Consider the following 144,179-nt stretch of genomic DNA (forward strand, 5'->3'; position numbering starts at 1 on the left):
TATGAACAAAAGTTACAATAACTTTTGAGCCATAATTTTTACAGATTTGGGATTTTTACCATTTTGTAAATGATTTGAAGGACCATAACATACTATTTTAATCGAAACTGTTTTTTTTTTTCTAACATCCAATTGTTTTGCTATTTTGTAGGGGTTTTATAAAAAAAATCGCCATTAAAAGATCAAAATTTCTAATAATAAAAAAAAATTAACACCTGGAGATATCATGGATTAATACTTTAATACCAAATTTCATCAAATCGGACTACAGGGGTTGTCTGTAATCACACACACACACACACACACACAGACATCACTTCGAAGCCCACTTTTTCCAGTTCAGGGGGCCACAAAACGGATATATCCATTCAAAACTCAAACTCGAAAATTTTAACGAAAACAATAATTTCTCCATATACAATGTATAGGGGGGGGGGGAGTAAAAGACAGCCTCAATAATAAATTTTTACAACAACTACATACCTTAAACTTAACAGTATTTTTTCTCAATGTAGAGATTTATGTTGATATTGCTGAAAAATGGCAGTATTGATCTATGGTTATAACCATCTATTTGTCTATGTTATAACTGACTTAGGGCGAGTGTTCAATGTTTAACTCTGACGAAAAACTGTAAATCTAAATAAAAAAAGTTCTCATCTTTAAATCGTTCCTAATAACAACAAAATGTATGCTATATAAACATGTATTACCGAGTTTATGATAGAGCTTGGCACCACGTATATCGAGTTTACGGCGAAGGCAGTGGAATTATGATTTTTATGGGAACAATAATGAAGTTATCCGCTGATGTTGGCGTGCGTGCGATGTGGCTTACCGCACGTCCCAAGTTTCTCACATCCGAGCAACTTTCCATGATTAGTTTTGTGACTAGATAATAACGTTCAACTATATTGACTATGCAATCCGTTTATCGTAAACCACCATAGAGGCGAATCTAGAAAAATAAAGGTTTTAGATGGTAGAATTGAATTTTAAAAACGCTGGAATGTTGGTGTGAAAAAATTAAGATATTTCAAAGCTAAACAAATCCTATGAATGGCTACTTTAATTAGGAAGAGTGCGTTATTCAATGTAAAGTAAAATAAAAACAATAATATATGTGTTACAAGTTAAAAGTTTGCGTACGAAATATATGTAATTCACGTATAAAACAGTACAGTGTACTTTATAAATACGGTTGAAATGGAGAACACGGAATTTAATTTTTGTTGTGCACGTTTTACCCCCAATTTGTCCTCAGTGCAGTTTTAACATACTTATATGAACGCTTTGGTTTTTTTATTTGTTTATTAATTATGATTGCTAAGTCAAATGTATGAGTGTTTTTTTTAATTTAATAGTACGGTATTCAATACTCCACATCTTTAGCTTTAAGAAAGGCGCTAGAAAATTACCCTAAAATATGATAATTTAAGTTTTGATTCAAAGTTTCGTGGCATCAGCCTTGTACCACTTTTGGGATATTTTCATATCATAACATTTTGATATAAGCTAAGTACAGTTTAGACTATCTTTGATTAATTTCTATCTACAAATAAAAATGTACATCGTGTTTAATGAATGTCTAAGGGTAACTTAGCATATCAATAACTTAGCTTATTTTTAGCTATTTCCAAGCCCATATGAGATATATTGATAAATTAACACAAAAACAAATCAGATAGAGACTTGCATTGAATCAAAATTTACATCATAAGTGTAAAAGTAGCAAAATCAGTTTTGGTTAGATAATGATAGTTTAGTTACTTTAAATATATCCATAGGAGGTGTTTGTATAATGCTTATCGGCGTTGAAAAATGCATCTTATGTTCGATCTTCTTTAAATATTAGACAAACATCTTAACCGTCTTAACAATCTTGATTATCTTATCAATATCAAATAAATAGTAAATACGGTTTGTATAAGTACATAGGAAAAAATATAAGATATATTTATTTGCCCTTACAAGAGGTATGGAAGCGAACATGGGATAAGAATGGTAAAAATTAGGTCAAGGAAATATATATTGTGAAATACCTAAGGTCAAATGTAATGTCACAAATGTGTTTCGGCTAAAGGGGAAAGATGTTAAAAATTGGATTTGGTTGTTGAAAACGTGGTTGAGGTAAACAAACAAAAATGTGTTCAAACAAAAGAATAAAAATAAAAGATTTAATTTCACGTCGCTGAATGTCAATACCACAATGACAATCACTGTGTTAAATTGCTTTTTCCATTTTGTTGCCAACAATCGATCAAAGAACGTGTTTCAGCTCTGTCAATCGGCGTTGAAATGAAAAATGGCTTTCATCGTATGCAGCGATCGTTTAGCTGCTATAAGAAATACCCAAACTGTGTACACTTTGTGTTTCACATCCCATTCCGAGTATGCTCTTGTTACTTTCTAGCTAACGTGTACATTGTGTATTACATTTATAAAACATGTATTTACCAATCTCGACAACTCTTTTTCTGAGTTGAAACCTACACGCAAGAAAAGGTCAACGTCCACATAGGAAACTATACATTCATAATACTGATAATACTGAAAATGTATTCATAATACTGTACTGTATATTGGAATTCATGTTTAAATAGAGCTATTTATTCCATTGTTGATATTAGGCATGAGCGAAACTTCGTGACATGTTGACACAAACAACACAAAAAGTGAATTGGAAAATAAATTATACGTCACCACAAACAAAGCCCGACCATAAGCTATACGACACATTGAGTGAGTCAACTGGTAGTTTGAAGAAGAGTTCATTTCTGATTAAATTGAAAAACAGTGTTTCATCTCATTCGTTATAGAAGTACGGTATTCACTTTTGGGAACATCTAAAAACAGTAATTTATTTTAAATTGTTTGGTAGAAAATATTTATCATTTCTCTTAACAAAATTTGTATGAAGATATTATTTTGTTTATTTTAGGATACACATTTCTGTGATAAAGATGACACTTCAAATATTGGTATTGAAGTTTTTTGTCAGGATGTTTACCGTGTCATAGTTTAATCTAAGTCCAATTCTAGCCACGCCCGATGGAAACCACTTTACAGTAAATGCGAAAGGATCAGTCCCATTGTCCCAGAAGCTTTGCATGGAAACAAGAATGTAGATACTTCATAAGGTGCTTCTATATGTCTTCTGTTGGATATTAAAAACATGCAAAAAAAACCACTTATTCATTTCCGACATTTATTATTGCAAGGATAAATTTTGTTGTTTTTTTTATACTGAAATAATTACTCTTCTAAGTTAAATGGGTAAATGGATAAATATTTCCTTAAATTCAATTATTTTTTTGAAATTTTCTATCTTATTTTTAGTAGCATAGGCAGTAAGCGGGACTGATTTCCTTTTTCATTTTGTTGTTCCGGGGGACCAAAACACAATTCGTTTAAATTTTACTATATCCGTGAATTTATACTACACGTCCGAGAACACGATAATTTGAGTAATTTTGGTTATATTTTAATACAATTTTGCATACGTGTGTAGAACTTGATAACATGGAATAGGTTCGCGAACCATCTTGATCAGGTCATGAAAAAGAAGTCAAATACAATTTTTTTGTTTTCAAAAAATTAATTTTTTTAAATTTTTAACCCTAAAAAACATGACCAATTTTTTTACAACCATTGTGTAAAGCTTTAAACAAGCAATTTTGTATCATGAAGCATTTGTATGCATTGTAAAATAATAAAAAAAAAACTAAATTAAAACCTGTAGAGAAGAGAACTGATTTAGTTTGTTTATTTGTGGATATTCTGATAAAATTTCTCAAAATGATTTTCTTCATCACTACTATAATGAAGTAAATGTTATTTAAACATGGGTTTTAAATAACATTATGTAAAAAATGGAACAAGTAAAATATGGCTTGTTTATGAAAATATCCTAATTCTATCAGACAAATTTAAATTGCTTAGGCTGCAGGTTAGCTGCGGCGGGCGTATTTATAATCACCTCCAGAAGAACCAATCTGTTTTCAATTGACTAAACGACACTTTACAAAAATCCTAGGAAATCGACTGCTGTTTAAGTGTTTGCTCTTGGCATTATTACCAAGGCAGTTTGTTGTCTTTACTACCGTACTTCCTACGGTGAATCTTACGTAGCCATAAAAATCTGATCATTTCATCGATTCCCCATATTGTCTTTTACGATATAGCCTACTTTATAATTTCAGTAGTTGGTACTTAACTTTGCAGATTAGGCAAATCATTGATATTTGATCATAAATACGCATAATACAGTGTAAAATGTGTTTTGTTAAGTTGTTGTGCAGTTGCTCTCTCCCATTAGTCAGGGTTAAATAGTCTACAAAGCGAGCTATTTTTTTATAGATTTTTTCAAGTAGCCTAACAGCTAAAACCTTTTTGTGCTAAAGTTACAACTATGATCAATTTACATCTATTTTGCAACAAAATCATTTTTTTAATAGATATTTTAAAATTAAAAAAATAGACACAAATGTCTGCATCATATGCAGTACAAATGTATATAAACTAGCGTAGTACACCATTTAATCCCGCAAAAATGTTTATTTTTAGTCGATGCCGGTTATTTAGACGAAAAGTTACAATTTAACTAAGGAGGGTTGGCTATATCACTGTTGACATTGTAATCAAAGTTAACCAGCGCTGTCTGTCAGTCTGTCTGCGGCAGTCTCCGACCCTGTGACGTGTGTCACTTACTTACTTAACGAAGCCATAGAGGTAACTCTTAGGTTTACAAACTTCTATCCGGTGTATAGTTCTACAACTAATCTCTCAAACGCTTTTCTTTAGTGAAAATTTAATTAACATCTCATTATTTTTCTTTTAAAACCGTTAGAACAAAGACCCAAATTTCGAGCGTTGTACATATTGTAGTTAATGTTCTTTACTTATAACGCTTACGTTTATGCACGAATACAAGAAAAATGCCTGTATGTATCATAAAGATAAACAAATGACGTTTTTGGCCCGAAAGTAAACAAAACCATATGTTAATTGATGATAGGGGATTTGTTTATATATACCTAATAACTTGACATTTTGTACAGTTTTCACATCTGTTAGGTCAGCTATTTGCTGTTTTACGGCTGTGCGAACAGTTTTTTTTTTATAGTTGAGCAACAAATTAAGACAATCAACAAATTAAGGCAAAAAAGATTGCTTAAATAATTGCAAGTTCAAATTCAGCCAAAAGATTACCAGTGAGGAAAGACGATCTATCTTCAAACGTTATTGCAACTTGCAAACACAGTTTAAGAAGCATTTATTTCTAAAAAGTACAACAGAACGAAAAAAAGCTCTAAGATCTAAGAGTAAAAAGGAAGTTTATCATGAAAAAAGAGTAAATTTTCATTTAGATACTTTTACCGTTAAAAGTAAAAAAAGTACAAGTTTGCAAAACATACTTTTTAAGTACTCTCAATATCTCACAAAAGTTATTGAGCTATTGTATACAATGTTCATGACAAAAAAGGATCCTGAAACAGATTTTTCAAAGACTGATGGGCCAGGCAAAGTAAAAGTAAGTTTAATTCCTGAGTTTGCTAACATATCAAGTCTTCAGCTGTAGTAGAATCACACTACTGCAGATAAGATACATCAAAACATTATTTGGATAGCTCTTTGAGTTTCTCTAAAATGTATTCCCTCTTTTTAGACAAATATCCAGACACTGTCATTAAAGAGATTATGTACAGGCACATATATTCGTTACAGAATTTAATTTTGATTTTCACACTCCAAAAAGTGACCGGTGCGAAGTGTGTGAGGAATACAAAGTTTGTGTTAAAGAATGTTTTCCGGTGAACACTGAACATTATGAGAAACATATTTTACAGAAAGATACAATGAGAGCAGGAAGAAATAAAGATCAGGAAAACCTGAAGGAAAAAGAGGGAGTTCCTGTATTATGTTTTGATTTACCTTTATTTACCATAGAAAATTCTGTTTTTCTACTGCAATTTTTAAACGGTAAGAGATAGAAAGAAAACTTAAATATGTAAAATGTTTATTTAAAAAGGACCTTTCATGTGATATGAAATTTGTTATACCTTGCTAATTAAGAATTTTGAGTTTTCAGCTTCTTTTCAGATTCTTAAAAATGCCCTTACTACAAGTTATCTTAAAGAGTAGCTCAAGAATAAGTTTGTAAAGAAATTTGGCGCTGTTCCGTTCAGTAGTTAGGGTATTACGGTAGTTAACTTCAAAGTTCTTTTTTAAAACGTTTTGACTCACCCTATAAGGTTAAAGATAATAAAATTTTTGTGCACCAAAATGATCGGGATGATTAGACTTTTAAATTGATGTATCACACAACCCATGTTTACATTTGAAAATTTCTCATAAAGCACCCGTACCCCCCAAATTGGGCCCTTTTGGGGCATTTTTCAAAATTGAAAATAACTTTATTGGATTTGGCATGTCCAAATTAGGGAGAAATGGGAACAAACAAGTGTTAAAAGCCTTTGCACACAACAGATATGGAAAGTTTTCAAATGAACATTTGTATAAATTGGAAGATGTTGTAGCTGTTGCTAGACAAAATCTCGACGAGATTAAATGGAATAAGCATCGAGTTCCTTCATCTCCAGATGTAAAACTGTTAAATCACCATCTAAAGCAGTTATCTGTTCAGAATCTCAAGGAACTTTGTAAATATCCACCTGTCCAATCCTTTTAACAGAAGTAGCATTGGTTAGAACCATAACCTTCAATAGGAAACGTCCTGGTGAGATTAAAGAAATGAAAAAAAGACTTGTATGAAGATAGCTTAAAGAATAGAGCTTTATCCAGCCAGACTATGGAAGGAATCAGCGACAATGACCTCTTGTTTGCACTATTGTTACTGAGGATGAAAACAAGGGGCAAACGAGATAGGGGGGTTTCGGTCATGTTCACTGCTGACATGCAACATATCATAAACGAACTACTCAAAAGAAGACGAGATTAATCCACGTCCATTAATCCTCGTCTTCCTTCCGAAAATCCTTACCTCTTCCCATGTGGAACAACTTCTAATGGCTTATTTAGAGCTATCGACTTGCAACGCAAGTTTGTATCAGAGTGAAAAATCAATAGTGAACATGCATGGAGATTGACCTCTACAGGACTCCGAAAACATGCAGCCACTGTCTCCCAATCGCCAAATTTGGTAGAAAAATTAACTCAACTGTTTGGCAAAATATTTGGGACACAACATAACATTACATAGGAAGTATTACAGATTGACTGATGAATAGGTTGAGCTCGGAGAAATCAGTAACCTAAGTTACTCCCCAAGAAGAATGCTCTGTTCAAGATGATAAAGATTTACCTGAAAATGTTCGAGCACAATTCCCAAAAAGACAAACAAAAAAATGCCACGTGATAAGTCTGACATTGACTTGGCTAACACGGATGATGATTACAGCAATTACAAGCCTAGACCGAAAAAAATTCGAAAACCTAGAGTTAAAATCTAAAACTGGAGGTTTAATATTTAGTGCTAATGAACCTTCCAAAAAATTACAATTTCATCCTGCAAAATGAAGTGCAGTCCTATCATTGGAGTCACTTTGGTTGTTTCGATTCATCTAGTTGGGATTAACACAAGACATGAGGGTGAAACGACTAAAGAATGATAATTGTGTTTTATTTCAGTGAATATGTTTGCAGACTTGTTTGAGGCGAGGGACCGGGGCAGGTGTAGCTCTGTTGTGATGCTTGACTATTCACAGGCGTTTGACTCTATAAGCCACAGTTTACTTCTTGCTAAATTGGGACATCTTGGTTTTATGGATAATGCAATTGCTTGGATGCAGTCGTACTTGGAAAAAAGAGAACAGGTGACTAGAGTGGGAGCTGATGTTTCACTTCCCCTTGACAAAGTCCGGGGAGTGCCGCAGGGGAGCTGTCTGGGTCCCATTTTATTCACCCTGTACACTGCAGACATATCCAATTGCGTGCACTTCTGCAATGTGCACGCCTATGCAGATGACTGTCAGATGCATTTATCCTATGATGTCAACTCAATTGACCAAGCTGTTGCGAGAATGAACTTGGATTTGGCGAATGTCAGTGAGTGGTCCATAAAGCATGGTCTCAAGTTAAACCGAGAGAAATGCACTGTTCTTCATATTGCTCCGCCCAACTATGTTCAATTGATCATTGATGGAGACGTGCAGGTAAAACTTGATGACGTGGAGTTGAAGGTGAGCCACACTGCCAGGACTTTGGGCGTAATACTGGACAGTGGTCTTACCTTCTCTGATCATATCACCCATGTTTCCCAGCTGGCGTTGGGTAGATTGCGGGGTCTGTACAAATGCCGAACCATCCTACCTGAGTCAGCCAAGATTCAGCTGATTCAATCAATTGTCTTGTCAGTGCTCTACTACTGTTTTCCTGCATATGGCAACAGCATCACAAATGAGGGCATGGAAAGGATTCAAAAACTTCAGAACACCGCAGTAAGATTTATATATGGTCTGCGGAAACGCGATCATATATCTGAATTTGAAAAAAACTGCCCGTCTTTTGCCCTCAGCAGCCGTATGCAGGATGCAAACCTGCACTCTGGTTCATCGGGTACTGGTCAAAAAAGAACCAGCTTACCTGATGGAAAGACTGGTCTCCCGCGATCGGGTGTCTCGGTGCAATACCCGACAGGAAAAGCTGTTTCACTTCCCGAGAGTGAGACTGGAGATTGGCAGGAGAGGCTTTTCATACTTTGGGCCAAAGTTGTATAATGACCTCCCCTGTGATCTTAAATTGCTGGGTGTTCCAGCTTTTAGAAATAAGCTAAAAGAATTGTATAGAAAGGACCTCAAATTTTGTAAATAGATTATGTACTTTTTGTTATTAGTTTTATTTAGTATTAGTAATTAATTTGACAAGAGTTATCCTGTAAAGCAGTATGTACTGAGGAACGCTTGCTAAATAAAGGCATTTTTATTATTATTATTTATTATTCACACGATGTTCCGTTTGTTTATTCAGTTTGAGAAAACGTATCGAGGACATTAATTCCAACTTTCCCAATATAACCAAAATTGAATATTTTTGACAGATGTTTGCAGTGCCCAGTATGAGATTTACAAATCAATCGTCAATTTTTGTTATCACAAAGAAGATTTTGAGATCAAAGAAAGCTGGTCATTCCATGCAACAAGTCACGGAAAAACTGTTTGTGACTAGGGGAACAGTTAACAGTACTGTTACAAAGAAAAACTTGTAATGTGCAGGAGAATCAGATCAAATAAAAAATGCTGAACAAATGTACTCATTTTGTGTTAATCAGTTCTCTACAATTGGTTATTTTTTATTTTGAAAAGAAAATTCAATTGAAAACTAAAGAAAATCGCTTGGAAAACGGTTTGAATCTGGTGAAACTATTAAGGGAATAAGAAGTTTTAATTTCTTTCAACCATCTACTGGTGAAGTGATTACAGCAAAGCGACTTAGTTTAGACACTGAAGTCTGTTTAAAACAAAACAAAACATATTCAAAAGCACTTGCACTTTACCGACCACACAGCCTAATATTCACTCTTTTGCAGCATGTGTCTATGAAAATAAATGATGGATAGGAAAGATCCAATGATTCAATTAAGTTGAAGGTGACTACAACTTTAAATTTATGCACCCCATGGACCTGTTGAACTTTATTTTGGCCCAAAAAAGAAGCTCAGTACCAGCAGCTCATCTTCTACGCTTTGTTAACCTGAAAAAACCTTCCCTGGATGTTTGTACAAAATTGAGTTAAGTATCTCAAAAATAAATAAAGTGTGGAACATTTTTCAGAGTATGTAGTAATTACAGTGAAATGTATGTATGTGTGTGTTTGAAATGTTATTTTTAAGTTATTTTGTTGGCCCAAAATCAATTCAGTAGAAATAATTTTATAATAAGAAAATGTACATAACTGTTGAAAATATTATCAAGTGCTGGATAGGGGCTACACATTTTCTACTTATTATAATTAATTCGATTGATTTGGAATTTTTCATAACAATTGTTGATTTGAAATATTTCATTTTATGTAATTTTGCCTTTTCTGATTTGGTTATGTTTTACATTTGAATCAAGTTATTTTTTACTTTGACAAGTAATAAAAAATTTAATACTCTCAACCCCACTCTTATTATTATACCATTTGAAAGATAATTGCATTCTCTTTCCAGTGATGACTTATTTAGTTTTATAGGTGTATCTGCAGAGAGATTTTTGTTATGAAACTTTTTATAACTTAATGTTCCGATTTCAGGAAAATCAAATCTTTTGCATTTAGGAATTGGTTTTATGGCAATGGTAGGTAATATTTAAAATTCCAATTGTATAATATGATTCTGCATTATGTTTTGGATATACAGTACAGTATGAGTAAAATTTGAAGCCTCTACTAGCTTAAAAATTCTCTATACCACATAGAAAAAAACATGCTGGCTCTTGTCAAAATTGACCTCCGAAACTAAGTTACAGTAGCTAAAAATTTCTAATAGCCTCTGGAACCATTGGAAAGAACAAACTGATATTTTGGATTTTATCCTATCTAAATGCCTAAATTAATGTAGCCTACAAATTATTATGAAAATCTGTGACTAGTGGGTGACAACCACTGTATGACTTGACGAGGAATGGCCCTATTACGGTTAAGGTTTAAAGCAGAAAAGTAATCTATATATTTAATACGCTTCAGTCTCTTTTGTCTCAATTGTCTCCACTAATTTGAGAGAACAGCTGGGTGTAGAAACTTGGTAGAGGTGTCTAAAAAAAGGCCTTGGTCTGAGATGAGCTATCAAAAGAGAAACTAGGTAAAATCCCTAAAGCCTTTAAAGTTTCCTCCCCAGATTTGTTTACATTATGACCATATGGGTAATTTTACACTTATTTTTAATAAAATAGCAGTTAATATTTCAATTGCACCGTATTTCAAAGGCTATGTGTTATAAACATTTACTGAATCTACCAAAAAATGCAGCTAATTAATATTATGCTATGAAATCATTAAATTTGGAAAATCTCATTATCAAAGGAACAGTCAAATATTCCTTATCATGTTAACTTAATAGGAAGGCTTTTAGTACCTTATTTAACTTCTTTAATAGATAATTAAATTTATGATATTATCGAAATGACATTGGACAAAACTATTGAACTATGGAATATCTTGTAGATTTCCCCACTAGAATAACTGAAACTTCCATTACTGCAATTGATAACATCATAATAAATTTTTATATAAGTATTACAAAAGTTTCTGGTATAAACACTCAGTTATCAGATCATGATGGTCAATTATTCAAAATTTTTCACATTTCTGACAAAACTATGAAGAAACAAAAAAGCATAACAAAAAGTTGTAGACAGTTCACAGAAAAAAATATTACTGCATTTTTTAACAAGCTTAATCGTGAAAATAGGCTTGAGGTATACCAATCCCCAGTTGAGTTCAAGTATGATGTGTTTTTTGGGATATTTATATTATATTTTAATGAATGTTTTCCGGTTGTTAAACTAAGAATTAACTCTAATAATAAATTAAATTGATTACTTATAGCATAAAAAAGAAAAAGATTAAATAATTCTGCTAAGCAATTCTGGAAGATTATTCAAAAATGAAAAGTTGTTAACTTTAGCGAAAACAATAGGCAAAAATTATAGGACGAAAACTAATGCCACAAAAAATAGTATTTCAATGAAAAATAAAAAAATTCACATAATGTAACGAAAACAACATGGATCTTAATAAACAATGAAGTTGTTAACAAAATAACTTTTCGAATATTACTAAACTTTGTGTTAATGATAAAATTTACTCTGATACTAATAAGTTATGTTATCTATAAGTTATGTAATCTGTTAAATGATCACTTCATAAATGCTGTTGGTAGTGAAGTTTTACCAAATTTAAATAAAGTTGATGAAATGGGAAATTATCTGAAAGATTCAGGTATCAATATCCCATTTTTCAAATATAAACCTGTAGATGAAAAAGAAACTATATTCATCGGAGGAATTTTAGTATGTTTAGTTTTTAATGTAGTCTTATGAAAATATTTTTGACACAATTCTATGTACTAATTTCATGTACAATAATGAAATGAAGAATGTTTGAATTGAATTGAATTGTCAAACGTATGTTTTCGATCAGTGGGAAGAATAATTTATTTTGTTGTACATAAAAAAATCATGCTTTGCCGATGTGAACCATGTTCATGTTTTAAATGATCTAATGGCAATCTGCTTGATATTTTTTGGAAGGTTTTTGTGGAGAACTTTCAAAAATATTTGGGTATTAGTCATGTAGCTGAAAGATTGTATTTTACTGGACAGATTCTGTAAATATTGTTTGAAAAAAACCAGACCATGTCTAAGACTCCATGGATCTTGGAGTCAAGTACTCAGCAATAGTTTGTACAGGTCCTTGCAGAAAGTGGTTCCATTCTAAATGTACTGTAATGTCAACAAGTGATTTCAGAAAAATCATTAAAGCTGGTTACAAATCATGGAGCTGCAAAGAATGTAAACTTCAAAGGGACTCAATCCCTTTTCTGCCTACATGCACAACCCCCTTAATCGATCAAAAGATTGAAACAATCTCTGATTGTCAAGTCAAAACCAGCTCCGAAGACCTTCAAGCAAAAATAAACAATTTAGAGCTCAAGAATAGGAAGACTTCCTTAGAGACATCCCTAACTTTAGCTGCCAAAGTTGGTAATGTCCTACTTTCAGAAAACAATAAATTAAAAATAGACCTAGGCTACACGATTTGACTATAGAAAATACTAAACTAACCCATCAGATTTTCAACAAAAATAATTCTCTTGAAATAGTTATGAAGCAAAAATCGAAGAACTAGAACATGAGAAGGAATCTTTATTAAATCAAATAACATCGATAACAGAAACCTTAAATGAAGCTGAGCAACAGCTAATCAAAGAGAGACAACTCAGAGCTGAACTAACAACAATGTTTGAAGATCAAGAAAAGGACAAAGATCAAGTAATTTGTAATCTAGAAAAATAGATAAAGAACCTAAAAAAACTATTAAAAACCCCAAAAAATATAAAGTTTCTGCAAATCATCAAGCAAAAAACACTTTAACATTTAAAAAACTCCAAATCTCAAACCTTCAGCTCTGAGCTCCCAACACAAAACATCTCATTACCCCTGCTACTTGAGCTAGCAAAGCTGAAGACCTGGCAAGAAGAAACAGAAAACACTTTAACAGCAATTAAAAGTAAAATACTTCAGCAAGAGAATGCCAAGAATACAAACTTCCCTAGTGATACACTACCCACACCATCTTGTGAAAGCCCAAAAACCTATGCAAATGGAAGAATAAGGAAACAGCTATGAATGCTATGAAATCTGGTAATGAATAGGAGTATTTATTGTGTGTCACTCCAGATGAAAAAAGTAAAGAAATTGAAACATAAACAAAAAAAAAAAATCAAAATTAAATACTCTCCAGAGTAGTTAAAAGTCTACTCCTTGCCCTAAGTCCACTCAATGTGCAAAACAAGAATCTCCCATCTTTGATACACTTTCTGTTAACAGACAGACTTTTAAGGTACAAAAAGGACCTCCCTGTACCGCTAAAAAACTAAAACGAAATGAATCACTTGAAGACTTTTTAAACCAACACATAGAGTACATAAATGGGATCTCACACCATAAGCTACCACAATGTAAACAACGTAACCAATCAATACTGCAAGACTCAAACAAGACCCTAAACATTTTTTTATGTGTGAAGAAACAAACAGACGACAAAACATAGATTCAACATTGTTTAAAGTTATTTTCCTAATTTACTGTTTCTAACAGCTGTTCTCATATTACTATTTTATATCATGTTTTACTTTTTGTTCAGTTAAAGAAATACAGCCCACTAAGAAACATCATCTAGTTTTTTTCTCTATTTATCTATCTTCATCTACATTTTAATCTAAGTTTATCGATCGATCTAAATTCTTTTATCATTTGGTCCTTCGAGCCGGATTGGAACACTGGCCTAGCGTTGAGGCCGAGCGCCATGTGAGGCGGGAGGGCACCGGGCAGCGAGGCGCTGGGAGTTTGACCATCCTGCATCCCTGCGCCAGCGCCATCTAAACTATCTTGCATTTTTCTCCGCATCTTTTTTGGTGCAGGAAATTCCAGCACCAAAAAAGATGCGGAGAAAAATGCTGCTAAAGATTTTGTACAGTATTTAGTTCGAACTGGGGTCGTGAATGAAAATGAGGTTCCCAAAGATAGTTTAGATGGCGCTGGCGCAGGGATGCAGGATGGTCAAACTCCCAGCGCCTCGCTGCCCGGTGCCCTCCCGCCTCACATGGCGCTCGGCCTCAACGCTAGGCCAGTGTTCCAATCCGGCTCGAAGGACCAAATGATAAAAGAATTTAGATCGATCGATAAACTTAGATTAAAATGTAGATGAAGATAGATAAATAGAGAAAAAAACTAGATGATGTTTCTTAGTGGACTGTATTTCTTTAACTGAACAAAAAGTAAACATGATATAAAATACTAATATGAGAACAGCTGTTAGAAACAGTAAATTAGGAAAATAACTTTACCAGTCTTGGAAACCATTCCATGATCTTTTTTCTTCACTAGTGATCCAAAATCCTAACTTAACTGATGTAGCTAAGTTACACTATCTCAAAACCAGTTTGTCAGGTGATGCTGCTCAATTGCTAACCAATTTCCAAATAACAGGAGAAAATTTCATGCCAGCTTGGGAAAAACTTGTGACTAGATATGAAAACAAACGTGTTTTAATCAAAAGGCATTTGGATGATATATTTCATTTAAAACCTCTAGAAAATAAATCTGCTAGTGGTCTCAATCACCTCATGTCTACTATCAATGAGTCTTTAGGTTCCCTCAAAGCGCTAGGATCTCCTACAGATAAATGGGATCACATCTTGGTGTACATGATTGTACAACGACTGGACCCAGAGACACACGAAGCATGGGAGATTCGTTACGGAGTCTCAACAGAACCATCCACCCTGGAAGATCTTCAGACCTTCATCGAAGGTCGTATTCGAGCCCTGGAAAGTATTGAGTCACGAGCAACACTGCCAAGCGATGTAACGGTAACTACACTACAATATTATAAAGGTAATCCTCATCAAAATCTTAAAGTACATTCAGCACAAATAGTAGCAAAATCTCAAACCAATATAGGAAATCATTGTCAACTGTGCAGTAAAGATCACTATTTAGCATTTTGCAAGGAGTTTCGTGACAAAGTACCTAGTCAACGAAAAGAGGTTCTTGTGAACAAAAGATTATGTTTTAACTGTCTTGGTTCACATTTGTTAGAGGACTGTCGCTCAAATAAATCTTGTTTACAATGTAAGAAAAGACATCACACTCTAATTCATGATGCTGTTAGCCAGACTACAAATATACGTCATATAAAAAAGTAAAGTTCTCTCATCCCTAACAAATTCATCTCATCCACAGATAACACATCATCAAGCTCACACGTCTCCTCTAATCACATGCTTCCATTTAAGGAAATTAATCGACAATCTGTGCTCCTAGCAACCGCTCAAGTTAAGGTAATTGGTCCTGCGGGAAATAGTGTTATTGCCAGAGCTTTAATCGACCAAGGATCTGAAATCTCTTTCATCAGTGAATACTTAGTACGAACTCTCAATCTGAAGCGTTCATACTCCCCAGTATCTCTTGTTGGTATCGGTGGACATCAAGCCCTAACCACTCGTGGGATAGTTTCAATCAATCTTAGTTCTCTGTATGATACCAAAGTTAGCTGCTCTTTATCTTGTCACATCCTTTCAAATCTCACATCAAATTTGCCATCGATAACACCAAATCATTCATCGTGGAATCATATCAAGGGACTTCAACTGGCTGATCCTGCCTTCATGAAGCCTGAATCTGTAGATTTAGTCCTAGGAGCAGACATCTACACGTCTATTATCCTTCCTGGTCTAATTAAAGGTCCACCCCTCTCCCCAGTAGCACAAGCAACAATTTTCGGTTGGATCTTGTCTGGACCTACTGGAATAACGGAAAATAAATCTACCTCATCAATGTTTCATTGCTTAATAGAAAACAAACTTGATGATTTTCTTCAAAAATTTTGGGTACAGGAATAAATTCCTCAAATTAAAGAATCAGTCAAGTCTCCTGATGATCAAGTATGTGAGGAACACTATCAATCAACCTTTTCTAGAGAACCTTCCGGTCGCTATCAAGTCCGACTTCCCCTAAAGAAAACAATCAATCAGCTTGGAGAATCTCAATCGTCAGCTTTTCAAATTTTAACGAAGCTAAATACTCGTCTCTCAAACGATCTTGAATACAAAAACTTGTATACTAATTTCATAGAAGAATACAAAGACCTTGGTCACATGACTGAAACTATTAAAGAAACAGATTCTACCATTCCTATATATTACCTACCTCATCATGGTGTTTTGCGTCCTTCTAGCACGACAACTAAATTAAGAGTAGTTTTCAATGCCTCATTCCCAACTAGTTCAGGATTATCTTTGAATGACGTACTCTACAGTGGTCCTTGGTCCAAAACTCCAAACAGAACTACCTGATATTCTCACTTGGTTTAGGCGCTATGGATACGTATTTGCCACTGATATCGAGAAAATGTATCGCCAGATTCTAGTACATCCCAGTGATCGAGATCTTCAAAGAATTCTCTGGATGGAAAATGGTCATCTTAGAAAATATCAACTACAGACTGTTACATATGGGTTATCATGCGCTCCTTTTCTCGCCCTAAGAACGATGAATCAGCTTATCATTGATCATGGTGATGCATATCCCCAAGCTAGTGAAATGTTGTCAAGAGGGAGATATATGGATGACATTTTTGGTGGTGCAGACTCGATTGAAGAGTGCAGAGAAGTAGTAAAACAGACTGACGAGCTTTGCAAATTAGGTTGTTTTCCTTTACAGAAGTGGATCAGCAATGATCAAAATGTACTATCATACATATGTGAAAGTAATTGCGAAGAAGGCAATTCCTTATTGATAAACAAATCCTCCAGTATACGTACTCTTGGACTTACATGGAATCGATTCAGCGATGATTTTCAGTTTCTTCCTACTCTAAGTCCAAAAGACAAATGCACGAAAAGAAACGTTCTTTCTCAAATAGGTCAGTTATTCGACCCCTTGGGTTTTGTCTCCCCTATCATCATAAGGTTCAAACAATTCATGCAACAACTTTGGCTAGTCAAAATTCCTTGGGACCAACTTTTACCTAACCACTTGCAAGACCGATGGAAACTCCTTGAAGCTGACCTACAATATTTGCCATTAGTTAAAGTACCTCGTTATCTTGGTCTTACCCAACTATCTTCGGTAGAGATTCATGGATTTTCAGATGCTTCTAAGCTTGCATTGAGTGCTGTAGTCTACCTAAGAATCGTTAATCGTGAAAATATCACTGTTAGTTTAGTTATTTCTAAAACTAAAGTAGCTCCTCTCGAGACAATGTCGATTCCTCGACTGGAACTCACTGCTGCTACACTACTAGTAAAACTTGTAGAGTATGTTCGGAAAATGCTCAACTTAGAATCTGCCCAAGCATGGTTATGGACTGACTCTATGGTTTCCCTAACCTGGTTTACAAATCAACCTTCAAAATGGAAAGACTTTGTGCGTAACAGAGTAAGTGTTATACAAGAGACAGAACCACTCGCTAAGTGGAGGTATGTAGCAGGAAATGAAAATCCAGCCGACTGTGCTTCACGAGGTGTTACTGCTAAAATCCTTAGCAACCATAAGCTTTGGTGGACGGGTCCTCCGTGGCTGAATAAAGATGTTTATGAGTGGCCATCCACGACGTTTGATCCAGCTCAAGCAGCTAAATCTGAACTGCGAATCCCTCAATCAACTTGCCACATTTTAAACTTTGAACCAGAACCAGAAATGCTAGAGCGCTTCTCAACACTGCCAAAACTATTACGTGTTACTTCCTGGTGTCTAAAGTTCATTGCCAAAACAAAAAAATCCATCCAATCATTGTCAATCCATGTCAATCATTTTTAACTCCTCAAGATCTCAACTCATCTCTTTTGTTGAGGGTAAAACTCATTCAAAAACATGCCTTCAAATATGAGCTCGCGCGGTTACAAAACAACAGACCTTTGGAAAAATCTAAATCTAATCTTATAAGTCTTAACCCCTTTGTTGATAACACTGGTCTAATGAGAGTTGGAGGCAGACTTCTATCGTCAAACGAGAACTGTTAAAGTGTGTTACTTGTGCTCGTTATCGCTCTCAAAGAGCTCAACAATTAATGGGGCAGCTTCCTCCTACAAGAACATCACCATCACGTCCCTTTTTGCACTCTGGTGTAGATTACGCAGGCCCTTTTGTAATCAAAACATGGCATGGAAAGAGAGCAAAAACCTACAAAGGTTATATTGCGGTGTTCATCTGCTCGTCGACCTCAGCTATTCATCTAGAGTTGGTTTCCAACTACTCAGCAGAAGCCTTCATAGCGGCTTACAAACAATTCACCAGCCGTCGAGGCATCTGTGCTACTTTAACTAGTGACTGCGGGACAACATTTGTAGGAGCTGACAAAGAACTGAAAAGATTGTTTTCATCGTCTTCAGCAGAATCAGGTCAACTCAAGTCCCTGCTTGCTAATGATGGAACTGAATGGAAATTCAACCCTCCTGCTGCTCCACATTTTGGAGGTCATTGGGAAGCTGGTGTTAAATCAGTTAAATACCATCTCAACCTACCTACCTACTAACTTCAAATTTTCGACAGTGCTGGTACAAATAGAAGCGGTACTTAATTCTCGCCCTCTGTGCCAGCTTACAGAAGATCCAGACAATCTAGCAATCCTAACCCCTGCACACTTTTTAGTTGGCGAATCTTTAACTACTATCCCAGAACCTAATCAAGAAAACCAACCCACATCAAGACTTACTCGGTGGAAATTAACTCGCCAAATGTTGGAATCATTTTGGAAGAAGTGGTCTCGGGAGTACCTTCAACAACTTCAAACTTGGATCAGTTGTTCTTGTTGTTGATGAGCAATTACCACCATCAAAGTGGCCGCTAGCAAGAGTGACTGAACTTCATCCAGGTCGTGATGGACTTACCCGAGTAGCCACTCTGAGAACAGCAAGTACCTCACTGAAAAGACCAATAGTCAAGCTTTGTCCTCTTCCAATTGAAGTCAGTGATTAATATGTATTGCTCCTTCGGCGCAATGGGGGGGGGGGAGAATGTTTAAAGTTATTTTCCTAATTTACTGTTTCTAACAGCTGTTCTCATATTACTATTTTATATCATGTTTACTTTTTGTTCAGTTAAAGAAATACAGTCCACTAAGAAACATCATCTAGTTTTTTTCTCTATTTATCTATCTTCATCTACATTTTAATCTAAGTTTATCGATCAATCTAAATTCTTTCATCAAACATCCCCCCTGAATGGCAACAACCAAAACACAAACCCCAAAGCACAAAGAAGAGATAATCAGGGACATTTAGTTACTACACAAAATAAAACTACCTCCATCACTATTTTTCACCAAAATGTTCAAGGTCTTCGGAAAAAGATTGAAAGAATAAATCATCTAATGAGTGAACTCAAGTCCGCTATCTTGGTGATTACTGAACATGGACTTAGCTCAGATATCTTATTACTCACTAAGATTAGTGGTTACAACCTAGTCACATACTCCTGCAGGAAGGATCATACAATGGGAGGGGTTGCAATCTAAATCCAGGAAACTGCTGTCATCAAGGCAGAAGAAATAGAAATCTCCAACCAAAGTGTAGAGTTAGTTTTTGAAGCAGCATTAGTGAAAATAAGGATAAAGAACAAAAACCTCTACTTACTTCGTATGTATAGACCACCAGGGGGACAAGCTAGATTAGCCATTGACATTATATCAAAAGTTCTGGAGTCACTTCAAGCTGACACCAAAGGCCGTTGTATTAATGGGCGATATCAATATAGACAGGCTAACTGAAAATGCCAGTAGTAACTATCTTGAAGAGGAACTGTAAACTTTTGGAGTTAGAAGATTACCACTCCCAGCGACAAGAATCACTAACCATTCAAGACTGTATCTGTACGAATACACATGATAATGCTATAGATTTCGCTATAATTAACACTGGAATAGCAGATCACACAGGTCAAACATGTACCGTCAAAATACAGAGTGAAGTTACTGCTAAAACAGAGATGTCACAAAAAAGATGTTTTCTTGAATGTTTTCAAGAAAAAACCTGGATAGCATGAAATATGAACTCTCCAAAGAAAACTGGATAAAGGTGCACAATGCCCCTGATGCTGAAGAGGCATACTCTGCATTCCAAAGGACTATAAGGCTCATATTGGACCATGCCCTTTCAAAAAAATAAGACTATAATATAATATAAATGGGTCATTTCAAAAATTCGGTCTCATTTATGTCAATGGAAAATATTAGGGTCAAATAACACAGGGTTTCTTATCTAAAATTTTTATTATGATCTACCCATAAGGATGTTGAAGTACCATGGGTATATTGGTGAAAACAGCAACCAGGGAATCCAGGAAAAAATACTAAAGTGCTGATTTCTCACTCCCTACTACTGTCACTGGCTAGAGGTAAGTAACTTTCATAACCTCTTATTCGTGGAACATATATATTGGAAGCTTAAAACTGAGATATTATGGAACAATGTTATGTATAGAATTAATATAAGCCTTTGAAAAATAAATTAGACTAATGCAAGTCAACTTTTTCGTTCGTTTCAAGTGTGTCACACAGTTTAATATCACTCCCTACAAAAAGTTCAATAATTATTTTCAACTGACAGAGAAGGGAAATTTTCATGCAGTTTCAGTGCTATTGGCAACCCTGATCTAATATGGCGTCTGTAAGGTTTGTTTCACTTTTCTAGACCATTCCATGTGAGATTTACTGAAGTCACTGGAAAGTCAAGTAAATGCGTGGTTTTTTTGACCCTCACTACCTACTCTTGATGCATTTTCGTACTGGTAAGTGAAATATAACTATATAATACACAATAAGTGCAGTTAATTGCTCATTTATTGATAACATTTCATAATAGCCAGTTTCTATTGTTGACTAGTCTGTAATGACCTTGAAAGGTAAAAACCTCACTCCCTACTCATTCACTCCCTACAATGTTCACTGATTTCTAAATTGTAGGGAGTGAAAATTTCTTGTAGGGAGTGAGATTTTTTGCAATTTTTGAATAAAATTGTTGATTAAATGTTGATAAAACGTATTTACAACTTGTGTATTTCCATTTACCGGCTTAGTTAATTAGGCCTATGAAAAAATTGTGTTTCTTTGTAAGAGTGTGAGGGGATGATATGGTAAAAAAAATAAAAAAAAATAAGGGAACTCAAAATAAATTGAATGCATACTTAATTAAAATAATTCATATTACTAATGGATGATTAAATAATATGGCCTAATAAAAAAGCCTGTATTATGAAAAAAATTAATATAACTTTATACAAAATGTTAACAAAGTCATTAATTCCAGGTTAGTCATGAGTCCTCGAAGAAAACGGAGCCAGGCTGAGATGAAGGCATACTGGAAGGAAGCTGCAAAAAGAAGACGAGAAAGAATAAAAAATGATCCGATACTGCTAGAAATAGAACGAGAAAAAGAAAGAAAAAAGTATGCCACGAAGAAGAAGAAAGGTCAGGTAAAATTAGTGAAGGACATCACAAGCGGAAGGGATCTGAAGGCTCAACGTAAGGCATGGAGGGAGAGGGCTAAAAGATCTTACGAGAGGAAAAAAACACAAGGGAAGGCAGTCAGCTTTTTGGCAAGTAACACTCCTCCTGAAAGTGACAACGATGTCCAAGCTCCCATACCAGACAACTTAGGCCTACTTCAATCTCGACGGAAATCTGGGAGAAAGAAAGTGAAGAAAAATAGGGCTAAAGTAGCAAGAGACAACGTGAAACTTAAGAAAAAGAATAAAGAATTACAGAAACTATCAAACAAATGGCGTCAAAAGTTTTTTAGGTTAAAACATCAAATAAGTAAAAGCACTGACAAGAATTCTCCGGGTAAGATTGTGGCTCGGATAATGAAATCTGGAGACAAGAAAGAAGTTAGGAGACGTCTACTTTTCGGTGAAATCTGTAAACGCCAGCTACATGAAAGTTTCAATGGACTTCTTTTGAAAAAAGAAAAAAGAAAATTTGGACAAATTGTATGCGGGAACACCAAAACTTTTAAAAAATATCGTCTTCTATCAGGCTTGAGATCTATATCAGAAAAAGTGTTTAGGAAAAAACGTGTTTTACTTACGAATAATTCCGTAATGCGAACAAAAATGTTGAAGATAAGTGATAAGGTTAAACAAGACGTGCAAACATTTCTTGAGGATGATGAACATTCAAAGTTATGTCCCGGGAAAAAGGACTGTATTACAAAGAAAAAGGTAAAAAAACAAAAACGAATTCTTTCAAGTTCTCTTAAAAAGCTTCACACCCTCTTCTGTAAGCAGGTTGATTACAAAATAAGCTACACCACCTTCACAAAGCTAAGACCATTTTGGATCGTTTCTCGCAAACAAAACGAAAGGGACACATGTATGTGCACAATCCATGCAAACATGGAGCTACTAACTTCAAGCTTATTCAAAGCTAACATAATTGGCCATTCTCAGCCTAGTGATCTTGTTAACCTTGTGTGCTGCGACAGCCAAAACCCGTCATGTTTGCAAAGAACTTGCACTAATTGTAAAGATCTTATGGTTCCCTACTTATTATTTGATGGATCATCAGAAGTTTGTTTCCGTAGATGGGTAAACAAAATGGAAACATACAAAAATAAAAATGGTGTAGAAAAGCAAACCAAACACACAGTTAAAGAAACTGTAACAATGACAGCCTTAGAAGCCATTGACTTGTTTGAAAAAGAATTTCCTAAGTTCTTATTCCATGAAGGCATCATTTCACACCAATTTCGAGCCCTTAGATTCCTTAAGAAGAGGCTGAACGAAGAAGAAATACTAATCCACATGGATTATAGTGAAAATTATTCACTTAAATACGCTTCAGAGGTACAGTCGTTTCATTTTGGTGGAAGTCGCAAACAAATTACACTCCACACTTGTGAAATTTACTTTAAAAAAGATGCTTACAGCCAAGTATCTTCAAAATCCATGTGCACTTTATCGCAAAGTTTAGACCATGGGCCTCATGCAGTCTGGGCTCATCTACAGCCCGTTTTTCAGATGATTAAAAACACTGTTCCCAAAATCAAGGCTGTTCACTTCCTCTCAGATAGCCCAGCCACTCAGTACAGAAATCGCACTATATTCTATTTACTGGGTAGTGCCATAACTGCATCATTTGACCACATTTCTGTGGCAACATGGAACTATTCAGCTGCTGGTCACGGGAAGGGAGCTCCTGATGGAATCGGCGGCTGTTTGAAGAGGACAGCTGACACAGTTGTTGCACAAGGACATGACATTGATAGCCTGCCAAGATTGGTTGAGGTCCTGCAGGAAAATACTCGAAATATAGTACTTTGTGTTGTCCATGAAGATGATATTAAAGCTATCAAGCAAATGATTCCACAATATCTTCCTCCATTTAAAGGAACCATGAAGACCCACCAGATTGTTTTCCTAAAAGACAACCCAAAGGAACTCAAAATGAGAACATTAAGCTGCTTCCATTGTTTTGACTGCAAAAAGCATCTTCTGGGGACTCATGATCTTTCTGGAGTTATATCTGAGGACATTCATTCTCCAACCCAAATAGTAGATGTGGACTGCGAGATTTTGAACGATGAAATACTTCATCCGGGGCCTTCTACCCAGCCTCAAATTGAGGTCGCCAAGATGCAATCAACGACATTAAATATGTCAACCACTGAAACACCAGCCCCTGGAAGTTTTGCCTTGGTTCAATTCAGTGGTTTTGGGAATAAATCGTTTCGATACGTTTGCAGTGTAGAGAAGCTTGACCAGAAAAATGGTTCACTATGGGTAAACGGTCTAAGAAGCTTTGAACACTCACGCAAACAATTTATAGTGAAAGAAAACGACGAATGTGCTGTAAAACTAGAAGATGTAGTCGCAATACTTCCCCTACCTCGTATTATAATGACCAAAAGAAAAGAGGTTTACTGTTTTGATGAAGACATTAATATTTGTGAAAAGTGAAAACGTACTACAATACCGTACCGTACTTATTTTGAATTTTTATTCAAAAATTGTATTCTGGTAAAGTAGTTTTAGTTTGTGAGTTATATTAACTTATGAATCTACCTACAACTTTTAGCAAAGAAGTGTTAAATTTAAATTAACTTCAGTTGTTGTTAAAAAGACAGCCAATTCATTGTGTTAAGACCATAATGAATGTTTTGTTACTAAAGACTGAAAATACAAAACTCGCTTGTGACTTTACATTTAAATGCTAAATAATAATTTTAAAACAAGCCAGCCAATGTATTTTGTTTTGTCAATATAAATTAGGCTACCGGTATAGTTTGTTCATTTTCAAGCTGAATGAAACTCATTTATATATTTAAATATAATTAGCCAGTTAATTTATGTGTTCAATAAATAAATATATATATTTTGCTCACTTTAAGACTGAATTACAAGACTGGACTTATTTGTGATGTTACACTTACTCTTAGCAATAATTTTCAAGCTCATTCATAATTTTTGTAGCAGTAAAATATGTTGGAAATAAACATTTAAAAATCAAAACGCCATTATTTCTCACTCCCTACACTTTTACTTCACTCCCTACAAAAGTGATTTTTTTTTTTATGGCTTAACTATGGTTAAGTTGAAAATTATGTGTGCTCACTTCTGTAACATACTGGGGGAGCCATAAACATTCATTAGCAATTAAAAAACTAACCATTCTATCATGTTTAATTTCCTAAAAAGTCAACGTCCAAATGTGACCGAATTTTTGAAACGACCCAACCTCGTCACAGCTCTGAAGTTTCTGTATATTACAGCTGTTTCTGCATCAAAATGCCATTCTCAGATACACATACATCCACCTGAATTGGAGTCGTTAAACTGTACACACCTGTCGCGTACATGATTCAGCTGTCAGCTGCCAGTCAGCTTCCGTACTCCTAGCAATCATGTACGCGACAGGCCTGTCTCTTGTTTTATGTGTTTTTATGTTTTTATCGTGTTCGTGTGTGAGTACAGTTTAACAACGGCAATTCAGGTGGATGTATGTGTATTTGAGGATGGCATTTTGATGCCGAAACAGCTGTAATATACAGAAACTTCAGAGCTGTGACGAGGTATTTATATTATATTATCGTCATCAAATCAGCTCAGGGGCTAAACCATGTCTATTGAAAAAAAAGGACATAAAATGAAGGTTCAGTATGATGAAGAAGTCAAAATACTAAGATTTTCTAGATGTCTTCCACTGATACGAGCTTACCGGAAATGTAAATGATAAAATAACAATGTCGGATAAAAAGAAAACATATGATTTAAAGCTCAGGTCCCTCAAGCGACAAGCCACTGCAGAATACATCACAAGTGCTGACAATAAATCCAAAGCTGTCTGGGAGATCATCAACAAAGAAAAACAACGTAAACAGAAGGAAGAACCAAATCTGCAGCTGGAAATGGAGGGAAAAATATAGGATTTTCTCGAAAATGCCCCTAACGATTTTGATAAAAATTTAGTATGTTGTAGCCCTTTAACACATTGACTGCGGCCCGGTCTCCCGAGACCGGAGGGATGACGTAACCACCTGGCGGCCTGGTCTCGGGAGACCGTTCAGTCGCGCAGGATTTAGAATTGTCAGTGTGGCTCTGCCGGTCACCCGAGCACTTTTGAGGTTATGTTCGATCGATAGCTAGAGCTCTGTAGCTTGGTTGCCTTAGTTTCTCGGTCGGCCCAAAACCTGGACCGGTCTCCCATGAAACCGCGTGTGACTTGTAATTTCGAAGGTGTTGGTGTTTAGTGTTGAAACAACTACTTGTTATACATTGTAGTGGATGTAAAACAGTTTTTGTGATCATTATTAGTTATTTCAACTAAATGGATCCCAATAGACCTGGTACTTCGACCCAAGACCTCGATGGTGACAGCGATCCCGATGATCCTGGATTTCCTGACGACCCCGTCCAACGTCGCATGGATGGTGGATGATGATTCAGATGCTTCTGAGGCATCGTATTTGAGTGTAGATGACCCAGAAATTGGTGCAGACCCCCCTACATGGTCCATTACAACTGGAGGTATGAGGCCTATCACATTTGTTAGGCAATCTGAGATACTGGTCCCCCTTCCAGGCACTGGCGCGCCATTTGATTTTTTCAAGCTCTTACTCGATGACATTTTTCTCGAGAATATTGTTAAATTTACTAATGCCAATGCTCAAACAATTTTTTATAATAAGAGAGACCTTACTCCTAAATCTAGGATAAATAAGTGGGTTGATCTCACAGTTCCTGAATTACTGAATTATTCCACACAGGCACTATTCGTCTCAATCGAATAGGTACAAGATTATTGGAAAATTGACCCCTTATTTCAATTGAATGCATTCAGGTCAGTAATGTCCAGGGACAGATTTTTGAACATTTTACGATGCTTACATTTTCACAACCCTCAACATCCAGTAGCTCGTAGTATGGATAAGATTCAGTACATTGTTGATTATTTCAACAGTAAAATGAATGCTGTTTACTACCCCGAACAACAGCTTTCTATAGATGAAGCAATGGTATTGTGGCGAGGGCGGTTATACTTTCGGCAATACATAAAAGGCAAGCGCCATAAATATGGTGTGAAACTGTATACCCTGACCGAACATTCAGGATTAATCCTTAAGTTTCATGTATATGCAGGATCTAGTGACCCTCTTGTAGGAGGAAAAGGGCATACCGAAAAGGTTGTAATGCACCTTCTGAAGGAAAAACTGACCAATGGGCATTCAGTTTACATGGATAACTTTTATAATAGTTTTTCATTGGCCTCTAAACTATTAGCCAAGAACACTTACTGTACAGGTACGCTCAGAAAAGATCGCAAAAACGTCCTACAAGACGTAAAGTCGGCGGTGTTGAAAAAGGGGGAAACTATTGCAAGGTTTGGAGAGAGCGTTTTGATCGGGAAATGGAAGGACAAGCGAGTGGTAACCTATATTTCAACTGAATTTGAAAACCAAATGGTTACATTTACCAACAAGAGAGTGAACATTTACCGAAGGGCCTGCAGCAAGAAAGAGGCAGCTCAATTTTTTTCCAAATTTTCGTTTTCAATGTTGGCATGACCAGCGTAAAATTCCCCATATTTTGGTGCAAGAAAGAGGCAACTCCGTTAGTAAATACGGCGACAGCATGCTATTTAACTTTACGTGTATTTCAATTGTGGGCCAATACGGAGGCAGCTCCAGGAGCTGACTCCGTATTGGCCCAACCAAAGCGGGTAAATTTAGTTGCGGCAAGAGCAGCTGGCTCTCTTCTTCTTACTCTCTACTGCAGCTGGCTATTAAAGCAGTTTATTTCATTTGCTTAGTCTTTGTTGTCTGTTGTTGACTAAGGTTATGTTTGGTTAAATGAATAGTTTGATTTTGTTGACTAAGGTTATGTTTGGTTAAATGAAGAGTTTGATTTAGCTTATTCTAATAACATGTCTGATAGTGAGGCGAGTCTACTCGATTTTAGTGATGGTTCATCTGATTTGTATCAACCAAGTAGTATCGGTGCTAGTGAAGAAAGTGATGCTGAAGTTGTTACTGTTAAAAAGAGGAAATCAAGAAAAGAAAAGGCTTGGAAGAGAAACATACGGAAGAGGAAAAGTGCAGAGGGTAAGGCACATATAAACAGTGTTGGAAAAGAAGTTGAGGTTCGTGTGACTGGGAAGGACTGTAAATGTAAGTTTAAATGTTTTGAATATGTTAAAGAGGAGTCGAGGAACAAAATTTTAAAGAAGTTTAACTCTCTAGGAGAGAAACATAAACAAGATATTTATCTAGCAGGCCAGATATCCGCCAAAGAGGTTAATCGCCGTAGGCCTAAGGTGGGTACCGGCGTTGTAAGATCCTGTTCAAATGTTTATTCCAAAAGACTTTCATTTAATCGAAAAGTGTGTAAGCAGGCTTTTGCCTCTATACATGGCGTTTCCCGAAAACGTATTGAAAATATAGCGTCTCAATTAAAAGGAAACGATATTACTGTTGCTAGTGATCGTAGAGGCAAACACGGTAATAGGCCTAACCGCATAACTGATTCGCTTGTCGACCAAGTAGATGCTCACATTCAAAGCTTTCCAAAAAGAGTTTCACACTATAGCAGACGTGATAGTAAACGCTATTACTTGTCACCAGAACTTAATGTACAGCTGATGCACCGGCTGTATTTACAACAGTTTGAGCCTGATATGTATTCAAAGTTAATTTCAGGTGACTTGACAGGGTACAAACCAAAAATTTCGAGAGACTTTTACTTTCGTTATCTTAAGGCTAATTTTAATTACACTTTTGGAAGCCCGCGCAGTGACACCTGTGTAACATGTGACACCCTAGAAACTAAAATAAAAAATAAAAATTTTCCTCCAAATGAAATACAAAATTTCAAAATACAAAAACAGCTTCATCTGTTAAAAGCTGACGTTTTTTACCAAAATTTAAGAGAAAAATCCGTTGTTGCCACAGAAAACCCTCGGATTGAGTTACTGTCGTTTGATTACCAACAGAATTTTCCTTTACCAAAAGTTCCTTCTGGTGATGCTTTTTACTGCCGTCAACTTTGGCTGTATAATTTTTTTGACTAAATACAAAGTGTTTGAGTACGACATTAAACATAGTGATGAAGTTTGGGTTTCTAATAGCATGAACTTTACAGACAACCCTGTTACTAAGTTTAAAATCAGCAAGTTTCTAGACTGCACTCCATTCTACTGCCCAGTCAATAAGATGTATGCATCCAGTTTGCCTTTGAAAGCAGCCAAATATAAGGACGTGAAAGCTCTTGTGGAAAAATATGTCCCAAGCAGCGATATGTGGTTTTACAATCCGTTGTTTGCCATTGACGAAGCACCAGCCGCAGAAGTTGACGAGGACACTGACGCCCAAGATGATGATTTAGACTAAAGACCACCTTCCATAACCTAAATAATCTCTTTTTGTTCTTAAATAGTTTATTGTAGCTGTAAAAAATGTGAAATTATAACATAACAAGTGTTTTTGCAGTTTTTTCTTAACTAAACCTGGAATGAAAAGAGTGTGTTTTTAAGGTTGGCGCAATATAGAGTCAGCTCCATTTATATATATAGACATTTCCTAGACAATACAGTGTTTTCTAGTTTTGAAAATACATAAAATATTAGGGCCTTACCACTTTTTTCCAATTAAAAAATTTCAAAATTAAAATTTAAAAAAACTTAGTTGCAATTCATTTTTTTTAGTTTTCCGACAGTTTTAAAAAATGGAGCTGCCTCTTTCTTGCTGCAGGCCCTTCTGTCGTAGTGAAACCACTGCCTATAATTCAATACAATAGCTACATGAGCGGTGTTGATCGGGCAGATCAGATGCTGTCGTACTACCCCAGTGAAAGAAAAACGGTTCGCTGGTACAAAAAGATATTTGTTCATATCATGCAAATGATTTTACTCAATGCACACATGTACAATAAGAACTTTGAACCGATGTCATTTTATGACTACCGTCTTCAAATTATAAGATGCCTTTTGCCACCTCTTGGAACACCGCTCAGCACACCTACACAAAGGAGGGCTCAGCAAGAAGCGCACAAGATTAGAACCAGTACTAAACGTGATGCTAGTAACAGAGTTAAGAGAAAGACTTGCAGAATTTGTTGGAGAGAAAAGAAAGACAGAAAAACCCCATTCTATTGTGAAACTTGCCCAGACAAGCCTGGTCTATGCATAGGCCGGTGTTTCGAGAAGTACAAAGAGTAAGGACAAGATCATAATGGGCATAGGCATGTATATATCTTACTAATATTATAAATGTGAAAGTTTGTGTGTTTGTTTGTTTGTTTGAAGTTCAATCACGCATAAACCACAGGACGGATTGGGCTGAAATTTGGCATGATTCAAATTCAAATTCAAATAGTTTATTGCCATTAAGTATACATGTCATACAATAGGCCAGGTCAATGGAGATAATATACAATTCAAAGTACAATGTACAGAGTCAAGTGTAAATAGATGAACATGCTATACTAATAAACTAATAATACTGGGTTTTTGTACAAAAGTATTTGAGATGTATTGATAATGATGATAATAATACTGTTTATAGTTAAGCAAACAAGTTGGGTAAGTACCTATAACAAAATAATTAAGGCTGAAATTGGCAGTGAGATACAGCTTAAAACTAAATAACAATAAATTTTTAAATAAAGTTCACAGAAATAACATTATTATGAAAGACTATTAAATCACAGTTCATGAAACCATTATTACATACTTTAGAAACAATACCCTACTTAACAATTAGAATTTTACAGAAAATCATCATGTTTGAAAGATAAAAATTCCTCGATAGAGTAGATAACCTTTCTGTTCAAAAAATCGGTCAATACATTTTTCAGTGACTTAATAGGCAAGTTGCGTACATTTTCAGGGAGGGCATTGAAAAGTTTAAGTTGCACATGAGGGACTTTAGCGTCAGTAACAGCTAAAGTCCCTCATGTGCGGCCAGGTCTCCGGTGAACAGTGATTTCAAAATGGCGAAATTCACAGAAAATTGATGATAGCTCACATTCCCGATTAACATATAGGCATATTCTTATCTCAAAAATCCTTTCGGGCTACGCCCTAGTGGCTCTGTAGTTCCCCATGTTAACCTTATGAGTATTCATATTTAAAGGGAATTAAAGAATTTAGTCAGCTGTTTCAACTAAAAATGCTGGTTCTATGATATGCAAAATCATTAAAAAGTTATAAGATTTACCAACAGGGTGCAGCACTATAATTTCCTTTGCATTTATGTAAAAAGCTAATTTGAACTAAGCAGCAACTAAAAACTGTGATATGCAATGAAAACTGTCAAAGTAGGATTGTTTACAGTTATGTTTATGTTTTAATTTCATGAATAATTTGTGATATTTTGGGAATTTTTAATAATTTATTTTTCTTTATTGTTTAGGTGAAGTGGTAGAACATTATGGCTATGGTAGACGTGTAATGCCATAGTATACCGTAAATTTAAAGAAGCAAATTTTATCAAACTATGTCCTCCCCCATTGCAAACGTAAAGCTTGAGTATAACTGCAATAAGCATTTTCAACTTATATGCCAACCCCGTACGAAGGACGGGTACTCTGCTAGTTGTAAATAAATGTGTGTTTAGTATTAGGATAGAATCAGAATGTAAAAAAAAACTGTATAAATAAAAACAATGCAAAAAAGAGTTTGTGGAGAGGCGCGACCACCCAAATCGGCGTGCGTCAGTAACAGCTAAAGTCCCTCATGTGCGGCCAGGTCTCCGGTGAACAGTGATTTCAAAATGGCGAAATTCACAGAAAAAATCCACGGAGGACCTTTTTGATTACCGATCTTCAATAACAACATATGAAGGTATGTTTTTATGCAATAAAAATTTTTCAGCATTTTAGGTTTGGATATGTCATTTTTTAGCAGCAGTCAATGTGTTAAATGCTGAACAAAATGGTTTGACTCCCATTTCTGTAAAAAGATAACCCTACTGACATTGCTGAACACCTAAACCAATATTTTGCAGAAATAGCAGACTCCACTTTAGATGAAGTGCCATCAAAAGTTGTAAAACACTGTGCCGAACAACTGGCAGCTCCACTTGTCAGCATAATAAACAAATCTTTAAGCCTTAGACAATTTCCCTCCGCTCTAAAAATAGCAAAAATATACCCAAAGCACAAAAAAGGCTCACGCACTAAACAAGAAAACTACCGCCCTATCTCATTAATATCAACCTTTTCAAAAGTAATAGAAAAGGTCGCTCTGTCAAGAATGCTGAGTCACTTGGAAAGCAATGATCTCATCACTAAAAACCAACATGGTTTACTCAAAGGGAGGTCCACCACCACAGCTCTAACTAGTTTAATTGAACAAATCATTGACCATCTAGAAGCACGCAAACATATGTATCAGTCTTACTTGACTACAGCAAAGCTTTTGACTGTCTGGGCCATAACCTTATCCTAAGGAAACTCACAGCCCTAGGAATAGAGGGAATGGCCAAAGACTGGATGGCAAGCTATTTGAAAAGACGTGCACAAATCCAGCAAAACACAAATGGAAGAAAATCTGTACATATGTCCACACAACTTTGGATTAACAGAGAAGTGCCCCAGGGCTCAGTCATGGGCCCATTTTTGTTCATCCTTTTCACCAATGATTTTCCATATTTCATTAGGAATGAAAATATTGAAACAGTAATGTACGCTGATGACACAACTCTTTATTTATGCATGACTTACCACAAGACTTACACTCCAACATCTTATCCTCAACAGACAAAGCACTGTAGTACTGCCTCCAAAATGACCTGGCCATTAATCCATCAAAAACAACCCAGTTAAATTTTAGCCCAAAACATGAACAAATCCAAGAAATTTATCAATTAACCGTTGAAAAAACCTCAAAACTGCTTGGCCTGACAATTGATGACAATTGATTGAAGACCTCTCCTGGAACGACCACAATCACAACCTGACCAAGAAACTTGCATCTGAGGTCTATGTAACAAAGAGGATTAAATGGATAGGAGGTCTGGAAATGGCTAAGACAGCATACTATGCTGTAATAGAATCACATATAAGGTATGGCTTAATATCTAGGCGAGGAACATCAGATGCAAACCTCAACCAAATCCTGGTGCTCCAGAAAAAAGCCGTCAGGGCACTCTCCGGCCTTGAGCGCTTAGACAGCTGCAGAGAAGAATTTAAATCCCTTAAGCTCCTAACAGTGACAGCACTCTACATCCATGGAGTTGTCCTGTACACAAAAAAACTGATCCTTCCCAGAAATGAGAATTTTTACTGCTACCACACCAGAAGAGCAGCCGACTACAGCCTACCGATCCACCACACTACACAATACAGCAGAAAACCCTCTTATATTGGCCGCAAAATCATTAACTCTCTTCCAAACAACCTCAAGAACGCAACAGGAAATTAACTCAAACAGCAACTCTGGGACTGGCTTGTGGACCGACCGGTGTACTCCCTTAAGGAATTTTTGACCAATTAGAAGCTTTCAATACAAAGAAAATGTAAACTGTCAAACAATCTAAATTTTAAACATTCTAGATTTTTGTGACGCCATAGTAGTTCTTAAAGAAATTACAAATAAAAGGAAACCGTCTATTGTCTATAGAAGGTCATGTCACTATCAAAGTAAACACTCGATTCCTTTATCCGATTTTCTGGGATTTTAATACCCGATATCAGGTAGGTACTGGTATTCAGCTGGAGACTTGGATCAGCAGAATGTTACCGTAGAGCATTTGCTGGGATTGACAGACATGTCATTGGCAATGTCTCCTTGATTGCAAAGAGACTTAGCGGAAAGTTATGAGAGTCACTTCTATAAACTGTAAATATCTTCAGGTGATCTGCAAATTGTAGAGCATAGACATAAATCTCGTCCAGGAGGTCTTGATATAAAGACATTAAAAAGACACGGGCCCAGCAATGAACCCTGTGGGACCCCAGAAGATGGAGAGAACTGAGGTGATCTTGATGGGCCAATTTTCACTGTTAACATGCAACCTTGCATGTTGGTTGCTGGACAACCAAGATAATAAGGGGTCAATAATACCATATCCTTCAACCTTAGATAAGAGGAGGGAGTGATCAACTCTATCAAACGTTTTGACCATATCAATATAAACAGTGTTGACTTGTTTATTCTTCTGGAAGGCAGCCAAGACATATTCTTGAAATAGCAGGTTCGAAACAGTAGGTAGATTTACCTCCTATAAAGCCATGGTGAGATGGGTGAATCAAACTTGTGATGTGGAAGTTGTGCTTGTCTACCACAAGGCTCTCAAAGACCTATGACAGGCAGGATGGTTATTGGACAATATTTCTTTATGTCAGCAGGGTAACCAGCCTTATGCATTGGTGAGATATAAACACTCTTCAGCACATCAGGAAACACACCTCTATTATATCCTACATACTACAATCAGCTGATAATAATCAATTAAATTTTCTTTGTTTATTATAAATGCAAAACAAACAAAATAAGAGTTCAGTTTTGAGTTACAACATATTTACATCATGGACCTCCTTAAAACTTGTTATCTATATCTATAAAAGAGGAACTATGTATGTATGTGTGTATGTATATACATTATGGACTCCGAAACCGCTCGACAGATTGTAATGAAACTTTCAGGCATTATTAAGCATCTTTCAAGGATGGTTCGAGTGAAGTTTGGTGCAGATCCGTCAAAAGGGCTCTGCCCCAGAGGGTTTTAAGTGGGCCAATGTCAGACTTTTTGATCTACAGTGTTTACAAATAAATATAATTCAAAAGCAGATGTTTACTTTCACCAACTGTTTTGTAGGTTTGAATAATCACAACATTCTGTATTAGCAATAGCAAAGATTGCATATGCTACGCAAAATAGATATTGCACCTTACGGCAATTTTGTGCCAAGTCGTTTTTGGATGGGGCCACCTTCACGTAGTTGGGTGGTCCCTCAACAGAGGCGCTGTGTCAAGTCTCGATCTGCATTACCATTCAAGTTCGGGTGAGTTCGGTAATGTTCGCCTGCTCGGGATAACTTGCCTGTACGCAACACAATCGCCAACCCGTCGTCATCGTATCTCTATATAAAAAAAATAGTTGTATATAATAATAATAATATATAACCTTAGTTGTACATAAATTTAACCCTCAGCCGCCCGATTTCGGGCGGGTCCGTCTGGGCCAGCAGCGTCACCCGCCCGAAAACGGGCGGGTCTGCAAACTCTTCGTTTCGTTGATTTTAAAGCCGTTCAAGCGCTAGAATCGGGTCGCTATCTTTACTCTACGTGTAGGGGGATTGCTAGGCTTCATGACAAAACCATATGACGGCCGTTTACTACTGGTCTGTGACTAAAAATCAGAGCATCTGTTAGTTTGTGATGTCGTCATTTGTTGTGGTTACGGTTACGTGAGTTGTTGTGAGTTTGTTTTGGTTTATGTTTACAAAATGTGTGATGATTTGAGATCTAGTGAAATTAGGGAATTGTTGAATGAAGAAATAAGTGATATTGACGATGATAATGTTGAAGATGACTTCGATTTAGGTTTACCGCCTCAGAATATTGATTCAGACTCAGAATCGTTACTGGACTTTTCAAGTGGAAGTGGGGAGGAATACATTCCTGATTACGATGATTTGGACACTAGTGATAGGGAGCAAGATGTTGATGATCCAGGGGAGCCTGAAGTACCTGTAAGTGTGCCTAGTAATGATGTACCTAGCAGTAGTAGGCCTAGGCCTAAGAAGAAAAAAGGTCCTCCAAATTTGCTCTGGATTCGAGTTTATCCACCAGAACCTGAAAAGGAGATCGAATCAAAATTTACTAGGAGGAACACTGGCATACAAAATCTCCCTCCTAGAAATAGTAGTTGTATTGAATACTTCTATCTTTTCTTTACCCAGGCTATCTGGAACATAATTTGTCAGTGTACAAATGCGTCGGCAAGGAAAGCGCTTCAAAGACAAAACTTGTCCCCACAATCAAGAATAAAAAGATGGACTGACTGTACTGTTGCAGACATAAAGAGGTTTTTTGGGTTATTCATAAACATGGGGATTTGGAAACTCAAGAACATAACAGGCTACTGGGATACGAGAGAATCTCAGTCACATCCATTTTTTGCTAAGACGATGAGCTACAACAAGTTCGCATTGATTTTGTGGAACCTCCAACTTACCAACAACAATGGACATCCAAGAGGCCATCCAGAATTCGACCACTGGTTCAAAGTAAGATATCTGTTAGACCATTTAAACAGAGCTTTCAAAAAGTATTTTGTCCCCGGACAGAATGTATGCCTGGACGAGAGCCTTATAGGCATGAAAAACCGTTGTTCTTACATACAATACCTCCCGAAAAAAAAACACAAGCAGTTTGGAATCAAAAAATTTGAGACCTGTGATTCTGCCACTAACTATGTCTTGCACCTTGAAATGTACAGTGGAGCAGATTTCTTGATCGATAAACCAGGGCCATTTGTACAAAAATGTGTGTTAGAGGTAATGGAGAAAAGTGGTCTCCTCGACAAAGGCCATCATCTGTTCACCGATCAATTTTACACTAAAGTACCTCTAGCATTAAAGTTACATGAAAGAAACACCTACCTTACTGGAACTATAAATAAGAATTCTCAGTATCTTGCAACAACACTGAAGAATACTGAATTGGAAGCTGGACAAACTCTGTACTTCAGGCACAAAGATGTCCTTCTCGTTTCGTTCAAGCAGAACGCGTCAAGAAAATCGGTTTTTGCCCTGACCACTGCTTGCCACGCCGAGGACAAACTTGTCCAGAGCAAAAAAGGGCAACAAGCAGTAAAACCTGTTCTTATCCATAGATACAACCAATACATGGGTGGGGTAGATGTAAGTGATAAAAGTATCTACCACACCTCATGCACTCGCCCGACGAAGAAATATTGGAAGAGGATCTTCTATAATTTACTGGATATTGCGCTTTTCAACTCGTATGTGTTGTATTCGTTGAATACTGACAAGCCAAAGAGTAGAAAGGATTATTTAGTTGATATTGTGGAAACCCTGGCTAATACAAGAGACATAGGTCCGACTGCAGGACCATCAGGAGACACCGCGCACCAAATGCAGCAAGTGCCTAACAAATCAAACAGAGTATGTGCTGTATGCTGCAGAAAGGCTACATACTGGTGTCCAGGCTGCAATGTAGGCATCCACAAAGAGTGTTTTCATCTACTTCAGCACTATTGGAGGCCTTTACAAGCCAAAAAGAAGAAGAAAGTGTCGGAACTCCAGTAGGTCTAAACGAACCCCAGGCAGTGCGGTTTTTAGTCTTGTATATAGTTGTTTAATTTTTATTTTTTTCCGTAATTTGTGATGTAACCCCTATCAAAGTGTATATTTTTTTGTTTGCAAGTGAACTATGAACAAAATGCATATCTTGGATTTTTGAGTTAGTGTATATAGAGTTTTTTACATAGGGGGAAACCAAGTGTTTATATACATTTTTTGACAACTTTCGGATTCGGACCTATACCAGAGACCTGATAAATAAGGTAAGGATATCAAATATGTATTTTTTAGATAGGCCAGTTTGTCTAGTTTTAGAAAATGTGTAACCTTTTACCTGCCAGTCATTATTTATATATTTTATTTTGTTTGAACTAAAACCTTGCATAATCACTGAAAATCGCTGCGTTTTTTTATCGTGTATATAGTTGTTTAATTTTTAGTTTTTTCTATAATTTGTGAATTAACCCCTAACAAAGTATATATTTTCTTGTTTGCAAGAAAATTTGGAACAAAATGTATATCTTGGATTTTTGAGTAAGTACACCTTGAGGTTTTTACATAGGGGGTCAACAAGTATATATATAATTTTTTTTTGCAACTTTCGGATTCGGACCCATACCAGAGACCTGATAAATAAGGTAGGGATATCAAATATGTATTTTTTAGATAGGCCAGTTTGTCTAGTTTTAGAAAATGTACAACATTATACCTGTTAGTTAATTTTTATTTATTTTATTTTATTTTAACTAAAACTTTGCTATATCACTGAAAACCGCTTGACCTTTTGAGGTCATATAATGGACCCATGGAGGGTTAAGAGGTTATCTTTACCACGTAAAAACTATATTTAGGTTGGAAATTGGAGGTCAGTCACACTTTCGCAATCACACGAAAGTAAACTAACCCGAGATCGCAATTTACTGGTATGGCCTGATTTAAACATTATATTAAACAATAGGGTGAATACTTTGTACCGGAAGCCTGTAACAACATTTTACAACAGGCATTTCGTTCGTCTTCCCAGTATAGCTAGCTATTCATGGTAAGTTCCTGAATCAACATTTACATTAAGGCATTGTATTGGCGTAGCCAGGTTTGGATTGGAGCGCCCTGGAGCAGAAAGTGCCTAACCACCCCTCTCCAAAATTGAACCCCATAAATATATAGCCTAGGATACTTTATTTCCCTCTTAGTGGTCTTCGTTGATAAACACTTAAACCACAATGCTCAACGTACGTTTATTTTCAATTGACAATAAATTATGATGAAGGTAGTTAATAATATATTTTGGAACTCTATCATAACTGTTTTTAGGTGGACTATAAAGATAATGAGACATTGACGGTAGAAATACTGGTAAATTTACCGCTACGTGATGAAGAGGCTGCCGCGAGACGGTCGGTGATCGTCTGTAGAAGCAGTAATGAGTGCTGACTGCTGAGTGACAACTGACAGAGTTTATTAATACATAACTAGTCATGTTGGTACAGCTTCCTTTTTACTTCTCAAATTATTTATTAGGTTCAAAATGCAGTTCACACACTAAACGTAAATGAAAGAAGTGTCAGGAAGGCCTTTCCATTTTTTGATTGCCGTGTTTGCTATTTATTACTTACACTCGTCTTAATACCTGATATTGTTCATGAAAATATCCACATCATAATACAATTGTAATTCACTACACATAATACTAACACTTCTTCACTCTTGCTAATCCATCTTCTAATAAACCTCCTGTTACTTACATAAGCAAACAACCACAAATAAAGGTTAACCATAACAATAAACAACAACAAAAAATACGTAAATAACAGCTGGTCATGTAGGCAATGAAGTCTTAGGTTCTGAAGACATTCGCTAGGCTTCGCATGGAAATTGATATCACAAAAATGGCTTGGCTGCAATATCAATTTTGCGTAGCATATGTAATCTTTGGCAATAGTCATGATTTGAAATAGTGCCACAGTGTTTCTACAGAGTGCAGCACAGAAAATTATTTTACTTTTGAATAAGTCCAAATGTATTAAACCCCAATCGCAGCACACCTGTGCACTTAACGTTTAAATTCTCTAATGTTAAATATTAAAACATAAAAACCTTTATCAAAGTATTATAAACAATAAAAGGGATGACTTTTTAAAATTTATGACAACAGCTAATTTGCAACCAAAAGGTGAGTGAGCGAAGCGAACGAACATCAACCTGGAGGCGAGTTAGCGTAGCGAACGAGCTAACCTGAAAACAAGTGAGCGCAGCGAACGAGCTCCAACCTGAAGGTGAGTGAGCGTAGCGAACGAACTTCAACCAGGACGTGATTGAGCCATGGGAATACTTATGAAGTTAAACGGGGCAAAGCCCGCTGGTACAGCTAGTTATAAAAAATAATTGATCTTAAGTTGGTGTTAAATCTATTATATACAAAACGCTAAGCCGATTTTTGTAAACAGAACTCCTCTCTACTCTCATTTTTGGACCTATTTTGATGATTAAAATGTCAAAACAATGGCCCTGATCATAAGTTTTGCAAAGTGTTTATCGTTTTTTGATATCTTTAATAGTTTGGGCAGGATTTTCCATCAAAGTTGGGTTTTCTCCCGTAAGATTAACATGGGGGAATCTAAATATTTAATTGGAAACTTTGTCTCCACTAATTTGAGAGTACGGCTGGGCGTAGAAACTTGATAGAGGTGTCCAAAGAAAGGTCTTTGTCTGTAGATGAGTTATCAAAAGAAAAACGAAGTAAATTCGCTTAGGGCTCTGCCCCAGAAGCCTTTAAAGATCCCTCCACATATTTGTTTACATTTTGGCCATGTGGATAATACTTTTTAATGAAACAGCTGTTAATTTTAAAATTGTGTTCTAAATTGTGTTATTGGGAGTTACTGAATTCAGTGGCGTAACAGAAGGGCCCGCAATGCGGGGGGGCCCGGGAGCTGAGGGGGCCCGCGAACCCGTGAGTGGGAAACGGTGAGCAGAGAGGCCAGTGAGACAAGTGGGGCCGAAAAATTGGAGTTCATTCTTATTTAAATGTATTATCTATCATTCTATAATTGTATTGAACAAGTAATAACATTGATGTTATTAATAATATGTTGTTATCAGTTATCGTTTGATTTTGTTAGGCCTCTTCAGTGATAACAAACTAGGGTAACAAATTTAACGTGTTATAACATGGGTCTTTGATTATTATGCAATCTTACTTTCTTACTGATTTCGTACACTGCTTATGTCGTCTGCAAGCATTTTGTTACTTTGGAGCCTGGAGTCATGAACGTTGGCTGGGGCTTTTAATATTGTATTATTTTACATTTTAGTTTTGCCCTAATATTGATTGTATTTTGTTAAATACAATATACTGCTACTCTACTGACTGTGTTTGTAAGCCCATATCTTATTTTACCTCACAATTAACCAATACTAAAGACATTTGTTGTAAGATAAACGCTTACAACATAATAAGACGCTTGAAATCCATACAAAGATAAAATAAAAAATGCAATAGGCTATTTTAGCCTATCATTATTGTTTTTACACTTATTTATCTTTAAACAATACTAAATGCTCAAAATATGTATAATTTCACTCAATTTATCGCAATTAAATGAATTAGCTTAAGTCTTGAAAGTAACTGTCGATTTTGACGGGTTTCACCTAGTATGTAATAATGGCGATGACTCAAAGAGAAATAAATCAAGCAATTCTGTTAGTTATGACTACAAGAGAAATTCAATTAAGAAAAGATTTGTCCCCCACTTCAAAAGTGGAACCTTATGATTGAGGTAATGAAACATTTACAACATACTTACTTAGATTAACTATTTATCTTGAATTGAATGATTTAGGGGTGGGAGGATGATGACAAAACATGCCAACTCTTAAATGATTTATGCGCTCCAGACTTACCAAATACCAAATTTTATAATGAACTGGTCAAGCTACTCAAAGATTATCTTTGTACAACTCCAAATGAAGTCGCTGAACAACACAAGTTTTATACACGTTCACAACAACCGGGAGAGTCTATTTTCACATACATGAAAGAACTTCGTAGTATGACTTTAGACTGTAATTTTTCCTGTTCAAAATGCAAATCCAGTATGATTGATACACACTTAATCACCCAGTTCATTAGAGGTTTGTACAGCAAAGAGATAAGAGAAAGGCTTCTACAAGAAGATTCCTTGACTTTACAAAGGGCGTATGAATTAGCATTATCTTTCGAGATATCTAAAAAAGGTAACAATGAAATGACATCACCAGCTATTGTAAATAAAATTAGTAAAACCATGAAAAATCTATCAAAATCTGACAGTTTTGTATGAATAAATGATTTGAAAGGCAAGTGTTTTAGGTGTGGTAAATCTAACCATAGAGCAAATGAATGCAAGCTACGCAATGCCACTTGTTTTACATACAATGATAAGGGTCACAATGCTACTGTTTGTTTGAAGGCAAGTAATGAAGACTGATGGTACAAGTAATTCTTTCACTATCACTGAAGAGCTACAACTCAATTCTTTGTCATCCAAATTCAATGACAAATACCTATGTTGAAGAACAAAACAAAAGTTTCAAAATATCCGTGTGGTGAATGCAACATCGGTGTAAATTTTTTCCAGTATAAAATGTACTTGTCCCTGCAACTGCTGGTTTCATGGTGGGTGTGTCAATATCACAGAAAAACAATTAAAAAACCTATCTAAAGAAGACATTTCCCTATGGAGGTGTAACAATTGTAGTGATCTTTCCCTCACCTCTGGAAAGCCAGCGTTACAACTAAAAGAAGACCAAACTCCGACACCCCCAAATCAAATATCCTCTGAAAGTCAGGGTAACAAAATGTCGCCCATCTACCGCGAGGTAGAAAACAAAATTCTAGAACTAGAAAACTCAGAAGATCCCGATTTAGAAACTTCTCTAACACTTGCAGCAGAAGTTGGAAACGCACTTCTAGCACAAAATAGCAAACTAAGAGAAGAAGTACTCAACCTGACTCAACAAAACTCGAGTCTGGCCCAGAACTAACAAACATACAAACCATCGACATCATGAACCACCACGCTCAAATTGAACAACTAGAAGACGAGAAAAATACTATTCTAATTAGAAACAACAACCTAATCGAAACAATAACTGAATTAGAACACCAATTGGAAAAGGAAGTACTGTAAGCCTAAGAAACACTCTCACAAAAACATTTGAAGATTATGACAAAGACAGGGAAGAAACTTTTAATAGCTTCATCACAAAAATAAAGGACATGGAGAATGAAATTAAATGCCTTAGGCAAAAAAATACATGCAGCAGAATAAACACCGGAGAAGAATCTACAAAATCATTCAGAGAGACAAGCACACAGACAACCACTACAGAGGCGAAGGACCTCACAAACAAATCCACAGTTTCAGACAACAAAAAGCCAGAAGCATCAAACACAGAAACACTAATTCTACTTGAACTAAAGGCCCTAAAAGAAAAACAGAATAATATGGAGTCAAAAATGAAGAAATTAGAAGATAAAATAACAGTAGAAGATTCCCAGCACCTAATAACTGAGAAAACGGAGACTCCTTGCAAGCCAATTAACACACCAAGACGAGTTTCATATAATAAAAACAAATTGGCAACTACTAAGAAAACCCATTTCAGTGTTTCCTTGCAAACAGCAAAAAGCAAGTTGAGGAAAGAAGCACCAGAACACCAAAGTCAACCACAACAAACACAAAATCAAAATATTAAAGAACCCAAGGCCATCAAAATCCCAAAAGGAGTTTGCTCTACTTTCAAGGGCACTATATCTCCCCCAAACAAATCAACTAAATCAAAGAACACAGGGAAACCGATCACCGCCAAGCTTCTTAAGCCGGGAGAGACCATTGAAGACTTCTTTTGGAAAAATATAGACCTATATAAAAAGAATATTCTGTCACACACCAAGCGACTAAACATGACCGAGATGGACTGCCTCTCTTCTCAAGGAGAACAGAAACATGAGCAGCTGCAGGAACCCAATTCAAGTCAACAATCCAATCACTCTACAGTGTCCCATACTATAACCCCTTTTTTAGAAACAAACAGCCTGAAAAAAGCAAAAGAAAAATCTGAAAATCTCCAAATAATTCTTGTGTAGCAATAATGCACCAAAATATTAGAGGACTTGCTACAAAGACGAACAGACTACACCATATTCTCAATGACACAAAACCAAGCATTCTAGTCTTGACTGAACACGGACTGAAAAAAACAGAGCTAGAAGCTACAAAAATTCCCGGCTACTCTTTAATTACCCACTTTAGTAGAGAAGAACATAAACTTGGAGGTGTTGCAATATATTCCAAGGAATCCCTTGCTGATACAGTATCAGCTATTAACATATCAAACACATGCCAGGAGTTAATTTTCGAAACAGCAATGATTCGCATGCAGACAACAAAGAAAAAGGATATCTACATTCTGGGAATCTATAGACCACCAATCGAAAATGCAAGAATTGCCCTTGACCTCCTATCAGACACGCTAGAACTACAAGAAGTACACAAGAAAAACCTCATACTCATCGGTGACATAAATATCGACAGGCTCACCCAAGATTCCAAAAACACCATGCTGGAAGAAGAGTTAACCACACAAAACATCTGGAGATTTCCTCTAGAGGCCACCAGAATAACCCATGACACAGCCACTTCAATAGACTGTATATGCTCAAACATACCATATGCGTATATTACTGGACAAGTTGTGCATACTGGTCTATCTGACCACACTGCGCAGCTGTGCCTGCTGAAAACACATCAAGAAGACACTTCCCAAAGATTTGTAATGAAAAGAAGCCTAAACAACACAAACCTAAACAATCTAAAGGCTCACCTCCATCTACAAAATTGGGAACATGTTTACTCATCACCGAATCTTGAAACCTCCTACAACAAATTTCATAATATTCTTCAAACAGCACTGGATTATACATGCCCATTAAAGAAAACTAAAATTAGTACAAACAAAAAACATATGAAGTACTACGATCCTGAAGCAAAATACCTTAAAGAGAACTTTTTGAAAGCTCTGCAAAAGTTTGAGTTAACGAACAGAAATGAAGACAAATTAGAAATGATTAATAGAAAAAGGATATACGACATGAAACTAAGAAACCTAAAAATGTCCTCAACAGCTAGCTTCATAGAACAAGCTGACAACAAACCAAAAGCACTATGGCAAGTTATAAACAAGGAAAGGAAAGGAAAATGTGAAGAGAAAACCCTTACAGAATTAGAAATAAATGGCAAACTCACAAACGACACAAAATAAATGGCCGAACACTTCAACACATTCTTCTCAAAAATAGCAGAAAATACCCTTGACCAAAATAGAGCAATCGTTATAGACCCTGAAACAGTCCGGAATGGAGAGGAACCAGTCTGCCCAATACACCTTACCCTAACTTCAACATCCTATAAAGAAGTTAAAACGATAATAAACTCCCTAAAAGCCAAAACATCAAGTAGAATAGATGAGTTTTCCTCTAAGATGATAAAGCACTGCTCTCGAGAACTCATCTCTCCTCTGGTTTATCTTATAATAAATCATTTAAAGAAGGCAAATTCCCATCCGCCATAAAAGTCAGTAAAATATACCCCAAACATAAAAAAGGACCAACTGAAAATGCTCAAAACTACAGGCCCATCTCTCTCATCTCCAGTTTCTCTAAAATCGTAGAAAAAATTGCTCTGGCTAGATTAATGGCACATCTTAATCATAACAAACTCTTAACTGACAGCCAACATGGCTTTCGGAAGAATAAATCTACATCCTCAGCTACAACAGCACTAATTGAGTACGTCCTAGACCAGATAGAAAACGAACAATACATTTCCGCCATCTTCCTTGATTACAGTAAGGCTTTTGACTGCCTGGGCCACGACCTGATATGCAAGAAACTCGAAAGACTCGGTATAAGAAACTCTGCGCTAGAATGGTTCAAAAGCTACCTAACGGGACGTTCACAAGTCGTGGAACTGAAAAACTCATCAAATGAAGTCACAGAAAGTTTCAAATCTTCAAAAAGCAAGCTGACGAGAGGAGTTCCACAAGGCTCTGTAGCTCTGTATTAGGCCCGATTCTATTCATCTTATTGACTAATGACTTCCCCAAACAAATTGAGAGTGAAAATGCTGTTGCAATCATGTAGCCTATGCAGATGACAAAACCATTTGATCAAGGACAACACAGCCCAAAACCTTTACCTTAATTCAAAATCAATCCTAAATAAAGCTATCCTCTACTCAAAGAACAATGACTTAGCAATAAACCCCACAAAAACTACAACTCTGAACTTCAGTAAGAAAAAATACATAGTCCCTCAATTAGAGGATGTAACAATAGAAAACCACACAAAATTTATCGGTGTTATCCTTGATAACAAACTAACATGGAAAGAGCACATCAACCACTTAAGCAAAAAAATCAGTACTGGAATATATGTCGTCAGAAGAATAAACTACATAGGCGGACTCTCCGTGGCCAAAACAGCTTACTTCGCACTGGTAGAGTCGCATCTTAGATATGGCTTGACAGTGTGGGGAGGAACTTCAACAAAAAATATGAATCAAATTCTTGTACTTCAAAAGAAAGCCATAAGAGCCCTCGCCAACCTTGTCCCACCACAGACTTGCAGACTAGCATTCACAAACCTAGGAATCCTCACAGTGGTGTCTCTCTACATACTTGAATCTATTAAGTATGTGAATGAAATAAACCCCTCAAGAAACCGAGACCTGCACCACTACAACACCCGTCATGGCTCCAAATTTGCACTACCAGTTCACCGAACAACTCTTTGGGAGAAAAAACCTTCCTACACCGGCTGCAAGCTGAGGAACCATCTACCTGACTATCTGAGACCTGACTGGCAACAAGCTACACCAGGAGTTGAAGAAGTGGCTAATCGCAAGACCCTTTTACTCAATAAAGGAAACGTGTACAATTCACTATTGTATTGACACTATTGTAATTCTTGACGAATTAACAATAAAGAATATTGTATTGTATTGTATTGTATAGGGACTCCGCTTCTAGATGTGGTTCAATTCTCAATGGAGTGTGATACGGGAACTGCTGTATCCTCTATATCATCAAGTACGTTCAAACGGTTATTTCCCCATAAGAAAATTACAGAACTCCCAAATCTATATAAATAAAATTAGAGTTTTGTCTGTACATTGCTCAGAATCATAAACTTTAAGGTTATTATTACGTTTTATACATTAAAGAAACCGACACAAGTCTCATCTAAATTTCTGTCTGTCTATCTGTCTTCCTGTCTGTCACAGCCCAAGAGCCATTTTACGCGGCCTTCTCCTGAAAAACGAGAGTACCGGTACCTATCAAGTTCCAAATGATTTTAATGTATTCACTGGATTGGCGAGATTGTCTTTAGCCATTAAAATATGGCGTCACTTCTTTGTAAATTAAATGATGGACGTTTAAAAACCCAATTTTGTGCAATTTTTTGTAAAGTTTTCTCCCAATGTTTATCACATATTCATCTATGCAATAACGAACAGCTGTTCGAATCAAGATTATTTCTTCTAGCTGTCACTGATATGTTTACATTTAATGTTGTTTACAAATACCGCAACCATTTCCTATCACGTTTTGAAAGCAAATCCAAACCAAGTAAGATTAAAAACGTGTTTCCTTACATAACGGATTTAATTAATCGCAAATGCAATAATTTGTAGGGTAACCGTAAATGAAAATAGAGATTCTTTGTGTATAAAATTGTTCTTGAGTTTTGATAACCGGGAAAAAGACCTTGAATAGACACTGGTACTGTTAAGGATCACGCCAGATCTGGACGACCAAGTACTGTGACAGACGAAGACGGCTCATTAGACATTCTTCAGTCTTTCGTTGAAAATCCAAAACAATCAGTTAGATCAGCAGCACAATCTCATGGAATAGGTCATGAATCAGTTCGCAAAGTATTATAGAAGTCTGGTTTCAAGGCATACCGGGTTACCCTGTTGCAGGAACTAACCGAAGATGATTTTGATCGGCAGATGGAATTCAGTGAAATTATGATGAATAGAATTGACCAAAGACAAATAATTTTGGACGATATTGTATTCTCAGATGAGTCGACTTTTATGTTGAATGGCCATGTTAACAGGCATAACTGCCGGTATTGGGATAATGTTAACCCACACTGGATGAGTGAGTGTCACACACAACACCCCCAAAAAGTAAAAGTATGGGCAGGTATCGTACGTAATTCAATTATAGGACCATTTTTCATCGATGGAAATTTAAATGCCAACAAGTATCAGGATATGCTCCAAAATGAGATTGTTCTTGCTTTACAAGCTACTCTGGGCGCTGACTTCCAATCATGTTTTTTCCAACAAGACGGAGCACCACCACACTATGGTGTTCAGGTAAGGCAATACTTAGATGCAGTATTCCCACACCGGTGGATTGGAAGACGAGGTGCGATTGAGTGGACGGCTCGTTCCCTTACCTAACTCCGCTTGACTACTTCCTATGGGGCTATATCAAGGACAAAGTGTATCTAACTCAGCCTACAGATCTGAACGAACTGAGACATAGGATATCACGTGAAGCTCAAGCTTTTCCTAGAGAATACATACAAAATGCAGTAGACGCCTCTTATAACCGGTTAGCATATTGCCAGACGACCGATGGTGGACATTTTGAACACCTACTTTAAAAGACTTTCTTTTAAGTATCACCCTACCATTAACTTCTATTAGCTAGAGTAATAATGGTATTAAACATTTTCTAAGCTCTGAAACGTGATTTCTTCCGACTGGATCAACCTTTTGAAGTCCGGTTTGTGGCATTGTTTTCAGTTGATGTAACCTTTAAAATGATGTAGGCCTACAACTCAACATAGGCTGTCATTAAAGATTTTCTTCTGACCCCCCACGGGCCGTCCCCCAAAGGTGATATCCGACCACCATGTACACAGAAAAGTAGCTTACAATTTCCAGTAACGGTATACCAAATGTGGTTATGATATCGTTTGTCGCTTAAAAGTTATAAAGTCGTCCTAAGACTTAATGGTCACCCTGTATAGATTTATTTAATAGAATAAGGGTTTGCCCTATTAGCCTACATCCCTTTTCTAGTCGTCCTACTTAACTTAACCGATTTTTACGATTTAATTGTCATTAGGCTAGTACCTGGGGACCAAGCTTTGCTTGGAGAAAATCATACTGTTACTGTTCGGTGAAATGGCGACCATACATAGTAGGTATTTTAAGCCAAGTATGAATGGAGATGAGTATAGGATGAGTGGCGCAAGTAGGCCTATACTCTGAGAGCAGTTTTTTATCAACGTCAAACATTGAGCCATCGATTCGTCTACGCTCCTGCTCTCAAAGTGATGATCATCGGCCTGTTGTTCATCAATATCTCTAGGCTTTAAGATCTAAAATTATTTATCTCCTTTCATTCTTCCATGTGCGACTTGGCCGAAGGCCTATTGTGCAAGGTAAAAACAATAAGTTATGTAGGAATAACAAAAATAAATTAGGTATAATTCCTCAAACGTAAGATTTATGTACTAAGCTAGCCTAAATAATTGATTACTTAAAGCAAACCAATCGAAGAGTTCTAACCAATCAACAAAACAAACTTTAACTCTTTTATTATTAACCTTAGCGTCGTTAACTACTTCTGACAGAGAAAACAGAACAGATCAGAACAGAATGATGGATCAGATGACATAACTGAATATTGAGAACGAGAACTGAGTGAACTGACAGAATTACATAAACAAAACAAACATACATAATAACCATCTGTTTTAAGCCATTGACTAGGCTATGGCTTTTCAAAATTCATGCAGCCTTAATAACCATCTTCATTTTTAAGCCATTGACTAGGCTATGGCTTTTCAAAATTCATGCAGCCTCGCGGTACACTATCTGTGAGTGCTTCTATGTCAATGGTTAATGTTGTTTTAAGTTTAAAATAGAAAGTGTCTGTCGTTAGCATTGCAGGACACGACAAAGCCGGGTACTTTCAAAAGTGTCCCAAAATATTTAGTTACAATAACACATGCCTTTTTGTTTCTTCAAGCACAAGCCATGAGTTATATATGGTTTGTACTGAGAAAAGTAATGAAATACCTGTTGTAAAAAGTAATTGTAGGCATCCGATACAAAGTATTCTAACAATTGTTGTGATGACTACTGCAAGGAAACCCATATGTTTGTATAAACATATTAACCAAAAATCCCTAAAAGTCCCTAAAATCGAATCCTGAAACTCGAATATCGAAAATAAAATTAAAAACCTGTTTGATTAGTTAAGGTTACAGATACATTAAGATGGGCTACTTAACAATACAATGTTCAATATTAAATTAAAACTGAAAGAAGAAAATTAATCATTCTCACTTATTTCTATATCTGGCCAGGGGGTAAAATTCCGGGCCGTACATTTTGAGCTGACCTGAAGGAGGTAAACGTCGGGGGATAAAATACTGACCCGTACACTCTAGGTTTTTATAATTTGATGTATTCTGATTTTATTCACAACCGTGAAAATATGCGTTTGATTCTACCTTTTATCCATCGAACTGGTGTTGTGCAACTCGAAAGTTCGCGGCCGGAATTTTACCCCCTGGTTTGTGACGTCAGTTTTGCCTAGTGTATAAAATTCCATAGGGATAAAAATCCGCACGCAAATAATGACCAACCTGGACACTCTGTCCTGGCTTTTTGTTGTACGAGTTTATCGTTGCCCAACTTTGGTGCGGTCCCCAGCCTTATCTAACTACGGCCATCTTTAACTCATACAGAGTTAAGGTGGTCATGATCCAGCCCAGAAAAAGGAGGAGGGCCTTGGATGAAATATAAGAACAGACAATATGAATGTGACAGTTCGTTTTTTAGTAGGTTTATTTTACTTGTTCTTATTTATTTCGTTAGAATAATTCATTAATTGTTCATTTTTGGAGATTGTGTTGTTTTTGGAGCTAAAGGCTGCAAGGTCAATCATTCTTATATTCATTAAGAAAACAATCTCCTTTAGGCATGATTTCTTGAAGAGTTGAAGATCGCTTGGGAATATAGAATAAATTCCGCAGTTTCATCTTTGCACAAAGTGCATTAAAGACAAAGTGGCGTGGAATACTAAGAGTGTAGATACTTGTTTATCCTGTAGCATGATCATTAGATAAAACCATGATACTTAATGTAATAGCCTACTCCAATCTAAAATTGCGACCATACGAATAGATCAAACATACTCCCTTAGTAGATTTTCTCATCCTTATGAATCAGCTGAAGACATACTAGCAGCTAGTTTAGTCCGGTGTACTGTAGAGGTCATGTTTTGTTTACAATTTGTTTCTTGTTATTTCAACCATTTAAAACATCGTTTAGCCAAAATAAAACTATCTAATCACAAACAATAACTATCTCGTCCCCTAGTTATATTATCAATGAGTTGATGTCACTTGTCTGCCATGTCATCTTACCGGGACGTCTGTCTTGACACTAAACGATCCTACTTGCGACGTTCCCAATTCTGCTACCATCCCACGGCCTTGAGATAAAGGTGGCCGTGAAAGTGATCTCAAAAATCTTTTATGCTTTTGGTTTTGTGATTGGAATCAGGTGCGAGGCGCCCAGTGGTTACATAGCATTAGCAAGTTAATTTTTTAAGGGCTAAGCTATAGAATATATAATCATGTTTTAATTTTGCAGTGTCTCACTGAAGACTATACTTTGTGGCATATAACTTTACCGGTGGGGCACACGCGAGGGACTAAGGCTAACATCTTGTTGAGCGAAGCTCACTTTCCCTCACTTTGTAACTTCTTTGTAAGAGCATCAGAATGTAATGGCTTGACCAATTGATATGAAATTTGGCCAACAGCTAAAGAATAATGAGCACAATGTTTTGGTAAAAAATATTTGCAAATTTCCTTCTGGATTTTATTTTACGGGTCACGCAATTTCGCTTGTTATTTTAATGTAAGTTGAAAGAAAAATTATATTGGGTTTATGACATATGGGTTTATCTCGTTTCATTTAAATAAGAAACGAGATAAACCCATATGTCATACCAAAACAAAAAAAAATATTTTTCTAGTAATTGTGGGTAGCTACTATCATAGACTAACCAATTCCCGGCCCTGGGCAGCGGCAGCACGGCCGCCTTTAACTACAGGCCGTGGCCTTCGAACTGGCAACGTCGCAAGTGGTGTTGTAACAGCTGTTTTTGTTTGGAACCAGCTAATGGTATTTGTGTATTTACGAAAGATTGGTTACTGGACTATGACAATATTGACTCTGCTTAAAAATTTACAGATATAGATTTTAATTCATATTGTTTCGGTTTTCAATTCTGTGGGTTTAATTTTCAATATTTTAATAAATTTATGTTCATAAATTTAAATTTAAATCAATAAAGTGCGAACTAATGAGCTGATGTCACCTGTCTGCCATGTTATCTTATGGGACGTCTGTCGCTGAACAACACCACTTGCGACGTTGCCAATTCTACCAGGCCGTGGCCTGTAGTTAAAGGCGGCCGTGGCGGCAGTCAAAAGTCGAAGTCAACTAAACCAAACCGAAACCAAACCAAACCACTAACCAAACCAACGATACGACGTCCACGAGGCAACGATAGCCCAGTCACTTTAGGTAAGAACCTAGACATGAAAGATGTAAAGCAGATTTTTTGCATGGTGATAGTATATAATGGGAAGGGTGTTTTCTGAAAGTTCCCCGAATTTCCCCCCCTTGCTTCCCCCTAAACCCCCCCCCTCCCCCGAAACACCAGGTTGAATGTGTAGTGTTTTACTAAATCACCTATATCTTTTGATGTAAACAAGCTATCAGCATAATTGTTTTTTCTTTGAACTCCTCGTTAAATTTACTTTAATAAAATGACCTTACACGTAGCATTATCTCTATTGGGTGGGACTTTATATGTGATACATAATAAATATTATTTTATTTAAAACGTGAAGTTGTAGATTATTCCAAACGTCGGTTTTGCAGTAGGTAGTACGTCAATGTAACAACACTTTTTACCTATTTGATGAGCTTTCCAAAAATGTATAACAATATATATTTTAGTTTAAATTGTTACCGAATGAAGCCATTTAAATCCATGCTTCAAACCGCCACAAAACGCACTTAGCGCACCATTCCAACTTGTCCAGTAAATATCTATTCTATATACAGGGTTAGTAAAAAGTGTGGAGACCCCCTATTAATTTTTTTAACGGTCCATACTAAGAAAAACTAAACTAGGCACACCTTTATGTCATGTTATAAAGTACTTTTTGGGAATAACCGCCACTTGGTGATCATCCCCAAAATGGGGGGTTTTGGGGGAAACTCCAAAATTTCAAATTTTAAGCCCCATAGAGTGACCCCTCATTTTGAAGGTCCTGGTAAAAGAAAGCCAACAACGCAAATTAGAGGTATCTACCTCAATCCAGTGAAAAATGGCAGCCAATTGAAAATCTCAGAAGTTAAATTTAGCTTTTCAAGTCTGGAGACCCCTGTAAATTTTGTAACGGCTCAAATTAGGAAAACTAAACGCTACACATCTTTTTGGCATGTTATGGAGTACTTTTTAAGCCTAATGGCCACTTGGTTACCAAACCCAAAATGGGGGATTTTGGGGGAAACTCAAAAACTTTAAATGATAAGCCCCATCGAGTGACCCCTCATTTTGAAAATCATAATAAAAGAAAACTAACAACGCAAACTAGAGGTCTCTATCTTAACACAGTAAAATATGGCAGCCAATTTAATATTAAATTGCAAGTTATTTCAGATTTCAATCAGCTTCCATTTTTTACTGGATTGAGATAGAAACCTCTAGTTTGCGTTGTTAGTTTTCTTCAACCAGGACCTTCAAAATGAGGAATCACTCAATGGGGCTTAACATTTAACATATAAAAAAATGTTTTCCATAAGAAATGCATTGAAAACAGTGTTTTTACACGTTTTATTTGGGTGCGACTTTTGGCTACTTATTTTGAGTATTTCCAAAAAGTGTATGGTACCAATTTGTAGTAAATTTTATTCTCTTTCAGAATATCACCTTCCACTCTGGTGGATTTCCTCACAATTTAAAAGTTATTTGCTAAAAGGCTAAGCAACCTCTGAATTTATAGTAATGATAAAATACTGAGTAAGGGATATTTTCGTTAAACTTTGTACAACTAAATCTAGACTTCTACTAGACCGATTTTGTTAATTATTGTGTCATTGGAAGGCCTAATTCATTTAGATTTGCAAATTATTATGAAAGTGTGATTTTATCAAATATTTGTGGTGAAAGTTTCTTTTTTCAAGTCTCTGTTTTCAAGTTTCTATTTGTAGCCAGCTTTTGGCTGCCTTTATTAAGTATTTTCAAAAAATGCATAGTCTTGCATAGTAGTTATTTGTAGTAATTTGTATTCTCTTTCAGAATATCACATTCACTTTGGTAGATTTTCCCCCCATTTAAAAGTTATTGGTAATAAGCTAAGTGATCTACAAATTTTTAAGTGGTGAAAAAATACTAAATTGTTTTTTTTTTAACTTTGTACAACTAAATTGATTGTATAAATGATTGTATAAATTCACTCCCACCCTTCATTGACGAAGGAACATTTTTATTTAATTCTTGTGAGTACTTATTTTCTTACTAATTTTGTAATTGAGTGATCTTATTTTGCTTGTTAAACATTCACACAGGGTGTGTAAACAACAAATAAATAAAAAGTAATAATTTAGTAATATTTACTGAACAATTTGGAATGATGCACTAAGTGCACTAAGTGAAGCATGGATTTAAATAGCTTCATTCGGTAACAACTTAAATTAAAATATATATTGTTATACATTTTTGGAAAGCTCATCAAATAGGTAAAAAGTTTTGTTTCAAACACATTGACGTACGACCTACTGCAAAAACCGGGGTTTGACCTAATCTACAATTTTATGTTAAAAAAATAAAATTTTTGGTTATATCACAGATATAAACCCACCCAATGGAGATAATGCTACAAGTAAGGTTATTTTATTAAAGTAAATTTAACGGGGAGTTCAAAGAAAAAACAATTATGCTGATAGCTCGTTTACATCAAAAGATATAGGTGATTTAGTAAAACACTACACTTTAAACCTAGTGTTTTGGGGGAGGGGGGGGGGTTTAAGGGGAAGCAAGGGGGGGAAATCCGGGGAACTTTCAGAAAACACCCTTCCTATCATACACTATCACCATGCAAAAATACAGCTTTACATCTTTCACGTCTTTGTTAGCCTTGATTTTTTACTTAAGTTACTGGGCTACGAGGGCAACGAAACGAAAACGAAACGAAACGAACCAACCAAAGAACCAACCAACCCAAACTGTCGAGTCGACAGTCGACGTAGTTGTAAGAAATGGGTTTTCTTCGTTGCTGTTTATTTTTATACTAATTTATATCAATTTTCCATTTATTTGTAAATAAGTTTGTAGGTGTTTATGTCTTTCACATTTTTTTTTTTTAAAGCATGATTATTGCAACATAAATATGTTTCATTATTCATTAACTTTTATTTATTATTTGCAAGTGTTGACTTATTTTTTTTTTACCAGCCTTTATCACTACTATTGAGAGAAAAACTAATTATCTAGTACTCTAAAGATCATGTGTTGAACAACTGCATGGAGTTTAATAAGTGAAATATTTCATTAAATTATTTGTTACCTCAGTTCAATCTTTGTAATAGCATGTTTCTTTGCATGTAAAATTAGTAGAATTATTTATTCAGTATTTAATTGAGATGCAAGGGATGCAAGAAAAGTCCATTAGTTATTTTATAATATTTATTACACCAAAATACCATTAATTTAATTTAAGCTATTCAATAACAATTTTATTTATTTAGTTCCAAAAGAAATTTATGTATTTAAGTGTTCTGAGGTAAAGCAATCCTAATAGTAAACTTTTCGTGTATTAACTCATATTATATCTAATTCAAGTAATTTTCGATGATTAGATTTGTATGATTTGATTAATAATTGCATAATTTCATTTTATGTATGTAAATATTAATTTATTATTTAAGTTATCAGGATAGGCACGGGCAGGGGGGCCTATGCGGGACGATGATTGGCAACATAGATGAAAATACACCTTTTGAATACGATTCTTGCTTGGAGCTGGATAATGTTTTTGAAAGCGAAATTTTTTTTAATGAACCCCCAATAAATAGTAGTCTTAAAATATTTCACACGAACATCAGAAGTTTCTCAAAAAATTTTGACAATTTATCAGTGTATTTACAGTCTTTGAATGCTAATCTAGATATCATCGTCTTATCAGAGTGTTGGTTGAGCGGGGGGGAGGTGGGTCACATGGACGGGTTTGACTGTACAATGACGGATACACAAAACAACAAAAATGACGGAGTCATTGTTTTCATCAACAAACAACTGTCTGCTACCGTAACACAAGTAAACATCAACAGAGTTTTTGGTATTTCTTTGGAATTCAGTCTTTTTAATAAAACATTCAATCTGTTAGCTGTTTATAGGACTTTTGATTGTGAAATTGATCATTTTATATCTGGTTTGGAATGCTATTATAATCGCATAAGTAAAGATACTAACTGTATCTTTTTGGGTGATATTAACATCGACTTACACAAAACTGATGCAATAACGGATCTTTACTTAAACACTTTACTAGGCGCTGGACTAGTCCAGTGCATCGACAAGCCGACCAGAGTGACACACAACACATCTACTTGTATTGACCACATTTTTGTCCGTTTCCAAGATATGAGACGAGTCAAATCTGCTGTCATACAATCTCACATCACTGACCATTACAGCACTGCTCTTACAATCACTAACACCATTCAGACGCCTACAGGAACTGGAACTGACACTCAGCCACAGAACCAATTTCGCACCTACATTGATCACGCTACATTAACTGAACATATTACAAAAACAGACTGGAGTCCAATCATGAGCAATCACGAGGTTAATCAGTGCACATCATGTTTTTGTTCGACACTGAGTAACTGCATCAAAGCCTCAACTAAAACAATCAAACATCACTCTACAAGATTTAAAAAAATAAAGCCTTGGATTACCGTAGATCTCATAAAATTAATTCGAAAACGAGACAAGCTAAGTAAAAAGATCAAAACCCAACCGTTTAATTTATTACTACTAGATAGATTCAGGGCCCTGCGCCTATCTTTAAATCAAAACATAAAAATTGCAAAGAAAAATTATTATAGGGGTAAAATTTCAGAATCTAACAGGGATCCAAAATTATTTTGGGGCATAGTTAGTGAAATATCAGGCAGGAATTGCACTAAGGACCATTTCCCATTTGAAAAAGTTTTACCTGGTTCTTCGAATAATGCGAACATTAAGATTAAAATAGCAAACGATTTCAATAACTTTTTTACATCAGTAGGTTCTAAATTGGCCAACTCAATAAATTCAGCTGGGGCTCCAGTCGTAAACGACGCTGACTTCTCACTTGACACGAATTTTACATTCAACACGGTCACACACGCTGACATAGAACGTTACGTCCAGGGTCTGCGCGGAGGGTCTGCGCCGGGCCATGATGGTATCTCGGCCTTTGTTCTTAAAGAAAACATCCACTCTCTATGTGCTCCTCTTCTGCACATTGTCAATATTAGCCTGACATCTGGTATATTCCCAAACGAGCTTAAATTGGCCAAGATCATTCCATTGCACAAATCTAATGATTTCACAGACATGAATAACTATCGTCCGATTTCTTTGTTAAGTGTAATTGCTAAGCTTTTAGAGAAAATTGCCAAAGACCAACTTGTTTTTTACCTCCACCAGTGCAATATTTTAAGTGAAAATCAGTATGGTTTCAGGAGTGACAAAAACATATCTGATGCTTTATTTGATATTAATAAATACATTAACGAGGCAATTTATGGCAACAAACGAAGCATGTTAATTTTCTTAGACTTGAAAAAAGCTTTTGACTCAGTGGACAGAAGTAGGTTGTTGCGTAAACTTGAGCTTGTCGGGGTGCGTGGCACCTCGCTCGCTTGGTTCAGCAGCTACCTCTCTGATAGGCTGCAAACTGTCGCACTTGGTGAAGTGGCAAGCGATGTATTACCAGTGGAGTATGGTGTAGTCCAGGGTTCGACCCTTGGTCCTGTTTTATTCCTCATTTATATTAATAATATTTCTAAAATTCAAACAGAAGGGAAATTAACATTATTTGCTGATGATACTCTAATATTTGTAACCGGAGCATCCTGGGAGGAGGTTAAAAACAAGGCAGAATCAGACCTCTGTTTACTAAAAAAATGGCTTGATCAAAATGTATTGTCCCTTAATATATCTAAAACAAAATTTATGCCAATTTCATTACGCAAGATAACCGAATACAAACTTGATAACCTAACTATTCATGTCTGTGGAAATCATTTCAATAACTCTTGTTTTTGTAGCAAAATTGAAAAAGTTGATTCATACAAATATCTTGGTATTGTTTTTGATTCAAAGATGAAATGGTCGGAACATGTTGAATACCTAAAAAATAAATTACGTAAATATATTTATGCATTTAGGCAACTTAGTGATATTCTCGAAGAGCAAGAAATTAAAATAGCATACTATGCATATGTTCAATCATTGTTGTCTTTTGGAATTATTGCTTTTGGTGGTGCTTACAAAACTATCTTGCAACCTGTTTTTGTAGTGCAGAAAACAATACTTAAAGTTGCTTTTAAAAAACACTTTAGATATTCAACTGACGATCTTTTTGTAGAATCGGGAGTTTTGACAGTCAGGCAGTTATTTTTAAAATTTATTTTAGTTCACATGTACAAAAACTTTGATAATATTTTTGTAAAAATTACTCATCCCCACAATACGCGCTTTTCTCGAAATGTTGGTGTAAGTGTTCCACAAACTTTCAAATCATTTTCAAATACGAATTGCTTTCACTTAACCCAAATCATTTATCGTAACATGTGTAACAGATATCAAAATGTCAACATTCTAAATTCACCCTCTCTCTCTCTATTTAAGAAGCATGTTGTGGGGTGGCTTGTTGGTCTGAGTACAGAGGACACCGAGGCCGTTATCGCGTTGGGTGGACCTGACCGTTGACCCTACACAATCACTGATACACCACTTTCACTGACTGACTAATACACTACACCCCACCTCTCCTCTTCAATCTTCACCAGATATTATAAATTACCTCTGTTTGCACAAAGAATTTTTTTTTTACCGTCAATTTATTCCAGAACACTAAATATTCAGCTTCAAGCAAGACAAATAAAAAAAAAAGGTTTAAATTATACGATTTTTTTTCTCTTATATATTTTTTACTTCCCATTTAAATTAATCTTTTCGCAACTCAGTCTACGCACAGGCCCTGCCTATGTAGACTTTTTCCTTTCTTATAGAATGTATTTTTTTTTTTAACACTTTTATTTACTTATTTCTACAGTATATAATTTTTGTTTTGTTATCTAGTTAGTAATATTTTGCTGTTTCATATTTAAGAAAAGAAAAAAATACAATGTACTTGTCTGTAAATAATTAATGGGAAATAAAATATTATTTCATTTCATTTCATTTCATTTCATTTCATTTCAGGTAGAATAGAACGAAATAGGTATTTCTGAACTTTATAGACTTTATTTTGATATTTGGATCTGCTTGCCTCCTCCTACCTAGGCTAGGTGCTTACTGAGACTGGAGAATGTTGTCGGTTTTGTCTAAATGTAGGTTGTTTTAACTAAAGAATATTTTACTCTTTCAATGGGTGGCAATACAGAAGTCATTCTACATTCTAGGGATGTGAATATTTTGTAGACATATAGTCTATGCTAGGCCTATTAGGTCTATGTTTGTGGTGACCATTGCATTTTTAATGTTGATGTAGGCCTAGGTCTACAGAGGCCAGCTCTTGTGAGCCCAATAAAGTAGGCTACTGTTTATTTTTAGTCTGCAAGCAGGTTAAAAAGTATCTTAGTAGGCAAGTTTGTTCGCTTAGTAAGATAGCCTAAGTAGGTAGGCCTATTTTAGGGTAGGCCTACAGTTCCGCTGAAAACATATTATGATAGACTTGTATGTTATTGGCTAAAATATTTCAATTAATGTAAAGCCGCGTTTACACCAGAGTTTCAAACTAAAAGTTTTATTGCAAACAGTAGTTTCAAATAAAAGTTTGCAATTTTTATTTCATGGTTTTGTTTCCATGTTTCATGAAAATGTTTGAAATACTTTCGACCTTGATTATGACTCGCCTCGTTCTGGTTCCTCGGATCAGTCCTTCCGAGGATGTCAAGTGTCGAGGATGTTATTTTGTTTTAGACCTCTGCCTTGCTTAAGTTCATTTCCCGTGAAATGTCATTCCACGCATAGGGTAGTTTTTCTTGATTTAGTGTTTATATACCTAGTCAGAAATAGTTTCATTCCACGGCACTTGCTTTTCTCTGTATAAGGTAATCAACTTAATTGTCATCTCCCTATTCCATCTCACTCGGTAGTTTTTCCATCACTGACAACACACATGACAAGAGATAAGTCACAACAAACACGAGGTAGCCTAGCTAGTAGCAGTCCAGACAGGGTTAATAACACTGACTACTGAGTCGAGACACAGGGGGTACGAGTGATCACGTGAGTGAGAGTGGAGGTGGCAGCGTAGGGGATGGCGGAGAAATGTTTCTGTTTCGTGTTTCAACGGGCTCATAGTGACAGAAACTATTTGATGTTTACCGACTCCAAGTGGAAACAAACATTTCTGTTGCAAACACTGAATAACTGTTAGCAACAGTGAAATGTTTCGTCTAAAAATGTACGTTTTTAGAGATGTTTGCAATTTCAAACTCTGTTGTAAACGCGGCTTAAATAGCTGAATGATTTTACACAAGGGTCTTTCTTTTCAAGTAGAAGTAGGCCTATGCCTAGTCTGAAAAAGAGTAGCGCCCACCACCCTTTGACAGTTTGCTGCTAGCCTAGGCTAGAGTTTAGGTTAGGTTAATAAAACTTTGTTTGAAGTTCATTGTAGACCTACTTAGGTGATGGTGAGTTAATGTTTTTCAAAGGTTTATTGCGGACATTGTCCATCACAAAGGTAAAATAAAAAAACGGTAATTATATTGATCACGGATGTCACACTGAAATAATAATTTTGTTCTTATTTGTATGCTAAAAAAAAGTCCTGAATTCAAAAATGATTGCCACTATCCCCAGAAAAGTAGGTACCGTTTTCCCGGAAAAAACCAATAAACATTTTTGCAGAAATGTGTCATGAGGGCATCTTGCCCTAATTAACTGCAGTTGATTGCAGTTTCTTCCTTAATAATGTTGCTGTAATTTTGTTCTGCTTTTAGTATCGTGGAAGTAAAAGCTATAGGTCGTTCTGTTTCATCCGTCATATTGTGAGAGAAAACAGCATAAGTTATAGTCCGTGAGGTGAAGCGTCCGTTGCCAGTATCAGTGGTAGGTTTGGTGAAAATGTTGTAATTACCCTCTCCTGTGATTTATTTCTTATTAATGCCCTCAAAAGCATCATTACATTGTTTAGTCCACGTATAAGTTTTCTTCTTAATATGTAGGCCTAGTATAAATGGAAGTATCTTAGTTGCGAGGTTGGGTAGAAATCAGTGATAAATAGTTTTCAAGCCCAAGAAACTGCTTCAACTTAGTAACTTTAGTGGGTATGGGACATTTCAAAACAGCTTCTATCTTTTCTGGCTCTTATGCAAACCTTTTCCATCAATTTTGTATCCTAGGTAGTTCACAGTCTCTTGAAAAACTTTTGTTTGTGCAAGTTGTTTTCCTTCAAACGTTCTAACACCTTGATCGTACATAGTTTTGTTTCTTCAACAGTCTTTCCTTGAACTATTATGTCATCGAAGAAAACAGCTGTACCTTCCAGTCCAGTTAAAACATGTTCATGTAGCGTTGCCATAGGTTTGGAGCTGTTTTTATCCCAATTATAAGTCTATTTACCTTAAAAACCCCTAGGCCTATATGTGTACTTATGGCTTAAATTTTGGCACTATCATCGTCCATTTGAAGGTGTAGATACGCTTTAATTAAGTCCAAAGTTCTAAAGAATTATCCTCCATTTAACTTAGGCCTACATCTAATATATCTTCAATCCTGGGATAGTATAGTGATCATTTTGCAGTTGGGAATTCTGAGTTACCTTATAATCAGCACATATTGTTACTGTTGTTCCATCTTCTTTCAATATAGGTACTATGGGTGTTCCCCATTTAGAATTAGTTACCGTACATTAGAAATGATACCCTTTTCTTCCAGTATCAATTATCAATTATTTAAGATGGGGACGCCACTATGTGCGTATTTTAACCCAAATATGAGTAAAGGATGAGTGTAGGATGAGTGGCGCGATCTTGTAGTCTTGTTAGTGACTAAGGCCGACATGTTCCTTAGACACAGCTAGCTGTTAATTAATAGCCCATACAGCTAATGGCAACTAAGGCTCTTATTAGACGAGGCAGCCAAGTTGCGCAACCAGCCGGGCAGCCAGTCGCCTGTCTGGCTGCCTAGCGTAGCAACCAGTAGAGCAACCAGCAGAGCAGCCACAGGGCAGCCACAAAATTACCAACTAGGCCAGTCTCTTGTTGACAGTGGAACAGTGTTGGTGGAACAGTTCTGTTGGGGAGAGACGCTTTTTTGGTGCAGTGGTTTTAGAGTCACCTCCCTGTTCCTTCTTTTTAGATTTATTGCAACTTCCAACCACACTCACTTCACTATTCTAGTTGTTTGCTACAATATTCACTCTCACTTTACAATCAGAAGACATTGTTCACCAAAAGAATACTGAGGAAAACAACACACAATGATGTGACCGACATAGATGAACGCACTTCCACGAGTGATGATCTACTACTGATGTGTGGCAGTGGGCGACTGGCTGCCCAGTGTAATAAGATCCGTAAGCTACACAGGGGCGCGACCAGACCGAGCAGCCAGTGGTTGCCTGTGCGGTCGCCGGGCTCGGCAACCAGCCGGCAGCCAAACAGTGGCTGCGCAACTGGCTGCCCTCGTGTAATAAGCTCCATAAGAACCAATGCCCAGTGACTAACTGGCCGACTAGCTGCCTGGCTGGCTGCGCAACTTGGCTGCCTCGTCTAATAAGGGCCTAAGGGACCAACAGTTTGTTGTGGAATCCGAACCACATTTTTTCCTCGTAATTAACGAATTGGTCTAATTATTAGGATAGTACTGCGGATAGTCGTAGTACTCACTAGTGCGGACGTTAATCTACACCAGGGAGCATCGCATCCACAGTGCGTCCCTATAAATATCCACAATTTGTGACCTAGTAGCTGGATTACAGGACGACGCCACCCGTCCCAGTCTTTAAGCGCAATTCGTCTTTTATTTTAGCTTTTAATGCAACAGGAGGGACACAGTATTTAATAAAAATGTTAAACCAGGCTTTAATGGGAGATTTACTTGTTTATCTGGTGCAATCCCTACTTCATTTGTAAAATAGGAATTTAAAATTGTGTCAAAAATGTCGTGTTTGTATATTATTTTCCTTTAGGATGTTTTTTAATCAATTCCCCTGTGTAGGTTTTTAGCTTAATACTAGCTGTGTACCCGTTCTACGCACGGGGATCTTATAGTATTCAGTTGAAACCTTCTTATATAAAGAACAGCAGTTGGTTTGCATATTTTCAGATATGCTGGCCAAACTATTATACATAACTTCATTTTATGTTGTTTGTTGTTCCGGATCGGTATGACAATCAATAAAAGGTTAAATTACCTGTGTCCGCCGGTCGATCCTAATGTATCTTATTGCAGGAGATGCATTTCGGCGAAATTAAATCTCCATCATCAGTCCTAATATAAGGTCTTGATCTTCCCCATTAGGTGCGTCTTGAAGTTTTTGAAACACATACACGAACTGTACACTTATACACATGACGAATAAAACATAAATACACGGTAGGCCTACTTTTATTTTTACTATGGACATGTAGACGCGCGTCGGTCGTGTCCGAGTCTTTGACAGAAAACGCTCATTTAAAAAATGTAAGTTTCCCAGCCATATACAACACTGACTAAGCGAGCAACTGTGTACTGTGCTGTGGATTTAGAAATAGGAGCTCTATCAGGAAAAGTATGATTGAATAATTTTGTGACTTCTGAAACGGTCTTGCATTATCACCCCAGCCGCGCATCATTAAGATTGTAATTCTTTCACGCTCACTAAGCGGCATCTTTTAAAACTTATAATCTTACTAACAGGATAATGGCTGCAAAAACTACTGTAGCTTGAGTGGTATTGATAAGTGAACAGTTAGACAGATATAAGCCATTAAGGGGGAAGTCCAGTGGATGGGAAACCCTGACCTAGAGGCACTGCTTTCACTTTTCATTGTACTTCTCAACAGGCTACAGCAGGTTTTCCTGAATACACTTAGCACATTGTCAGACGGCCGGAAAAGGAAAGAGTAAGATTATTTCTTACGTAATAATGGTATTTTTCATTTTTAAACTTTGAAACGCGATTTCTTCCGACTGGATCAACCTTTTGAAGTCCGGTTTGCGGCATTGTTTTCAGTTGAAGTAGACCTTTAAAATTATGTACAACTTAACATAGGCTGTCATTAAAGATTTTCTTCTGACCCCCGACGGGCCGTCCCCCAAAGGTGATATCCGACCACCATGTACACAGAAAAGTAGCTTACGATTTCCAGTAACGGTATACCAAATGTGGTTGTGATATCGTTTGTCGTTTAAAAGTTATAAAGTTGTCCTAAGACTTAATGGTCACCCTGTATATAGATGATTAATGTTATAAGTTAGTCTTGATTTAGTGCATGTGTTTTATTTGTTGCAGACATAATACTTTTGCAGCCACAATAAGAAAGATAGCATAAAGGCTAATAAAGTTACATTAACTGTGATGTGCTGACAAAGGAGAGTCAATGAAACATGCACTTAATCCTAAATACAAATTTGAAAACTTAAAAATGGATCATATTGACCCAGTAAAAACTAATAGTCACAATAACATTGAGACTATGACACTTGAAAAATCAAAACGCTTTGAACAACAGTTTTCATCTGTAAAACGTAATTCAGCAGAGTTAATTAGAAATCATGTAAAATCCTCTATGTCTTGCAATGAGGTTGATACAAGTGCACTAAATGACATGACAAATTCAACAAAACCTTTTCAGTCAGATTTATATACGAATTATCCAGTGACAAGAGATGAAATTGTCTCTCGGAGAAAAATAAAAGTGACTGCTAGAAAACATATGAAAAAACTAGAAAAATTGCAGACCGATAAAAAAGAAGACGTTGCGCTAATGGAGAAACCTAGTTTTTCTTTAGGGCTTGCTTCAGAAGACTTTCCTACCCTAGGTTCTAGTAAAACAAAAAAGAAAATTAATCCAACTCCATCTAACACATTTATTAATGAAGATGAGATAAGAAATCGTACTGTTATAAATTCAAATGTTAATGAAATTAGGATAACCAAAATAGTTGAAAAGTCATGGAAGCCAAAAGTTAAAGATCCTATTCAAATTGATTTGAGTCGAGCTTTGCTGAGTAAAACAGAGGTGGGTAAAAAATGTGGTTTTTGTGTTAGCCTATATTGTTTTTAGTGAATAGTACTACCTACATTTAACTTTGAAACATCATCATCAAACTTTGTTTAAAATTTAAGCAAAATCCTTAATCAGTTCTCATCTTTTATACTGACCACTCCGCGGCTTAATTATTGTTCACCTAGTTTAAACAGAAAAAAAATGCTGAATGTTGAGGTTGCTATTCATTCTGAGTAACTTACTGAGTATATTGTAGGATGCTCTTCCCGCCAAGGTAGAATGTGTAATTTTGGCTTAATAACTTGTAACCAAGAAGTTACTACACGATAGCGCTATCATGACACGGCACGGCAGCGGTTGTAGGTAGGCCAGTCTACCTACAACCGCTGCCGTGCCTTGTCATGATAGCGCTATCGTGTTATTTCGTGTTTAAATGTTCCGTGTTCCGTGTTTTGTTCTATGTTTAAATTATTTGATGTTTTTGACATAAAGCTCCGACGATGTTGCAGTGCAACGAAACATGTAAGCTTTGAACAACATTATTTGAAATAAGGCACAATTTTGGACTACTGACTGTCCAATATACTGTCCAGGACTACTGTAAGCCTATATAAGTCTAAATATATGGTCTTATCAGTTGCAATAAAATTGCTAAAATATAGCTTTTTCAGGTACAAAAACCAGCTCCAAAGAAAGTAGATCCACCCACAACTCGCACCATCTTAACTGGAAACATATTAGATTCAGACAACCCAACAAGAAGAAAAGGAAAAGTGAGGCCAGACAAGGTGCAAAAGCCATCTAAGCTAAAAATCCACATATTAAATGAAAGAAAGAAGAAATCATTACAAAACGGAGAGAACATTCCGATGTTAGATGAATGTTTAGAACCTACTGCTGACAATAATGGCAACCCAGAACAGTGTTCAGCTAAAGATAAAGTTGAAAACATAATGTTAGAAACAAATATGAACTCTTCTACATGTGAAAATAAATTGATTATAGATCAACACTTAGCAAGAGAGTGTGTGAAAAGTTCAAACAAAGATGACCAAAAGATGATGTCTTCTGCTTCCACAGCTCATGTTCATTCAAGGAGGTTTAGAGAGTAAGTCAACTATACGTCACTGTGTAGATCATGTTGTTATGAGACTTACACTGTATGTAAATGCAGATTAGGATCATGAAAATGAGAAGATTAACTTACAATTGAAAGGAAGCAATTTTTATTTAATATCTAAATATGTCATACAAAAACATCTGATTTAAGTTAAGTTTTGATAAAATTACACATCACCTACTTATTGAGCAGTGACATAGCCAGGTTTGGAGCATGCTGGAGCAGAAACCCCCCCCCCCCTCTAACTCCCTTCCAAACATTACTACTTCAAATAAATTCCCTCAAGGATGATGGTGCAGGTTTATGTCATCAAATTCAAATTAATTCATTATCCGTCTTCCAAGTAGTTACTTCATCTACTCATGTAATGCTAAGTGTTGAAACATGGTAATTGTACCATGTTATAAACACATAACAACCTCATTGGACTCATTGGAGTGCAACTGCTGTACACTATTGTAATTTTGGCACCTAATAGAAAGCCATTCATTGGCGACTATTCGTTCCACACTACCCATTTGATAATCAGCCTTACTAGTTCTTGGCTGGAAAACTTCTAATCTATTACTGATTTGGACCCCCTTCTATTGAATGTTGGCTTTGTTTGTACCATTATTTATTACTACCAGGTCTCTCTAAGCTATGGTTTCTGAAATTATCTGTCCTCTCCTGTCAAGTCGGGTCTCTTCCCATTAGGATGATTTGGCATTGAAATCTCCCCATATCAGGGCGAGGGGGTCAATTGCTGTAATGTTTTCCTCCAGTTGTTCCAGTTCCTCTTTGAAATTCACCAATGGATATTTTTTCTTATCGGTCCTATTCTTTGTGTTTCAGATACTGTACCAACTGTTTAACAGTAGAACTAACTAACAGTGTTTGTGATCTTCTTGAGAAGGTAGCTTACTTCCAGGACCGTCTCTTTGTTCGAGAGCCAATCAAGGCTAATGCCAAGCGCAGATATGTTGCTGGGATCAATCAGGTCAACAAATATCTGCAAGTCAAGAAAGTCAAGCTGCTCATCATAGCACCAGATTTGGAGAAAAACCCCGGAGAGGGTAAGTAGTAAGTTGCAACATGGATAAGAGGGACAACGATCAAGCCCGTGGTTTGCTTGTGACACGTTAAGGGCCCGAGAAATAATTCCGCCACCCACCACCTTCTTTGTATGTGAATTTTTTCTTCTTGCCTCCTCAACAAACTCTAAAACCCCTTGCACCTTGGGCCCGGGATCATTTACTAAAGCAGCCTTGGTTAAATGTCTGAAAATCTGCATGAAAATGAAATTCATGAAGTTATATACTAAAGAACTTGGTCAAGACAAAAGGTGTGTTGCTAGCCAAGTGGTTAGCGTCTCAGGCTTTGGTGTGGGATGGAAAGGTTTGATTTCCATCACATCCACAACACATTTGAGTCCATTACAAATAAAAATGCCACCGAAGCTAGAACTGAGAAAAGAAAGATGATTGGAATAAAATGCAATTGCTCTGGTGAGATGTTTTACCAAAAAGACAACTGCTCAAGAACCGTCCCAGGAACAAAAGGAAAAAAATTATTTCAAGAAATAGCTACCCTACATGAAAAAATTATTGCTGCTAGCTAACTTACACAAACTTTAAAGTACTTTCAAGCTGGACCACCAGTAACATAGATGTTATGCAAAGGTTAAATTCATTTAATCTTTTAATTTCACACTTATCTGTTTTTTCTACATTAAATAGTGTTGTACAATTTTGTAAATACCTTGTTGGAATAAAGATATAATTCATTTATTCATTTATAGGGGGACTAGACGAAAAAGTGGAAAAATTCAAAGTAGAAGCTGAACTACAAGGCATTCCCTGCATCTTTGGGCCAAATCGTAAACGTCTTGGTAAAGCTGTTAAAAAGAATACATTAGTTAGTTGTGTGGCTGTCCTCAGTTATGAAGGAGCAGAGGTAAGTTTTACTTGTATCGCTTCGACTAAAAATCTAACCATTCCAATATGATAGATTTAATTAAGTTTCCTTAAAATATGAAGGTAAAACTAAGCAAAATACACCCCAAATCAAATGATGATTTGTTGACTGTGACTGTCTGACCTATAAGAAAGCTAAAATTAATATTTTTCTAAAATTTAAAAGAAACATGCAATTTAATGAAGAGTAGATATTAAAATATTTTGTTACAGTTTATTTAAAGAGCATTAACAGAATTTTGGAATTATACAGCCTTGACATTACCATTCAAATAGTTCCTTCTAAAGTTTTTTGCAAATAAAACTCCCATTGCTGATAGCTCTACATAACATCTAGTTGTTGCAGTATTTAAGGTATTTTTCCTACTCATGTCATAGTGTCCCTATCCAGTAAGTAGCGGTCATGCATAATGACTTAGTAGTGCAGGGGGAGGAAAAAACATAGACTAACAAGAAGTTAAAATTAGGAGAGTAAGTAAAATGTACTCTTGCTTAAATATAAGATAGTTTTGTTCAAGACAAGAAAAGGCTCAAGTTCAGGTTTGTGATTTTAGGATAAATGATATCGGCCAGCTGACCTAAGAAAAGGTCCAGGTACGTCATAAAATACGCGATATTTCACACTTTGTCAATTGTAAACAAATAGAAAAAAAAAACTTTACCCAAAGTCCTCCAGGGGACAAAATTTTGTGTATTTTCTGTGTGTTTCATAGCACAACTGGACTTTTTCTAATGTAAGCTAGCTGTCATATATATATTTTTTTTTTGTCCTAGGACGCTAGGCACGAGCCTGGGATTGTTTTTCATATTACTTCAGGCTAGACCTAGGTAGACCTAGGGGTTGCGGCTTCATCACTTAGATAAAATCCAGTGGAGACTTGGTGGGGATCGAACTCAGGACCTCAGGGACTGAAGTCCCGCACTCTAACCACTACGCCAGTTCGCTCCCCAAATTGCTAGCTGTCATATGTATTCTAAATGTTGTATAATGCATTCGTTAGTATTTGTTCATTGACAATGATCGTGTCTGGCTACATATTAGTAAAAACAATATGTCTTTTTTTCTAGTATGTGTTGCTTAATTATGCTACGTGAGAAAAATCTGTAGAAATTTCAAGTACCGTACATACTTTGAAAGTTTTTTGTAAATACAATTGAAAAACGCATGAGTAAACCAAGCGTCCCCGTGATATGGCTTATCCGTGACTCAAGAGGAGATAAGATGAGGGCAAGACATTACAACCAGCATTAAGTCCAACTTTTGTGATATCTTAAAAGAAACTCTCGCAATCATGAAATCGTATTTAGTTTTATATTGAACGAATTATAAAATACCATTAATTTATTATTTATTTCCATTAATCCCATGTACAAACATAGCCTAAAGATTTTCACAGAGAGGAGCCGAGAAACGTGTTAAGCCTGTATTTTCCATGTCAGACAATACAACTATTGATGATTGATGATTGATTCAGACAATGACTTGTACTATAACAATGACTTGGCAATGAATTGTAACCTTACAAGACTGAAAAATACAACAGGATGGGCTTTGTTTAGCAACCACCTTTGAACCAAAATTCAGGTCAGAAAAAAAGGATAAACGGATATGATCTATAACTTATCATCTGCATACCAACTTGTGAAGAAGTTATTGAAAAGTGGAATAAAAAGAAAGATGCATACAAAAAAATATTTTGATAAAGGAGCTAAAGACCTCGCCCCACTGATACCAGGACAAGTTGTTTGGGTTCAAAGGAAACCTCAAAAGAGAAAAGATCCCTGGGTAGAAGGTAAAGTTATAAAAAGAGAAAGAGATCAAAGATATGTGGTACAAGTTGGTGGAAACTTATTAGTTTGCAACAGACTTTTTTTGGAATGTCATCTTCCATTTCACATGTTATTTGTGTCTCTACATAATCTTCATGAATGGTATCCTCACAAGCAGAGGATTCTTCTAATAACCTGATACCATGTTGTAAGCTTATTATAAAAAAAAAACACAATACATACTAACAAAAACTTGTAACTTTATTTTATTTCATAAACAAAACAGAATTGTGTATGTAAAGCCTACTGAACTTATACTATTAATGTTATGTTGAATTTGTTTTGCCTTATCTACCAAAATTATACTATTTTAAGCACTTTATACCTTTGGCACTTTTGGGGAAAGGCCTTTTCACCCTGAAAATCACATTTAAAAATGCCAGAAATCCACGATTTTAGGCACTTAATAAATATTTTTTACTTAATTAAATGGTATTTTTCTTATTATTTAGGCAATTTTAAACACTTTTTTCCTCTTCCACTTTTTTGGCAAACACCTAACTTATTTCACCCTGAAAAATGTAATTGAAAAGTAAACGAGTTCGAGTTAAGCATAACAAATCACTAATTGGCAGTTTTGACCAGTAGGCCTAAATGTGTGAATAACTTAATACTAACCTAACTTAACTTAACTTAACTTAATTTAACTTAACTTAACCTAACCTAACCGTGGTTTACCCACAGTCGGTCTTTGCTAACCTAAGCATGGATTAGGTTGGGTTAGGTTAGCTTAGGTTATGTTAAATTAAGTTAGGTTGGATTATATTTAATTTGGTTTACCTAAAAATGGGTTATTTTTGGCACTTTGCTACTTTTTACGATTTTTCAAACCTGCTTTTTTGGGAAAAAGCATTTGCCGAAAAAGTGTTTGAAATGGACTAAGTAATAAAAAAAGAAAATAAATAAGGTTTTCAAACCCCAAAAATCATGATTTCTAGAGTTTTTTGCGATATCAAACGCAGGGTGAAATAGTTGTTTCGTCCAAAAGTAACAAAGGTAAAAAGTGCTTAAATAGCTTAATTTTGGTAGATAAGGTAAAAAAATGCAAAATAACATAATTATCGGTATAGTATAAGTTCAGTATTACCAAAACCTAAACCAAAACATTGGCAGATGACTAATTTAAATCTTTTAAATAATCAGCTGGCAAAGACTATTTTTGAAATAAAAACATTTTACCAACATGCATATAGCCACGGCCGCCTTTAATTCCAGGCCGCAGCCTTCGGAAGGGCAACGTTGCAAGTGGTGTTGTAACAGCTGTTTCGTTTAGAAGAAGCTAATGGTATTAGTTTATTTACCTAACCCGCCATGTTAAACTTCCCTATCCCAAGCGTGATGTATACAACTTCATTACTTCTCGAGTGATGTAAAGTTGAACAAAACTCACTCGTTGAGGTAATGAAACCCATATAACATTGAGTGCTTAAATTAAAAAATATACTACTATGGAGCCAATGACGTTCAACACTAGAAATCAGCTGTGTTTTGAAGAATTTTCCTAACCTAGGTTTTGTTTGTAAATGAACGTTACTGTTAGAATATGAGTGGAATGGATAGTGAATAATATTGTTCGTACCCCTCCTGGGTCAGGTAAAATCTTGTACAATACACGTTACGCAAGAGCGTGTTTACATCACTTAGGTAAATTATGCAACTCCCTTCCGCTCGTTGCACAACATTCACCTGCGTTATGTAAAAACGCTCTTACTACACTTGTGTAAGGTAAATAGCTATTACGAAATATTGGTTACTGGACTATGACAATATTGACTCCGCTTAAAATGTACAGATATAGATTTTTAATTCATATTGTTTTGGTTTTCTATTCTGTATGTTTTATTTTCAATATTTTAATAAATGTATGTTGATAAATTTAAATCAATCAAATACGAATTAATGAGCTATATGTCACCTGTCTGCCATGTTATCTTATGGGACGTCTGTCACTATAGTCGAGACCACATAAGTTTGCAGTTGGTGACAGCCAATCACAAGACAAGGCTAGTGCGACGTTGCCACATCACCCGTTGACAACACTAATTAAAACATACTAAGTAATATGTTCAAATCAGCTGGTATTATTAGATTTGGCAACACCGCACGGTTCTCATTGGTTCATTCAAAACCATATGGTAAATAGGCTCCTCCCTCAACTGCAAACTTACGTGGTCCCGACTCTAAAGAACACCACTTGCGACGTTGCCAATTCTACCAGGCCGCGGCTTGTAGTTTAAGGCAGCTGTGATATAGCTGATAAACTTGAACCTCATAAAAAATATTTTGTTCCAGGAATTATATTCCCAGGTTTTAGAAACATTACATGAAAGTAGAACCAAATATTTGAGGCTAACTGGAACTGATGATGATCTTGCCTTGAAGACAGCTGTACAAGTGAGTTTATTGTAACAGAATTTATAATGAACTATTTGTTCTGCCCATGCTTCGCAATGGGGTAAGAATACTTAAGAGAATAATGTGGGTCTCGAAACCTACTGTAAAAAACAGTTAAACACACATAACATGAAAATTATACAGGCATAACCTAGGACTAGTGTACTTATTGCATCTTTTAGTGAAAATATCTTGTGTAAATGTGTTATACTATGTGGTGGAATCAAAAATACAGTAGGCCCCCTCTTAACCGACCATAATGGGACCAGACCTAGGTCGGGATAACTCAAAAGGTCGGTTATAACAGGCAATTCCTAAAAACATAACATAATGAAGTGCTATTCATTTGGAATTATCCATGTATATTAATTTGAAACTGTTTTTCTTTGTCACAGCTAACTTGAGGGACTCGCTGGGCGTAGAAACATGGTAGGGGTGTCTAAAGAAAGGTCTTGGTCTGTAGATGAGCCATCAAAAGAGGAACGAGATAAATTCCTTTGGGGCTTTGCCCCAGTGGCCTTTAAAATTCCATTCCCATGTTATTCTTATGGAGAAAAATGAGATTTTTGTCACAGCTAATTTGAGAGAACGGCTGGGCGTAGAAACTTGGTAGGGGTGTCAAAAGAAAGATCTTGGTCTGTAGATGAGCCATCAAAAGAGAAATTAGGTAAATTCCCTTGGGGCTCTGTCCCAGAGGCCTTTAAAAATTCCTCTTCAGATTTGTATACATTACAGTACAACCATATGCATAATTTTACACTACTTTTTAATATTGTGATTTACTGAATTGGTCAAAATGAAGTATTTGCAATGGTTTTTTCAGATTGATTTTCTTCTGCATCGTGTCATGTTTTGCAATGTATTGTTCTATTACGAAATCAGTGGAAAATCCTAATATCACAGTAACTCTTAAAATTATTTCTTATCGATTTAACTTAGGGCCTATACCTATTTTATGGGTTGGTTTCTGCCTTTTTACCACATTTGCCTATACTTTATTATACTATTCAAGACAGATCATCATAGGTTCATGAGATTATTGCCATGTTTTCGATTAATAGAATAATAACTCGTTTGCAGCAACTGAATTACATGTTTATTAATTTGTATGTAAAAATATGTGAGTGATTTGGAAAGTCATAAAGCTGGAAAATTGGAATTTACTGCAGACTTTTCAGAGAGGTTACTTTATGCTTGGTAAAAACATAATATGGATATACTTGTGGCCCACTTGCTCTTAAACCTAGCAGTGGCCAACGTTCACGGGGTGACGGTTTGCCCTTGATGCTTAGAATGGCCACCGTCACAACCTGACGGTATGGGCCGAAATTATTTTAACGGTAAAAAAACCCTAATAATCAACTCAGATGAGAACAATATTTATACCATTCAAAAGATCACATTCTGAACTTTCATTTTATTACATAAACAAACCCTGTAGCAGGTATATTATAAAAATGTCACAACGATTAGATATCAAATGAATTTTTGGCGTGGCACGACTTTTGCAGCCGACACTTGGGAACTGGCAAAACACGTCTTGTTTGGCATTACCCTGCTCAGGTAATTTTTGTCTTGGGATGTTGCGGGTGGTACCACTGGATAGCCATTGATTTTATCTTCTTTGTGGTAGTGATATTTAGAACTAAATATTGATTGGACAATCGGTACAATTTATGAAAACAGCTGTTTTCGAAATTCATAACAAATGGCCAACCGTCACAAGGTGACGGTATGCAAATAACGAATTACATACAGTGTAAGTTATTATTACTAGTCATATAATATGTCATTTTGAAGAGGAAGAAATGTAGCTTGTGATAGTGGCAGCCCTGCGCTCAGGGTTATTTCCGTTTTCTCTGACTAAGACGACGAAAGTGTGTCACTACTGTCAAGGTCTCATACACAAAGTGCCTTGTATTCGCCATTGCGTGTTGTTGCTGGTGAGTTTTCGCCCTCGTTTGATCCGCAATTGATTACTAAATTCGTTATTATTTCGTATTTTTAGAGATACGAGTATGTGTTTATAACAGTAATCTTCATGCATTTTATTATGCATGAATATTTGCTGAATAGTGTCAAATTGTGTTTATAAAAGGTTGTATTTTCTTGCGGTTGTATTTTGCGGTTTTCCGTTTATTTATATTATTATGCCCCTAGCACGTCAAAAAAAAATTGTTACCCAACGTGTTATACATTTTAATGTAGGTAATTGAATACACTACAAGATGTTTATGTTCGTTTGGTTTTAAAAAAGGTTATATACGTTTCAATATGAAGCAATTGATGCTATTGCTACACTAAGGTATGTTTTCATGTTCTTTTGGATCTATTAACATTAAAAGTAGGGGTTTGAAAGTAAATAGGTTTACACTTAAATCAGTTTATATTTTCAAACTAAATCATAGAGTTGTAGAGCTGTATTTTAAAACACACATCAGCACTACTAGCTCTCTAAGTCACATTTTCTTCCCGTTGCAAAGCACGGGTATAGCAGCTTGTATATCATTATTAGAATACACATGTATTATATAACTTTTTACAACACAAACTAACACTGTACGGTTTTCAATTTTTTCTGTTCTCCGTTTGTTATTATATTTTGCCCCAAAAACTTATTTAAAAAAAATTTTCCTAACATGTTATATATTTCCCATGAATTCCGTAGGGAAAAAAATACCGAGGCCGCTTTTAAAATTAAAAAAAAATCATTTTTTTTAATTTTTTTTACTTTACCGAAAAAATACACTATACACCTTGTACACCACGTTTTTATTGTCATTACCTCCTAACTGTGGTAATGACAATAAAAACGTGGTGTACAAGGTCCCATGCTCGTGTAAACGTAGCTATGTAGGTCAAACTTCAAGACCGGCTCTCATACGGGTTCATGAACACATGAAAAAAGTTGATACACGTGTAACCTATGGTTCAAAAATATCTGAACACGTTCATGACACCGGGCATTGTATAAAGTGGGAGGAAAGCTGTATATTATACAAGGAGCCTAATTGGAAGAAAAGGAATATTATTGAGGCTTTGTTTATTACTTCAGATCAAGATTCATTAGCCAACGCATCCATTGATATCAGCCCGGTTTACAATACACTAATAGAGAAAGAAATTAAAGGATGCATAGAAAAATCTAAACAAAAGAAGATAATGCCATCAGCTGTTCTTGATAACAGAGTCCCCCCTCCCCCTCCTCCACCACCGGGGTCGTCAGTCGTGGTTAGGCGCTCACAACGATTGCGTGAGAAGAGGAATAACCTTGAAAACGCCGCACGTTGATTTTGGTGCGGCGAAACGTCGGTGTTGAGAACTTTTGTCTGATATTTTAAATTTGGATTTATTTTTATTTTTATTTTGTATATTTTTATGTGCAATGAACTGTGTATGATTGTGACATGACAAGGACTACGTTCTCGTGACTTCAATAAGGTGAGTGATGCCCAACAAAAATATTATCATACTGAAGTATGGACCTCACCTAATATACCATGTCGTTTAAGAATAAGGTTAAATCGTAGTTATAATAGTCAATCAGCTGCTTATAGTATTATTATCTTTAAGTGTTGCCAACCTATTTCCAAGCGTACACGGATTACGTGCATATTAGAACCACACTGTTTTGTGTTGTTTCGTCGGAATCCTGATGTGCGCCAAAGTATAAACCGCACGACAAAGTATAAATATGCAGCAATTAGCAGCTTTCTGTACTATAAACAGTACAAGGAAGCCAACTTTGTCGGGTGACTGTAGGAAAAATATTGTACTGTACATCACTTGGGAACAACCATACTTGGTAAACACCTATTTTCCGGCCTATTAACATAATATACTATTATCCTTATTATTGTTATCGTTGTTTCATTTTGATACCAAGTTGGTAATTTGACATTAGGTGTACTCTATCACAGACAGACTGTACCTTTTAACCAGTAAACTCCAGTTTTTTCCTGTCCAGGTAAGAGAGTGTAAAAAAAAATTGTTTGTAGGGTGAATATTTTTTAATGAAATATTCTACTGATAAGCCTTTATTCATTGACGACTTTTGTTGTCATTAATACAACATTGTGTTTTTTTCTGCAAAGATAATTTGTAGTGTTTGACACATTGACCTCCATTTGTTCTGTTTGAAGGCTGAGGAGAGTGACGTGACCTCGTCTCTGCTAGCCTCTCTCAGGGAGGAGATCTTACCTGCTGACAGACTGCTGAATGCCATCCATGTTGGTGGTGCCAGAGCTGAAGAGTGATAAGTTGCATAGGTGATGCCCTCTTGTCCGTGCTTACTACCAGCACAAATAGAACAATTGGCGATCTTGGCATTTTAGCGCCTTATGAAAAATGATAAAAATATCCATGTCTTATTATACATTGTAATTTTTAGCTCACTATATTATTTGTGATAGGTATGTGTTATCAGTATATATTTTTATTAAAGTTTGTTTCAAACAATCTCATTGTGTTGATTGTATAGCCTATTCTTAAGTTAAACATCATAAACATAGAGGTTTTTAATCATGCCAATTAAATAGGCAATACAATAGAACCTAGGCAACCAGGGGCATAATATCTACTGTTAGGGGAAAAAATTGTATAAGTGTCCTTACTCTAACAGATAGAAGATATTTTAACATAAACATTTAACATAAACATTTTTTTTTTTTCTGTGTCATTGGCAACCTTATTTTTTAAGGCAGATGAGTTTATTTTTATAAATAAATTCTTTTACATAAATATTAATGACTATCCTTCACAGTGAGCCACTTCACTCACTGGATCACTTGGTGAGTCATGACCTAAGGTTTAGTGTGTAAAACAATAATTTCCATTTGATTTTGGTCGAATGAAATTAATTAAGAGAGGAGCACAGGAAGCATAGGCAAAGGTTCCCATGACTAAAATACAATTTTGTATAGATAATGTCTTGTTTTTAATAAGGGTCAAAGCTACAATCGAACAACTGAAAATAAAAATACACCTTACGATAATATATACACAACAAAGTACAATATCACATGGTGATAGAGGGAGTATATACACACTAAGAAAACCTATTTAAAAAGTCTTCTTGCTTCTTTGAGGAAGTATTGAGTCTTTGGCGTAGTTAAAAAATGTGAGCAATCCATATTTTTTATTGCGGGTTGAAAAATAATTTGTCACCACATCATTGTCCCCACCTGAAAAGTACAAAATTATCATAAGTTTGCAATTAGAAAACCATAAAATTATGAAGAAAAAGCTGGACTCAAGCCTGATCAGAGAGGTTAGAACAGGTCGGGCCGGCCCTGGCGACAAGTGTTTCAACTAATTGATATTTTACAATATAGTCTTGTACAATATTCCTACTACAACCCCAAAAAATTATTTTAATTGTAAAGGTTCAATTTTTATTCAAACATATTAGATTTTCTATTTCATTTGCGACAGTTGAAACTTCCTCTTCGTGCTTTGGGTCCTTAGTCAATAGTTGGTTTTGCAGGTATGATCATGAGTATTCTAAAATGAAAGCAATGGCAGAATATAGTTGTGTTCAATATTTAAAATACTACTAAGTTGTCTTGACCTTAACCCAATTATATTACCTTCTTTAGCAAAAAAAAAAACATCTGTCCAGTTTCTTAGGTGACGCAGGATATTTTTAATGGTTTAGTTTTGAACGGATATAGGTTTTTCTACTTATTTTTAGGGAAGAAATTGTACCCAACTCCTGACTGATTCAAAATATTCTAGAGTAGCCTCCATTATCCAACCTCTTAAAGCTACTACCTACCAGTGAAGCCACCATTGTTAATTGTAATCTTCCACTTCAACAAATCCGAGGAGTATTCAAGTTGTAAGGTTTTTAAAGTATCAACTAATCAACTAAAACACCCTATACATTCCTAGGCAAAACAAAATTACAAAACCTTACATGTGTAGGCTACATAATATACTTTGCGTACCACACACATCTGCCAGGTAGACAGCTCGGTACAGCATGCAATACCAACACAACACTTTATCTTCAAAGGAGAGTGGTTTGTTGAACTTACCCAGTAAAGGTGTTGATTCTGATATTGTTGGTAGAACATTTTCATTGGCTGACAATGAGACGAACAGGGCAAATGGTACAAGCCAAAGGCAGAGTGTGAAGTATGCCATCACCTAAAATCATATGGTTCTGTTAGAAATGTTTAAAATACATAGATAATACGAGGGCTATCCAGAAAGTGATGTTTTGGTCTGTCGTGGATGTGGGAGGGGCTAGGACTGCTAACTTGGCATTAGAATGTTTCCACACTCAGTACGCAACCAACCATGGTAGCTAGAGTATCGTGTCTCCTATGCTTTTTATACAGTGAGTTTTGAAATGAGCGCTGCGATTGAAATTCCACGAGTTGTGAAGTGCATGGTGTGATAAGGATTTTGTTAGAAAAAATTACAAACCAATTGAAATTTATCGCCATTTTTGTGATATGTAGGGCCAAGAAACAATGAGTAAACAAATTTGGCGCCGAGCAACTATCATCCGTTCCCAGCGATGAAGACATTGCTCGCTACGCAACACTTTCACATTGACGCTGAACTCCATGCCGGTTTTCACGTCCTCGTATCAGTGGTTAACCACGCAAGAGGCAGATTTCTACAAAGAGGGCATTGAAAAGCTTGTACGAGGCACGTTTTTTAAGTAAGTACCGTTTTTAAATTGCTCCGTTCCAGCGCTGCGAATGGCGTTTTGAACACTTTCGCTGTGTATGTGCATCAATTGGCAAGCCGTAGCCGGAAATTCGACATCAATCGGCCATGTTTACATCCGGTTTCGAGCATTTAAAATGGTGCCGCCAATTGAGACTGCCGCCGACTGTGAAGTGCGCGCTGTAATTAGATTTTTAAGTGCTAAAGGTGTGAAAGCCATTGAAATTTATTGCCAGATTAGTGAGGTGTATGGCGAGAACATCGTGAGTGGTGGAAGAATGGTTCGCAAGTGGGTAAGGGCATCTAAAGACGGCCCCACCAACGTTCATGATGAGCGACGCATTGGGTACGGGGGACAGTGACGCCGCCCAGTGCGTTGCTCATGATGGACGTTGGTGGGGCCGTCTTTAGATGCCCTTACCCAATTGCATACCATTCCGGCACTCATAATGTTCTGGCCATACACCTCACTAATCTGTCGATAAATTTCTATGGCTTTCACCCCTTTAACACTTAAAAATCTAATTACAGCGCACACTTCACAGTCGGCGGCAGTCTCAATTGGCGGCACCATTTTGAATGCTCGAAACCGGATGTAAACACGGTCGATTGTTGTGGAATTTCCGGCTAGGGCTTGCCAATGATGCACATATACAGCGAAAGTGTCCAAAATGCCAATCGCAGCGCTGGAACGGAGCAATTTAAAAACGGTACTTACTTAAAAAACATGCCTCGTACTAAGTGACGATTATTGATTAAATTTAAATGGTGATTATGTAGGAAAATAGCCCTCAAGACTTTAGCTTCAAAATATATATAATATATTTTTTTCAATTTGTATATAGTTTATTTCAAAACACATTAGTTTACTTTCTGGATAATTCAGTAATTTTCTCAGAGAATTTGTGTTAGGCCTACCTGTAATAATCAGAATAAAACATTTTTTTCATATTGATTTTTCTCGAACGAGCAACACATTTCTTAAATGCTAAAGATCCTTGTACTATGCTAAATCTCCATTTGTAAAGTCTGGATTATGTTTGATAAACAAACAATTAGGCTAATTTTCAATGGCTAGATTTTTGAAACAGGTCTTAACTATACAACTCTGTTATTATATGGTCTAGAAACAAAACCACTTTAAAGGTAAGGTTATAAAAGGAATAAGCCAAAAGACGTTTGGCATCAAACATTAGGACTTTTAAACATTAAACGATTAGCCTGGTAATTATTTTGTTCAGTGTAAAATTCAGAAATTTAACTTTCGAACTACTGATTTCTACAATGTTTGTTGTTTGGCGTAAAAACTAATTAATAACTACCAACAAGGTAATGGATTAAAACTGAGACCCTGGAGTTGCCAACCTGGCAATCACCTCGGTCTATTGTACAGCTTAACTTTATATGAAAGAGAAAACTAGTGACAATGTTTAACGCTGGAATAGAAAACAACCATTTCAAGTAATGACAATTTACCCACCTCAGAAAATGAGTGATAAATACTATTGAAGTATTTAAACGCTAGGTAGTGGTTGACTAGAAGCAAGATCACAGCAAATATGAATGATGGTGAAGACAGGGAGACATAGGGAAATGTCTGAAGAATCAACAGATGAGCGACCTGAGCAAGCAGTCCGCAAACTATCATGGAAGTGGGCAAATCTTCAAACAGCAAGAATCCCAGGTAGATGCTTAGAGTAGTCTGAAAAAATATAAATAAATAGGCTAAGAGTAAAGACAGAAAAAATTTAATTTATAATGTTAACTTTGTTTTGGAAAGATTGTTATGCAGTAGGCATTAGTTCCTAAAATACACTTATTTTTAAGTAGGCTTGTAACTTACTTAGTTTAAATATTCCAAGCAAAATAGGTCTATACGGTATATTTAATTTTAAATTCAATTATTTCACTATCAAGGAGAAAAACTCATTCAAATTCCAATGTGATACTCCTGAAGTGTGTGTCACCGCGACAGATATGATTACAGTAATGTTGTGTAGTTTATGATCCAACTCATACACACTTGATGACTGGTAACTGCAATGTTGCTTAAAGCCCTTTCGTAAGATGTGTGCATTTTAGAAAAAAATGAAAAAAAAATTATTCTAAATCCTAATTTTTATGTGCGAGTGTAATCAATTTTTTTTACTTTCTCCCCCTACAGCCTACATAGTACATACATGGAGAAAGTATTGTTTTTGTACAAGTTTTTGAGTTTGAGTGGAAATATCCGTTTTGAGTACCCCTGAACCTAAAAACGTGGTTTTCAAAGTGATGTATGTGTGTTTGTATTAAAGTGTAAGCCTACAGAGCTACAGACTAGACATGTGGTCTGATTTAAATTAAATTTGGTAACTTTAGGCCTATGTGGGTACCCATGGATATACCCATAGTATCACCAGATATTTTTCATTTAAAAAATTTTAATTGTTTAAGGCGATTTACCCATAAAACCCCATACAATAATGAAAAAAATTGGTTTTTGAACAAAAAAACGGCTTAAACAATTTAGTATGTTATGGTCCTTTTAACAGTAATTAAATGGTATAACTCCATATGCTGTAAAAAGAAGTGAGTACAATTTTTGTGCTTTTCTCCATAAAATATCAGTACCAGGAGACCGTTTATTAGGATTGTAAAAGCAATATAAAGGACTCATTTTTTTTACAACTAATTTTGGTTTTTACTTTAAGTTCAAGTGGAATTTTAATTTATTATGAATACAGCTCTCAAAGTTATGTAAATTATAAAAAAGAGTGCATACAAATTGTAAAATCTACCCTTGAATCAGAGTAAAACATTGAGTTGCCGCCAGTGCACTGAAATGGCACCAACACAAAACACACATCACTCATCACTACTGACTTGCTCTATTTTTCCATATATTGAGTAATCTTCAATTTTATCTTTGCAACAAATAGTTACAACTGATGTTTATCACTTTGTACTGTACGGGGTGGCCAAAAAGTCCCTTTACACTAAAGATAAAATTTAATTGGTGTTCTACGGTGGTGGGGTAAAGGAGAATGTGGCTTGATTCTCTTCTCCCACTGTTTCTTTACTACTTACGTACGAATATATTTACAGATCAGTCGAATGTTTGAATGGAGGCCTACACAACAGTGAACTAGGTACTGCAATATTGGTTAACGTGACTTTTCGACCACCCTGTATGTTATAATTTGCTAGTATACTGTGGATGGTGTTACAAGTCTTTTGTTTACTTTTTACTTAACACCTTTACCGAGCTACCGGTCTGAGGGACCTAAAGTAATTTTGATTTTCCTAGTGTGGCAACCCTGCTTGACCTTGGTGAACGCGCGCGCCAGTAGCTTCCTCCAATCTCCCCCCCAATCCTGCGTAATGCTCATATTTCAGTTTGAGTGAGTCGTTTGTTAGTGAAGGATCGATTAAGGATCGACACGCACACAGACTTCTTTAGTAGAATAACTGAATGTATCAACAAGTATTATAATCGCCACCGTGCAATCTTAGTTATGGGTGATTTAAACATCAATCTTGCTTGTGTTGTGATACACTTCTCGCTCAACAGCTTACGTCAAACATGGCATCATTTGATTTGCATAATATTATAAAAACCTATACTAGGGAAGTCAATGGGTCTCGTAGTCTCATAGACCACGTTTTTACAAACATAACCAACGTCGAGGGGTCTGTAATATCCGCAGGCTTATCAGATCACAGCGCTCAAACAGCGACTCTGCATATCAATACTCCCTTAGCTCCGAAAGCCCGCTTTAAGTATGAAAGATTGTTTTCCAACTCTAACATTGACTTGTTTACATACCTAATTTCTAAAGAAAATTGGGATGAAGTATTTAATGCAGCAGACTTGCAAACCAAGTTTGACAAATTTCTGTCCAAGGTTAAATATTCATTTGAAATTTCCTTCTCCAAAAAGCACAATAAAATCAATAAAAATACGTATAGTAAAAAGATTCAGTCGCCTGAGATAACAAAATTGAAGGAGCAGCTGTTTGCCCTATACAATAAAACAAAAAATCTTGAATCTTCTAACTACCTGGTTCACTATTACAAAAATGTAAAAAATCAGTATAGACGCCTAATAAGAAAAACTAAGTCAGAAGACACTCTACGCAGAATAAAAAAATCAGACAATAAAGCTAAGGTTCTATGGAATATGATAAACAATAAACGACCATCAGCCAAAAAAAGTTACACCGAAATATCTCTTAAAACTGATAATGGTGAAGACATCACAGACCCTAAAGACATTTCCAATTAGTTTAACAGTTTCTTTTCAGACACAGGCAAAGACTCAAAGTCAGCTTCATCCATAAATACAGATATAAATAAGAAATATTTTAATTCACTCTTTCTACATCAAACTACCGAAAAAGAAGTTTTGAATATCATCAAAGGCTTAAAAAACAAAAAGTCTTCAGCGGCTGATGAAATATCTCCATATTTACTAAAAAAGGTTGCATCATATCTGGTAAAACCTCTATGCCATTTAATTAATATGTCATTCACCAGTGGATCATTTCCTGATGCGCTGAAGGTGTCAGTGGTCAGACCTATATATAAAAAGGGAGATCCAAAGCTCTGCAACAGCTATAGGCCCATATCAGTTGTGTCTGTATTTTCAAAGATATTTGAAAAAATCATGGTGATTAGGCTATGGGACTTTTTGACAATAAATAATATTATATCCAGAAACCAGCATGGATTTACTAAGGGTAAATCTACTACCTCAGCGATGTTTCAACTGATAAATGAGGTGGTTTGTGAATTAGATGCTGCAAACTACTCGGCTGGTTTGTTTTTCGACTTGAGCAAGGCGTTCGACACAGTGGACCATAACTTATTGCTCGATAGGATGAGTAATGTTGGCTCATTTATCCCCACTTAGCATACGCCGTTCCTATATGGGGATGTGAGTGCCAGCAAACTAAAATGTTGTTTAAACTCCAAAAAATGGCTGTGAGAACTATTTTCTCTCTAAAAAAGCGCAAATCCTGCCGACAATATTTTTTCAATTCAAAGATTTTGACATTCCCATCCATTTACATTCTTGAATCTTTAACATTTGTGAAACAGGAATTTTCTAAATTTGATTTTTCTGTAAAAAAACAATACACATTGCGCAATTCACACACATTACCTATTCCTAAACATTCAACAACCTTCTTCAAGAAACACTTACTGTACAATGGCATAACACTTTTTAATTCACTTCCACTTTTTCCTAAACTTGAACCAAACCTGTTAAAATTTAAAAGACAATTAAAATCTTTGTTGATTAAGTTTACCTGTTATAGCGTCCAAGAATTTACATCTAAACTCAGTTCCATTAATAGTGATGCAAATACTTATATATAAATCTGCACCATTGTATATTTGTAGCGGATCGCTACAATAGCGCAAGTCACGTGACGACGATGCGCGCGCAGTCGGCCCGGGAAGGCACGCGCAGCGAGCCAGGAGAGTAGTGTAGTGTCTCCGTCTCTGCCATCAACACGTCTTAGTCCGGATAAGTACCTTAAATTAGAATATGTCTAGATAGTTTCGTAGGGGTTGGGGAAGGGTGTAGGCTAGGGTAGGTAGTAATTAAATTATGTAATTTATTGGGTTCTAGAATGGTCGTGGTCTGGCAATTAATATCACAAATTTAGAATTCACATTTGCTAAATCTAGTTACCTTTTTCACGAATTAGAATAAGTCCATATATATATATATTTCTCTGTTCATTATATTATAATTAGAGACATTAAGAACATAAAAGCTGGCTGTGATAGGCAGCTAAGGTAATATTGTGCACTTTGACGAGTTAGATTAATTCCTTGCAATAGAGTTGGGTAATGACAGGAAATGTGCGTGATGTGGCAGTGGTTAGAGGAAGATATATAGGGCCCAGGTATCTTCGTTACACTCTTACTACTCCACATCATCACATATTGTATAAGATTGTATATTTGTAAATAGTTCTTAAGTACATGAATCCAACTTTTATTTCATTTTGACTTAGCCAATACAACTTGTAATATTGTTAATTCTGGCTGAATAAATGATTTGATTTGATTTTTGAAAGTCTACCGGTCTCGCGTACCGGACAGCTCTGATTGTGTGATCTAGTGCTTGGTCTCAGATACCGGTTAGCTCTGTTAGTGGTTTGTGAGTTGGTGGTGAAGCATGTGAAATTAATAGCTGACTATTAATTGTAAAAGTAATTTAGCTTTATTTGTGTAGTTTATTCAGATTTTATATTACATATCCAAATCCTACTTAGTGAGCGATAAAATGGATCGCCCTAGCACAAGTTCTGGAGTTCGGCCAGACAATCGAAATTTCCCAGATATGATAAATAGATTGCTTAGAGATGTTGAATTGAGTTCTTCTGAGGAAAGCGATGTGGATGATTCGGATGCTGATCCGGACTATGTACTCCCCAATGACGACAGTGGCAGTGATCCTACTGTAAGTGATTCTGATCCTGACGACGAGGGTTTATTAGATGAGGTGAGAGAAAACATAGCTATTGATAATGGTTTACCAGACTATGTCAGTGGACGGCTAAGAAAAAAAAGAGTTCGGCCCAGGGTACCCTTGGTGTACCAAAAGTCCAAGTACAAATAGACGAGTACGTACTCCTGCCCACAACATTATCAGAGGTCGCTTGCCAGGTTTGACACTACAAGTGAGAACGCTTGGAAGCAGCCCTGAGAAAAAAGCTGTTTGGGACTTTATTGTAGACACATCTGTTATCGATAATATTGTTACTAATACAAATGTAAAACTAGCAAAAGTAAGGTGTGGCCTTTCTGCTACAACGAATAGGAGCACTTATCGAGATACAGACAATGTTGAAATAAATGCCCTAATTGGTCTTTTGCTCTTGTCATCCATAACAAAATCCAATCATGAGACCATGCTATCTTTATTCACTAAAGATTCCACTGGAAGGCAGTACTTTTATGCCACCATGACGTACAAAAGGTTTGAGGTACTTGTCAAATGTTTGAGGTTTGACGACTCAGCTACACGTGATGAAAGAAAGAAGACGGACAAGGCGGCAGCTGTGTCAGAAAATTTCAATACTGTTATTCAAAACTCAAAACGGGCTTATAGTTTGTCTGAATGTGTAACCATTGATGAAATGTTGGTACCCTTTCGTGGGAGATGCAGCTTCCGAATGTTCATGCCGAACAAGCCACACAAGTATGGGATAAAAGTTATGTGTATGGCCGACTCTAAAACATCCTACTTGTACGATGCCTATATTTACACAGGCCAGGGTAGCGATGGAATAGGACTCACAAGAGAGGAACAACAACTTAGTAAGCCAACACAGTCCGTGATTCGCCTCACCAAAGATATTCAGAGAAGTAATAGAAAGGTAACAGCTGATAATTGGTTTTCGAGCATCGACACTGCTGAGGCGCTAGTAAAACATGGGCTCACCTACGTGGGAACTCTGAAGGACAAAAAAATCATCCCTGAAGAATTCCTTACTGGCCCAGAGCGACGTGTGATGTCGTGCCATTTTGGCTTCAATGACCGATATACTATCGTGTCCATGGTACCGAAAAAAAACAAAGCAGTAGTTCTGCTTTCAACAATGCATCACGACAAGGATAAAAAATCCTGAAAACAACAAACCGGAAATTGTGTGTATGTACAACAAATCCAAAGCCGGTGTTGATTTATTGGACATGAAGTGTGCGATCTATAGTTCAAGTCGACGCACACGAAGATGGCCCTTGGCGATATTCTTCAGGATTCTTAGCATCGCCAGTGTGAATTCTTTTATTCTATACATGTGTTTCGTGTGCTCTGAAATGATGACACGGTTTCAGTTCACTAAGGAATTGGCCCAAACATTAGTGGAGCCCCACATGAGGAGAAGACTTACGATACCACAACTACGAAGGGACGTCAAACAAGAGATACAGAGAATACTATGTAAATATGGAATATTAATTGCCATATATTATTTTGTCCTTCATTTTATGCATATATTACATTCTTATTTATTTCCACGTATTCGCACCAGTGTTATATTTTTGCATGTAACGTAAAACTTATAAATTAAGGTATTATTTTATTTGTACCCTACTTTAATTTTAGGTGAAACTTGACAAGAAATGCGAGGTGATGCAATTCCTTCTGATAAAATGGAGAAGCGCAAAACTTATGGTAAATGCCCATCAGCAAAAGAACGCAAAACACAGTACAAGTGCATTCAATGTGACATCCCAGTATGTTTGGAGTGTACCCGAAACGTGTGTGTAGACTGTGCCAAAGACATAGTTTGAGCCCTTAATGGAAACATTGACCTCCAAGTGAAAATTTTTTTAGATATAGATTGCTCATTGAAACATACTTTTTCATTTTATTTCTAAAACATTTTTTCATTTTTAGCGAATTTCCCTATAGGGAAGTAGCTATTACCGTAGGTCTCATGGTAAGACTTAGGCCCGGGACCGATTTACTTTTTCATTTTGGTGTCCCCAGAGGCCAAAAACACCATTCGTTCAAATTTTTATATATGTACATATATATATATATATATATGTGTCCGTGAACACAATAACTTGAGTAATTTTTATCCGATTTTGATGAAATTTGGTTTGAAGGTGTAAGGCGGGATAAACTTGAATGAGTTCGCGATCCAGCATGATCGGATCATGGGAACAGGGTTTTATGGGGGGTTTTATGAGGTAAAAATTGGTTTTTCTCACTTTTGACCCTCAATACACAAAATTTCCCAATTTTTCTCTAAACCTTCTTAAAGAGCTTTAAAAAACAAACAATTCAGTATATCAAAGTGTTTTTGTATAGTTATTGGTTACGGAGAAAACTAAAAAAATGGTAAATTTAAAATTCCCATGTTATTCTTATGGAGAATATTGTAAAATGTTGTAGTTTGCTTGTTTTTGGATATCTTTTGATCAAACTTGGCAAATATATTCATTTTATACTAAGCAATAATTATTTTACTTAAAACACATACTTTATTAGTTTCCTTGTAGCAGCAAATCTAGGTACTCGTTAAACCTAATGTTATTTAAATAGATCAATTGAAAATCAATTCAGCCAAATGGAAATTCGCTTAGACGGCAGGTTTGCTGCGGCGGGGGCATTTATATTATACACTTTTTATATTATACACTTTTTTTATATTAAACACTTTTTATATTAGGCTACACTTTTTATGTTATAAGTTGTATTTTTCTGTAGTAAATACTTTTTGTCATCATATATATTGAAAAAAAAACACTTTCTTTTTTATTGTTAAAATATATAAGATATAAAAATATGCTTTCCCATTATTTCCCTTGTTTTTTTAGCGGGAAAAGTGAAGATTTCTACATGCCGGTCTCGTAGACCAGGTGGCTCTACTAACGTTATGGGAGTCAAGGCTCGATAAAGGTGTTAATTGTTATTTTGTTCAACCAACATAGGCCTGATTACTTTGCAACCCATAAGGCCAATGTGAAATTTTTAAGTTTTCAAATGAGTTGTGTAGCGAAATATGAATTTTCGAATCACGTTTTAAGGCTATAAGTCCATAATTCAAAAATTTGGTCAAAATCCTTCCCCTGGATTTCGAGATATAGGCCTATATTACCGACAGACAGACAGACAAACAGACTTTGCTCGGTATCTGATATAGGCTCGTATTAGAGTACCTATAGGATAGTTACTAACACAGCCTGCTTATTATGAGGGTTGTTGACAAGCTAATACCGGTAGGAAAAAGTATTTGTCAAATTGCTGATACAGTAGAACCTCGCTAATCTGTCACCTTCGGTACCGGGAGCATGGTCAGAACAGCAAAAAGGTCGGATTATCAGAGGAACGCGTTTATTGACATAAAAACATAGTAAAACTGTATTTTGAACATGAAATATTGCACTAAAACTCATAAACAACGCCTAATACTGTATAAAAGGACTTTATTGTGATAATTTACATATTACATCATCAAAATACAATCAGTAGGTTATTTCGCAATCATGATAATATGCCAAGTCATTAACCTTGGTTCAGAATTAAAAACTTTAACGTTTAAAATCACAGCTACATAAAAACGTAATGAAACTACAGTTTAGGCTACAGTACTGTACAACAAAAACATTTCTACATTGACTCATAGGCCTATAAAATTCCTAGCATGCGTTGTTAAATAAAAACAAAAGCGATATTAACTCATACCTGAACAACTTTAAGCATACTACAGTACTGTACTGTATGAAAAATTTATGTAGCCTAATGTACAGTATACCTGTACTACTGTATTAATTTCAAATTAAGCAGAAAATAACTACACATAACTTAATGAAACGGAACACAAACTAAATGTTCCTTGGCAGGTCGAAAAAAGTCTGTTATGCTCTTTTGCTTAGCAGACCACAATCTTGATTTGACTGTGACGTTCCTCAATTTTCTTAGCCACAAAATGTCCATTGGTGTAGACGTTGAACTTTCTATCGAACCGAAGCGCTAGATTAAATGCATTCTTAGCTTCTGCATGTGATGTGGGTTCATTGTCTTCATCAACGTCATCATCTTTCTCGTTGTCATCTGTTTCAGTCACAGTTTCAATTATTTGTTCATCACTCAATTCCTCTTCTGTTGTGCAACCAACGTCAGCTGTAACCATCTATTCACATACATCATTGGGCTCAACTTCCAGTTGTAAAGTTTGCAGATCCCTCACAATCGCTGGTGTGTCTATATCTTCTTCTTCATCACTCGTGTCAGGTGAAGCTTCTTCTTGGATTTCACCAATTGTTCCTGGTTCTATTTCATTTTCATTGGTTTCATTCATTTTTGGCCACAGTTTGCGCCAGGATTTCTCAAGTGTGGAGGATGGCATTTCTTCCCAAGCATAGGCAACTGCGTCGATAACATCTGTTATATTGATTGTTTTTTCTGTCCTTTCTAAAATCGATCCAATGTATTTTCAGCGGTATCGTCTCTTTAGCCACTCTATTACTCCCTGGTCCATTGGTTGGATTAGAAAGGTTACATTCGCAGGAAGAAATAAAGCTCTTATTTCTCCTTTTTTGTTCTTCTTCAGAGGGGTGAGATGTAATATTGTCAAGTACTAGTATGGCTTGTTAAGGGAGGTTTTTTCCTTCAAGTGTTTTGTTACGGAAGGGACGAACTGATCAAAAAACCAATCTCTAAAAGAGAGTGATTGTTATTCTGTCTTTGGCGAGTTTAGCACCTTGTACAGATGCATTTTGTGCAGCAAGAGTTGTTTTGGGAAGCATCTTATAGTTCAAACCAGATTTGTCAATATTGTATTCTTGATCAGGTGTCAAATTATGTTGTTTAACTACGTTTTCAAACTTAGGAATGAGTTCGTTAGAGGCTGTTTCATCAGCAGACAGTTTCTCGCCAGAAATGATTACGTTACAAATCCCATATCGTTTCTTCAACACCAATGATGTAACCATCCTTCAATTGCTGTAAACTTTTCATTGTCATTGTCCTCTCCCATTTTGTTATGCAAAACTAGTGCTTTTTCTTTGATTATAGGTCCAGATAATGAAGTTCCTTTCCTTCTCTCCTGTTCAAACCGTACCCACAAAGCACTCCAGTCCTTAATTTTTGTTATGGCCAACTCCTATCTCACTTGAAATTTTTTGAACAATCTCACCTTTGTCTAATCAAGTACTTTCAGCTTCTCCACTAATGAGAGCCTGATGTGTTTACATTTTTTTAGTAATGTAGTTTTTACACACTACTGTATACAGTAAATAAATAAACAATAACACAAACCACAAAAACGCAGATAGGGTACACACACGGATCAAGTTTACTGTAGCACAATTTATCAGACGTACAGTACTGAACCAAAAGTCCACAGCCTACTGACTTACATTGCCAGTGATGAGTCATCGACAAGCATCAACTTGAACGGAGCGACGACCGGATACGTAAACAAAACGCCGATAAGGATGTGATTGGTCTAAGCGAGGAGGAATCCTCGCCAAGGTCTGACTAGCGAAAGGCTATTGTGTCGGCGGCACGGTCGGAACAAGCGAGGAGACGGACCATCCGCGGTCGGATTAGCGAGGTTCTACTGTACCTAATGTTTATTTTAATCATGTCTTAACATAGATAAGGTTTTGACTAGGAATATTTGTTAGTTATTGTTTACCAAAATTGAAAATTGTTTTTATTTTTTTTATCATTTCCGAAAATGGTTTAGAGTTCCTAAATAAAGAAACAGTAGGAGGCTTTAATTAAGTCAAATACAGAGCAAACCATTCACTACACTCATTTACTTCACAAAAACTAAAAACACTCACGTCGACAAAAGCAAAAATAAGTAGGCCTATTGAGGAGTTCACTTGGATACATTAGCTCAGACCCTGTTTACCTCCTTTGTTCATGGCACCTTATATAACTTAGTAGGTGGTATTTTGATTTGCTTAGTAACATTTAAAGTAGCCCTCATTGATGTATACAATAACAAAACTTAGTAGGTATATAAGTTAGTTTAATCCTCTTTCTAAGAATTTGGTTACATTACATCCCAATAAATAAGAGTGGTTTAATAAAATATAGGACTGCATGCGTTAGTCTAGATAGGTTGTAAACAGTTCAAATTTTCAGGTTTGTAGTATAAAGTCTACTTACAACTGTCATCCATCTTATTATTTTTTTCGATAATACTGTGTACTCTTCAACTAGTTCTGCAATGTAGTATAAGCCAGCAGCTGGAAAATGTCATTTAAGTTAATAGTAATGAGTAGACTTCTAACATTAACGTAAACTATTGAGTAGACCTATCTTACAATAAATGTTAACTATATGTGTATTGAATGGTTCATGCAGTGGTGTAGCTGAATTTTAGTGTCAAACATGGACCCAGTTACCTTTTGTTTATGGGCTATAAAAATATTTATGAAGTTACAGGTTTAGATTAACATCCACAGTCAAAAACGGAACAAACATCACTGACGTTATACAGACCTTCCAACTCTCCCGCATTCTGATGTTCACTCCCGCTTTCAGTAGAAATCTCACGCATATCTTATACTATACAAATTTTACATACACAATAGGGAATTTTTCATCACGTTAACGTTAGGATGGTAGTTCTGCATCCGAGTCTGTCTGGGCGGGACTGTCATCTCATTCGTCTGTCGTTCTGTCACGTAAACATAACCTTAAACGTTGAATTCAGGCGCAAAATAGCCAAGTATGTAGTCTGTTAGTTTTTATTTAAGTTTTATTTTGTCGGTTAAGAAGTAGGCTTAGAGTAGAGTAGGCCTAGTAGGTGTGTGATGGAGAGTGATTTGGATGAAACTGGAACCAAAGGTAAAGCAACTTTTATAGTGGGTCTTTCAAAGGGCCTACAAAACAAGATATAAAAATGAATGGACTGTTGAATGGCCCTTTATTAGATCGGCACCCAGGTAAGTTAAAGACAGTTTTTTTACCTGCACAGTATGCCGAAAAGAGGTAAACTGTGCTCACCAGGCCAAAAAGATGTAGTTTTATTTCACTTTCATAGTGTGCTTCAAATTTGCTATTTCCAATAACTTTTGAACGTTTTTGGGTACTTTCCTGTTAAAGGGAACATTCATTATTATCAATAATTTTTTTCGATACATCAATATTTTATTTTTTTTATTTGATATATTGATATTAACAAATTGAAACTTATCAGCTGACAACTACAATAAATAAATATTGTTCAGTATCAACAAACAATAAAAAAATTTATATTAAAATGAAACTGTTCTAAGCTAACTTAAACTAACCAAACTTGCTATAACATTTCAAAATTCTGTTTGATAGCCTATTCCCCATGTGCCTTTTCTGTTATCAAACGGAATTTCGAAGGTAACTTAGCACAGCAAGTTTATTTATTTAGTTATGTTACGTTAGTTTAGAATACCTAGTTTCATTTCTTAGTCCAATCCTAAGCTATTATTTTTGCCTGAGCAAGCTTACTTAGTTCTTAATCCTATTCTCTAATACGAGCTCTAACTCGATAACTTGGTTATTGTATAACTTAGACATATTTGCTATGTCTGTTTGTAATTTAAATGTGTTTAAAGATATTTAAACAGATGGAATATGGATTGTAAAGGAAAAAAAAATATCTATATACCTAAAAGAAATCATCGATAATAATAAACGTTCCCCTTAACAGGAAAGTACCCGGTTTAGGATGATGTGAAATGGAAAATATTATTAGCCTATTTAAAACTCTATTTATTGTGAGTAAAAATGGTTAACAACCCGTTTTCCAGGCAAATTTTCAAAAGTTTTCTGGGGGGGGAACGCCTAGACCCCCTTTTAGGCTGGGGTTAAATTCCTCCCAGGTTGACAGGTCTGTCTGTGTTATAAAATTTAACCCTCCGAGTGTCCCTTGTTTTGGCCTTAATGTCTGCCTATTTTTTGCTCATTTGCAAGGTTTTATTAAAACGGATCTGAGAAGCTTGAAAACAATGTTAATTATACTGTTCTATATACCATTTTGTTTGGAAAATCATGGGCATCAATATTATACATAAAACATAAGGAACATTTGTTTCAAAAAAATTTTTTTAGGTAAAAAAAAATATTTTGGAAAATTAAAAAAAAATAAGTTTGCGCTCAATGAAATTGTATAAATTATAGGCCTAAGTATAAATATTTGAAAATAGCCACTTTGTTCTAAATTTTATGAGGATTACAAATAATAATAATATAAGGAAGTAGATTTGCAAATAAATAAGTTATGGGCAAAAAACAGATTTCAGTACATAGCGTTTAGCTAAGAATGCATAGCCTAACCATAGCTAGGAATCTGGCTGATAATTTACATCAATATCACTACCTACTTCTTCAGGATCATCAACCAGCCCTTCAAAATCACTCAAATCTTCTTATAATGCACCACGTATATCACTACTTTTGATTTTTAACACTAAAACAATGATAAACGTCATAAAACACATCAGTCATCGGTCCGAGGTTAACCAAGCTGTTTACAAATACGCACGTCAGCTGTCTGCTACAATATTTTCGGAACTAAAATGAAAAGCGCTTAGAGACAGACCTCCGGAGAAAGCTCTGAATCTGTCAAATAAAACGATACCTAACTTAACTCGATCCAGTTCAATCCGATTTTGTCAGTCATAGAGCCTTCGCCATAAACAGTGTTTGTGAGTCGATGCATCGACACAAAACACTACACAAAGTGTGTTATGTGTCGACGCATCGACAAATAACACTCGGAGGGTTAATGAGTCAATTTAGGCTATAATAGACAAAAATAGGGGTACAGTAACTGCTAATATAGATTGAAACTAAGTTTATCGAATTGAAAATATTGATTAGGTACCTAATAATATATTTTTCATTAACTTATAAAATTAAACTATCATAACCTAACCTAACAAACCAAACTTGCTGAAGTTAGTGAATAAATCACATGAAGGATTGATAGTTTTAATCGATATAAGCATAGCCCAGTAAAGAAACTGTACCCAAGAATAGAGCTTGGGCTATTTATGTCTGTTTGATTTAGGAGAAATGTGAGGATAATAAAAAAATATCATTAGCCTATTCTTGTAGTAGTGGGGAGGGGAGTGTAAGGGGCCCGAGTTTTGAATTGAATAGGGACCCGGGCTTTCTCAAGTAATAACTTATATTGCCTAGACGTAGGCAAAGCTACAGAATTAATAACTTAATCAGCATTGTCATCTGGTTGAGCGTGAGCCGTGACTATTTCCACCGGGCGAATGTCACGACTCATGATCAATGGTTCAAGTGTTTTTTTTATAGTAGGCTAGTTCAGTGTTTCTCACTCCACGACCCCGAACAAGGCTGTGGGTTTTGTTCTTATTACTCCCACCGCCAAGCACTTGAGAGGTTGCGTGACAATCAACTAGTTAACCTCGCAGACATTTTTCCATCGTTTTACATCGCCCTTTTGGCACATGATTTATACAAGGTTGTGTATGTTTTTTAATTTGTGCTTAGTCTGCGAGGTTATGGAGTAGTTCAAGTGCGCCACGCGCGCCTTTTGGGGCCCGTGAGGAGGAACATGGAGGACCGGTAGTCTGCATCAGCCTTGGCGGAGTGGGAATTACAACTCTTGGCCACCCCTGGATCTTGGCCCCCCTCTTCCGTCATGCCTGCTTCCCCTCCGGTGCTGCTCGCCCAGAAACATGAACTAGTACCGCAAATTCCGCAAGTTTTAGGCCTAATTAATTATTGATAACCACCGTCCTGGACTTGGAGATTTCGTTATTTGTTAATTGTGCACAGAAATTTATTAATTGTTATTCTTTTCAAATTTTAAATTCTTTAGCCTAGGCTACTTGTTGATTTTTTTTTAGATTTTATAATTTATTACATATTTTATTAAATTTCAATTTTGGGGCCCCTAAATCCTTAAGGTTACCAATTCCAGATGAAAGATGTATATATTTATATATTTAATTACTGTTGCAATTTTATAATATTTTAGTAAAAAAAAAAAAAAATAAAACTGATTAAATTTACTTTGACTGAAATTAGCCTATTTGAATTTTTTAAATTAATGTTTGTAAGTTTGTAGGTCAGAGTGGTATCAAAATTATTTAAACTTTAATTGAGAGTATTTACTTCATGTATTGTTGTTAATGTTATTGTTGTGTTATTCTTTTAAATGGTTAATTACAGCTCGTTTCTCTCAAATGGCGTGTTGTTCTTGAACCTCCATCCATGGTTCTCATTTTGTTAAGTAAAGTGTTGTGAGCCGCTCCTCGGGCCTGCGCATGGATCACGCTTCCTTTTCGTTAGTCTGGGTGCAGGCACGAGGGCATGGTTCAAGCGTAAGAGCAAGTGGTTACATGAGCAATAAGCAAGTGTATTTATTATTCGTATTCTAAAAAACTTACTAACAAGTTAAGCTGCACTTTAGTTTCCTACATTTACTTACATAAGTTACCGCAGTTTGGTTAAGGCAAAGACAAAAAGAATTAAATATAGACCGTCAGCTGTGCTGTGGTTACTATAAGTTCTGGCGCATACCCCTGGGAGCGCCATGTAGTTAGGGTGTACACACTATGTAACTACAAGGCGCTCCTAGTGGTGTGCGCCAGAACCTATTGTAACCATGGTAACCGCAGCACAGCTGAAAGTCTATATTTAATTCTTTTTGTCTATCGTTAAGGTTAGGTTTGGTTTAGAACCTAGAACAGTTTCATTTTATAATCAGCTGGTAGTTTATGTATAATAGTAAGTTATAATACTAAAGTGCAACCACAAGTACAAAATTTTTCTCCTAAATTTTAGGATAAAAATTGTAACCTCTGAATTAGCATAAAAACATAACCTAAACTTACCCAAAGATACAGTTATAAAGGAAATTTGCACAAGAAGAGCTATCCAACTAAGAAGATAAAGAAACCACATCTTGATTAATGAATTAGCCTACTTTGCTTTAAAATGATAATATTATAGCTTGATCAGCAGAAATGTTCGTTTACATAATATGATGTACGGTACGAAAACACTGGTTCATAGAAGTTCAAACTATTTTACTATTATTATCTTAGTTTCTGTTTGGTTTTGGACATGACATCACTTCAATATTCTATCAATACATCACTGTACACTTGTACAGTATACAAAACACATGATTTGACTTGACTGACTAGACTTTTTGGCAAGACAATCTTGGAATCTTGCTTGACTAATTGACTTGACAGTTGGGGACTGGGGTTGGGGTTGACATCAGACATCAAACACCTGGTCACTTCTTCTCTCTTCTCTTCTCTAGTCTACTTCTAGACTTCTACTAAAATCGGTAAAATCCAATCCGATTCCAATATTAATATTATATTTTCCCTACCATCCTCCGGCGACACCGGCCGGCCTTTTCATTACTCCATGCAATTAAACTATTAAGTTGACTATTACCGTTGATTATATTGTACATATCCAAGGAGTTTGATAGTCAATAATTTTACTAAACATTATATTAAACTTCTAACCCATATTCGTTTAGTCTTTGACTTTGGAGCTCTTGACTGTTCGAACCATAGATAAAACATAATGTGTTGGTTAGTCTATGGTTCGAACTCATTTAGTGTATTTACAAACGGCGATACACCAATACAAAAAAATATTTCCTCCATTAATATCAGAAGTCAGAATACGAATCTAGGTCAACATTTTATCTTTTTGCTCACACCAACTACGTTTGAACATTTGGCACAAACTTTGGATGGCCATCGATAAAACAAACTCTCATCCTTATGGAGCAGATGAAGCTAGTTTTATTGTTAGTTCTGTCTTGAGCCACGGCCGCCTTTAACTACAGTGCGGCCTGGTAGAATTGGCAACGTCGCAAGTGGTGTTGTTCAGTGACAAACGTCCCATAAGATAACATGGCAGACAGTTGACATCAGCTCATTAATTCGCACTTTATTGATTTAAATTTAAGAACATAAATTTATTAAAATATTGAAAATAAAACATACAGAATTAAAAACCTAAACAATATGAATTAAAATCTTTATCTGTACATTTTTAAGCGGAGTCAATATTGTCACAGTCCAGTAGCCAATCTTTCGTAAATACACAAATACCAGCTGCTTCCAAACAGAAACAGCTGTTACAACACCATCACTTGCGACGTTGCCAGTTCGAAGGCCGTGGCCTGGAGTTAAAGGCGGCCGTGCTTGAGCACTATAGAGGTTGTGTTTTTTTTTATTTGTTTCTTGTTATTTCAGTCTTTAAAGCTTATAGTTATTTTTGGGATTTTTATTTGTTTACACTCTTTCTCTTTTTTGCTGAGCTAGAAATGGCTAGAAATACAACTGGAGGTAGGAGGTAGCACTAGTAGGTACGGCATATTTGCTAGAACATCAACACCCTGTAAAAGGTTGACGTATTGGCACCAATGTAACAAAATATTTAAGTAGGAGAATCAACCGGCTCTTGACTTTATTACAACCCCACAATCCCCTATTTGGCATTTAAGTGCATTTAAAATTTGAATTTTGATAATTTTTTGTTATCATCCATATAATATCAGCCTCCTCTAGCCATGGCGAAACAAAAGAGACAACGTTTTGAGAAACGACCTAAATCTTCAAATATGTACCTATAAAAAAGCATTCTACAATACAATAAAAAAAACATCTACGGTATATTATAACGGAATCCTGCTCTTCAATACTTGGCCGAATCTTGAATCATCAAGGCATTGAGCCAAACGCTATGTAATTAAAGAAAACCTTCGGAAATTACTACGGTATTATCATTCACTATTAGATCTATGATTTAAATAACGGCTTCCGTATCCAGAAGTCTATGCTGATGGGCAGTCATGGGTATGGGTATAATGAGTGCATTTTAATATGTATGAAGTTCTACGTACAAATAGTACAGGTAAAATAGGGTTTTATAAACAACAAAATTTGTACATTTATGAAATTTCACCTGTGAGTTACTAATAATATGAAAAATGAAGATCCGATGAGTCCCCAAAATTTGGGGCGTCCTAAGGCCCTTTTTGGGGCCCTTTTTGATCCGAATGGCCCTTGTTCCTAATAAATAATTGTTGTAAATAATTTCGTTTTTACGTTTAAGGTCGAGTGAGGTGTGGTTTTCGATGGGTTTAGTTATTTTAAATCGATTGGGACTAGTTTTAAGTGTATTAAACCACTCCATACAGGGTGTTTCGAAATATTATTACTTTTTTACGATATTTAAACATTTATTCATAAAGTAATAAAATTAGTTACCTCCATGCTCTATACAAAAGGGGATTATTGAAAATAATTGCAATTCTTTACTATATAAGAGGGAAGGATCACAAGGAGTAAGAGAAAATATTAAATACCCCCGTCACAGCAAACCTGCAGACCTAGCGAATTTCCGTTTTACTTATTTGATTTTCAATTAAACCTAAAATAGCATTGCGTTAAATGATTACCTAGGTCTGCTGCTACAAGGAGGCTAATAAAGTGTGTTTATAGTAAAATATTAATAGCCTAGTATAAAACAAATAAATTTGACAAGTTTGATCGAGATATATCTATTACTAACAAACAAAATCATTTTACACTATTCTACATAAGAATAACATGGGAATTTTAAATTTACAAATTTAGTATTTTTATCCGTAACTAATAACCATACAAAAACACGTTAATATACTAAATTATTTGTTTTTAAGCTATTTAAAATGTTCTAGAGAAAAATTGGGAAACCTTTGGGGGTGTTTTGAGGGTAAAGCAAATGAGAAAACCCAATTTTTACCCCATAAACCTCGTTCCCATTGTTCAGGACAAAAATGCTTGTACTGACAATGCTGCTCTGATGAATCAAGAATCAAGAATTTTTATTTCCATAAAATGTGGTTACATTGCTGGAAAACGTCAGTCAACTATAGCTAAAAAAATAAAAACTAAAATAAGACAATGGTACAAGGTTTCTTACCAATATAAAGAATTACATTCCTGAAACTCTCCATGCAAAGAGAAGGAAAAAAAAACAGCACACAGCACTCGGTTGAAAAACTAAAAAAAAACTACTTACAAGTTCTTCTTTCAAATCAAAAAATTCTCTGTTTTTGTACAAAGGGTTTGCCAAAAGGAGCCCCTCAACACCTTTTCTAAATTTTGGGTCCGGCAGGTTCCGAGCTGCAAAAGGAAGTTTATTAAAAAACTTATAACTTAGAATCTCATTCGACATCTGAACTTTACTTAATCTAACATGTGGTAAATTGATATCATTTTTCCTAGTGTATTATAGGGATGGATGTCGCCTCTCAGCTCAAGAGAATCCCATTCCTTCTTGATTTTGATCAAGGACTGAAAAATATAGAGGTTACAAACTGTCATTAAGCTCTCAGCTACAAATATGGGTTTGCAATGGTCCAAATAATCAGCACCAGCTACTACTCTAACTGCTTTCTTTTGATAGCGCAGAACTCTCTTGACCCCAGAGGCGGCACCCCAGAGCCTTAGGCCATACAATAAAATACTCTGAAAGAAAGCAATATAAGCAGTTTTCAGCCAGTCCTTTGGTACAAAATATCTCAGTCTTCTGAGTAGACACAGAGCTCTGGAAAGTCTAGCACAAACATGGCTAATCTTGTCATTCCAGTCTATTTTATTGTCGAGATGTAAGCCTAGAAGTTTGACAGATTTCACACTATGTTCTAAGTTTCTTAGGCTAAAGATTATTGACTTAGTCTTTGTCTCATTTAGAAAAAAGTGATTTGCTCGGAACCAGGCCGATGCCCCCTCAAGAGATCGTTTCATGGCTTCCTCAAGATCTCCCAGTTCATTACTAGTTTCAAACAGTGTAGTATCATCTGCGTAACAGATGACACCTTGCCCCAAACACAAAGCGAGATCATTAAGCATGACATTGAAAAGTAAGGGACCAAGAATTGAGCCCTGAGGTACACCATGGGTCAATTGCTGTACACTGGATTGTCTGCCATTTATACAAACCAGCTGCCCACGTCCAGTCAGGTATGACTCCAAACAGTTCAAAAAGTTTCCCCTTAACCCCATAGAAATTTAACTTTCCCAGGAGGGTGTCATGATCCACCATGTCAAAGGCCTGGTCTTAGTGTTGTCCTGGTCGTCATAACCACGAAGGACAACCGTACTTGTATTGATTGAAAATAGTTTTGAGGAAATTAAGATACAAGTTGCAAACGTCAGTATGTATGAAAGGTGTTTTTGCACCACATTGTTCGTGCTTTAAGATTGGTGTTGCCTGTTCTGCAATATGCGAGGTTTGTAAAGGGGAATCCTGCTTGAACACCAACTTGGACAAAATCAGTAAAGATAGACAAGTTGCTAAGAATAAAAAAATTGTTTATGAGTCGTCTGAGAATAATTATTGTGATGATGAAATTGTAATGAGAGATACTACGGAAATTGTAGAAAAATAGCTTTAGTTTAAGTACTTCATTTTAATAAGTAATGTAAGGTTTTATACAAACACAATTGTTTTAATTTTTAATAAATGTAAAAAAATAACTTAAATAAATAACTAAGAAAAATACATATCAATTTGAAATTGGTCTTAATAGATTTGCATAAAAAACACATTGAAAGATTATTCACAACACCTTAAAAGTTGAATTTTTTTTGTAGTAACCTATGTTATTATGTTATAGTGTAAAACTTAATCCATCCCCTTTTAGTGAACTTCCTATATAGGAAAAAGCTATTACCGAAGGTCTTATGGTAAAACATAGACCCGAAACCGTTTTTCGTTTTCATTTCGATGCCCACAGAAGCCTAAAGCACCCTTAGAGGGCTGCTGTTTAGAGGGTTGCTAGATAACTCAAAATATTATATATGTGTTTATACATATATATAATATAATATATCCATGTTATATAATGTACGTGTCCGTAAACATGATATTAACTCGAGTAGTTTTGGTTCAATTTTAACGAAACCGGCATAATCGGTCCATGAAACAGGGTTTTATGTGGTAAAAATTTGTAATCTTTGACCCTCAAAACACAAAGTCTCCCAATTTTACTCTAGAGCATTTTAAAGAGCTGATAGAAAACAAATAATTTAGTATATTAAAGCGTTTTGTAAGTGTATTAGTTACGAATAAAATTCAAAAATTGTAAATTTAAAATTCCATGTTATTCTTAAAGAGAATAGTATAAAATGATTTTGTTTGATTGTTTATAGATATGTCTTAATAAAACTTGTCAAAAGTATTTGTTTTATACTAGGCTATTAATATTTTACTATAAACACACTTTATTAGCCTCCTTGTAGCAGCATACCTAAGTATTCATTAAACTCAAAGCTATTTTAGATTTAATTGAAAATCGGGCAAATGAAAATTCTCTTATAGTCTACAGGTTTGCTGTGACGGGGGTATTTAATATTTTCTCTAACTCCTTGTGATCCTTCCCTCTTATATAGTAAAGAATTACAGTTATTTTCAATAATCCCCTTTTATATAGAGCATGGAGGTAACTCATTTTATTACTTTATGAATAAATGTTTAAATATTGTAAAAAGTAATAACATTTCGAAAAACCCTGTATAGAGTGGTTTAATACACTAAAAACTAGTCCCAATCGATTTGAAATAACTAAAACCATCAAAAACCACACCTTACTCGACCTTAAACGTAAAAACAAAATCATTCAGGAACAAGGGCCCTTCGGATCAAAAAGGGCCTTAGGACGCCCCAAATTTTGGGGACTCATTGGATCTTCATTTCTCATATTATTAGTAACTCACGGGTGAAATTTCATGAATGTACAAATTTTGTTGTTTATATGGAGTGTTTTTGTATTATTTTACCTGTACTAAAATGTGAATATCAATTTCAATTAGTTAAGATGGGAACGCCACTATGTGCGTATTTTAACCCAAATATGAGTGAAGGATGAGTTTAGGATGAGTGGCGCGATCTTTTAGTCTTGTTAGTGACTAAGGTCGACATGTTCCTTAGACACAGCTGTTAATTAATAGCCCATACAGCTAATGGCAACTAAGGGACCTACAGTTTATAGTGGAATCCGAACCACATTTTTCCTTGTAATTTACAAATTGGTCTAATTATCAGGATTAGTACTGCGGATAGTCGTAGTAGTAGTACTCACTAGTGCGGACGTTAATCCACACCAGGGAGCATCGCATCCACAGTGCATCCCTATAAATATCCACAATTCGTGACCTCCTAGTAGCTGGATTACAGGACGACATAAATAAAATTAACATATAAAAGCCGTTATTTAAATCATAGATCCAATAGTGAATTATAACACCGTAGTAATTTCCGAAGGTTTTCTTTAATTAAATAGCGTTTGGCTCAATGCCTTGATGATTCGAGATTCGGCCAAGTATTGAAGAGCAGGATTCCGTTATAATATACCGTAGATGTTTTTTTTTATTGTATTGTAGAATGCTTTTATAATAGTTTAAGACTACGGTACCGGTAGTATAGGAGTGCATTACCTATGCTGGTTGGATAACAGAGGCCAAAAACACCATTCGTTCAAATTTGTATATATATATATAAATGTATATACAGATATACATTTATATTCATATATATATATATATAGATCTTTAAGGCTGATTTTATTATTTTCTTTGATCTGTACTCAATCATATGTTCTCAAAATTCAACTACTGTATTTGTAAACAGTTCATATTTATTTGTTTTGTTCATCTTTACATTTTTAATATAATAAAATATCTTGGAGTATGGCTGGACAAAAAACTTAATTGGAACTACCACGTTAATCAAAAACTGTCCCAAGGTGTGATGTTTCTTGTTACATGTACGACATGAAGTTTGTGAATGGCAATCTTTGAGGTTATGATGGCCTAGACAGGAGACACAGCAATGATTTTCTTTGACGAGGGTATGTCGCTGATGCGGAGATTTATTTTGGAACACACTGCAGGCATAGATCTTGTGTTCGTTTGAGTTACATGCAAAACACTGCCAATGAGTCGGTTTTTTAATGCCTGTTGAGTGAGATGACTGATGGGGGGAAGTGTGGGTCGTGGCCATAGCAACGTTTCTTGAGCGAAATTGTACTTGCTTTTGTGTAGTGTCTTTGGGTGCATGAGCAAAAGTGTTATTAATTTTATTCAGTGTGGGAGCGCTGTGTAGATTTGCATCCTCAGCCTGAGAGCATTCAGTGTTCAGATATTTGATTATATCTTCGACCTCGGGAAGTGAGTGAGAATTCGGTTGAAGAGCGGAACATTTCAAGCTTTTTGCGTAAATCAGCATCCATCTTACGCAGGAGCAGTGCGGAGAGAAGGGGATTATTATTTGTAATGTCACATTCCAAAGCTTTTAAAGCTTGCGTGTGTTCAGTGAAACAATTTACAAAATGGCGAAGTCCTGTTATGGTTAATGCATTAATGGTAGGAAGGTCCAAAATGTGATTGAGGTGAAAAGATTGTAAGCGGCGTTCATTGTGATATCTATCACGGAGGAGATTATATGCAACCAAATAGTTAGCTTCAGTAAGATTCAAACTTTTGACTAAGTCGAGGGGTTCTCCGTTAAGTACACTTAAGAGGTACTGAAATTTCATGACACTGGAAAGCGATGCGTTGTGGTGTATTGCAGTATCAAACAAATTTATAAAACTTGTCCAAGTTAGTGGGTCACCGGAGAATTTTTGTAAATCCAATTTTGGAAGGCGTACTGCTTGCGAAATCGGTGTTTGGTGAAGAGAAACGGAAGAAGAGTCACTTAAGATAGCAGAATTTGAAGGTTCAGGATGGGACATTAAGAACTCAATAGTAGCCACGATATGAGAAAATAAACTTTCAATTTCATCCAGGTCTTGAGACAATGTCTCGTCAGAGATAGGATCCTCTTCTAAGATTAAAACCCGTTGCACATTGTTGTCGAATTCTTCTTTTCTTTTACGAATTTCATTTAAATGAGCATTAAGTTGTTTAATTTGAATAGGGGTGAGTTGTTCCGTTGAGGTAGAGTATTCATCAACAGTATCTTTAAGTTTATTAAAACGAGTTTTAATTAGAGATGTTGAGCGAGTGTAGGTGGATGACTTAAAATCAGAAGTTTTAGGAGCCATTGTAGTAGTAGAACACAAAATTTACCAGCAGCACACACAATATAAAAAGGTCTTGAGTAAACACAAAATCTCAGTTTGAAGTCAAAACAATGAATTGTACATCAAAGATACAGATAATAAGTTTCTTTCAATAAAGTCTTTACCTAAAAGGAGGAATGTATAGTCTATTAAGTGCACAAAAAATTAATAAACTTGAGCTTGTTTGATTGATTGGCACCAAAAATATAGTATTAAAGTAAGTAAAGAGTTCATTTCATATCGTGATCTGAGTCCAAAAAGATTATAATCGGGTAAACTTCAAAACAACAAATTAGTAGTGGACTGTAAGGGAACTGAGTAGAACATTTAGATTATAAATGGGGTAATGTTAACAAGGAATGAATATAGTTACCAGGTTTTCATCCGGCTCGAAGGACCAAATGTTGGATTGGGAATGGAAAAATTATAATTATAAAAAAAGAAACCATGTTGACTTGAGCAATAAAAACAATGTAATGAAAAAGTAAACAGAAAGAAATAATAACATATGATAAATAAATATACACATGTTAAATGCAGATCAAGGGGGAAAAGTCTTGAACACAAGGTTATGCACGCCTTGCAAAGCTTTTCCCTTTAATCAATAGGAAATCTACTCTGAAGCCAGCTTGTACAGTTCTAATCTACAAATCAATAATTCGGCCCTTGATTACATATGCATCTCCTATCTGGGGATTAGCTACATCAAAAAACAAACTCTTCAAAATTCAAGTGATTCAAAACAAAATTCTAAGAATAGCGGTGAATGCTCCCTGGTTTGTTAGAAACAGGCATATACATGAAGAACTAGGAGTGGAGTCTATCTCGGCCTTTATTGAAAAAACCACCTCAAAATCTTTAAACGATGTTCCTGGTGCATTAACTTTTCATCTTGGTGAAGCAACTGAGAACAGGAGGCTACGTCGAAGGCTCCCTCAAGATCTATTGGATGAATGAAGCCTAAAGACGATTAAATTATTCTCTAAATTAATTATGTTACAGGGTGTACCAGGTTTGGGCGAACCCACGATGTTATTATAGTTAATTTCTTTTTAATTTTGTTAACACTTCTGTGTATAATGTCTACATTGAACCAGAAATAAATGCTGTAAAAAAAAAAAAAAAACATTTTTAATTCTCTTTGCTTGAAAACGTTTGTATTAAACGAAAATTTGCAACGTTTCATGTTTCATTCATCATAAACTCTATCAAGATCTCCTCAAGAATATATATATATATATATATATCCGTGAACACGATAACTTGAGTAATTTTTGTCCGATTTTGATGACATTTGGTTTGAAGGTGTAAGGCGGGATAAACTTGAATGAGTTCGCGAACCAGCATAATCGGACCATGGAACGGTGATTTACGGGGGGGTTTTATGGGGTAAAAATTGGTTTTTCTAATTTTTGACCTTCTGAACACAAAATTTCCCAATTTCTCTCTCGACCTTTTTAAAGAGCTTAAAAAAAAATAGTTTAGTATATCAAAGTGTTTTTGTACGGTTATTGGTAACGGATAAAGTTCAAAAAATTGTAAATTTAAAATTCCTGTGTTATTCTTATGGAGAATATTGTCAAATGTTGTAGTTTGCTTGTTTATGGATATATTTGATCAAACTTGGTAAATTTATTTATTTTATACTAAGTTATTAATATTTTACTTAAAAACACACTTTTTACCCTCCCTGTAGCAGCAAACCTATGTACTCATAAAACCTAATGTTAATTAAATACATTTAATTGAAAATCAATTCAGGCAACTGGAAATTTGCTTATTCGGCAGGTTTGCGGGGGTATTTACTCCCATGGGAGTAAAAAGGCCTTTTAATCCTTAGGGACCAAAAAAACTACTTTATACTCACAAAAAATGTGTTAAAAACTGTTGTTTTTTCTGTAGCATAAGGAAAAGATAACATAACATTGATTTGAATTGAAAACATAAATATAAAAAAAAACACTGTAGCACTCTCTGTGAGTAGGATGACTATGAACAAAGGACTGTCTACAGATGGGTTGGTTGGATTTAATTTATTGTATTCATCAGCTGACCATCAGGATTAAAGAAAAAAAAACAACAGGACTATCTAAAAATAAGCTTTAAAATATATCTTTATCTGTAATATTTGGGAATTCAGTCTCAGTCTCTTACTCTATGATCAATTACTTATACAGTTTGTTTAAATGTAAGCAACAATTGTAGATAAAAAAGAAATGTAGATAATTAAATTTTCTTTGTCTATAAAACTGGCTTTCGAAGGTGAACATGTTGTCATTAAAGGAACGGATCTTTCATAGTTTTTGGGTCGAGGCTCAGACTTTTTAATAAAATGATCAAACTGTTCCAGTACTTGAGTTACTTCTGCCATCTCAGATGAATCCTGAAAAATAAATTAAATATAGTAGTTTTATATTATTTTATATTGAAGCCCTAGACTTGAAATGTCCCCCTAAATAATTAGACCTATATATGATCAAACTTGTAATATCACAATAGGATTAAAATTATCTTCTATTGCAAAACAAATTAATGCACTAATATGAATTACAAATTATGTTCATTTATCAACTACCTACTTAAAATCCAGCGCCACTTGGCATTTTCTAAAATATGATAAATACAACATTTTACCTAAAATTTGTATTTGTGAGTGCTACATGGTTTGGACCTTGTGTTGATTTCATTTTTGCTCCTATATAAGTATATAACAATTTGTTGGTTGGTGGCTATTGATTCTAAGAATCAAGAATTTGTATTCATCATTTTGCGCTATGTACAATACATACAATACAATAAAGATGCCTAGTTATAAGTTTGTGATTAAATAATTTGGACGCTGTAGCAAAATTTGTTAAGCTTGCAAGTAAAACAGATAAAATTAAAGTTTTTTTTTTAAATAGAGGCCCACAAAATTATTACTTTAATAAGTGTTACAGCTTATTCTACATAACATGTTTTTTATAGTTTCTAAATAAATGATTTAACGTAGGTTTATTAAATAGGTATATATTTAGTTAATACAGTTTTCAAGAATGAATTTGTAGCCTCTATGACCAAAATGGATGCCTTTACTAAATGTCTGATGAAGTTTCAAGGTGTGCATCACTCAGATTCATCATGCAAGACTGTTCACATCTAAAAAAGTGTTGGTTACACCGCAACATTACTAGTTTCATATGTATCGGTAATGTACATTTTAACAATATATACTTACCACTGTATCAAAGAGTGTATTGCTGGGTGCAAACATGCTAAAAGTCCGAGATGAAGGACTGTTGTAATGTCCAAATAAATTATTGAGGCCTGTAAACAGAGCCATGATGTCTTCTCTTTTTGCTGGCGTTGTTTTGTCACTGACCATAACCTGCATCATAAAGTACAAAAAATACATTAAAATGTGTTGGACATTAGATATTTAAATAATGGTTTTATTAGTTTTTGGTGCTTTATAGGTGCTCACTGCCCAATTTCATTTTTCATTAACCTTCTAACCACTGTTTTTGATATATAGTCTAACTCTAACTTCCCGAACTCCAATCATTCGGATCGCCATTTGTCTGGATCACATCTTAATATGTACCAACTATGTCCATCATGCAGCGAGTATATTGAAGTGTCATATTGATTGGTGGGTGTCGAGTCATCTGCTAAGAGCTGCTGTCTTTCTATAGTGTTTATAGTGTTTCTTGAAAACCCAACTATGCAGGCATTTACTTATTCAGATGAGATCCAGTCAGTGGCTGCTAAAGGGGGGCTTGGCTGGGCTTAGCCCCCCCCCCAGATATAAGGACTCACTTTCTTTTTGGTTAAGTTAGAAAAGTTCATTTAAAAAAATAATAGGAGTAAGTTTTAATGAATAATATAGGCTTTTATTTTAATTTATCAAATGCTTTCTTATTATAAAATGTAAGGGTGAAATTCTTACATTGAATTTGTAAATTAGCAGATTACATGGTCCTTCAAGTATGTTCACTGTTTTCACTGAATCCGAAATTCCTTTTATGTTAATTTCCAAATAGCCTAAAATACGTCTTTAGTGCTTATATTTTTTCACATATTTTTTCTCACTGAGGGGTATTCCAGTAGAGCCGCCTATGGATCCAGTCCCAAAAATTGATCAGGGGGAATGGATTTATACTGAACTGTAATTTCATCACTCATGCTCAAGTCTATCTGGATGCAGAAAAGTCAGATAACTACTGCATCAACATGACAAATTATAATTTCAGTCATTACCAAACTCAAGATAATTCAATACAAACCTGGCTATAGCTTGACCAGCTGAGGTAGCAATCTTGCTTAGTTCCTTCACATAACGCTTTGAAACTGTCCACTGTCAGCCCTGCTGCATCAGGGTTGTTGTTCAGATCTTCTAGAAAATAAAAAAAATACGTCAGAAGGCAAAATAAAAAATGTATTGAAACAATAAACCCCTGTTTTTGTGGTGTTTACATTTCAGCGACTTGACGTCTGTTAGGTTGATCGTAGCTGCTTTTAAAGCAACTGAGCTAGTTGTTCGGTTACAGCCATTGCTTAGCTTAGGGATTACATCTTTTGCTATTGGTCAACACAACTTTTTTGTAAAAAACTTTACCTATTCACATTGCAAAAGACAAAACAGAAGTAAGGAATAAAGGGAGCATACAAGAACAGTACTTTTAATCACAATACTCTGTGTACCTTTAAACATTTAATGAAAGAAATACAGTTTCAATATATTTAAACATAACCTCAGAGCTTCCAACATAAAATCTCACATATCACGAAGCAACCCTTTCATACTGGCACAGTGGTGTGATTATACTCCATTTGCTCCTTGTCACTAAGCGAATGCTAAGGACCCACATTTAAGCCATATACGAAGACAAAACCAGAGAAGAGGAGTGTGTCTCTTTTTGGCTGTAGTGATATCTAATAAGCTTTACTTACTTAGATATTTTGGGATAGAATCTTTAGAAATGAATGCCACGTCTCCTCCTCCAACTGCAAGACACTGAAATGCCAAAGCTTCATTGTCGTATTGTGAATTGCCGAACTCTCCTTGATCAAACCATCTGTCAGCAATGTCTGTAAATAAAGTCAACAATAAACCTTAAACAAACAGTTTTAACTTTTGGGCTCTTCCTCTCCAAGCTCTTCCACAGTCCTCCTCATGAGTTTGCACATGAGACCTGTCCAAGACGGAATTTAAACCTCTAGTCTATTTGGTGCTAGTCTGGCTAGAGAGACAAATGCTCCTGGCCACTCAGCTAGCACATGTCAAGTATAGCTTTCAGCCATTTTTGTTCAGTTATAGGTACTTGCATAGTCAGTTATGAATTGAAGTTTGGTGGTGTTGCTATTGGTGGCTGATGTATCAGACTTTGAAATAATGTCAACAAACATAAGTGCTAAGTAAGAGACAATCTGAATCTTCTTATACCTTTGACTCATAAGACCATCTCAATGAATTATGGATAATTGACTAAGAACTAGTAGAAATATGGCATATCTATTTTTTGTCAAGGATTAATAATTGTTACCAGTTAGTTGTGACTTTATGTAGAAACCTGGTGTTGGGAGTGTATTATTCTACACTTAGGATGAAACAAAGCGAATTTGGATTGGCACTCACCAGTTAACAGAAAATAATTAAATAACTTCTTAATCAGCATCGTAGGTGTTATTAAATTACCTACCTCAAAGTATAAAAATATGTATAATAACACTTGTAATAATAGATTTACACACTTGTGTTGATTAACAAGACAGTAAATACATATAAAAGATATTGAGGTCTGATGATGATTGAAGTGTCCAATCGAAATCGATCACCAAACTTACCATCTCAGTCGTATTTTTTGTTGTAAGACTAGATTACTTACGTCAATAGCTCATTGAATTTCACTTCATGTTTCAGTACAGGTTTCGACACATTGTCATCATCAGCTGAGTACTAGTGAAGTCTGTCCCCGACCCGCGGCGTGACCGTGTGTTTTGTTCGAGCAGGCCTGCATGTCTTAAAGCTTTACGTGTTGTAAATGTATATGTTCCATGTCGTGTCGTATTTGTGTTACGTGTTACGTGTTTATTTAATTGAACATTGACGAAACCATATGGTGAATAAAAACTTCACTATTACTCAGCTGATGATGACAATGTGTCGAAACATGTACTGAAACATGAAGTGAAATTCAATGAGCTATTGACGTAAGTAATCTAGTCTTACAATAATATCTACAGCTCAGGGGCTTAACAATGAATTTAAAGTATTTTTTGTACCTTCATGAAAATAAATGTAAAAAAATTTGTTGAGACATCACGTTTGAATTGATGTATGTGTTTCTTGACAAATTCATCAATCAATTAAAAAAAATAATATTTTGTAATATTTAAAAATAAATTAACACTTACATTCCGAGCAAACTTTGATGTTGGAGTAAGGCGCCACAGAAGAGCTAGGCTCGGAGATGCATATATCAGAGAAAAACTTGGACATTGCCTTGGTATAGGGGCACTCTTCAGTGTTTCGTAGGTACATTGCAAATGAAGTCCATCCTACAAATTTGAAACCATTTAAAGAATTAATAACAAATTTAATAGCTTAGAATTTAAGTTAATAACTTCAGAATGTAAACGTTTCAATTGAATAGTTCTGAAATTGGTCCATAAATTACTAAAAAGATAATAATTTGTTTCAAATATTGAAAACATATAATCCTCATATATAATACGTGAAGGCGATTTCTACGAAACACTATTGTGTCATAATTACGTATTTGCTGTGTAGACCGCCCTTTCAACATTTCCTGCAATAAAAGTCTTCGGGCTTTGCCCCATATGTCATCAAAATCCCAATGTATTTCTTATGAAGAAAAGATTTTGTTTACTCAACAGACGAGTAATTTTTATTCATTGCAGCTGTTCATAATACACAAAAAGAGCGTTCGTTTTCAGAGTGAGTTAGTTTTTAGTTTCAATAACTGGAGTGGAGTGAGCATTTGTTTTCAGAGTAAGTTCGTTTTCAGTTTCGATAACTAGAGTGGAGTGATTGATTACATTATTTTTGAGTAGACTTTTTTAAGTCATCGGAAATTATGACTTTTATTATTAGTTATGAGATAATACTTAGCAATTGCTCGAATTTGAGCAACAGGTGCACTAGTAATCTTTGATAGCGTGTGGAAAGATTTAAATGTACTATAAGCTGATGTTCACCTCACCGGAGCTACGGGCTACCAGCACAGCTGTTTATCTACTGTATCCTACTTAACATGCGACAAGCAAGTACGTCCGTTCTGGCAAGACTACAGTCTCTGCAGAATATAATGGCATAGAGGGAAGTTGGAGGCTTCAATAACAAAAAACAATCAATATGATCACTTGAGTTCCTTTCAATTAGCAGGTAGGGTAATATAAAAAGAGCCAAAGTAAGCCAAAGGACTGTAATATAGGTATCAATTCAATTTTGTTTCCCAGTTATTAACAATTAAAATCATTGGGGGGGGGGGGGTGAAATACAGATTTTTTTCTTTTACATTATAGGCTAATGGTTCGTGTAAACAAATAAAGAAAGAAGTATAGGGAAGATAATACAATTTCTTACCTATACCATCCACTGAGGAGAAGCAAGCTTTTTTCCCTCTCAAATCTGACAGTGAGTTAATTTTTGAGTTTGATTTAACTATGGCTGCAACTGTTTTTGCTTTTTTCAATTGTTTGGGTAGATGAACAATCAGTGGTTGCAGGCCATTGTCTCTGAAAACAATTTTCTATCAATAGATAGATTCTTAAAAGTTTGTCTTCTAAACTTTAAACCACAGTCCTATTACAGTAGAGTAATTGGCTGAGCCAGGTGTCTTTACCTTTAACGAGGCCTGCCAAAGCTGGGTACGGCCCTGGGCTGAGTTATACGTTTTATATCCCATTTGATCAAAGAAAATCAAAGAAAACTGATGTGAATGCTGATGTATGTAGATAACTGTCAATTTCATAACTGAACACTTCAATGCAATGTACTGAGTTAGATTAAGGAACTGTGACGCTATTTATTGTATTGCTGTACATTAAACAAATAAATAAATTTTGAATTTGAAATCATATATTTGTCACTATCATAGCTATATAACTTTATATTGACTTATTTACTACCCAGCTTCACAAGGAATGCACATCGCACAGTATATATCTAAATCAGAAATGATGTTTGGGTTAAGAAATCTTCATAATAATATTAGAATTGCCACGAGAATTTGTTTGGAACACTTTAAAGCCATCACATTTTACACCAGGGTTTATGACAAAATGTTTTAAATACCTTTATTGAAAACACCTGTTGTCGTAAAACTTGTCAGATGTTTTGTTGTAAACCGTGTTATGAACATGGTTATAACAAATCACCCTGAAAAGTACCTGATTGCAGGCAGCAGTTTGTCTGTGGTAGTAATAGTGACATCAGCAGATTTGTTAGCCACAGACACAAGGCAGTTGGCTCCGTAGATACAGTTGAGAGTTGGCTGAAGACCATAAACTCTCGAGACAGCTGCCAGCCAGTCACACTAAGACAAGCATTTGTATATCATGTTGTTGAGCATCCATGCATTGCTATTAACTTATGTAGAAGGAGGCGCACAACTGTACACAGCTTTGTAAGGTGGTGCACAACAAGTAAGATTTTGCACAATGTTGCTTCCACTGTGATGGCTGGACATTAATCGAGTAGGCGAACACGTCTGTACTAGAAAGTGCACAACCAGCGCACGGAAACGTTCCTTACTTTTTGAACAGCCCTTGTATTTTAACACAACTACTTTCTGTGATTTCACATATAGAACACATTACTCAAGTTTTTCTTTATACATATTTTTCATTGAATATAAGGACTCTTGTAATAGCATATTTAATTTTATCATTTGTCTTATTTTTATTCATCAATGCAACTGACATAAGTTAAAAGTAAATAATACAACGTTCTTGAAACTGGATTGACTATAAATTCATAAAACTAATCTAGACTTTCATTTATCTGGACAACTTGGAACACCTATAAGTCTGGATTAATGACGGTGTACTGTATATTATTCTTCGTCCATAGTCTAATATATCAAATTATGGCTGTTAAAAAAAACCTTGATTTTCTCCTCCAGTGTGCCAATACAGAGATTGATAGCTCGACTATCTTGACCACAGCTTGACATGGAGTTGGCACTGAGGTATCCAGGGGCTGAAAACAGTCTGAGGTATAGCATTTACAAAAGTACACAGCCCTATGAGGCCAAACAACATAGCCAAACAACATTTGCCCATTAAGTCAGATGGAAACAGAACCTTAAAATAGAAACAAGGAAAATAAACATACATAACTGAGTAAATATTTTATATTTAGGTTAGTAAAAAAAATCAGTGATGTATGTAGCCTTGGAGGCATGGTGGAAGGAAAAACAGGTGTGCTATTTCGTCATATGCTGACGTCACCCAGATTGTAAACAAAAAATCACCTGATCGTATTGCCATATAAGTATATATTTTGTTTTGATTTGATTTTTATTGTTTCTATATTTTTTTCTAAATGGTGAAATGGTGTTGCAATCTGGGCGACGTCAGCAAGACGGGAAATAGCACACCTATGTTTTTATCCTTCCACTACATGTATGCCTTGGAGGCATGCAGCAAAAGAAAGTTTACTTTGTCTTACAGTATTAAATTTATCCTACCAAATGCTTAAAATCCCATCTTACCTATACCATAGATAAAACATACTCCCTTAGTAGATTTCCCATCCTTATGGAACAGCTGAACCCAATTTTACTGTCAGTTCTGTCTGGTGTACTGTATAGTAGTGTTTTGTTTACAATTCGTTTCTAGCTAATTCAGTAATTTAAAACCTCGTTTAACCAAATAAAACTATCTAATCATAAACAATAACTTGTCCACTATAGTTCGGCCGCTTAGAAAACGACCTGCGCGCTAATGCTAAGCCAATGCTGGAGGAGGTCACTTTCTAAGCGGCCGAACTATAGCTATATAACCAAACAGTGAGGCACAAATCATGAGAAACTAACCCTAAAATAATAGAAACAAATTGTAAACAAAACACGACATCTACAGTACGGTAGACCGGACAGATCTAACAATAAAGTTGGCTCAGCTGTTCCATAAGGATGGGAAATCTAATAATGGAGTATCACAAATACTAGAAAAATACGTTTTATCTATGCCTATACTAACTCTTGTGTCTCATTAAGAAATCACAGTAACCCAGTGGCGGTACCAAGGGGGGATGGGAGGGATATATCCCCCCTGAAATATTTTATATTTTATTAGCTAACATAAATATATTAGCTTGAGCATATTTTAGAGCTAAAATATGCATAAAAATATATTTTTAGGCTTTGAATTCTACATTTTTTCTGTGGGAAGGGGGGGGGGTCACCCAGACCTCCCTTTTTTCTGGGGGATATTCCATACCCCAGACCCCCCGTGGTCATCCCCCCCCCCCGAAATTAAATCCTGGTACTGCCACTGCGGTAACCGAATCAAAATGAGCAAATTTGTTGTTTTGTGAGTGTACATTTCTAATCCCTGACATATTGAGTCGACTGCTCACCAGTAGCCAAGTAGTCATCAGGAGTGATGCTAGGTTTCAGCTGAAGAGGTGGAGTAAAGATGCGAGACTCTAACAGATTGATGAAGTCATCAGGTGTATCAGCTTTCAACAAGGTTTCTTTCAGCTTCTTTTGTATATCTTCTGCTTTTGTTCTGGTTAAAATTCATTAATTAAACAAAATTATGCTAATAAGTTAAGTACCATACAGTAGCCTCTTCCTAACAAGAGCACCACTTATATAGAGGCTATTTTTAAAACTACAATTACCGTTGTTATTCCATCCAGTATCAGTATATTAGAGAGATTAGCAAAACATATAAAGCCATTAATTCTAGCCATGTTAATTTCCCAAAATGGTCCACAAAATTTCACCCTTATACAGGTTTTTGGATAGGCTACTGTTCTATGCCTTCACTAATGAAATCAATTAAATGGTTTGTTTTACTAATAATTGTAAACCATAAAGAAATGGTGACCTGTTATAGTTTACGCAACGATCACGTAAAGGTGGTGTGTTAAGAGACTATATTTAGGCGAGTTGCGCACACTACTTTACCTAACACCATTTTAAAATTACTAACAATCACTACTCATAACTTCTAAGAGCGGTTATGTTTTTTTTTTTTTATATAACCTCTTATTGCCACTGACAGTGATGCAATGACTCCATTGTACCAACCACTAATTGTACAGATCATTAACAATTAAAATGGTAATCAGCTGATTAGTTGAAGTTTGAAGCTTTACAATTGTACTTCTTTTCTCTCAATCGTTGAACCTCATTGGTCCGTTACTCATGGTAAAACATCAATGCTGGCTGATAAGTAAGTAAACGATGCTGTAAAGTGAATCTTTTCAGTACTAAGAACTGTACTGAAACGGCTAGTTAAAAAAACAGTCGTAGTTAAAACTCTTTTCACAATAGATCCCACTGACCCACAAATATTGTCTATTGTGTACCACAAATAGATCATTATTTTTTAAATTAATAAATTAGACACATCGAAAATGCTACAAACTTGAGACTCCACAGCTACAATAAATCAATGTCAATAACGATGATGTGATATTTATAATGTAGTAATTTAGATTTTGCTATAGGGTCTCACTATAGCTAGATTTCCAATATTTTTTATACTGTACGTCATAAAGACTGTTATTTAATCTTTGTTAATATGTCTAATTTTTGCAGTACTGTACCACTATAGAATAAAGAACTAACCTAATCCTCAATGGGCAAAAAACAAAAAACTGTAAAATAATGATTACGTTTGAATCTACTATAGTATCTATATCAGAATAATGGAGGGATGGACTCGTGGTCCAGCACGTCAACTGAAGCTTATTGTGCATATCGTTACCAGAATCTAGAAGAGCTGCACTGCTGTCGCTGGCTAATGGGCAAGGACCGACCTAGGGATGGCAGGAAAGAGAACTAACATCACTGCTCCTTTGTTATCAGCTGATTACATATAAAGTGAAATGTATGTTAAAAAAAATCACATAGCGACAACAATGGTTCTAGATTTTGCTAAAGACACTAGCAGATTCAAAATACAACTCTTTTGGCTCAGTGAGGGTTCTGGCTTGAATTTTTATTTTGTGGTAGTACTCACCTCCTGGCAGCAATAACAGGCATAGGCCTGGTAACCCAGACACATGGATCTGTAGAGTTCAGGGGCATAGTGGAGCCATCAGGACATAACAGACTGACATCTTCACAAACTGAAACATCTGCTCTCTGTGAACAATCGATTACATCACATTAGATTGTGTAAGATGGCTGACAAACTCACAAGTCTTGTCAAATGACCAGGAGAGTCCATTAAGTGAAGCCTTTTCTGTAATGTCTGTGACTTTCTTGATTGACTGGTTCACTGCTCAGTCAAGTCAAGTGTTGCCATAAATAATTGTTTCCATAAAGAAGTGATTATATTAAAAGTTCCACATGCCCACTTCATAATTGTTTCGTGTTCTTCAGGGTATAAATATGTCAAACATTAACATAGGTTTTTCTTTTTTTTAAGAGGTTGGTGGCATCTTTTAACCTTGTGTTTGCCCGTCTACATAGACTACAGATCTGTGCGTGGAACATATCCAGCAAAGCAAGGGATGAGCCGGTACAGTACGAAGGTGAACTGTACTGATAAAATGTTTGCGGCACTCGGCAGTGACCAGGATCCAAACCCACAACATCGCTGCCTTGGGCCCGAAGTCCGTGATGCTACCAACTGAGCCACCGACTTACCAAACGAGTTAGTGTGGTACAATTAGCAAAAAAAGGCTTAGCCCGAACAACCAAACAGAAAGTACACTTTTGACTCCAAGTTGTTCAGTACAGTCCACAGTAAAAGTTCAGTAAAAGTTACACCAATTTGAGTGTCAGGTTTGGTGGAGGGGGGGGGGTAAGAGTTTTAAAAAGTTTTTTGTTTTTTTTCCTTTTGGTTATCTCAGAAATATGCATTTTAGCACAAAATACGTACTAAAATAATCTACACAAAATTCTAAAAAAAAATGTTATCTTCATTATCTTGTTAAAGTGAATGGTTACAGAAGCTTAAAAATTGCAATTTTTCTACAATTTTTACAACTTTTAAAGTCCCGTAGGCAACTAAATATTAAAAAAAAATAATAGAGATAGAGTTACAAAACTTGGAACAAAGTCTCTGGACACACAAATAATTTTAATTTATTATTTAGTGACACACTACCTTCTCAGGGGGACTACCCCCTAGGAGTCAGAAGAAAATATTTAAGGTAAGCATAGGTTGATATCTATATCAAGATCAAATTAACGGTTTTTGTTGGTAAAATACAATACCGCAAACCTGAACTCAAAAGAACAAACAAGTCGAAAGCAGCCTTTGAAAGATTTCTTGAAGTTGCAGTTTTGGGACGCCCGCAGAACTCAGAAGGAAGTCATAAATGTAGGCATGGCTTGATACATTTTATTATTATTATTATATAATTATCATGATTATTATTACTAACATTATAAAAATTTGAATATTGGAGGAACAGAATATTTTTTGATCTCCGCTATATGCACATTCAACAAGACAACAAACAATTTTACAACATATGCAAAGATTTTTACCATTCTTTTTTTTTTGTTTAGTAGTAGATGATTTCTGCATGCACACCTATTATTATTTTGTTTTAATTGAATGTAGGGACGCTGGAAAAGTAATTTGGTGCTTCTAAAGGCATAAATATGTGTGGGAGATGGTCATCCAGCTTTGACATACTTTTACTTTAACAGTTTTAGGTCATGAAGTTTGGATAATTACCATAAAATCTACTTTACCACTGAAACTTTATAGTGGCTGAGGAAGGAATCAATGCATTTGATTCAGTTTCAATTGATTCAGTCGTAAAACTTGTCTTATGTTGTTTATATCCCCAGTGCCAGGTTTACATCAAACACCTATGTACCGAGAAATCGCAAGTTAAAAAGAGGCTGTCAACCCTATAAAACAATACTCAGAAGTGCCAGACATGATGTTTACTCACTGTGAAGTGAAGCCGAGCATCTTTGAGCATGGACCAGGCAACATCTCCCAGGCAGTCAGACAAGCAGTACAAAACTCCCTGTCTACCCCAGTACTTGTCTCTCTCCGAGCATAGGCTGGGCACATCACACAGTCCGCATAACTTGGGGTACTTTTTTTCTAGACAAGTAAAACCACATATTATATTCTTTTAGTTTGATAGGTTAGGTCATGAATAAATAAATAATCTGTTATACTGCTCATGTTTTGAAGAGAAGATTGGATATACTTCAAAAGTATAATATGAAAAAATAATCTTGAAACTCCTGCAAATATGACTGAGGAATAATCCGTCAATAATTATATCAATTTATTTTAGATCAATCATTTTTTAAGAATAGGCAGCCCAATGACAGTACTTGATTTGCTGTGGTCTTGTACACTGATACTGCTATAAATAATTAATAGTGATAAAGGAATTAACGTTTTACTGCAGAAATTATTAACAATTTTGTCAAATTATGACTATAATCATCAATGTAATGATAAAGTCGCATTACTATATAATTAAAGTTGTAAGAAGGAAGAAAAATACTTTATTTTTATAACAAAATATGAGAGTAAGGTTTATATAATCATAAACTATCATGCTTGAATTTGATAGTATTAAATCATTAGCAGGGCAAAATAACTTACTGAGTTTGTGGTCTAACTCCGGGTTTGATGCCCATTGGCCTGGTTTACAAGATTTCCCGAAGTATCCTGCAAGAGCTTTAACTCGATTTTCCTCAATGGAAATATCCTTCTCACAGCTCTGTGGAGTAACTCGGTTCTCAAAATACTGGAAAATAGTAAGCTACTAGTAAATAACAAATTGGAGTTTCTGTGCTTAAAAGTTCAGTATTTACACCTATGTGCGTAGTTTCTACAATTTGTTTAGTTGTATGTGTTTGTTGCTGTGATTCATTAGATATACAGTATAAATATATAAATAGGAAAGGTCTTTTACTGGCTACCGAAACTAAAAATGAGTAAACCTCTCGTTAAAAAAAGCAAGGACGATCTTAGATAATTAACCTACACACATCTTTATAGGTTGAAAAGAGTCAGGCTCTAACAAAAATTATTAGCTCTTTTGATGATGTTAATGTTTGTTCACAGCCATCCTTGTAACAACTTGTTAAACTTTTAAAAGATCAAAATATTAATCAAATATGATGAACTGCTATAAACTAAACCAATAAATACATATAAGAATGGTCTTATAATTACACCATCTACAGTACAAGCTAGTATGATCTAAGGCAATAGAAAGGAATTGGTTTTCTAATTTGGAGTGTTTGCACAATAAATGCTTCCTTGTATGGTAAACAAGACATGATTAATCCTCTTCTGTAATTAGTACCATAAATAGTATTGCAGTATTGCAAAATGCATTTTAACTGTGAGAAACTGTGACACATGAAGTCTTGTAATGGTTTATACAAATGAACGTAATATAAGTTTATGTTTTAATTACATTGTTTTTACTTTTCTAGTTTATTTCTTTTACTGGTAAGAAAACTAATTGTTTAGACTATTCTAAAAACTTCTTCGAAATTTTATGATAAGGACTTTGAGCGGTAAACACAAATTAAAGCAACTGGAAAGTAATAGTTTTTATCATGAATTTTGAAGTAATACTAATAACTGCTGCCTGTATTTTTAAAACAATCTTCTGATGTTAAACTATAAAATATATACATGTACTTTCAATGTTTTAATCCCAAAATATATTTTTTTTACTTTACTTGTTCCTTCTGTATTCTGTAATCAATTTAAATTTTTTATAGAAATGTTTTTTTAAAGAAATTAAAAATTAAAAACTACAACAATTTTAATGGTAAGTAAATTTTATAATATTCATAAAAAGTGGTTTTAATTAATGGGAAACCGATATATAAAACTATATAATAATAAAATAAGAGAATTCCTGGGAAATCCAGTTTGTTAATTTAATTTTAATTTCGTTGACATAAAAGTGTAGTCCAGTGTCCTCTATTCTTATACATACTTACAAGGGAAAAGACTTCACTCCAATCGTACTTGACAGCAAAAGGATCAAAACCAGGATGGCAAAGTTTCTTGTTTCTTAAGTCAGACAACTTTGAAATTTTTGCATTATTGGAAACCAAAGCAACAACAGCAAATTCCCACTTTTCTGAAAGAAAATAATAATAATTTAGGAATGTTTACAAAAATAAGACTTCATTTTAGCGAATTTCCCATATAGGGAATAAGCTATTACCGTAGTACTCATGGTAAGACCTGGACCCGGGACCGATTTACTTTTTCGTTTTGAGGTCCCTAGAGGCCAAAAACACCATCCGTTCAAATTCATATATATATATATATATTTATATTTATATATGTGTCCGTTAGCGCCATAACTCGAGCAAAAATCATCCGATTTTGATGAAATTTGGTACAAACGTGTAAACCTACGTTTATTCAAACGAGTTCGCGAACCAGCATGATTGGACTATGGGAACAGGGGTTTAGGGGGGGTTTTATGAGGTAAAAATAGGTTTTTCCCATTTTTGACCCTAAAAACTTAAAATTTAGCAATTCTGTTCAAACCATTTTGTAGAGCTTAAAAAAACAAATAATTTAGTATATTGAAGCGTTATTATGCGCCTAATGGTTACGGAGAAAATTCCAAAAATCGGTTAATTTAAAATTCCCATGTTTTCTTATGGAGAATAAGTAAACTGTTGTAGTTTGCTTGTTTGTGAACATTTTTTGATCAAATTTGGAAAATGCATTTATTTCATACTAAACTATTAACATTTTACAAAAAAATAAAACACATTTTTACCCTCCCTGTTGCAGCAAACCTAAGTACTCGTTAAACTAATGTTATTTAAATAGGGAATAAACGTGACATTTTTAAGGAGACATTTTAGTGTAAATCCAATCAGGCAAATGGAAATTTGCTTAGTCTGCAGGTTTGCTGCGGCGGGGGTATTTAAATTTGTTAATTCATATTATTTTTTATAGGTATATATATATATTTTTTTTTCTTATAGATTCTTAGAACTAATTAAAATACCTCATGTTTCAGAAAACTTGCAGAGAAAGGAAAAATGTCTAGTTGTGTTATCAAGGTTTTATTGAAATATTCCTTGAAATAGTTTTATTGAAATGGGGTTTATTGAAAATTAAAATAGTTTTATGGAAATAATAGAATGAAATATCTCCCTAGATTCACACGCAATAACACACTTCAATATAAATTACACTGCCCTTGCAAATCACTTGAAAAGCCATAAAGCCATTGTCGTCCAAAGACCCTTTTGTAAACCATTAATCTATGTAAACTTTTTTGCATGAGAACGGATTTATGTTATCTGAAGATCCAAAAACAATAAACTACAGTGGTCCTAAACCTAGGCCTTAACTAAGCTCATGAACTGTGAAAATACTTCTCTGTAGGGAAATCAAATAGGTTTAGATAAATTGTAATAATCGTTTTCTATAGGAAGTGACGTAAGATATTTTACGCCATACTACTCTAAGCTAACTTAACAATAAAAAATCTGTACAAATCCTTATATATTACCACCGACTAAAGGACTAACAATCATTACTCTCTTAGAGCACAGGTTATATGTTTGATTGTAACCACTTATTGTCAAATATAATCAGCTGATTGGTGTCCGGTAAAAACTCATTACAGTACAGTAGTACGTAATGAAACCCCATTTTATTAAGCTGGTGGCAAACAGCTGTTTTCTGGACTCAATACTTGCGTGTGAAGTTAGTTAAAACAGTGTACAGTAGTCTGGGTAAAATTGATTTATCTCAAACAAGAAGTAAATTAATTACCACTTTCATGTAATCTACTTCAGTTTAGGTTTTGGAATTGTTGCTGTAGGGTGTAGTTTTGATATAGATTGGTAAATGGTTGTACAAAGCTGGATTTTAGACATATTTTATTATTTAATTTGTTAATAATATATTTTATTTGATATTTATTATTTTAATTTAATCACTTATGTGCTAAGAAATTATTAAAAAAAACTTTTCAATTCTTGTTTTCAAGCTTACAACTTTTACATATTCTGCTCTTAAATCGAAAATACTTTTGAACCAAAGAAATATTTAAGCTTAGTTTCTCCACTCACTGTCCTCTGTAGCATGGATCCTGTGAGTGATGAGAATGTCAGAGAGGTGCTTGTTGTTGGCAGCCATCAAGAGATCTTCTGCTTCAAACACTGCAAAATCTGCCTCTCCGGAAATAATTTTATTCATACAATCCAACCTGGAAAAATTGAATTCTAAAATGCTTATCTTTTATTCTATACATTGATGTTTTTCTTTTTTGTAAAACGGTTATCTGGTGATCAAATAAGAAATATTAAACTCCTAATTTGATCAAAGTATTTAATTAAATGATTTTACTACCCAATTTATTGAATTTAATCAGTTAGCGACTCAGATAGAAACATAACAAACAATATTTCTTAAAAAAAACTAACTAGTAGTTATACTTTTTGTATAATTTTGTGAACATTATTTAAATTGTATATTGTAGACGATTTCTAGTCATCTAAGAATATTTGGCATCCATTCTAAGAATGGTTAAGATGTGCTTTTAATGCCCTTGCAGAATAGCCCATAAGTCAAAGTTACTGTTTAATAATTCATGTAGTGTTTACTGTGCCAAACTGTTAACCTCGCCTCTCTAAAAAACCATCTTTAGTAAAATCATATATTTTAAGCCAGTTTTGTATTTTTAAACAACTAAAATTATTTTCCTTTTGAAAAAAATTATCTTAATTATTGGACGGAGCTGCCAAGAATACAAGTAGGTATTAAACTGTACTTGTATAATGTTAGAGGTTCGTTTTCACTTTTTTACGAATAGGTAAGTATAAATTTTATTTTTAAATTCAGGACATCTTAGTGCTTCTCAACACATGCTTAGTCTCAAATTAATATAGATTGTTCTTAACTCAATATAAAGATATTCATTCTGGTATTTAAGAGTGATATATCTTTTGTAGCTTTGTGACTGACTTGGGATTACTGTAGATTATTACATACCGGTCAGTTAGTCTAAATACCTGTCTGTGGCAGTGACACATCTGAAGGGAGTTGAGCCTAACTTGTCACAGCTGACTGCTGAAGAGTAATAGTTTGGTGTCTGCGGCAGCACACACAGGTGGTCTGTAACATGTAGCCTCACATCAGTCTGTTTTGCGGTTAGCTGTACAACCCCTTAGCAAGAATTTAATATATGTCACAATATGAAAGCACAGTGCCATATAAAGTATAACTATTATTATTATTTTCATTAGCAATTGAGATGACCAACTATCAATTACTTAAAATCAAAAATACATAGCACAAACTCTCACTTTTCATCATACAGAAAAATTAAATAGAAACATGTTGTGACTAAAGTCATAATAAATTAATGAGCATAACATTGAGGAGTCTGCTAGAGAGATTGCTACAGACGCTAGGGCAGCTAAATAATTGAATTGGGACGGCCAATGTCATTATCACTAACTGACCATTACAATTACCAGAGTAATCCTCTCACAAAACAATTGCAGTTACAATTGTATCTAAAGCATATAATACAATTGCAAGATATGTTGCCTGACTTATTTTTATTAGTGAATCAATATGGTACATTGTTTGGCTGATAGTTTAATAAGAAACTGTTATCCTCTAAGAAACTGTTCCTATATCTTTAGGGACATAACAAATTTATAATTAATTAGAATAAGTTTTAATTTATTGACAAATAAAAATATTCCCTTTCATAATCAATGTGTAGCACTGTGAATTATTAGTGTATACATAATAATTTATTTTGTTTAAATTGGTAGCACAGCATTGTAAAACGATTCTTGTATTTAAAAAAATGGTGTTAAAATCTGTTGACAAACCGTACTTGGTAACGATTTATCTGTAGATGGTTTGAATGCCAGTAGCATACAGCAGTGTTATATCATTATGGCTGAATGGTTGAGTGATGTCCACTGTCATGGTTCACTTATAGATTGCAACGAGGGAAAGTTATGAGGAAGTTTGTGAAATCCGCAATGAAGGAAATCAGTTCCATTTGACATACTGCACTGTATTTGGATTAAGTAATTTTATAACACCACAAAAAACACCTGGCAAATGTTATCAGTAGATTGAGTTCAAAATATAAATCCCTCTGGGATAGGATAAATTTGTCTACTTAAGCTTAAAACCACTTTCCTTTTATTGATTAATTAGTAATTACAGAAGTAAAACCACTTTCTCAATATACAAATTTAGTCCAAGCAAACAGTAGTTTATGCAACGATTGCGAGTTGCGTACACTACTTTACCTACGACAGTGTTTTAATTACAAACAATCAGTAGGTACTCATAACTTCTAAGAGAGGTTATGTTTTCGTTTATAACCTCTCATTGCCACTGACAGTGATGCTACGAAAAAATTGGCCTGAACAGCTGATTAGTTTGAAGAAGTTCGAATTATTACAACTTTACCTCTCTCTCAATCCTTGAACCTCATTGGTCCGTTACCCGCGTTGTTATGAGTAAAACTATGCTGTTATGAAAGTGTAAACAATGCTGTTATATGAAACTTTTTAATTATAAGATCTGAACTGAAACTGATAATTAAACAAAACTGTCGTAGGTAATAGCTATTTACCTTACAAGTGTAGTAAGAGCGTTTTTACATCACGCAGGTGAATGTTGTGCAACGAGCGGAAGCGAGTTGCATAATTCACCTAAACAGTGATGTAAACACGCTCTTGCGTAACGTGTAACGTACAAGATTTTACCTGACCCGACAATATACAGGGGGTTACGTACAATATTTTTCATTATCCATTTTACTCATCTTCTAACAGTAACGTTCTTCTACAAACAAAAGCTAGGTTAGGAAAATACTTTAAAGCATAATAATAACATTCAAGCGCACAGCTGATTTCTAGCGTTGAACGTCGTTGGCTCCATAGAGGTATATTTTTTTTAAGTTAAGCACTCAATGTTATTTAAATGGGTTTCATTACCTCACCGAGTGAGTTTTTTTAACTTTACATCACTCGTGAAGTAAAGAAGTTGTATACATCACGCTTGGGATAGGGAAGTTTAACATGGCTGGTTAGGTAAAATATTTAATCTTAATTAATCTTACCCATTACAGTACATATAGAACAAGACAGTAGTTTAAATGTGCAACAATAGCTCAAAGAGAGGTACCATACAAGGGTAAAAGCCGTAGGCACAGTTCCCCTTTATGATTTCTGACGCTGTTTTTTGACTAATCAGTTTCGCTTTTTACAATGCAGATTTTTACCAAGAAGTACAATAGAACCATTTCAATAGTCATATAGAAATCATATCCACGTCAAACTGATGTAGTTTGTTCCACTTCTATTGTAGCTGACCTTGGCTGGCTCTAGGATAAAACCAAGTAAAACAAAAAAAGTTATAGAAATAAAATTTTATAAAGTAAGTGTTAAAGTGTTATGATTAAAATGAAACTTAGTGAGGAGGCATATTTTTAAAATAGTTCTCTAAGTATTGAGAAATGGGGGTTTAAATAGTTTTATAAAACTCAAAGGGTCTACAAAAAGTATTCAATTGTTTTAGTAAACATCTTAAAATGCTTTTTTGTATGTACTTTGGTCATTGATATGTATTTATAAACGAGAGTGTACTTTTTTGCAATTTCTAAGAAACTTTTTGACAATAAGATAATAAATTAACAATCAATTATAATTAAGCATTCTCATAGTGCAGTGAATTTCAATACATATTTTCATAACTACACTGGATTATCTTTATAGTACCTAATAAAAACATGATTACAATACAATAAAAAGACGTTATGTGCCATTTAAATTTACGTTAGAACAGGAAAATATCACATTTTTGCAGTGATAAAACAGAGTCAGATCATAGATGAACCACAGTAATTTAATACATGGCTATGGATAACAGACAATGTATATGTCTTCACATTCCAAATTCAAAATATGTACTAGGCCTACTACCTCTAAATATAAATTATTGAATTTAATTTGCTAATTTCTTACTACTATAAATTTCAACAAAATCAGGTTTCTTTTACGTTAAATTGTATCTTTGTCATTTGTTGTTGTAAAAATTTTATAATTGTTTATAAAATATACAACATGAACTCTTCACTCAAAACCACTCAAGCGAAAACCACATTTACAAAATAACTCACATAAGACAGTAAAGAAACTATAGTTCACAAAAAGAATAAAGAAACCAATTATTCAGATGTCTCATTAATGAACTTGACATTCTTTCTGATAAATCACCCTCATTATCCCGGGAGAACCACAGAGAGGATAAGATAAACATAATCCTTATAAGACTTGGCAAAATCTATATTTATTTTGTCCTATTCGAGTTATATTTAATGTATGCTCTTATATTGCACAACATATCAATAAAAGAAAAAAAACATCTAAATTCAAGGCAATTTATTGAGGCAGGCTGTAAGTTTCACTACACTTACACAACTGCTGAACCTCTTTATTTGTAATTACGCAGTTGTGTAACATTTAATTGCATTCTAACAGATTAACAATTCGAATTCAATTATCTGCTTTATTATTACCTTGTTCGCCAACAATTTAACACACATTGCTAAACTCTTTTGATCATTTCTCATTTTCTATGAACTCAAATTCAGCGTAATTATGTGAAATGGGTGATCGTGAAATACAGAACTCAGTAAAATTTAATTCTGTTTAAATAAAAGTTTTTATTAAGCTACAAAATCGTAAAGAAAGTAGAGTTAAGATTAATATTATCACAGTTGTAAAGCAAATATTATGAATTCCTTTGCCAAATTAGTAAGCAATAAGTTCTTCACAATTTGAACAACATGTTTTAATTTTACCTGTTCTGATAATTATCTACGGATTCAATTCAAAAATTCGTAGGCCTACAAAATTATTAATATTTTAAATGTCTCAAGAAACTGTTTTAATCAACCAGATTCTACCTTATTTACTTATAATTGCCAGGAAAGAAAGACTAAAGAATGTACATTTGACTATGGCAGAAACAATATAAATAATGGCTCTACAAGTGTTTGTGTGGAATAATTTTTTGAAGAAACTCTCAACAAAATGAACCAATCAAACTCAAAATTCGAAATAAATTAATACGGAAAATATAATACGTGAGTCAAAATGTTGCATACTACACCTTATTTGTTTGATCAAAACTTAATGTAAATAGACCTAGATATAAAATTGTGTGAAATCGCTCAAACAAAATTGCTAGTTTCATAGCAGAATATCAAAAATGCACCATTAAGCGAATCACATTTAGCCATTAAATTAGATAATTCAACGTTACAGGGGGGCTTATTAAGTGTTCCACTCATATTATAATGTTAGGCCCGCGCTATCAACAACTCCAGTTCCCCCCAGGGTGCGTGCAGACATCTCAAGGTCATCTCGTCCTCAACCTTCTACTTGTTAGCCAATTCTTTAACTATTCTTACATAAAAGTAATTACAAGTTAAACATCTTATATAATTGAGTCTTCATAGTACTGTAGAACTCTAAAGAATGTAAAAGAAAACATGAACAGAGTTTGTGAAGAGTTAAAGAATTGTTGTTGTAGATACTTATCTCACTTCTTTGCAATGTCGAAGTACGATTAATAGGCGGGAGTCGTTACGTCTATCAACAGGCGAGCACCGACAGCTATACACTATTGTGTTACATTCTTGCAACAATATACGATATCCTTACCTTGGGAGCTAATGGAGATGTTCACTATAAAGGTATATCATTATATAATCGAAATGTAATAGTATTCTTTACTATTTCCATTTAACATGTACGAACAGGACACGGAATTAACTTCTTACATCAGGGTGACAAAAAACCCCTGGGATGGTAAAATATAATACAATAGGGCTAAAAAATTTTAAACAAATTTACATAAAACTTATTTTAACACAAAGGTCTTTTATATGCATATCAACCTATTCTTTTACTTACAATTTCCTTCTGACTCCCCCTGAGGAGATAGCGTGTCACGGATTAACGAATTAAACAGATTTTTATGTTCCAAGTTTTGTAACTCTATCTTTATAATTTTTTTAACTATTTAACTGTCCCGGGACGTGTGTGCCGCCCTGTACATAGTTCATTCATACACTAAATTGTTTGTTTATATTTCCCTATGTAATTCAAAACAATCTGTAGACATGATAAAATATGTTGAATGGAAAACCACGGTTAAAACCAGGTACTTTATGAAAATGTATATTTGGTGAAGGAATTCATAAACGAAGTAAGGGGTGGATGCACTCGTCTTTGTAGTCCAAATACGCTTTCTCAAGGGAGACGGAGGGTTTCTTTAAATGTTAAACTAATGAGCTGAGGGAACGAGCCGTACAATTTGTGTCACTCACATTCGTCGTCTGCAAGTCAACGCAAAAGGAATATTTGGGAACAGGAGACCTAATATTTATATTTTCTATCTATACCTTTAGACTAGGTTGTTCAAGAAAAAATAGAAGTAAAAAAGTATATTTTCGGAACATAAGAAAAATAGCACAAGTCGATAAATAGTTTATGTAGTTTCCCTTCAAAAATCAAGATTATTTAGGTAAGAGTACCGGGGGGCCGAGCCATAACTCGGTGTAGCTGAATTCGATTGTAGCAATATAAAGGGAACTAAACTCGTTTTATTAACAAGTAATTTTGGATTTTATTTTTTAAGTGTCAGTAGAATATAAATTTATTAAGTATGGAAATGTTAACCTGGCAATCCACAAAACGTTAATTTATTTCACAGTCATAGTAAAAAAAACACTCGTTAATGCCCTACACTTGCATACACATTGTTTTGACAATATGTTAAATTTAAAACAACTGATTGAACATTTTTGTTTTAATTCCAATTTACATAAAATAAAAATAATATTATTAAATATTTGTTTCACTTCTAAAACAAAGTTTGCTAATAATAATTGCCTCAGTACTTTGGGGATTAAGTTTTGGTAGGAGAGAGTCAAGTAAAATAATCAGTGTTTGATCGGAACTATTTCCCTATATCTAGTAGTTTACAGAGTAATCTTTGCTCAATAGTAACAACTGATGTTTTCCCTTTGTACTGTATCTTGTAATTTACTAGAATACTGTGGATGACTTGTTATAAGCACACGTTACAAGACTTTAGTTTAAGCTCTCCTTGTTATTTTTTGTTCAACCAACATAGTTACTAGGCAACCCATAAGGCCAATGTTAAATTTTAAATTTTCAAATGAGCTGTGTAGCGAAATCCGAGTTTTCCTGAGGTAGTGCCTGTCACCAATCACGTTTTTAGGGCTATAAGTCCCTAATTCCAAAATTTAGTCAAAATCATTCCGCTAGTTTCGAGATATATATTACAGACAGACAGACATACATACGGATAGACAGACATACGGATAGACAGACATACGGATAGACAGACAGACAAACAGACATAGCTCGTATTAGCATAGGATTAACAGGTGTTAGCATAGGTCTATCAGCATGTACCTATTAAAATTATGTTATTTATGCTGGTTCTATGCTAAATGACGTATTTACATGGAGAGAGACTATACACAATATTGGATACAATTTGGCTAAATATTTACCTATGCAGTTCCTAAATAATCTAACTTAGGACTGATTTTTTTAGGACCTGATTGTACTGTATTACAAAAAGTTCAACTGTGTAGACGTGACATATGCAGCAGATGCATTTCAATTGATTCAAAGAATTAAGCCAAACTCAGTCAACTAAAGTAAAACCAATTGGGAAAACCGCGGAAAACTATCGAAGGTCGCGGCGGAGGAAGGAGGATCAATGAACCAGCGACCAACAAAACCAACAAGCACAGGTCCTGGCTGGCAAGGTCAGCCACAGCACAGTAATCAGCTGATAGTGGCCGAGGTCAGGGAACAACATCCGAACAATCTGAATACGCGATACAAGTTGAGAGGACACTTGTAATGTGGCAGTAATAAGTCTGACAATTTAAACTGTAACATAGACACAAACACGATAGAGATACGTAAGGGTTTGTACGATTTCCGTTGCATAATTAAATGTCATAATGTGCAGTGACGAGTTCGTTTTAATTTTTTATTAGTTAACTTATAAAAACTATATTTTTATCAATCAAGACTTAGAATTTTCAAGCAGTACAAGTACATGGTGTAATTGTTCCCTCGTCCACAAAATACCTGAGAATTGTCCTCTAGAAGCAATCTTCCACTTATAGTTTGGTATTTGGTATGCATTGCACATAAGAACTCGTTAAAAACAAACGTAGTTATGTTATAGTGCTTAAACAATAGTTAAGGTACATTTTAAATTTTGTACGGTTACAATTATTGACATGGATATTAGCATAGCCTCCTGATTGTGGTAAGACTTTAAATTTAAGTTTAATGGTAATCCATATTAGTATTAAATTATAAGTAAGCTTTATTAATTAAACCTAAATTGTGCATTTCTTAAACGGGGTTTTGACGATATAAGTCACACGTCTCAGTAACACACGCTTATTATTACAATGTCTGAATCAACTCAAATAAATCATTGCACTAATATATCAAGCGTGTGTATGTACTTCACAATAGAAATATGAATGTTCTTCATTGAAACAAATATCACCAATCTTAAAGATACCAACGAGATCAATACAATGAGGTACTGTAGTTGATTTATTTTGTAATCTTTTATACTTTTTCTTCCATGAAACCTCTTATTCTTATACATGCGATTTTAATACTGTTAAATGAAAACATAGTTTTAATACTTGACACGCCAATTGTGGTGTTCAACAACCTAGTTGTCCGATACAGCGTTTTTGTAGGTCGTCAACGGGGATGTTAGTTACTTTTATGAATATGAATAATAACTATTTTATTCGGTAACAGCATGATAACTTGTGTGGCGTGAGTTTTCTTATGCTTTTCAACGGCATTTTTGCTGAAAGGTACATGGGTACGAGTACAGCTCACATCACCAGCGACCTTGTCCCTATAATGTCAAGAAGTCGACTGTGTTGCTTTGCCCGGTCCAGGACCTGGTCATTATCGGCGAGGAATTCGTTCAACTATTATGCAACTTATTTTGTTCCTAACCTACGTTATTCCTTGAAGATTCTGAAGCATGCAAGCTATCTGCAAGATAGGGAGAAATTTCCAAATATCCAAAATAGATGATTCGCTAAATACAGGGTGATTCTAAATTATTGTTACACTTTTGAAACTCTATAAATGAAAACTCTACAACCTATCATACCAGGGTGAGAATCAATTGAAAGAGTAGATTCTAAAGTTTTGTTTTACACCACATTGGTAAACGTAGTTGCGAAATTAGCCTATACAGACATTTTTAGATTTTAACTACGATTTTAAATTAATTACACACTTCTACCACTCTGAATCTCAAAACTTCATACTGTATGTTAAATTGTCAAAAGTTTTAATTATACCACTAGGGGTCAATTAGTTCTATAATTTACCACTCAGTTATTGTTGTTAACCATTATTCTAAGCTGCAAGGAACATGACTTCGAAAGAGGGTTCTGTGTTTTAGAGTTTCATTGATTTTAAATAGTGCAATTAATTTTAAATCGTAGTTAAAATCTAAAAATGTCTGTAGATGCTAATTTTGCAACTATGTTTACCAATGTAGTGTCAAACAAAACTTTAGAATCTACTCTTTCAATTGATTCTCACCCTGGTATGATAGGTTGTAGAGTTTTTTATTTATAGAGTTTCAAAAGTGTAACAATAATTTAGAATCACTCTGTATTAAAACTCGTAAATGGATGGGTTTTTTTGCTCGTATCTACGCCAGTGGCATTTTTGTAATGAAGTCAAACACTTTTAAGGGAAAGCGGTCCGAACCCATTAAAAATTGTATTACTTTTTTTAAACAATAAAGGTATATTTATGATAGAACCGTATTTTAACTTATTGTTGTTTATAGATTTCGAAAAAATGGATTCGACAACCTTACTATCGGGATATCCAACTGATTACTTTTCTAGCAGTACGACTGTGTAAGGTAAGTCTATGTCATGTGAATGAAAATACATTTTGATTAACTGATAACAATGATTCTTTTAGTTTGACTATGGTTGTGTAAAATTCAATAAATTCATGTGTTCCTGCGTTTTAAGACTGGAATCACCATCACAAAATTGTTCAAAATTAAATGAGGGAATTACCTAATGTTATTGTAAACCTTATGGCACCCAAACGGAAATTTGTATATTTTTGTGTTCTGAACTATCCATAGGAACCATTATGTTTGATAACTTTCTACTAGGATGACTATGAAATTCCCACTATTTTCTCCCGCATAGAGGTTAACGAGTGTAACTGGACCCGCATGTACTCACATGTTTGTTGGCTACAGGCTAGGGACGCCAGGAGCGCCACCACCGTTGTACTCCACCATGTGTACCCCATCACTACCCGTACAACACTGCGCCACTACCACCACCACTACCACTACCACTACCACTACCAGGGTATCCCGCCACTGTGACTCATGTCAGACCAATGACGTCACCTGTTTAGGAGGATAAACAGCTGACTGGGCCGTGTTACATATGAGCTATCAGCTTACAATTATCATACTGGAATGAGACAAACACATACGCAATACAGTTGATGTAGAAATTATACCTTGGATATTTACCTTGGCATTTTCCATATGTATATTACACGCAGACGTTGTATCAACAATATCTCACTATCTGAATAAATGTGTGAAGTTTCCCATAACAAATACTGTCTATAATAACAAAACAAATAATGCAATACCTTTTTACATGTCAATGGTTATTTTGGTTTAAGACAGAGTTTTTAGATTTGTTGTTTACTACAGATCCATACAATACAAATTAACTTATTTACCTCAATCAGGTTACAGTTTTCAATTAAAGTAGTATATTTAAAAACAATCCATTTTCGTAAACTGTTTTGTCTCTTGTTTACAATCTGACTGTAGTTAAAAATGTTAACTGGAGGCTTAGCGGCTAAATTACATTTTAAACTAAAACCCGTTTGTCTTTTAAAAACTTCGTCAGTCAGCAGCATCCATGGATATTAGAACAGAAACGGTATGGACCATAAACACAAACAAATGACGTCACGGACTCGAATTTTATACTACAGTAATAACATTAACGTTTCGTTCGGACGTTTTTGACAATACAAACATGTTTACTTTCGGACTAGTGACGTAATTTGTTTATGTTTATGAGCCATACCGTTTCTGTTCTGTCATTCGTAGCATCATCTGACCTTTCATAGTGATTGAAATAAATCAAATGTAAGTTGAGAGATTGTTGACATTCGTTCCTGCGCTAGATCATAATATTTAAAATGACAATCGTAAAATCGGTCAAGTAGAATGGCTGAAAAGGGGATGTTAGCAAAGAAAACCTTTATTCTACTGAGTACAGTATATATTAATTGCACAGATACAGATAATGCATTGATACAGATATATTAATTGTCGAACTTTTTAAATTTAATTTTATATATGATGAAAAGTAATATAAATAGTAAATTATTCCATAGCTATAAATTATAATTATTTAATAGAAAAGTAATCAGTGTTGTGTCGGTACCACTTTTCAGAGTCGGCACATGCATCTGTTACTTGCATTTCTCGATTCTTGGTTGAACGTACAATTTTTTGGCGTAACATAAAAATAAAAATAAGCAAAATTCGTTGTTTTATCAAAATAAACTAAATAAGTACCTGTGGGCCTACTTGGCATAGTCACTACAATTATCGGTTGGATACTCAAACCATTATTTTTGGTCAAATCTTTAAGCTTCTCGTGATATAAAATTTCTTAATTTTTAGGAAGAAGAAGTGTTCAACCTTAGGCACTCTTCCGTCAACCCCTTCCCCGTACTAATTAGACCAGTATGCCGAGTTGTTGCTGAATTACAGTCACTGACATTTTAACTTCGTCTCTCAGTCACGGTTCTTTCTTCTAGATCCGGTGCTACAGTTGTTGTCTACAGGTACTGACACATCACTAATGATAATATAATAACGTATATATTTATCTAAATTCATGCTGTATCAAATGCAGTATACTAAAATATTCCTCCTTATACCTTCATGTGTTACAAAAAAACTGTGAGTGATTTATGTTAGATATGTATTATTATTAGGTAGTATTAGTACCTATATTATTTATTATTATTAGATATGTAGATTTGTGTATAGATCTACTGGTGTCTATTTTTTTATGATAAAGATTTCCATAGAAAACTTATTTAAATGAAGAAGCCATATGTATGATGAAAGCCATATTAGAACCTGATAAAAATGTCTAAACGTCCAAATTAATATAATAAACATTGTTAATGTCCAATTATTTGATTATACATTTACTTAGTAGTACAATGTAATATCGATAGAAACATTTAGATAATGTATGCCCGGCTGAGAGTATCTGATTTATAAAATACCATCTCCTTATCACTAAACTAGCTTGTGTGATGGGGACGATACTTGGCGTATACTAACCCTATTATCAATGTAATTTTAGATAAGTATGGGCCTTGAGTAACCTTTTCATAAACATAGGCCAAATCAAGGTCACGTTCATTAAAGTGCTCCATCATGCAAATTTAGGCCCGATTTCAAATTTCTAAACACTTACCCAATTTTTAACAGGGTTCTACAAATTCACACTGATATCATTGCCATCGCATATTCAGACTTTTATAAGTTTTATAAGTTGAATTTAAGATAAACACATACAGGGAATGACGATATTTCAGGTGTGGTCTGTAGCTCTGTACACATCAACACATACAAAAAGGCCTACATCTCTTATCGGGACTAATTAGAGGCCGTTTTACTGTTGCCGCACAATCTTCCGACTATATTGTCGTAGTTGTTCATTGCAGTTTTACTAAAAAATGAACTAATTCATTTATTCCGTTTTATTTTCAATGTTAGTGCTAGAGTGACACAGATGGGAGATATATTTTTCAAATGAAACGAAGATTGTTTTTCTGTAGCATTTTTTATAACTATAAGGGAATTGACTCATCAAGCAACAACTTCTCAGTTAACGGTTTATGATAGACTAATGAAGTACCTTTACTTACGCAACTCTATTTCTCAGCAAGCACCTAAGGTCACGGACACACAGAGCCAATCAGTTTCAAAGGTTTAGTTTCGTGATGTCCAGGGAGCAGAAATTACACCGGACTGAGGATGTTCCAGGACCATAGTCCTCCTCAGCCTGATAACATTTCGAAGGACCGAGATCCACCTTCAGAAATGTTGTAACGTCAGGTTTAATTGTCTTGCGCCTTCGTTTCTACACGACGCAGGATATACAAGCACAAGTCCGCAGAACGACGCTGAACATTGTAAGGCACTTCATTGTTGGTTTCGTCACAATTGATTTTGACTAGCAAGTCCAACACAAATTCTTATTGCTAATGAAACTCTAAAAATATGTATGAGTATATGTGATATTACATCTTAATGATACAGTAATTTCTTATTTACAATATAAGTGATTGTATACAGCTCTCAAGACATCGAATATTAAGACAGTAGTAGTATTTTACGTCACAATCGTAGTGTTTTGCCTTGCGAGCACGACGCCGAGTGCGGAATTGTAATGCGAGTATAGTAAAGCTTGCTGGGTGAGCTACGTACGACATCACATCAAACCACACATAAAATCTAACAAATTTGTATTACATAACATAAATTATAACTATATTTTCATTTTAGAAAATAAATTAGTTATGTTAATCTTGATTTGTTGCCTACTCATCATATTAGTAAATTTATACACAATTTAAAAAAATGTGTAGGTATATTTCCAGTTTACTTCTAAACCCATCGTCAGCCTTTGTTAACAACATAAGTAAATAAACTATGATTTATAATGTTTGTTTACAAATTAACATATGTTAGAATTATTTTAAAATTAAGTTAGTAGGGAAAAGAATTGTTATATATGTATATATTATGTAGATGTCACAGTTAATTTATTATTGTTTTCCAATTTTAATTTTGTTCTCAACCTCTTCTCGAATCAAAGGTATAAACATACTAAAATAAATTAGGCTATCTTTAGAAGGCTTTAAAAAATCATAATAATATTAATGGTACTATTGCAGGTTCTATTGAATTTGTTGTTAAATCCTTCAAAATTTAATCTTTATGGGGACCATCGTTTCACTCACAGACATATTTGCCAACAATTCTGAACTATACGGGTATAGACCCGTACAATTAAGAATTGTTGGCAAATATGTCTGTGAGTGAAACGATGGTTCCCATAAAGATTAAATTTTGAAGGATTTAACAACAAATTCAATAGAACCTGAACTTAAACGGCCATTAGATCAATATTTAGTCAGTATTAATTGTACTAAATAGGTTCATTATATTTTTTCATCTTAGCTTTGAGAAGCCAAAATCACTGTTCGTTTGATTTTTAATAAAGTTAGGTGTTCATGAGTGTGGGTCTTTATAAACGACAACTCTTCTTTGATCAAAGCAAGACTGAATTGTAAGCCATCATTCTATCGAATACTTTCATGAACCAGTCTGATCCTGGGTCTTCGTTAGTATAATTCAGTTAACGGTAACAGCAATCACAGTGACACACGCTCTCTCCGACTAGCTTGTCAACAACCCCCATCATAGGTAAGCGTTGGGAGTAACTATGATAGTTTATGGGAAAATGACAAAAGCTTTTAACACTTGCAACAGCAATTTTTACAGCATTGGGAGTTGTAACAGTTTGGTTAGAGTTAAAATATGCCATACAAATAATCGAATTCAGACAAGCCCCTTTTTTTAAAATTCGCTTTTACCGTAATTTTGTTGCTTTTTAGGGAAAAATCACCAAAGAAATTTTGGAGAGGCCTTATATTAATATAGGTTAGTGTACACACCAAATTTAATCTAAATCGGACTTTAGGCATCGTTTGTAGCTTTGTACACATCACACACAGAGACATCGCTTCGAAAACAATTTTTTGGATTCAGTGGGGCCCAAAACGGATATATCAACCTAAAACCCAAACTCGAATGATTATTTCAAAAACTCCTCCAAATAATATGTAAAGAGGGAAAAAGTAAAAATTGTTAAGTTCAAAAAAGTTTAAAGTGAAAAAGTGAGGAACAATTTTTCTACAGGACACACACAGATGAAACATATAAGTGCAGTACAAATGGATCGAAACTGTTAAATATTTAATACTGTTATGCCATTCTGGACCTTTGCAGCACACGCACATATTACATTTACGCGGTCTGGCGCAACACAGATTTTTATTAACAGAACAAATAGTGCAGTGCAGTCTGTTCTTGTTTATTCTTATTGGACAACCGAAACATAAACTACCGTGGTGGTGTAACACAGCACATCTAGTGGTGTTGTCACAAAAATTGTTGTTTGCTTTTTATAGTAGTCAGAATATCTTTACATGATTGCCAAAAAGTTTGTAGAATAAAGTTTTAAAACGGGGAAACTTAAGAACCCGTTTGAAAAGAAAATAGAAAGAATCGCTCCTCAACTTTAGCTAATTATTCGTTAAAACTTATGGATGCATTGCACGACGTCCAATATAAAACATGTAACTGTTGAATGACGTCCAAATCTCATTACGTCCAAAAGTAAAGTAACTGCAATAAACATAGCCTTTCTACAAGCGTTGGACGTCATGAGATTGGTCGTCGTGTAACAGCGCACTTTACACTATTAAATAAACGGTATCAGCATTCTGACACATACTTTCTCCCAACAACCTTTGTAATGTGTAAGCGGTGAGAGTAAATATACGGAAATGGGATTTGTACAATTTTGTTAAGAATTTAAAGGACTATAAAATACAAAATCTTTATCAAAATCGTTAGGGCCATTTTCGGGAAAATCAGATTTCTCCATTATTTTATGGGGTTTTTAAAGGGAAATGACATAATTTACAATAACTTTTGAACCGTAGTTTTTACAGAAATGGGATTTGTAACATTTTGTTCAGAATATAAAGGACTATAACATGCTAAATTTTTATCAAAATCGTTCGGGCCATTTTTGGGAAAATATTATTTTTCCGTTATTTTATGGGGTTTTATGGGAAAATCCCGATAAAAAATCAAAATTTCTAAAAAATGAAAAACTATCAAAATTGTAAGGACCATAATATACTATGTTAAATTAAAACCCAATTTTTTTCTAAAATCCTATTTTTTGTTTTTTTAGGGGGCTTTTATGGGAAAATAACTTAATTTACAATAACTTTTGAACCGTAATTTTTACAGAAATAGGATTAGTACCATTTTGTTCAGAATTCAAAGGGCTACAACATACTAAATTTGTATCAAAATCGTTCGGGCCAGAGAGAGTCAAATTTTTCTTGTTTGTTATGGGGTTTTATGGGATAATCCCCATAAAAAATCAAAATTTCAAAAAATGAAAAAACGCCTGGAGATACCATGGATTAGAACCTACATACCAAATTTCATCGAAATCAGACCACAGGTGTAGTATCCCTGTGTGTCTGTACACATCCAGACACACACACAGACATCACTTCGAAAACCACTTTTTTTGGGTCCACGGAGCCCAAAACGAATATATCCACTCATAACTCAAACTCGAAAATGTTGACGAAGACAATACTTTCTCCATATAGGCTACTATGGTATAGGGGGAGAAAGTAAAAGTAGCAGACGTCCAGAGCACCTGCACACTGTGAGTATTGTTTTACCGCCTTTAGTGCATACTAACCTAACTTAACCTAAACTAACCAAGCTAACTAACCTAACTTAACCAAATCTAACCTTCCTCCGTATGCAGGAGCTCTGGACGCCGTGAAATAGCGCTGAGCTATTGGACGACGTGCAACTGTCATCGGCATTGGACGTGATGCTACTGCTAAGCTTTTAAAAGTACTTATTACTTACTTTCCGTGTCCGGAAATTAGACTTCGCTTTTCCAAAAATTAGCTACCGATATGGCTTTGTCATTCCTATGTAAAAGATCATCTAATGTACAAGACTGGTCTAGAAGTGGGCAGATCAGCAGATGGCCAGGATCCTGAACAGCACCACACGCGCACAAGATGTTTTCTTCGTCTGGTAAGAGACCCCATTTCTGCATGTTTGTCTTGCATTTTGGTACCTCGACCCTAATTCGATTAAGGGTAAGGGTCTTCCCCTTACCGTGTAATGAAGGCCTCCACCAGGAGCCAGTTCCTCCTTTTAAGAGTACAAAGTTTGCTTTTGCACGATGAACAATTCCATGACGTCCAAGGCCTGTAGAAAGACTGTTTTTTGCAGTTACTGTACTTTTGGACATGGTGAGATTCGGACGTCATGCCAAAGTCGAATATTTTATATTGGACTTAGTCAGATAGCTCAATGATTATATTTTAAACGTCGTGACACTGACATATCTCATTGGACATTGTGGAATTTGAACGTCGTGCAACATTTCCAAACTTATATCTTTTGCTTTGTCGGGTTTCAAAGGAGGGGGAGGGGAGTTTAAGAAATTGTACTATAGATCTACTATTTTGCAAATACCTCTAAAAGCTTTAAAACGTAAACCTGTAATGCAAAAAATAGGCGAAATTAAGAGGCATTAAAATGTCCTAAGAGCTTCACACGTTTCTTCCAGATTAATAGTTTCTTAGTTTTGATATTAAATAACGTTCTTTCATTGATATGATAGCTCCAAGTCAATTCCAACATTTTATTTTAAAGCCAAAATAATATGGTTATTTGTGATCGCTTTTTCATTCTTAACGTTACGCTACGCTAATAGTTTAAAGTATACAACTAGTAGTAGTTTTTTCATCGTGATGAAAAGTTTCGTTCAATACTCTTCACGAAAGTCCAATTTCGTGACTAGTAGTGTAATATACTATTAATTTTTCATTATGTGTATAAATATATAAGTTTTTAGGCGTACCTACCACCACGTAAGCACGCAACATACAACTATCGTTTGAATTCAAAGGGTAATTCGGATGAAATAATCGGTATTCTTGGGATTAAGACTATTTCTTCTTTTAACTTAGTACTAATATTTTGTTGCTTCGATCAAGTTTGGTGTCATTTTTAATTGTCAGTATGGTCCCATTGCAGAGCTCAGTTGGATTTTAGTAAGTTTCGCATTAGTATTATTGGAGCTCCTTCTTTTAATGACGGTAATGTTAATGACAAATTGGGGGGCATTTGAATATCTGAAATAGCAGGCACGATTATTATTCACCTCATAATTTATATAACATTGTGTGGATGTAGAACAAAAGATAAAAATATTAATGCATTGCCACCCCTTTTATTGTTTATAACTCTTTGATAAAGTAAAAAAACTTTTTATGTTTATATATTTAATAGTGGAGAATTTAAACTTTGTTGAGTGCACAGGTGTGATGTGATTGGGGTTTAATATAATTGGCCTCATCCATAAGTATAATAACTTTCTGTGCTGCATTCTTTGGAAACAGAATGTTGTGATCTTTCAAACCTACAAAACAGTTGGTAAAAGTAAACATCTGCTTTTAAATTATATTTATTTTTAAACATTGTACTTCCAAAAGTGTACAGTGTTATAGTTCTCCTAACATGGACCCCTTGAAATCCTCTGTGGCGAAGCCCTTTTGACGGATCTGCACCAAACTTCACACAAACCATCCTTGAATAATGATTGAAAGTTTCATTACAATCTGTCGGTTGGTTTCGGAGTCCATAGGGTATATACATAAATATATAATATTCAGGGTGCTCAGTTGTACTTTATTTACTACTATAACTTAATACATAAATAAATACAAAAACAATACATACTTCCTCTAAATAGATATAGATTTAAATTAGTAGCCTACAGATATAACATACTTGTTATTATATTGAGGAGGAGGAATATTTGGGTGTAAAATTATTAAGGAGTACTATGTACCTGCTGTATCTAAAGATCTAAAGTAAATAACATCAGACTAATACTGCAATAATATTAACTATTGGTTATAACTATTAATTAATTTATGAGATGGATGAGGTAATTTTCATGGTCTATTTTTGTTTATTAAAAATTAGTCAACGAAACGCAGTTTGTTAATTGAATTTATGTTTCATCGTAACAACTTAATAGATTTTTCTATCTTTGTAAAAATGTGTTCCTGCCTACAGTTAGCTGGTATTAGTAAGTAGCAAAGCGTTTACACCACATAAAATACATCCTTCATTCTCCTTCACCTTAACATCCTGGCTTGTCAGTGTCACGTCTTGGTTTATTAGATAAGTCAAACATTAGCTAACGTGTGATCTGTTAACGGGTTTTATCATTGCTATTCATATTTTTCTGGTAATAGAGGTTTCTAAGGCAACAAGATCACTTATTTGTAAAATTTGTTGAAGTTAAATCCCTTAATTACAAATTCTTACTTGAAGCAAACACAAAATTATCAATGAAGACCATTCCATTAAGACATATCCTGAGGGGGGCCAACTTGATGCGGCCTAAGTTGACCAAGGTGGTGAAGCGACATGAGTCCTACAACTGCGGCATTCCACCACTTCCCGCCAGGTTGAGGCAGCCTCCGCCCCCGCCTCCACCCTTCCCAGCGGAGTTGGTGCGGCCTCCGTGCTACCCCGGCCAGAGCACCGCCAGGACGGGCCCCTGCAACAGGTCAGAGGGCCTCTACTGCCCCCATGGCCGCGACAAGTTCGAGTTCCCGTCCTTCTCAGAGAACATAGACTTTGTCCCGTCAGGCTCCAAGTCTTGCTGGTGGAACGTTCCACCCGAGTGTCCCCAAACTGACGAAGAACAACTGCCATTCCAGCTGTAGGTAAAATTACTGTTTGAATTTAGTAAAGATGCGGTTTCAAAGTTGGCATTAAAACGTTATCTTCTTTTTTAGTTTTCAATACTATGGTAGTCTGTATGACGTAAATAATTTCATTTGTTTTCAAATAAGTTTTCCTTTTGGTTTGGTTTGTTTAAACAATTGGCGATTTCGACAGAAATAAGTGCACACCAGTGCATTCTGTCGTTGGCTCAGTTAATTGTTATTCTAAACTTGGCTACGCTTAAACACGAGCTTGGAGTGTATAGTTAAGTTCTTCTATGGACCGAGTTCTATGGTCAAAGGTGAAACCTTATGAAATGCTGTATGTAACAACCGTTGTACTGGTTCGACAAAATTCTTAATTACCTTCAATTAATAATACAACCATTTAGGTTTCAAACCTTGTACTTCGTAAAAAATATCGAAACATTTCAAATTTTCACATCTCCTACCAACCTACGAATTTTATTTGACAAAATTATATTGAATGACTGTCCTAATTAAATTCCCATAGCTGTATGATAATTAATTAAGTTTGAAGTGGTAGTATTGTAGGTAGTTAATTAACACTTTGGTATGCGGGGAATCTGTTAATGACACAGTTATCCAATTCCATTCATGATTAACTATTAATTAATAACATTATTGCAACGTGATTAAAAGCAAAGATTTCTATCAGTTCCACGCAAAGCAAATTCTTCTATGGATACACTATCAAATACTTTTCTCACAACGTTTAAAGTATACATCTGACACTCTCTTTAAGGATGTGTCAGTTTTAACAATCAGACAACTTTTCATAAAAAATGTTTTAAGTCATATTTTTAAAAATTATTACAACATTTTCTCCATAATTTCCCATACACATAATACTAGATATTCTACCCGAATTGGAATTTCATCACTACAACTATACAAATCATTTTCATCGACCAACTCATTTTATATTGCACACGTTCTATTTCGTAACTTGCAAAACAATTTTCAAAGCGTTAATCTCTTTGACTCCCCCACTTTAAACATATTCAAACGCCGTGTCAATGAGTGGTTACTTGGTCTAGGCAGGGACGAGGCTGAGCTTATCATCACAGCTGATTACAGACACAGACGCTCGGCCGGACGCACACAGATCAAGCATTTCACCTGAAGCAAGTGTTGCGAGGCAAAATGTTTCGCTGGGTACGAGCGCTCCATGTATTTCAATGGGACGCCGCACACTGATCAAGCAAACGTTGCGAGGCGCCTCGCAACGCCTTGAAACATTTTAGCAGTTGCTCGACGAATGGATCCCATACAGCACGATGTTTGATGTTTCAAGGAGCAAAACGTTCTGCGCATGCGCCAAATCACTTCTAGCTAGTAAAGCTTAGTGGCTTTCAAAATTCAATTGACCGTTTGTTGTTTAAAAAACAACTCTAAAAAAAATGAATTTTGAAGTTGCGTTAAAACTTAACTTAGGTATATATTTTGAATTTCTATTTTACAATATTGTTACTACCATATTTTGCTACCATTTTTGTAGTCATACAGCCCATGCAAAGTAGTAAAATAATTAACAAATTACCAAGGTTACTCAGTTCATTAATCATTATTTATATAACCATCACGACACTATCTAATAATAATTTCTCACGGTATTTAAAACCCTTTCTATAAAATAGTATAACAATTAATCGACAATGAGTGTAAAATTTCCCTGGATCTGATTTAATTTCTGAGAGGAAAGATGTCTATCAACAGATTAATTGGGTGAACCCAATGTTGTCTTTCTATTTAGTCCAGCATTTTGCAAAAACTGACATACAGCAATAGTTGACTTCCTCGTCACATACCTAAACAATAATGTAGTATAAGACCAGTAAACATAATATGTAATATTAATATTTATTTTTCTTAATTTTGCTTGAAACCAAATGCTGAATCATGCTTGAACCTCCCGCACACTGGAGAAGCAAATAAACAAAACGCTTCAAGCAAATCGTTGTGCAAAATTTTGCTTCAGGTAAAATGCTAGACTAGATCAGTGTGCGC

At 35.2% G+C, this 144,179-nt stretch overlaps 5 protein-coding genes across 5 annotated transcripts; 3 read left to right on the forward strand and 2 right to left on the reverse strand.

Annotated features, from left to right (window-relative positions):
* The first annotated feature begins 18,294 nt into the window (after positions 1-18,294).
* Positions 18,295-18,759, forward strand: LOC128984168 (uncharacterized). Its single transcript, XM_054403461.1, has one exon. The coding sequence runs from the start codon at positions 18,295-18,297 to the stop codon at positions 18,757-18,759; it is 465 nt and encodes a 154-aa protein (XP_054259436.1).
* A 16,406-nt stretch (positions 18,760-35,165) lies between these two features.
* On the forward strand, positions 35,166-42,011 carry LOC128984170 (piggyBac transposable element-derived protein 4-like). Its single transcript, XM_054403463.1, has 2 exons — positions 35,166-36,988; positions 41,726-42,011. Exons 1-2 carry the CDS (start codon positions 35,166-35,168, stop codon positions 42,009-42,011), a joined length of 2,109 nt encoding a protein of 702 aa, XP_054259438.1.
* An 11,578-nt stretch (positions 42,012-53,589) lies between these two features.
* LOC128986740 (selenocysteine insertion sequence-binding protein 2-like) lies at positions 53,590-76,349 on the forward strand. The gene is made up of 7 exons (XM_054407247.1): positions 53,590-53,650; positions 63,874-64,603; positions 65,263-65,699; positions 66,546-66,766; positions 67,492-67,646; positions 71,789-71,890; positions 76,033-76,349. The coding sequence occupies exons 2-7, from the start codon at positions 63,962-63,964 to the stop codon at positions 76,144-76,146; spliced, it is 1,671 nt and encodes a 556-aa protein (XP_054263222.1). The 5' UTR covers positions 53,590-53,650; positions 63,874-63,961; the 3' UTR covers positions 76,147-76,349.
* A 593-nt stretch (positions 76,350-76,942) lies between these two features.
* Positions 76,943-96,187, reverse strand: LOC128987249 (protein TEX261-like). Its single transcript, XM_054408006.1, has 5 exons — positions 95,903-96,187; positions 91,212-91,291; positions 80,052-80,273; positions 77,929-78,040; positions 76,943-77,073 (listed from the first exon to the last, which is right to left on the reverse strand). Exons 1-5 carry the CDS (start codon positions 95,970-95,972, stop codon positions 76,952-76,954), a joined length of 606 nt encoding a protein of 201 aa, XP_054263981.1. The 5' UTR covers positions 95,973-96,187; the 3' UTR covers positions 76,943-76,951.
* A 10,063-nt stretch (positions 96,188-106,250) lies between these two features.
* On the reverse strand, positions 106,251-132,768 carry LOC128986557 (transferrin-like). Its single transcript, XM_054406985.1, has 16 exons — positions 132,683-132,768; positions 123,342-123,444; positions 122,400-122,536; positions 120,291-120,433; positions 118,930-119,074; positions 118,256-118,413; positions 116,359-116,483; positions 114,743-114,894; positions 113,265-113,359; positions 112,549-112,694; positions 111,743-111,894; positions 110,551-110,694; positions 109,087-109,224; positions 108,420-108,529; positions 107,372-107,521; positions 106,251-106,537 (listed from the first exon to the last, which is right to left on the reverse strand). The coding sequence occupies exons 1-16, from the start codon at positions 132,750-132,752 to the stop codon at positions 106,337-106,339; spliced, it is 2,169 nt and encodes a 722-aa protein (XP_054262960.1). The 5' UTR covers positions 132,753-132,768; the 3' UTR covers positions 106,251-106,336.
* Between the last annotated feature and the right edge of the window lie 11,411 nt (positions 132,769-144,179).

The sequence above is a fragment of the Macrosteles quadrilineatus genome, unplaced genomic scaffold (genome assembly GCF_028750875.1).
Source record: "Macrosteles quadrilineatus isolate MER2022 unplaced genomic scaffold, UCM_ALF_1.0 Scaffold_2__2_contigs__length_208266976, whole genome shotgun sequence".
NCBI lineage: Eukaryota > Metazoa > Arthropoda > Insecta > Hemiptera > Cicadellidae > Macrosteles > Macrosteles quadrilineatus.

Excerpts from the sequence above, each read along its gene's own strand:
- LOC128984168 (XM_054403461.1), top strand. The coding sequence starts at position 18,295 with ATGGGGCAGCTTCCTCCTACAAGAACATCACCATCACGTCCCTTTTTG.
- LOC128984170 (XM_054403463.1), top strand. The coding sequence starts at position 35,166 with ATGTGTGATGATTTGAGATCTAGTGAAATTAGGGAATTGTTGAATGAA. Across the intron at positions 36,989-41,725 it reads AAGAAAGTGTCGGAACTCCA|TGATCTTTCCCTCACCTCTG; the intron begins GTAGGTCTAAAC and ends TAACAATTGTAG.
- LOC128986740 (XM_054407247.1), top strand. The coding sequence starts at position 63,962 with ATGAAACATGCACTTAATCCTAAATACAAATTTGAAAACTTAAAAATG. Across the intron at positions 64,604-65,262 it reads CTTTGCTGAGTAAAACAGAG|GTACAAAAACCAGCTCCAAA; the intron begins GTGGGTAAAAAA and ends TAGCTTTTTCAG. Across the intron at positions 67,647-71,788 it reads TCAGTTATGAAGGAGCAGAG|GAATTATATTCCCAGGTTTT; the intron begins GTAAGTTTTACT and ends ATTTTGTTCCAG.
- LOC128987249 (XM_054408006.1), bottom strand. The coding sequence starts at position 95,972 with ATGTGGTTTCTTTATCTTCTTAGTTGGATAGCTCTTCTTGTGCAAATT. Across the intron at positions 91,292-95,902 it reads CTTTATAACTGTATCTTTGG|CTGCTGGCTTATACTACATT; the intron begins GTAAGTTTAGGT and ends GACATTTTCCAG. Across the intron at positions 77,074-77,928 it reads AGAATCAACACCTTTACTGG|GTGGGGACAATGATGTGGTG; the intron begins GTAAGTTCAACA and ends TGTACTTTTCAG.
- LOC128986557 (XM_054406985.1), bottom strand. The coding sequence starts at position 132,752 with ATGGGGTACACATGGTGGAGTACAACGGTGGTGGCGCTCCTGGCGTCC. Across the intron at positions 114,895-116,358 it reads CCTGTTATTGCTGCCAGGAG|AACAAAAGCAGAAGATATAC; the intron begins GTGAGTACTACC and ends AATTTTAACCAG. Across the intron at positions 111,895-112,548 it reads AAACTGCTGCCTGCAATCAG|AGACAATGGCCTGCAACCAC; the intron begins GTACTTTTCAGG and ends AATTGTTTTCAG.